The sequence below is a fragment of the Chiloscyllium punctatum genome, chromosome 29, assembly GCF_047496795.1.
Source record: "Chiloscyllium punctatum isolate Juve2018m chromosome 29, sChiPun1.3, whole genome shotgun sequence".
Taxonomy (NCBI): Eukaryota; Metazoa; Chordata; class Chondrichthyes; order Orectolobiformes; family Hemiscylliidae; genus Chiloscyllium; species Chiloscyllium punctatum.
In genome coordinates this window covers 35,185,544-35,329,722 of record NC_092767.1, presented here as the reverse complement: position 1 = coordinate 35,329,722, position 144,179 = coordinate 35,185,544, and positions in this window count along the sequence as shown.

Sequence of the window (144,179 nt, the reverse complement as noted above, 5' to 3'; positions counted from 1 at the left end):
TAGCACTTTTCTGACCATTTGCAGATCACCTGACAGTCCAAAGTACAAGGTCGATGGAAAACTCTACACTCCAAAATCTATCATGAAAAAGTAAGGTTGAAAACAATGTGTGATTAATGTTTTGCTTCATTCAGAGGACAAAAAATAGAAAGGAAGTTACTGGTGAGCTGGCAGTTACTGTAAGATATTGTCAGGACTTTTCAGGAAACAACACACAGCAGTGCAGGGAACATCACTCCAGGCAAGAGTGTTTGCATCACTGTCTCTCTGTTACCTGTATCATTATGAGGGCTTCAGAATTATTTTTCAAATATATTGTATTAGGATTGGACATCAAAGACACTTCATTGGAAGTTTGCTTGAATTTTGTTGTTGAAGTGTCCAAACTCTGAATATGACTATATCCAAGAACTTGAGATCCCATTTCTGTCTCTAATTGTTATCACCAGCAACAGTGTTCTTCAAATCCTTGAAATGTTTTGAAGAACAACTTCACAATCTATTGCAGTCACCCATCTGGAGTGTGGCCAGTTTCACACAAACGGCTGAATGCAGGCTGCAGTCCTGAATCCAGAATCTTCAGTCTTTCAAACAGCTGGCACACAATTGTGGGATGGAGGCAAATGCTCATTTAAATAACTACATTTATCTATTATGACTAATTGCAGGCAATATAAGTGTGAAAATCCAAACTGCAATGGAAATGAAACCTATAGTCTGTCAGGAACAACTGAAGAAATTAAAGTATCAGTTTGATCCAAAGTACAATTTAATTACTGATTAATATTGTATTTGGAATAAAGGTTATTGCTGGAGAACCAGCAATTCCTGTGAAGTTATGTAGGCATTTCCTTCTGCATACATGTAGGAATAATGTCAAATACGTTATTCCAGGCCATAGTTAGCACATTACGGAATCTGTTGGGCTCTGCCTCCCAAGTGTGTGTTTTTCCTAGAAGTTGGATTGTGGTGTTTTTTTTAAACAAGACTTTTGCAGCAATAATGTTGTGAATTGTGGTAGAGCCCTGTTGTTTGGCCTGAGAGCTGGAGCCGTGCTGCTGTGAATGATGGCACCACTAATGTTGGCATGCTGCTGATGTGGCCTGATCAAGAAGCTGTTGCTGGGTCACTATTCCAAGAAAGAAATGGCCCAATCTAAAGAGCTAATGGTGTAATTGGAACGATAACAGAGTGGCAAACCTTTCTGTGCCACCATTAATGTTTGCAATTGCTGAGCCAATATCCATTGATGAGGAAAGTTCAATCCTGTATGTAGATCCAGTATCCAAAGCTCTTCACTGGAGAAATTGGACAATTAGTTGCTGTTCTATAATTGCCCTAAGCTCTTTATCTGAGACTTTTATAGACTATGCAACACGTGTAAAGTATTGAAGAAATGGGTTTGTCACATCCTTCATTTCCATGTTCCAGCCTGACTGACAGTGGCTTGAAATCCTGACACTCCTATTCAAGTTTATAAAAATGTTATTATTCTGAACGTAAGTGTTTGCTTAAATTGACTTAATAGCACTTGATGACCATTTGCATCTCTGAAAACATCAACTGCTGAAAGTGCAAGGGAGCTGGCGATTCAGGTTCTCTAGAAACTGAGGAGGTCATTGAAAAGTAAGATGAACACAATGTGTAACTGTCTACTAAAAGCTAGCAGGTCTGGCTGCATCTGTGGAGAGAAAGCAGAGTTAATGTTTATAGTTGAATGACTCATGTTCAGAATTTCAGATCTCTCTGAAGAAGGGTCACGACTCAACGTGAACTCTGCTTTCTCTCCGCAGATACTGCAAAAGATTTGAGTTTCTCCAGCAACCTCTGCATTTCTTTCAGATTGTAAACTTCCACAGTTTGTTCTTTTACACTAAAGAAATTATTGACTGGCATATAATCTTTGCTCTATCGTTAGTGTTGTAAAATGACATTTTAGGTGGAAGCTTGCGGTTAATGTGGCAGACCTGATGCTGGGACTGAAACCTGGAGGCTTTGGCCTATGCCAAGGATGGTATGTTGCCAACAGTGACCAATGAAGAGATTCTTGCCAGGGTTACTCATCAGTTGATGATGCGGCTTAGTTTCAGGATCTGCTAGTCCAGTAAGAGGGAGGACAGATCAGCACATTAGTGAGCCCTACTAATCATACTGACCATCACTGAGACTGCAAAGGTGGGCTCAATCAGGGAAATGAGGGAGGCAGGCCTGAGAGCTCATGGAGAGTCAAGATGGCAAAGAGAACTGGTCTATGTCAGCATGGCTTAGTAATGGGAAGGTGCCAGACTCCCTCCCTGTCATTTTACCAATTCTCCCACCTCCCAGTTATTTGCCAGTGAATAATTGACCATGCATTAACACAGTCTTTAATTCAATATTTCTTGCCCATCAATGTTCAGGTCTTCAGTTGTTCATTTCTAAACAATGAGGGTAGACGTTTTGAAGACATTGACTGCTTAACTCTTTGCTTGCCAATGCTATTACATGGCCCACCTCCCCTCACCCTGTTCCTCAAAAAAGAACAGACCATGGTGTCCTGCAAACCTGAGCAAAAGTTGAAAAATATCAGCATGTACTGCAGTTATATCATTAGAAAATGACTTTTTGAACAAAAAGTAATGTTAAAGGTATTTCGTGAGAGCAAGCAGTTTCTGTAAGATTTCTGTAGGAACTTCCTCTTGAAAACCTCTCCCAGTGCTATAACAAACACCACCATTCCAGATCATAGAGTCTCCCAATATTTGCATTATTCTTGGTGATTTAGAGTGATTTTTAAAAAATGTTGTATCAACTCAATAGAGCCTTTTGATCTTCATATTTTCATAAGCTGCAAGTCATTTATTGGTGTAAGACCTTTGTTTAATTTGTGCTTCATGAGGACTTGTGGCTGGGGACATTTTAATTGTCAGGAGGATGGGAATCAAAGTTTGCCAGACCTGAGTACAACCATGAGGAAGCAAGTTTGATTTGATCGCATTTTGATGTGGTTTCATTATGCTTTGTTTGCAATCCAGCTGTGTGAAAAGGGAATGTTGGAGAACCATTGATTCCTTCAAAATGTTTCGTGCAATAGCAATACAATGGAACGCCAGTCCAGACAACAGCAGCCACATTAAGGAGGCTGCTGGACTGCCTCCCTAAGAGTTTAATATTACAGGCAGAGTTGTCTTAAACAATAGGACCAACATTGAAGCACCCAAAACGCTGAGATGGGAAATTACTTGCTGATCAATATTGAGGTTCTATTTCTGGACAATGTTGCCAAAGTGAAAAAACTGAAGAAATGGCTCCTCTCCTTCACCCCACCTCACAGCTTCTCTTTGTTTTTCTTTCCTCCTGTCCTCACCACCTCCCCCACCCCAAACTTCCTCCAAATTCATTGCCGTGGTCTCCAAAGTTTGGTGCAATTTGAAGAAGTATGGCTACAATTAAGAGTGTGACCTAGGGATCTAAGATGGCTGCGATCTGAGAAGATCACACTGCAGAGCTTTGCATCGCAGCAGGAGCAGGACGGTCCTTTAACCCACCCAACCCAGGTCATCAGGATTTCTTGGGGTGTTAGGAAGATTGGGAAGCCCCAAGAAACATTTAAAAATTGACTCACCTGTATTGTCAGCTGTCCAGAAATACCTAAAAAGGGAGGAGGAGCATCTGAGACCGGGCCTGCAGCTCAGCCTGCAGCAATCTCGGAGCTGATTACTCTCCAGGACCTGGAGAACCAGCTCTCGAAATCTCGTGAGATGTTGGGGAAACAGATTGAAGAGAAGCTGGCTCCAGTCTCTCTCATGCTGCAGAAGCATGAGCAGCAGCTGGGAGACCTGGAGAAGAGGACAGATGAGGTGGAGCACAGGGTCACAGTGGTGGAAGCTGATGCCAGTTCATTCAAGGAAGAGATCCAAGCCCTGCAGACGCAGGTTCGTAATTTGCGTGACCAAGTGAATGATCATGAAAACAGGGGCTGGAAAAAAAACTTTCGGATCATTGGTCTGCCTGAGGGTAAGGAAGATGAGGTTACATTACATTACAGTGTGGAAACAGGCCCTTCAGCTCAACAATCCACACTGACCCGCTGAAGCGCAGCCCACCCACCTAACACTACGGGCAATTTAGCATGGCCAATTCACCTTACCTGCACGTCTTTGGACTGTGCGAGGAAACCGGCGCACCCGGAGGAAACCCACGCAGACACGGGGAGAACGTGCAAACTCCACACAGTCAGTCGCCTGAGGCGTGAATTGAACCTGGGTCTCTGGCGCTGTGAGGTAGCAGTGCTAACTACTGTGCCACCGTGCCGACCACTAAGTCACTAAGGTGAGCAGCCTGCGGAATTTGTTGAAGATTGGCTTCCAAAATTCCTTGACTTGGAGACTGGCATGAGAGGATTGAAGATAGAGAGGGCTCACCGGGTCACAGCACGGAGGTCGGGTCTGGGTCAACGCCCTTGTCCTTTCCTGGTGCAGTTCCATCATTACCGGGATAAGGAGAGAGTCACGGAGGCTTCCAGACTCCAGGGGAACGATCCAAAGGCCCTAATTTATGAGGGGTCTAAGATCATGTTTTTTCAGGACTTTTCAGAAGCGGTGATCCAGAAACGAAAATCGTATGATGGTGTCAAGAGAAGATTGAAGGAGCTTGGTAGTCAGTACTCTCTGAGATATCTGGCAGTGCTTCGGATCACCTTAGATGGATCCATGCATCTCTTTGACACATCGGAGAAGGCAAGAGACTTTGTGGACAAACTAACCTAATTAAAATAATTGTAGTATGTATAAATATTGTTGCTTGGGTCTGTGTTTATCATTCTGTAAAAGAAATGGAGGAAATCCGGTTGGAGCTTTGTTTTTCCCCTTTTTTTTCCTCTATTGATAATAATTTAGTTCTAACTATGTCTGGTGGTGGTCAAGATGAACATTTTAAATTTCTAAGTTAGGACATACCAAAGGATGGGTGGGGTATTTATTCCCCCTTTTTGTTTATGAAAGAATGTTTTTTTATTCACATTGATATTCTATGGGGTGTTTATTCTTTTTAGCTTGTGCTTGCGATGTGGCTCTAGCTGGGAGAAGTGAAGGTGGTTGAGATGGTTAAATACCTATTTATGGGCAGTTTGGGAGGGGTAGTTGCCCCCTCCCAGCAGGGGGTGAGTTCCCCTACTCAGCGCTATTGTATGTTGGTTTGTTTTCTGGTTTTTGTTGTTTTTTATTTTTATGAATTTCGTATGTTTGTTAAATGTAGCGGTTTTAGTTTATATAGTTTTTATATTTTGTGGACCATGCGACACTAAGGCTCAGCAATTTGTGGTTCAGGTTCCTCCTCTCTGGAATTTAAATGTAATTGCAGAAGTTTATGGCTAATAATTTGATGAGATGGTGTACCTGGAATATCAAGGGAAGTCACTCACCAATTAAGAGGAAGAATGTACTCTTGAGTCTTAGAAAGGAGAAGGTGGATATTGCTTTGTTACAGGAGACACATTTGGATGACAAGGAGCATCTGAAATTACAGCAGAATGGCTTTGACCAAGTTTATTTTTCATCATTTAATACCAGAAGTAGGGGAGTGGCTATATTGGTAAGGAAAAATCTCTTCTCATTTAAATTGTTGGAATATGTTAACGACACATACGGGAGGTTTGTAATTCTTAAAGCCTTGATAAATGGGGAAGAATATGGCATTTTAAATGTTTATTGTCCCCTAGCTCATCCTCTTAAATTCTTGTTAGATGCTTTTTCTAAACTGATAAGTCTCAAGTCTCGGCACATCATTATAGGGGGAGATTTTAACTGCCTCATGGACCCCACAGTAGACAGGTTGCCGCTGGGTTAACCCCCGTACACAAAATATGATACAACAGCCAATTGCTGCCAGTACCCCTGCTACCACTATCAGGGAGGTGAGGATGGAGACTACCACGTCTTTTCACTTCCCAAACCATGATTCCAACCATCTCGTGAGTGATGTGTCCACTCCTGAATTCTCAGCCAATTCTTCTGCCAAAGTGGTCAATCCTCGCAAGGCACGAGAGATTGACCCATCAGGTGCTGTATCTTTTGGAATAAAGGTACAACAGCTCCCTCCAAACATCACACATACACCCCCTTTTATCAGCTAGGATCATATCTAAGGCCAGTCTGTTTTCCCAGGCCATTCTGCTGGTTGCATCAAGTTGCCCGGAAATACCCTTGACAGCATCTGTAGTATAATTGATGAATCTTTGCTGGTTGCAAAAAAAATATAGTTTATCCAATCCACATTCTTATTGACTGTTACCCACCAAAATAGGGCCGATTGAAAACCTGCTGCAATCTGGTTGCGGCCTTGAACTCATCGGGGAGCCCTCTAGGAACTCCTCTTGAGTCGAGATAAATCCTATCATCAAAGGAAGGATCTAAAAACGCCCTTTTACTGCTCTCATTCTTTGTTACTACCACCTTCTCCTTCTCAAATGCCATGGTGAATGGGATTGCCAATTGTACAATTGCACATATCCCTCTCCAGTCAGGAGGTAGGGTAGGTCACAATATTCTGCCTCCACAGCCCCACCAGAGATCCGCTCGGGGAACCCGGAGTGCTGAGTAGTTCCCTCCTTTGTCTGTTTCGGTGTCATTCTGAGTTTCTATTCATAACCTCAGCTCCCTCAAGTTTCTAGATGGATTTGTACCCTATCGGCTTATACACGATGTGTGATTCCCGACTGGTCAAAAAACGGGGGCGGGGGCAGGGGGGAGCTTTCAAATCTGTCTTCTCCAAGGGAGGGACCATGAGAGATAGGGATCCACAATTCCTATCATTCCATGCAGTCTTATCCTGATACAGGGCTATCATACATTCCATGCCCTTCTCGTTTCGGTTCCACCCGAACGGAAAGGGGACTATGTAGGTAACTGGCCTACCGAAGGCACATGCATAGCAATTGCTTTTATTCAGAGTTTTAACAGTGTACTTTTCCCATTCAACCCAGGCATTTGCATCCCTGTATCCAGTTTCTATTTCAGTCATCTGCTTCAAGTCCTTGACCTCTATAATTTTTACCACCTTTGGGTTGTTGGGAGGGGCAAAAGGATGTATCTTACTATCAAGTTGGTTGGCTCGTTTTGCATTTCCTACAACTATTTGGAAACAGCAGCCCAAAAAACACTTCCCAATGGCAGCTATTAATATCTTTAAATCATTACTAAGGAGTCGAGACCTGTTTTTACGGGGAAAGGAATCTTCAAAGGAGGTATTTTTAATGGTGAAATATATCGGATGGCACTTTCTGTCAGGACAGTCAAGGGCTGGGTGAAAGGGGGCTCTATGGATAGTGATGCCAGGTGGCGGTTTTTGTGAACCATACCCTGTGTCCAGTCGGGTCTTAAGAAGGATTTCGGAGGAAATATACTCCCTCTGATACTTTACGTCTGCCCATTTTACGAGGCTGCAAGCATCAACATCTATTACTTGAGGATATTCAGATTCAGGGACCATTAATAATAAATATGGAGATGACAGCATCGTTTGACAAAATCCCAATACGAGAAAAGCTAATATGGTAACGCTAAGCATCCCCAGCATCCTACAATAGTATTGAAGGACCGAGAGATTTAACATGCAATACAATATGTAGACATCAAAAAGAAACTCTCCCGCGTCCACATAAAAATCAGTTACTTCAAGTCTTTTGAGTCTGAGTTTCAGTGGTTCTCCCGTTGATTCAGCTGTCCAGGCTTCTTTCTTAACCGGGGATTCCACCAGTCCTTTAATCCTGGTGTAGTGAGTCCAGCCTTTCTCCGCCATGCGTATCGCTGTTTCAGGAGTCAAAAGAGCCTGGTACGGTCCCTCCCAATCCAGTTGCAATTTAGTTTCTGTCCATGACTTAATTAGGACCCAATCTCCCAGTTGGACGGGATGAACGGTGAATTCAGGGGGCGGAGTCTGTGCCAGTAATCCGTGTCTGCTAAGAAAGGACAAAGAGGAGGACAAGCCCAGTATATACTTCTTTAAGAACAGGTCGCTACTCTCCAGGGCTGGCAGTTCCCCTTTCGTTCCCAGATAGGGCAGGCCAAAAAATATCTCATAATGGGACAGCCCCATATCTTTCCTCGGGGCGGTTCGCACCCGCAAAAGGGCTATCGGTAAACACTTAGTCCAAGGGAGTCTGGTTTCTACTACTAATTTAGATAACTGCTTCTTGAGTGTCTGGTTCATCCTCTCAACCTTTCCTGATGAAGGTGGGTGACAAGGGGTGTGGAACTCCCAGGAGACTCCTAACCCTTTCATCACTCCCTGGAGTACCCTGGAAGTAAAATGAATTCCCTGATCTGAATCTATACATTCCACTATCCCGTATCTAGGAATTATGTGTTCAAGTATTATCTTGGACACCCCACTTGCAGTGGCAGTGACTAAAGGATACGCCTCCACCCATCCAGATCGGTGATCAACCATTACCATCATATACCTCAGTCTTCCCACTCGGGGTAATTCGGTATAATCTACCTGAATGCTCTGAAATGGTCGTAGCCCAGGTTCTCTCCCTCCTAGGACTTGTTTCCTCAATACCTTCTTGTTGACCTTCTTGCATGTTATACATCCCTCACATATCTGTTTGGCTAGTGTATAGATCCCTTTGGATCCATATTCCCTAAAGACCAAATCACATATTGCTTGCACTCCCAGTGACTCCCCTGGTGTAAGACAGCCATAATTTCTCACATCATCATCTTATTTAGCATCCCCCGGCCATCAGGTAGCATCCAGTGCCCTTCTACTGTCTGCGTAGCTCCCAGTTCTTCTAACTCTCTCTCTTTCTTTAATGCTAAATATCGGTCTCCACCCAGGTTCCTGCACCATAGGGACCAAAATATATATATTGTAGCGGGCTGAGGGTTCAGAGCTGCCTCCTTAGCGACTTCATTCACCAATCTATTTCCCTTTGCTTCAGGATCATGTCCCTGCTGATTTCCACTTATGTGGACTATTGCTATTTCCTTTGGCAACAAAAGGGATTCCAATACTTGCTTTACCAATTCCTCATGAGCTCGTTCTTTACCCCTGTTGTTTATCAGTCCCCTCTCCTGTCATACCTTCCCAAATGTGTGTGCCACCCCAAAGGCAGACTTAGAATCTGTGGATACAGTTCCTTCTTTGCCTTCCAAGGTCTTAAGGTCCCTTCCTAGTGAATAAAGTTCACAAGTCTGAGCCAACCAATTATTGGGTAGTCTACTCACCTCAATAACACTCCCCTCTATTCCATCCACTATTGCATATCCATTGTGTCTTTTACCTTCAATCAGTCTGGAGGACCCGTCAATGAACAGCCTGGCCCCTGCATGTAGAGGGATATCGCTAAGGTCCATTCTTACTTTAGTCTGATATTCTATAATGTCAAGGCAGTCATGTTCTGGGTCTGAGGGAGCTTCACCCTCCCCTTTCCAGAGAAAGGTAGCTGGATTCAGACAAATGTCTGTGATCAATGTAAGGTCATCCCTCTCTATTAGAATTGCTTCATATTTTAGAATTCTCGAGTCTGTAAGCCACCGCCCTGCTTTCTGATTTAATATGGTCCGTACCTGATGTGGGGTGCTGACTATTAAGGCTTCCCCTAAAAGTAAGTTTCCGACTCTGCTCTACCAATAAGGCTGTTGCTGCCACTGCCTGCACACACTCTGGCCAGTAATGTAGATTTCCATTCTTTAATTAACAATGAATTAATGCTGTTATGTTTTAAATCAATATGACAGGTCACTGAGAATATGTGAAGGAATCCTGTCAATTAATATTGAGTCAGGCGCATCATTATCTGTAATTCAGGATGGAAACGTAACAAGTGACTAAAACATTTTTAAAACCGTAATTGTGCAGTTCTGTTTGTTTACCAGTCACTTGTGACTTCTCATTCTGTTTCTGTAATTGTTTTGCTCGAGCACATTCCTTTTTAAAACCCTCAACAGATTCCATAGCACCATTTGCAGTTAATTCAATCCCCAATTTGGGGGCAGTATCTTGTCACGAGCGCAAAACTGATTCTTCGTGCCTCTCATCTCAAAACTGTCCCCATAGTCCAATTAACTCTTTCGTTCCCGCTCCCATGTTATGTTGCCAGATCAATTGCTGAGCCTATTTAACCAATTGAACAGCTTTAGGGCCACCTAATGACCATTCTTCATCATCCAGTGTTTTGTTTACGCCTTGATTTTTTAAAAAAGAAATATTGCAATATTTCTCGCTCCCTATAGCTTCAAATACCAATTTATCAATTTATGCTTGTCTAACTTTAAAGCCTGTTTCTAACTATACGTTTTGGAATCCTAATTGTTAAATATATATTTATATATTATAAATTCATTAATTCAGTATTTAATATTTAAAATATAAAATGCGTACCTTTCCTAACTTTGAAATCGATTATTATTACCCAGTTTTAGTCCCTTAATTTAAATCCAAACTTAGTTTTCTTAAGTAGCCCTGACCAGTCATTGCTCAATTACAATGCTATAGGTCGTGGAATAACCAGAGCTGTCTTAAAAGGATTTGTCTATTCAAGTTAAAAAAAAACTTCTAAAGCATGAATAATGGCTGAATCCAAGGTCACAGATATTAACCATAGGATTGATTTATTACAATCTAATGTTGAACTGAAACTTCAACTGTCATTGAGAGAGGGAATTTTCTGAATAAAGCTACGGCTTAAAATTAAGTGAAAACAAATGAGTCTGAAACACAAAAAAAGGTTATCATTTTGTTTTCCTCTGTATTAAGCTGATTTGAAATCGTTTTTATGTAAGGATAAAAGAGATTAGTTGGAAACTGATAGTAAGGTAGTCATGACCTGTAAAAAAAAGGAGTTAACATTTTATTTCATAATCACTGTAAAATCCTTAACCTTAAAAGAAATCATGTTAAATTTCCATAACACAAATCTGATTCAAAACAGTCCCGGATCTCAAGCTCCAGGGAACAAAGTACAAACATTCAATCACCAACAAACAAATGTGCATTTAGACCGAATCACAAAGGGTTAAACTTTCAATTAGCTGTACAGCTCTTTTCTCTCTCTCTCTCTCATATATACAAACACACTGTATCTCACAGACACTTTCTGAGCTTCCCGCAAGAGCAACTCTAGAGGCTTCTCTTCCTCTCTCTTTACAAACACTCTCTGTGCCTCTCTTAATAATTTATCAAGTGATTTCTCACTCCACCCATTTACTTTCTGAATTTTCTTTTCTGGATGTCTGGCCATGATTTAGTTACGAAGTGTATTCTCAGTAGCCCTTCAGCTACTAGCCCTTCCAACACAAAGCTTAATCTGATCTCTCCTGACCGAAAGGCTGTTTTCTGTTGACATATAAATTCAAATATTTACAAACACAGTCTTCGTCCAACCCATACTTTGGCCAGAAGACGGCGGGATGAAGAATGGATTCCTTAGTCCATACAAAGCAACAATATTTAATCATCTTTTTCCTATCTTTAGTATTATTTTTCCAATTTTACAACATCCTGCCCAACAAACTTTCTGGAGGTATGTTGTCAGGGACCCCGCCTCCATTTCCATTTTTTTCCCATAGGCACTTTACCCCCGGCACAGCCCATATTGAGCTCCTTCATTAGACACTTATTAACTACTAAAACTCAATCCCAGCCACCAAGGCAGGACTTAAAAATCTCTTTTCCTTCTTTGGTCCATGCACGGAGTTGCCTGGCTCCCTGTGCCTACTTACAACATTTCGCCTGGTTCAGATAGACTCTCATCGGATCTCAATCAGTCAACCAGAAGGGGAAAACCACCGCTGAGGAACTCAGGACCGTTCCAAAAGGAATGGGACACGTCTTTCCAGCCATTGATGGTGCCTACCCCACTGGTGATGATGGATATCCCGGATGAGCCCTCAAATTGTGAGAAACAAAACTCACATATTAATAAATTTCAATCCGAGTCAAATTCTGAAGCAGCGAATTTTTTTGGTACGCACTTGCAACAACGGGTGTCTAACAAGTAAGCACCCCGATCTGAGAGTTACATTCTGATTTATGCTGTTCAGCTGCGTCGCTCGGTCTCCCCTTTCACCCCATTGGTTACTTTTGTTGCAGCGTGTAGCCTATCACAAGCTGTAGCTTAACTCGACCTTTGTCTATCTTCTCCCATTACTCTAAGCCTGTAGCCCCTAAACGTAGTTATCTCATTCCTTTTATGTGACAATCCTGGCATAGTTTGCTGTCTTCGTGCGATCATCCTGCCAAACTAAATTCTATCCGTTGGCCACATCCCTCCTGAGACTGGCACACTATTCTTCTGTTACTGGTACATCCTGCTACATGGTCGCTCTGCCCTATTAGTCATAGCTAATTCTTCCTGTTTTCGCTTCTTCTGTTTTTCTATGCCTGGTACATCCTGCTACGCAGTCACTCTGCCCTATTAGTCATAGATAATTCTACCTGTTTTCGCTTCTTCTGTTTTCCGATGCCTGGTACATCCTGCTACACGGTCGCTCTGCCCTATTAGTCATAGATAATTCTACCTGTTTCCACTTCTCACTGTTTAGTATTTGCATGTGCACCCTAATTGTATAATGTAAACTTTTGCAGAAGCAACACCTGTTCCCTTATTCTGTACAGTTTTAACTCTATAGCTTACGCTTCCCATTGAATTTGATTTTTTTTTAAAACAAAGTACTTGCAACTATCACCTGAAACAGACCTGAAGCTACTCAATTTTACTTCCACTATTAAAAAAAATTTCCAAAGAAGCAATTCAGCAAAACAAATATCCCAAGATGTGTGTATGCCTGTGTTTAAGCATAACCTCATGAGTCCATGTGTTCAGGCTGTGCAAGCTGATACCAGGATCTGGTCTCAGCCTCCAGCAGGACACCAACAGGCGGAAGGTGTAAGCCTGCTCCTTCCGATGGTATGATTAATAGGGCAGAGCGACCGTGTAGCAGGATGTACCAGGCATAGGAAAACAGAAGAAGCGAAAACAGGTCGAATTATCTGTGACTAATAGGGCAGAGCGTCCGTGTAGCAGGATGTACCAGTAACAGGAGAATAGTGTGCCAGTCTCAGGAGGGGAGTCAATTGCCAGGATAGTCACATATAAGGAATGAGATAAATAAGATTAAGAGGTGACAGGCTTAGAGTAATGGGAGAAGTAAACCGAGATGGAGAGAAGCTAGATAAAGGTGGAGTGAAGCTGGAGCTTGTGATAGGCTACGCGCTACAGCAAAGGTAACCAATGGGGTGAAAGTGGAGGACTGAGAGACGCAGCTGAACAGCATAAATGAGAATGTAACCCTCAGATTGGGGCGCTTACTCGTAAGGCACCTGTTCTTACAAGTACGTATCAATAAAGTTTGCTGCTTCAGAATTTGACTTGGACTGAAATTTATTAATATGTGAGTTTTGTTTCTCACAGTGTGTTTTTTCCCCTTGCCCAGAGCTTTGTACATTGAGTCCCTTCGGACCCTGACCATTTTTGATCTCTATACAAAATGGAAGATGGCCTAGGTGACGGCGATGGCACAAACCTGGGTCCCTGGTGCTGTGAGGCAGCAGTGCTAACCACTGAGCCACCCCAAAATATCAGGAGAATCGGTGTTTAGGGCATTAACCCTTCATCTGGAATGTGATGAATGATTCCTGATGAAGGGCTTACGCCAGAAATGTCGATTCTCCTGCTCCTCTGATGCTGCCTGACCGGCTGTGCTTTTCCAGCACCACATTGTTTAACTCTGATTCTCCATCATTGACACTGAGCACCATCTCCTCCACATTCATTTCTCGGCGACAAATCCCGAGACCGCACCTCATTTCCGATTGGCTGCAACCACGAGATTAATAGACGCTTTGACTAATTGGAGCTGGATAGAGACTAAGGCCCTCCTTAGGCTCACGCGGGGTCTCGAGACGCGACCGTTTAACCGACTCTGCGTGAGCTCACGGTTAGGAATTTGGAGAGTTTATTTTCAAATGTTTCCAAGGAGGGTAAGAAAACATCTATGATACTAATCAGTAAATTGTTAATGTGCGGATACACTGATGAGGAAAGTTTTTCTATCCAATTCCCTGTCCAAATGATGTTGGCACTCGGGGTTAACAGGACACCAGATCAGGATGAGATCCATCCAAGGATCCTGATTGAAGTGAGAGGGGCACTGGACACAACATTACAGTCTCCTCTGGACTGAGAGGAGGTGTCAGGAGACTGGAGGGTTATCAACATTACGGCTTTATTTTGTTAAGGGTTTTAAATGTAATCCAGGCATTTGCAGCTTTGTCGGTTGAACACTGGAAGTGAGGAAGCGTCTGGCAATGAATATTTGGTTTAAAGCTAGCATTCACGTGGAAAAAGGTGGGTGGGGTAGGAAAGGTGAAGGGGTAGTTGTGCATAACCAATTTGCTGAAGTTTGTTTTTGATAAATTAACGGAAAGGGTTGGTAAGGGCAATACTGTTAATATGATTCTGGAAATCCATGTGATATGTATGGATTTCATAAAGGTACTGCACAGCAGATTTGTGTGAAATGTTATAGGTGATGGTAAAAGAAGCAGTTTAACAGGGATACAACATTAACTGAGTGATAGGAATGAAAGACATAGAGTCATCGAGATGTACACCACGGAAACAGACCCTATGCATGAAAAAGTTGCCTCTTAGGTCTCTTTTATATCTTTCTCCTCACCCTAAATGTACATCCTCTAGTTCTGGACTACCCCTTCCACAGTGAAAAGACTTTCTCTATTTATCCTATCCATGCCCTTCATGATTTTATGAACCTCAATAAGGTCACCCCTCAGCTGCTGACGAAAATAGCCCCAGCCTACTCAACCTCTTCCTGTAGCTCAAGTCCTCCAACCCTGGCAACATCCTTGTGAATCTTTTCTGAACCCTTTCAAGTTCCTTTCCGATAGGAAGGAGTCCAGAATTGCACACACTATTCCAACAGTGGACTAACCAATGTCCTGTACAGCTGCAACATGACCTCCCAACTCCTGTACTCAATACTCAATAGACATTCTTTCTAACTAGAAGAAAGTTTTCTGAGTTGAGTTCCCAGGGATCAATATTGGGACTACCATGTTCCAGGGAGGACAAGGATGACAAGGTAAGGGTCCCTTGCATGGTGAGTGAGGTTATGCATTTGGTCAAAAGGGGGAAAAAAAACATACGTAAGGTTTAGGAAGTTAAACCGGCCAGCACCTGTGAGGAGTATAAAGAAAGCAGGAAAGTACTCAAGCAGGGAATGAGGAGAGTGTGAAAGAGCCATGAAATGACCTTGACAAGTTGAGTTAAAGGGAATCCCAAGGCATTTTATTTATACATTAAAAACCAAAAACTGTCTCGGGTGAAGGTAGGACCATTCAAAGATAAAGGAGGGAACTTGTGCTTGGAGGCAGAGGATATGAGCACTTTGGATTGGTCTTTACCGAGGAGAATGATATGAAGGAGAGTGAGATTAGTGTGGAAAATGCTAATATACTCGGGCATTTTGAGATCAAGAAAGAAGAGGTGCTGTGTCTCTTAAGAGCCTTAAGATGGATAAGTCCCCAGGCCCAACGATATCTACCCCAGGTTATTGAGAGAGGCAAGAAAGTAGATTGCTGGGGCCTTGATAAAGATCTTTGCATCCTTGCTGGCCACTGGAGAGATCCCGGATAACTGGCAAGTAGCTAATGTTGTGTCCATGTTCAAGAATGAAAATTCAGGAAACTACAGACTGGTGAGTCTCTCATCATATCTTCTGGTTGTGAAGGTATTTAAGAGTGTTCTTAGGGATAGGATGTTCGTGCAGTGGAAACGTGTAGCCTAACTGGGCACAGTCCGGATGGCTTTGTTTAAGAGATGACAAAGGTGATCGATGAGATAGACAGCATCCACTGTTCTACTGTAGATTTTAATAAGGCTTTCAACAAGGTCCCTCATGGTAGGCTTATCCTGAAGATTATGATACATAGGATCCACAGTGACTTGGCTGGCCCATAGAAGGCAGAGGGTAATGTTGGAAGGGTGTTTTTCTGGCTGGAGATCCACGGTTATTGGAGTTCCGCAGGGATCCAGGCTGCGACCTGTGCTATTTTGTGATGTGGATAAATGACTTGAATGAAAAAGTAGGTGGGTGGATTAGTATGTTTGCAGATGACACAAAGATTGGTAGAGTTGTAGGTAGTTAGGCGTTTGTCAAAATATACAGTGGGATATAGTTCAGTTGCATATATGGAGAGAGAAATAGCAGATGGAGTTTAGTCCGGGTAATTGTGAGCTGCTGTGCTTGGGAAATCAAATGTTAAGGAAAAATATAAGTTAATGGCAGGACTCTGAACACATCGATGTATCGAGGGATCTTGCAGTTCAACTCCATAGCTCCTTGAAGGTGGATACAAAAGTAGACAGGGTGTTAAGAAGGTGTATGGTATCCTTACCTTTAATGGTCAGGGAATTGAGTACAAGAGTCAGGATTGCATGCCAAACCTTTATAAGATTTTAGTTAGGACACACTTAGAATATTGGGTTCAATTCTGGTCACCACATGATAGGAAGAATGTGGAGGTTTTGGAGAGGTGCAGAAGAGGTTTACCAGGATGTTGCCTAGATTAGAAGGTGTGCATGATAAGAGGCTTGAAAAACTTGGGTTGTTTTCTCTGGAGCAGCAGAGTACAATCGGAGACTTATTAGACATCCAGAACTGAGATGTATGGGTTGGCAGTAAGAAACTTTTTCCCAGGGTCAAATGTCTAATACTAGGGGGCATGCATTTATTGTGAGAGGGGTTAAGTTCTAAGGAGATGTGAGGTGCAAGTCTTCTTTAAAAAAAGTGGTAGGAGTCTGGAATGTGCTGCTGGTGGTAGTGGTGAAGGCAGATAGGATAGGAGCTTTAAGATAAGCACATGAGTAAGCAAGGAATGGATGGATATGGAATAAGGGAAGGCAAAAGGGATCACTTTAATTTGTCATGTTTGGTACAATGTTGTGGGCCAATGGGCCTGTTCCTGTGTTGTACTGTTCCAGTTTCTATGATCAGACCGTGTGAGACTTGGGAAGCCAATTTCCATGAGAAGTCTCATGCAGTTTAATGTATGCGACTTAATTGCAGCTGCTAATGTAGCACTGTTGCAGCACAGAGGTACTGCCTCTCTCACTTAACACAGAAAAGAACAACATTGTTAATAGTAGGGCCCTGTGGATTGTTTTCAATTGGAGAGACATTGGGCTGCAGGTATATATTTCCTTGGAAGTAGTAGACTGGCTAGTGAAGAAAACGTTTTGGATGCTTACCTTTATTGTTCAGCACATTGAGTACAGAAGTTGGGACATCTTGGTACACTTGTACAAGACAATGGTAAGGTCACATGTGGAGTACTGCATACAAATTGCGTCGTTCTACTATAGGAAAGATGCTATTAAATTGGAAGGTTGCAAATACATTTACTAGAATGGCACCGAAAATAAGCTATAAGGAGAAGCTGGATCTTTATACTTGGAACATTAGAGGCTGAGGGGTGATCTTGATTGATGTTTATAAAATATGAAGGGGCATCGATAAAGCAATAGCCAAAGCCTTTTCCCCAGGGTAGGGGAGACCAAAACAAGATATGTAGGTTTAAGGTGAGAAGGGAAAGATTTTAAAAGGGACCTGAGGGGGATATTTTTCTTACTGTCAGAGGAAGTGGTGTAAGTGGGTACAATTATAACATTTAAAAGTGATTTGGAAAGGGACATAGATTAGTGGCCAAGTGCTGGCAAATGGGACTACTTTACTTTAGAATCATAAAGTATTGGGTAATCAATAGTTAAAAGCTTCTGTTTTCTAAGTGCCCATTTTGCAATAGTAACTTGCCTCATAAAATGGCGAGTTGCAGTGACCATGAGAATGAATTAAGGAATGTACGATTCTTGGCATATCCTTCTAGCTGTGTTTCCCCAGACAGATTTTTTTTGTCACCTCTAATGAATAGAACACTGAGAGTAGCTTAGCTTGAACTGCATTGACACAAGAGAATGGCACCATATGACACATTTAAATCAATAACTTTTGTTTTAATCTATGTGAACAACACTAAATGTATTAATTATTTAGTTTGAATTTTGAGAACTTAATTAAAGCTAGAAACATTTGTGTGGGAAACTGAAATGTATGAAATTGTTACACCCATTAGGGCTATAAGATACACTGCCTTTTTGCAAGAACTCAGATCTATCATTAGTATGTTCAAGGATATCTTGATTAATACTCTGGATTATAGACTATTGATCTCTCGCTGGCCTAATCAAAAATAAAGTTTGTTGAATTTGTAACTTTTATGGTCCAAGAATATTTGAGTCAACACTTTTGGTGCCATGACTCTCTTCCCAACACAGGAAACATTTTTCAAAGGTTGCCCATGGTAGGATGATGGAGAAAGTGAAGTTGCATGGGGTCCATGGTGTTCTACCCAGATGGATAAAGAACTGTCTCCTGTTGCCCAGCCAGAGTAGTAGTGGAAGAAAGTTTCTCAAAATGGAGAACTGTGACCAGTGGTGTTCCACAGGGATCAGTGCTGGGACCACGGTTGTCTGTGATATACGTAAATAATTTTGAGGAAGGTATAGGTGGTCTGATTAGCAAGCTTGCAGATGACATGAAGATTAGTGGAGAGCAGATAATGAAGGGGACTGTCAGAGAATATAGCAGAATACAGATAGATTGGAGAGTTGGGCAGAAAAATGACAGGTGGAATTCAATCTGGGCAAATGCGAGTGATGCGTCTTGGAAGATCCAATTCAAGAGTGAACTATAGAATATATGGAAAAGTCCTGGGGAACATTGATGTACAGAGAGAGATCTGGGTGTTCAGGTCCATTCTTCCCTGAAGGTGGCAACACAGGTCAATAGAGTGGTCAAGAAGGCATACAGCTTGCTTTCCTTCATTGGATGGTCATGTTACAGTTGTGTAAGACTTTGGTGCAGCCGCATTTGGAATACTGCATACAGTTTGATCGCCGCGTTACCAAAGGATGTGGATGCTTTAGTGAGGATGCAGAGGAGGTTCATCAGGATGTTGCCTGGTATGGAGGGCAGTAGCTATGAAGAGAGTTTGAGTAGATTAGGATTATTTTCATGAGATGGAGGTTGAGGGTGGACCTGATTGAAGTCGACAAATTGAGGTATAGACAGGCTGGATCGCAAGAAGCTTATTCCCAGAGTCATGATCTGTAGCTGCTGGTGTTGGACTGGAGTGTGCAAAGGTAAAAATCACACAACACCAGGTTATAGTCCAACAGGTTTATTTGCAAGCAAAGCTTTTGGAGTGCTGCTCCTTCATCAAGTGGTTGTGGAGTATAAGATTGTAGGTCACAGAATTTATAGCAAAGGTTTACAGTGTGATGTAACTGAAATTATATTATGAAAAAGACCTGGATTGTTCAAGTTTCTCATCTTTTAGAATGGGCATGTTGGTTTCAGTTCTTTCATATGTAAATCCCAGAACTTCCTTAAAGTTACATTCTCAAGTGACCTTTAATAATAGGTGCCATGTTTGCCCAGGTAATACATTGAAGGCGTGAGGTGCCCTGTGTGATGCCGTTTGTGCTCCAATGTTCAGACTGATTCTAATCTAAAAAGAGACTTACAGAATCTTAAGTGGATTCATGCAGTTTTTGAGCAAAATAAAATGTAATTCTGCAAATATAAATTCACCCCACAAACTTTGTGTGTGTGTGTGTGTGTGTGTGTGTGTGTGTGTGTGTGTGTGTGTGTGTGTGTGAGACTATGTATGTGTGTGAGTGTAAAGAGGTATAAGTCTGTGAGATGTTGCCTGAGTATGGAGTGTACGCGTGAGCGTATGAGAGGGGGTCTGGAGGCATGTGAGTATGTGACTATCTGTTTGTCTGTGCATTTGTGTGTGTGAAGTGCATGGGGTCACCTGCATTGTGACATGAACCCAGATGACACGAAGATTAGTGGAGGTTGAGGCCATCCCATGGGTACTGAAATTGGCTACTTTGCGTTGTTGCCTGTTCTGAAGTCCACCTTGTATGATGGTCACCCGAAGGTCCGAGGTCGAATGTCCCGGACCACTGAAGTGTTCTCCGACTGGGAGGGAACACTCCTGTCTGTTGATTGTTGCGTGGTGTCCATTCATCCATTGCCATGACCTCTAATCAGTCTCACCAATGTGCCATGCCTCAGGGCATCCTTGCCTGCAGCATATGAGATTGACAATGTTGGCTGAGTCACATGAGTACCTGCAACGTACATGGTGGGAGGTGTCCCCACGCGTAATGGAGGCATTGTGTTAACACTCTGACATGTCTTGTAGCATCTACCATGATATGGTTGTATGGTGTCCTGAAAGTCGGGCAGTTTGCTGCGAACAATGATCTGTTTGAGGTTTGGTGGTTGTTTAAAGGCGAGAGGTGGAGGCGTGGGGAAGGTCTTGGCAGGTTGCGAAGAGCATGGCATAGTTTTTCAGCTCCTGGGAAATGTTGCACAACCCTGTTGGTTGCAACTAGAAAAGTTAGAAACATTACATTGTGTGGGATCTGAAACATATGAAATTGTTAACATGCTCAAGAGCTATAAAATATGCTGCCTCTTTGCTAGAAATCAGAGATACATCATGAGTACATTCAAGGATACCTTGATTGACACTCTGATTTACAGACTATTGATCTCTTGCCAGCTTAATCAAAAATAAAGTTGTTGAATTTGTAACGTCCGTGTGCTCCGAGAATGTTTGAGTCAACAAGGATACCTGGTCAGTATAGATAAAGTGGGTCTGTTTCTGTGCTATATGATGGTGAGATCAGACAGTGTGTGACCTAAGTGGGAGAACACAACCCATTGGGTTTCAATGTCTTTGTCATTGAGTCATCGATGTACAGCATGGAAACAGAATCTTTGGTTCAACTTGTCCGTGCCAACCAGATATCCGAAACCCAATTTAGTCCCATTTGCCAGCACTTGGCCCATATCATTCTAAACCCTTCCTATTCTGCTACCCACTCAGATACCTTTTAAATGTTGTGATTGTACCAGTTCCATCACTTCCTCTGGCAGCTCATTCCACCCTCTGTGTGAAAAAGTTGACCCTAAGGTTCTTTCTTAAATTTTTTTATCTCTTATCCTAAACCTTTGGCTTCTAGTTCTGGACTCCCTCACCCAGGGAAAAGGCCTTGTCTGTTTACCTCAGTCATGTCCTTTATGACTTCATAAACTCTATAAAAATCCTCAGCCTCCGACACTCCTGGGAAAACAGTCCCAGCCTATGCAACCATTCACTACAGCTCAAATACTCCAACCCTGACATCTGATGTCTGATTGTAACATGTGGGAAATGTTAGGTTTTAAAGCTAGCAATAGTTGCATTGACCTGGAGGAAGGTTTAATAAGTTACTTAATGTTTTCAAAAGCCCTCCAATTTTTTTTTATTACAGAATATCATCATTTGCAAAGGTGTAACAAAGACTATAGGTTTGAACAGGGTAGACAATTTGATATCTTAGGCTATAATGATAATGGCAGAGGTATTTTCACAGAATCCTTTGAGCTATCACTTTTGTCCTGGGAAAGAAATACTCTTTACTCCAGGTGTAAGACCTCCTGGGATTGTGTGCAGTTTTGGTCCAAATTTGAGGAAGGACATTCTGGGTAATGAGGGAGTGCAGCGTAGGTTCACAAGGTCAATTCCTGGAATGGCGGGACTATCATATGTTGAAAGATTGGAGCGACTGGACTTGTATACACTTGAGTTTAGAAGGATGAGAGAGGATCTGATTGAGATGTATAAGATTATTAAAGGATTGGGCACTATGGAGGCAGGAAGCATGTTTACACTGATGGGTGAGTCCAGAACCAGAGAACACAGTTTAAAAATAAAGGGTAGGCCATTTAGAACGGAGTTGAGGAAAAACTTCTTCACCCAGAGAGTGGTGGATATATCGAATGCTGTGTCCCAGAAGGCAATGGAGGCCAAGACTTTCTTCAAGAAAGAGACGGATAGAGCTCAAAGAGAGTGGAATGAAGGGTTATGGGGATCAGGCTGTGGATGATCAGCCATGGCCATAATGAATGGAGGTGCTGACTCGAAGGGCCGAATGGCCTACTCCTGCACCTATTGTCTATTGTTTATAAAAAGGCTTCAGAACTCATTGGAAGAGGCAACAGGCTCAGCGCTGAGCAGAATGCGAGAGGAAAAGTGACCATTGAGAAAAGGCTTGTTCACCATGTGGCCCAATGGACAGATTGAGGCTTCACAAGTTGTCTTATTTAATTGTTAAGAACCTGTTTGAAAATGATATTGCAAACTGCTGGAGTGATCACATTCTGAAGTGAGACAGCAATGTTGGCTTTCTGGCCCATAAGTAGAGAAACTGTCCTCTGCCGCTAAACCCCAGGACTAAATTGTCCAGCCCATTTCCAAGATGTCCTAAACAGCCTATGACAGTTATTCCAAACACAGGTGAAACATTCTGTCAGGAGATGCTACTTCACTCAGAGCAATTTCTCATCTGTGAGACGAGCAACTGCAGCAAATATGGGAGAGAAAAGAACTCTGATTGTAGAAGCATCAAGCCGATATGAACTTGCCTTGCTTTATTCAGCCTGAGGCCTGGATACTAGGAGCGGCAGTCATTGAGACTGCAGGGTGTGAGAGGTGAGTGTGGTGGAAGATTTTAAGGGCCAAGATGCCATCTGGGTGGATGAAGGGAAGAAGCTGGGATTTGGCGAGCAGGGACAAGGGAGGCTGTGAGGCAGTGAGTGGTCTAGTGTGATTCTCCACGTACAGGTGCTAGCCCTCTGGAGGACAAAGGTAGAGTGGACTTCCTGAGTCACTGGAGAAGGAGGGCACCTTGATTAGGGGAGAAATCGGAGGCATATGGCAGTATAGGAATAGGAGTGAGAGTGATGGGTGGAAGGAAGGTTTAGGAGTGACAGGCTAAGTGATTGAGAACTCGAGTCATTTTAAGTTAGCTTTTTATATTTATGACAAATCTACTATTCAGTAAGGATGCATAGAGAGAAAAACATGTTTGATAGTTCAGAGTGGTTTACTGATCTCTGAGACCGAACAGCCATATGGTGTAGAATGTATTGATCTGTGTAGTTTGGGGCAACAATCTTCTGTTCAGGTGTTGGGTAGCTCTTAGTCTTGGTGTTTCTCCATCTTCTTAACTTCTTGGCCTGTAAAGAAAGCAGCTGCTTGATGAGGACTCCTGATCGCTAAACACTAATTTGACTGAGCCACAATGAAGGCAGAGCAATCTTGTTCCAAATCTTCCATGTGTGTGACTTGGATGGGATCTTGCAGGTGCTTCCATGTATCTTAAGCTCTTGTCCTTCGCAATGATAGAGAATGCTGGTTTGGAAGGTGCTATCTAAGGAGCCTTGATGAGTTATTGGAGTGATTCTTGTCGATGGCACACACTGGTTGGTGGTGAAGGAAGTGAATTTTGAAGGTGGTGGATGGGATACAAAATGAGATGCTGATTTGAACTATCAGATGTCAGGCTTTTTAAGTGTTGCTCATCCAAGTAAGTTTGAGATTATTTCATCGCATTCCTGACTTGTGCCTTGTAGATGGTGGATACTTTCCATATCTACTCTGTCTATCCCTTTCAGAATGTTGTAACTTTCTGAGAATGTTGCTCATTTTTCTAATCTCCAGGGAAAGCAGGCCCAGTCTCCTCAATAACTCATTTATAGCACAGTCCCGCCAAGCCAGCAATCAGTTTAGTGAAACTTGCTACACTCCATTTTTGAAAAAAAAATGCCCTTCCTTAGGCCAGAGAACCAGAAATGCACACAATACTCCAGTTGACGTCTCACCTATATTAAAAAAAATGACTGATGTGATGGACAGCTCACATAGGATTTGTCTTCCGAATTGCTTTTTGCACCTGCTTGCTAACATTCGTTGACTAGTGAACAGGAATACCTAGGTCCTTTTGGACCTCAGCACATACTGTTTATAAAATGCTTTGCACCATCAGGCCTCCAACCAAAGGGATAGCCTCATTCTTACCCACATTGTATTCCATCGACCATGCTCTTGTCTAGTCACTCAGCTTATCTATGTCCATCTGAACCCTGTTTGTACCGTCTTCAATACTTGCAATCCCACTAAATTTTATGTCATCTGCAAACTTGGAAATATTACAATCGGTCCCCACATCCAAATCATTGTAAACAGTAGGGGTCCAAGTACTGACTCTCTGCTCACACTTAAGATAAAGCGTGGCACTGGAAAAGGCACAGCAGGTCAGGCAGCATCCAAGGAGCAAGACAGTCAACGTTTTGGGCAGGGCTCTCTTCAGGACTCCCACTTGACAATCTGAGAATGACTCATGCCTAATCTAAATAAACGATGGTCGGCTCTGCTTGAGGTACTGAATGCCTGCTCCTTCTCCTTGTTCATATCTACTATCAGTTGCCAGACCATGTGTAGATTTACAATGAAATGTCTGGAATATGGGGTGAGTGGTTAGTATTAATAATCTGAGGAAAAGTATCACCAACGTTGAAGTCTTCACATTGAGTACAGATTAAAATCAGTTCATTATTGAAACAGGGTCTCTTTCTATGCTGTATGACTCTTCAATCCATCAGTCCATTCTGAACATAATCCCAAACTAAACGAGTCCAACCTGCCTGATCGTGGCTCTTTTCTCTCGAAATCTTTCCTATTCATGACTTGGAGGTGCCATTTTGGACTGGGGTGGACAAAGTTAAAATTCACACTGGTTATAGTCCAACAGGTTTGTTTGGAAGCACTAGCTCCGAAAGCTGTGTTGTGTGGTTTTTAACTTTTTCCTATTCATGTATCTATTCAAACATCTTTTAAATGTTGCAATTGTGCATCTGCCTCTCATGTTTTTTTTAAAATCTCTCTCGTCTCACCTTAAAAATGTGCCTCCAAGTTTTGAAATCCCCCATCCTAGGGAAAAGACAACTACCATTACCTCTATCTAAATCTCTCACTATTTTATAAAGTTCTATCAGATCACCTTTCAACCTTCTCCACTCCAGTGAAAAATAGTGTCATCCTAACCAACCTTTCTTCATAACTCAAACCTTCTATACCCACCAATAACTTGGCGAGTCTCTTCTGAGCCCTCTCCAGCTTGATAATATCCTTCCAATAACTGAGTGACCGGAACTCAACACAACACTCCAGAAGAGGATTCACCAATGTCCTGGTCAGCCTCAACAGACTTCCCAATTCCTGTACTCAATGGACTGAGCAATGAAGGCAAGCGTGCCAAGTGTCTTTTTATCCACCTTGTCCATATGTGATACAAATTTCAAAGAATTCTATACCTGCATCCTTTGCGCTGCTCTATTCTATATACTTTCAAGTATTTCCTGATAACAAATTCAAATGCTGCACACAAGTTGATTGCTCCAGATTTTACAGCTTCAGTTTGTTCAAATGAAAATGTCGTAATGACAGTACAGCTAATCTTTCTTTCTGTTCCAGTTGAAGGTGGTCAGAAAGACCCGGAGATATTCCAGGTACAAAGTGAAAAACCATGGGTGAACACTATCCCAATAAAGGAGAAGTTGCAAAGTTTCTTGACTGTTGGTTGATTGCATTGAGTTAACACTCATCTCTAATGTTTGAAATTGAAAAGCTGTAGAAGATGAACTGCTGGCAAGAGATCAAAAGCATGATGAGTGGAGAGAGAAACTTCTCCAGAGAGAATTAGTAAAAAATACAAACTAATCAGTTGTTCCAGAGCAGTTTCTTTTCCCGAACAAATTCCACATCTGGAAGCACGGTAGCAATGATTGGAGACCCAGGGACTGGGAAAATAAGATTAAGCAAAACTTCCTACCTATGTTCTAGCTCATACTCCCAAACTCCTCTCCTAGGCCCTCTTCTTGTGAATAGAGATTCCTCCCCCACCCCCGCTCCCAGATTCGGAGCTATCTGGAGCTAGGAATCCCTGTAGTTTAACCAGCATTACCCATGGAGATCACCAGAATTGCTTCTGTGGTAGGATTATAGATACCCTACAGTGCAGAAAGAAGTCATTCAACCCATTGTGTCTGCAGTGATCCTTCAAAAAGCATCCCACCTAGACCTTCTCCCCAACCCAAATGGATGTGTTATTTTATCATGGCTAACCCACCTGGTCGGAATAGCACTGGACGCTATTGGACAATTTAAAATGGCCACATTTTCCCATAATGCAAAGAAACCTCTGGAGGAATGGGGAGAATGTTCAAACTCCACACTGACATTCATCCAAGGTTGGAATGGAATCCAGGTCCCTGATGCAGTGAGGCAGCAGTGCTAACTACCTTGTCACTGTGCCACCATAAATCCTTATGGATTCAGGCCAATGCTACCGATTTGGGAAAACAATGCCTAATGCTATTATCATTAGACTGTTAATTCAGAGACCTTGGTACTTCTCCAGGGAGCTGTGTTCGTCATTCACAATGGCAGATGGTGGAATTTCATTTCAGTTACAATCTGGACTTAAAAATCTAATGATGATGGTGAAATAGCTGTCAATTGCCTGGGGGGAAAAAAGCTTCTTGTTCACTAATGTCCTTTAGGGAAGATAATCTGTTATCTGTAACTGGTCTGGCCACATGTGATTTCAGACATACGACAATCTGGTTGACTCTTACCTGCCCTCTGTGCAATTATGGACGGTTGTTAAGTGTTGGCCTAACCAGCAACACCCATATCCCTTCAATGAATAAAAGAAAGTGGAACTCTCCATCCCCAGTACAGAAGACTGCTTTCTTTTTAGACCATTCCTTGGGATTGGATATCGCCACACTGGATCCATTGCCACAAATATGCAATGATCACTCCAGAATTGATCCGCTTTCAAAGATAAGGGAACCTCCACTTGATTCAGGGTCGTACACTAGAGTGGAGAACACCAACACTTAATCCTTACCCAGCACAGACAGCCAAAGCAAATGGATCTGTCTCCTGGTTTTGAGACCAGCAAGAGTTGGGAAATTCATGAGACTCAGCAAAATAAGATATGACATGGACTATCCGCTAGGATAGCTGATGCCCCGAATTCAGCAAGACCTCAGCACAAAGCGGCCACTCTTTTACTTTGGATGTTCCACCTGCTGTCTGCCATATGGACATTCCTCCAGACACTTGCCACCTGTTGGATTCAAAGTTATCCTTCTGAAGATTTGGTAATAGTTATTTTTTTTTAATGTACAAGTGCAATGTGAGGTTTAGTGGCTAGCCACCATTCATTGCCTATCCATATTCACCTTTGTGATGTTGTTGGAGATCTGCCTTTTTGAAGACCTGTATTCTCTGGGTTGCAGGAAACACACATGCTTTTGAAGGAGAATTGCAGAACTTTTACAAAGCAACAGTGATTGAATGACAATGTATTTCCAGGTCAATGTGAAATCCGGCGAGAGAGGGAACTTGTATGTGATGACACTTCTATGTATCTTTTGCTCACATTCTTCCAGGTGCTGAAGATCATGGGTATGCTGTTGAAAGCGACTTGGAGTGTAACATTTTTGCATCTTGGAGGTGGTATTAAATTTTGGTCAATGGTGAAGGGAGTGAGTATGAAATGTGATGATCGGCATGGCAATCAAACAGCTGTTTGTCCTTCACAATGTGGAGCTTCATGAGTGTTGCAATTGAGATACACTCAACTAGATACGTGGAGAACATTCTATCCCATTCCTGAGCTATGCATTCTGGACGGTTGACATGAATTGGAGAGGCAGGTAGGGAGCTTGTCACAGTAATAAGAGTGTCTGACATACTTCTGTAGCCACAGCGCTTGTATGGCTAAACTAGGTCATTTTCTTGTCAACTGTTGGTCCAGGTTGTTAATAATATTGATTTTGTGATGGTCATGTCATAATGAGCCAATGGGAGATTGGTGGACCCTCTCTTTTTGAGATGGTCATTAACTGGTGCTTGTGGAATCTGAATGTTATTTGTCAATGATCAGCCCAAGCTAGATGTTATCTCACTGTATATAGACACATATGTTTTCATTATCTCAGGAGTAATTGGTGCTGAACATTGTGCAATCATGAGCAAACATCTCTATTAATGAAATGATGATGAAGGGAAGGCCAGTAATGAGGAAGCTGCAGATTTTGGGGCCTAGAATATGACCCTGAAAAAGTCTTGCAGAGATGTATGATGGCTGAGCTGATTGACCTCCAACAGTCAAAACCACCTTCATCTGTAATCAGGATGACACCAAAGAGAGTTGTAATCTCACTGAGTCAACTTTTTTTTCAGAGATCCTTATTGTGGAGTATGTGTTTATAATTTATATTTTTAAGAGCCAAACATTTCTTCTCAAGAATTAAATGTAACTGAATAAATAAGTGCAACTGATTGATTATTTGTTCCCCAATCCTTCTGTAAATGTAAGTCAAACAATCCTGAGTTTGTCACAATGAAGAGTTAATTTGTCGTGCATTGGAAGGTCAGAGGCTGTGAGACAAAAAACAAGAAATGTGTGATAGACTTTTGGCTCCCGCCAGAGTCGGAATATTTGTTATTATCACGCAAAAAGAAGAGAAATGCTCACAATTCCAGAAATTGGAAATGTGAGCTGAGTTAGTGACATAGAGTACATAGATGGTAGCCAGAATCAAATCATTATACGAAAGACAAAATAACTACGCTTTTCTATATTTAACTTACCACATCCAAAAAGAGGTATGTATCTCTGACTCTTGAATTTGACTTGGAGAGAGCTGAGTAAAGCCCAAATGTGGGGCATAAAACTTTAAAGGAGTTTTCAATGCAAATATGGAAACGATATTCCCACTATTGGGAGAGACTACAACTGGAGAGCATTAATATAGAATACTGACTCAGGGCTTGAAAAACTGGGAATGGGAGAGGCTAGCTTGGTATATTAAAGCACCATGTTAACTGTTCTGTATTCTGTCCTGTTAATTCTATGTAATGCTCTCCAACTCAATTATTAACCATACTCATATGGTAGGTACTGAAGGTAGTAATTCATTGAAACAAACATTTTTATTTCTTTTTTAAAAATGATAGATATTGTCTTACAATTGATTGATTGCATGTTCTTCACCCAAATCTCTTCCTCACAAGGAGGACTCACGTCACAAAGTGAATGGCAGCAATCCTGGAATGTTAACTGTGGAAAAATTATATATTACAGATATAAAAATTATTAATCCTAATCTAATCAGATACAGATGTGAAATTGTGTCAACATTTCCCGTTCTATATTCATCCTGATTCAGATACAGATAATAAATTAGTGTAGGGCAAGTTGTGGGACATGTCTAATCTTGCTGGAAGATTAACCAATCCCAACTATTTCAGCAAACATAATATGTCTATGGGGCATTTGATCAAGTTAACATTGTTACTTTGCCATTTTCCTTTTATGAATATCATCACATCAGTTCATCTCCAATGGGACATTATGTAAACCTAGCACGAAACACATTCAACCAACTGCAAAGATTTTCACAGTTGCATTCCATTGTGTAATTACACACTAAACTGACAGCTCCATGAGTGGACAGAACAGGAATCTAATATAAATGAAACACTGCATGGTTCAAATCCTCACGGTTCTAGATACCACTGTGGTCAGATTCATTTAGATTTCCAAAGGCAGTTAAATTCTATAGTCAGAGATATTCCTCCTTGCACAGGGCCATTGGATTAAGTTGCTCTTCTTCAATTTGTAACCTCCATTCAGCATAATTTTACTTTGAGAGAAGCCCGCAGGAACACTTGGACACTGGGGTTAGTTGTTCATCTTTGGCTAGGAACCCACACTTGGTAACATTCGAATTGAAAGATGCTGACTGAATCACATTGCCAGTGGAACAGAGTATTCTCTTCAGGCTATTGACCCACATGCAATAGAGTTCTACAAAGAAAGGTATCACAGAAAAACAAAACTTGCACGTGGAGTTCTGGATAGTATCCTGTTAGTGCTCCACACTTACTACAATGCTGCACTTTCAGAAACCACAGAAAAGCAAGAGTACTGGGTCAGAAGTTTGTATTCAAGCAATTACCCATACTCCATATAAAACTACAATGACACATCCTCCCAACAACATTAGTCCACAGCAATCATGGGTCAAGCTTAAGGTTTGTGATCCCCGTTCAGTATAATTCTGTGATCAGTAATACCTTCCCTCAGAGTAATTCCTGGAGATTCAGATCAACAGTACACAACTTTCCAGTAAAGCACTGGAAAATGCAGAGTACCTGTGAGCTACTGAAAAAAGTTCTTTTACCTCACTTGATGAATTATACCACAGAGTTTGTTTGTAAATGTTAACTGCATACATTGATATCACACATAAAGAAATCATACTGCTCTCAACCAATGTCCAGTAAGTCAATGGTTAAATGTAACTGTCATGCACAGAAATGGGTCAGTGTTCAGGCAGCACCTGATATCAAGTGGTTCATCTGGGGAAGGAAAGCCTAAACTTGAAAGAATAAAACATTCCAAGAGAGCCCATGATAGAATGCAAGTGCCCCAGAAGAATCAGTCTTTTGTATTGTACTAACGTCTGGTATTAAGGCAGGAACAAACGTTCTCAGAATCCTATACAGCTTTATCAGGTACCACATGGAATTCATTGGATATCTTGCCACCCAGCATTACATCAACTGCACTTTCCCTCAAGTGAACTATTTTGGAGTTGAAGAAATGGTATGTTATTGCATCAAAGAGTTTGATCCACTGGGTTACTCCCCTGATGTGCCAGATATGTCCCAGTTATCAGGGATGATGCAGCAGCCCTGACATATACAATGTACTGTGGGAAGGTTCAGCACCATGTTATCGTTACTGCAACCATTTATAAACTTCAGTGTGCTGGCTGGCCACAGTAAGTCCCTTCAATATTACCTTATTCCTACTTTTAAAATACTTTCTCTCCCCCAATCGCCACAAAACAGTCTGGGGTTACTCAGCATCTTAATGCGACCTCCAGTAAACCACCTCACCTGGAAACCGCAATCACTATTTGTACAGACATCTTGTGTTATAATCACTGCATTGCTGTCCCACACAAAGGCCATTATCCTGTATCAGGGTTGACAGATTTTTCATATTCTTTTTGCAGTTCTCTGCTGATGGTGACCCTGACATAGTATCCAATTTACTCAGTCCCTCAATCTGAACATCAGGTCAAATGGAGGGGACAATGACAGGACTGACTTTCACTGAGGGCCGAATGTTCTGGGTCATGATTGGAGCCTCAGAGCAGTACAACAGTATCAAATAACCTAAATCATTCAAACCAACTTGTCTTTTGTCAGCAAAAAATCCTGTTTTACTAACCAAGCTCTACCTTTTTGAGCCTTCTGGACCAGGTACAATAACATAGATTTCACAAAGTTGACGGAGTATTGCAGTGCACGGTGTAACACTACGGTTTCACAGTGAATTGGTCTGAAAATATATCCAGGAGATTCATCTCCAAAAAGTCAGTGCCAACATAACAACAGGAATGATAATGATAATAATAAAAATAAATAGTTATCTAAACTGATGGCCAAAGACAAAACAACAATCTCAAGCGAGTGCACAGGGGAGTACCTTCACATAGACCATTATCGTTTGGTGACCCTGGAAAGAGAATAGCAACCAAGGAGTGGGAGAATCCTGCTCCTTGGATGCTGCCTGACCTGCTGCGCTTTTCCAGCAACACATTTTCAGCTCTGATCTCCAGCATTTGCAGTCCTCACTTTCTCCTAAGAGAATACCAACAACAGGCAGGGTGGGAAATGTCCTGTTCGACATAGTTGTTTGATCCTCTGTGGGAGAGTAGCTGCCACAACATTCCAAATCTATGTTTACCTGATTGGATTCTGCACCATAGTACTGTGCATCTCTTTACAAATGGCACAATTCACTCGTCTTTTTAACAACCAAATAATTCAACAACATGCATCAAAATTAGAACCCTGAGCTCAACACCCCTCCCAATGATCTGTCTTCACAAATATCGTGTCCACATCTCGCTGGGACACTGATGTGAAACATCTTGGCTCTTTGACTAATTCGACCAAGTCTCATTTCCTACTGTATCTGTGTATCCCTCAGAACAAGAATGTAATGTGCATTCCCATGGCAACATCACAATGATATACTTGTTTGTTGATTCACATGAAGTGGGCATCACTCACTGATGAAAACAACATTTTGTACTGATGCTCACTTATCACTCCATAACAAACTGCTGAACCCACCCATTGCCCACATTGTATCTGGACTCCGATTTGATGCACGCTGCCTGAACAAGATCCACCAACAAGACTGGGTTTGTCTTCAACAGAATGCAGGAGGTTGAGGGGCGATGTTATAGAAGTTTATAAGATTGTGAATGGCATGGATAGGGTGGAAAGTATGAGGCCTTTTCTCAGGGTGGAAGAGTCAGTTACTCAGGGACACAGGTTCAAGGTGGAGGGGTCAGGGGGGTGTTTAAAAGACATATGTAAGGCATGTTTATCATGGAAGGGGTGGTGAGTTCATGGAACACACTGCCAGAACAGACAATGGAAGCAGACACAATTGGAGTTTTCAAGAAGCATCCAGCAGCAGGCATGAATAGGAAGGAAACAGGGGAATACGGATCCTGAAAGTGAAGACAGTTTTAATATGGAAGGCAAAATGTGTCAGTGCAGGCTTGGAGGGTTGAAGGGCCTGTTCCTGTGCTGTAATGTTCTTTGTAAAATGTTCCCAGCCTCTCCAGTCTATTTTTATATCTCAAACCCTGCACTCCTGGCATCATCCTGGTCAATCTTTTCTGAACCGTCTCCATTTTAATAATATCCTTCCTACAGCAGCGTGAGCAGAACAGGACACAGTCTTCCAGAACTGGTCTTACCAACTTCCTGTCCAACCTCAGCACACCATCCCAACTCCAGTCTTCAGAGAACTGAACAATGAAGGTCATCACACTCCAGCAGGTATTGTTTCACCCTGACTCCCCTTGTAACTGTCCACATCTCGCTGGGACACTGATGTGAAACATCTTGGCTCTTTGACTAATTCAACCAAGTCTCATTTCCTACTGTTCTTGTGTATCCCTCAGAACAGGAATGTAATGTGCATTCCCATGGAACATCACAATGACATACTTGTTTGTGGATGCACATGAAGTGGGCATCACTGGCTGGGACAGCATTGTCACCCATCCCCCTAATCTCTCCGGCATAAATGATAACGAACTCTCCTCTTTAACTCCACTGTCCTTGTGTTTTAACAACCCTGACCACAAATGCAAAGTCACATGGGAGAGAGTTCCAGGATTCTGTGCCAGAAAAACTGAAGGAAGGATGATTATTTTCAAAGTTGGGATTAAGGGTGAAGTGGAGAGTAACTGTAGAAGGAGTAGTGTTGCATCATATTGCTGGCCTTGTCTTCAAGGTGATATTGATGTTGGGTTTACAAGGTGCTGTTGAGGGACCCTTCCTGAATTACTCTAGTAAATCCACAACAGGTATAACATTGTTTCGTGGAAAAAATGGACAGGATTCATCAGAGAAGGGAAAGGCAAATTGCTCAAAGTCTTATGAGATGATAACATGGAGGGCCCAAGCAACTGAAGGCTGGTGGAGTGATGGAATCAGGGGATGGTCAAGAGGCTAGAATCGCAGGAGGGCTGACATCATGGAGTGATAATGAGCATTGATGTTACAGCTAAGAGAGGGTTATTGGGACTGGAGGAGGTTTCAGAGATAGGGTGGAGTGTAGGGGGCGGAGGGGGTTCTGGAGATAGAGAAGGTGTCAGGGCTGGATGAAGTTACAGAGATAGGGAGGAGTGAACTGGGTGGAGGAGGTTATAGAGATGTACAACACAGAAACAGTCCCATCAATCCAACTTTTCCATGCCGACCAGTTCTCCTAACCTAATCTTGACTCAATTGCCTGCACTTGGCCCATATCCCTCTGCACCTTTCCTCATCATATACCAATCCTGATGCCCTTTAACTGCTGTAATTGTAACAGCCTCCACCACTTCCTCTGGCAGCTCATTCCATACACACACCACTCCTCAGCCCATTGGCCCATCTCATCAAGGTCCTGTTGTACTCTGAGGTAACCTTCTTTGCCATCCACTACACCTCTAGTTTTGGTGTCATCTGCAAACTTACTAACTGTATCCCCTATGTTCACATCCAAATCATTATATAAATTATGAAAAGCAGTGGATCCAGCACCGATCCTTGTGGCACACCACTGTCGCAGGCCTCGAGTCTGAAAAGCAACTCTCCGCCACCGCCCTCTGTCTTTTACCTCAAAGTCAGTTCAGTATCCAAATGGCTAGTTCTGCTTGTACTCCATGAGATCTAACCTTGCTAACCAGTCTACCATGGGGATCCTTGTCGAACGCCTTACTGAAGTTCACATAGATTGCGTCTCCTGCTCTGCCCTCATCAATTTTCTTTGTTACTTCTCTGAACAAACTCAGACAAGTTAGTGAGACATGAATTCCCACACACAAAGACATGTTGACTATTCCTAATCAGTCCTTGCCTTTCCAAATACATGTAAATCCTGTCCGTCAGGATTCCCTCTAACAACTTGCCCGCCACCAATGTCAGGCTTACCAGTCTATAGCTTCTCTCAGCTTTAAAGTATCACCTTTTCATTCTGAGGCTATGTCCTCTGGTTCTAGTCTCTCCTACTCGTGGAAACTCCTTTCCATATCCAGTCTACCACGGGGTCTCAGTCTTCTGTAAGTTCCAATCAGATCTCCCTCACTTTTCTGAACTCCATTGAGTCCAGACCCAGAGTCCTCAGCCACTCCTCATGTGACAAGCCTTTCATTCCTGGGATCATTCTTATAAAATGCCTCAGGAATGCTCTTAACTTACTATTGTGAGAGATGACATTAAACTGACTTACATATTTTGACTGCAGGCTATAAAATTACGGAACTTTAGCAGCAAGCTATGTTAGTGTCCCTTTCTCACTGACTGCTGCTATCTCCTCAACAGTTTGAAGGGTCTATGATGTGTAGATACTAAACAGTCCAAACTGAGTATAGACATCTCTCTGTAATGAGAACAACCCATGGTCTACTCAGACTATGTGGACTTTACCTTTACCTTCACCAAGCATACATTAATATGATTAAGAAAACATTTACTCAACAACAGGAATGGGTTGGATGATTACAAAAATAACTTGGTCCACATATATTTTGCCCGAACCATGGTTGCTACCATATAACCAAAAACAATTATACATGAGGAAGTCTAAACCCAATTTATTCATCCTAGACGTGTGTTGCAAGTCGGTTCTTTCTGTTTTCTTGTCTTTGACAGTGCATTACCCTATAATGTAGGTATGCCTGCGCTCATGTATGTTCACCCTGTTCAATGTCCTTGTCTTTATCTTCATCTTCACTCTCAGAAGATTACTGCTGATCCCCTATTTCCTCCACCTACAGTCCACACCCTGTTTGTCAACTGCACTTGAGAAAGGCATAGTGCCCCATTTCTGATCGATACTGCAATGCCCCACTGGAGCTTCCAACTCATCTTGAAGTGGTTGAGTTATGATTGTTCAACTATGGCCCTGGTGGAAGCATGGGCAGTGTTGTATCTTCATTTTGCCATTGCCTCAGGGACGCACTAGCACCTTGATAACATTCATAGACCCTTATTTCAAGGAGATTGGAGTGTAAGAGGAGGGAAGACTTACTGGTGAGACCACATAGAGCCATACAACATGGAAACAGACCGTCCGGTCCAACAAAGCCTTGCCGAACATTATCCCAAACTAAACACGTTCCACCTGCCCGCTCCTGGCCCATAGCCCTCCAACCCTTTCCCACTCATGTACTTACCCAAATGTCTTTTAAACCTTATAATTGTACCCACATCCTCCCTTTTCTCAGGAAGTTCTTTCCACGTGCGAACCACCCTATGCATAAAGAAAGTTCCTCATCTTCTTAAAATGTCTTTCCTCTCACATTAAAAATGTGCCCCCTCGTCTTGAAATGCCCACCCTTGGGAAAAGACAACTAGCATTAACTCTATCCATACCCATCATTCTTTTATAAACTTCTATCAGTCTCGAGTAATGTGGGCAGTTTTGGTCCCTTTGTTTGGGGAAATTTCATTGGAGGCAGTTGAGAGAAGGTCTACTAGGCTAATCCCCAGAGAGCAGGGATTGTCTAAATAGCAAATGCTAAACAGGTTGGGACTCTACTCACTGGAACTTAGAAGAATGATCTAACTGAAAAATATGGGATTCTTGAGGGGTTTTACAGGGAAAATGCTGGGAGGAGGTTTCTCATCATGGGGGAGTCTAGGACCAGAAAGCATGGTCTCAGAATCAAGGGGTGTCAGTTTAAGACTGAAACGAGGAAGAATTTCTTCTCTTTGTGTCTTTGGAAGTCCTTGTCACAGTGCCCCCTGTGGGGGCAGAGTCCTTGTGTATATTTAAGGCTGAGATGGATAGATTCTTGATCAGTCAGGGAATCAAGGCTTCCAGGGAAAGCACAGGAAGGTGAAAGTGAGGAATGTTGGATCAGTCACGATCCTATTGAATGGTGGAGCAGGATCAAGAGCTTAAGGGCCTACTCCTGTTCCTGTTTCTTATGGCATTATTGTCATGAGGTCATCCTGAGCACTAACCCACTGTTCTGGAAATCATGGTGTCGAATCCTACCACAGCTGATGGTGAAATATGAATTCAATAAAATCTGGATATAAAAACTAGCCTATAATGACCATATAATCAGTGTTGATTCTCAGATTACAGGTTTATTAGTGAAACTCCAGATCCATGGCAATTACGTTGGCTCTTAACTGACATCTGAAAGTCAAGTAAGACACTCAGTTCAAAGGTAATAATGGATGGAAAACAAATGGCAGCCTTACCAAAAAAGCCACATCCCAGGAAAGAATAACAAGAAAAGAAACATGTTATGAACCAAATTGAGAGAATTTTTCATTTAATTCCCTGCAACTCTTCTTCTGTGGCCCAAGGTCTTTGGAAGGAGGTAGGATCTCGGGACTTGTCTTCTACATCAACATCATGGCAGCTCCAAGACAGTCTGAAACAATCCTCCAAACTCTGGCATCGATGGTTCCATATAAGTTAAACATTGTTGAAGTGACAAAACCTTTCCACTCTCCAGCTCTGCAGGTTGGTGATAGAGCAGTCTGAAAGCAACATGGGTACAGGCTATGGCACCTTACAGCTGCGGGAAGGTAGTGATGGCAGAGAATCCCACAGCCTGGGTTGCTTGGCTCTCCTTGTTATGGGTGAATGATAAACAAGTCTAATCTGGAGAAAGAGGCATCAGTGACAGCTTGGATGTATTTGCAGGTCGCCTCAACTGGGAGATGCTGCAAAAGACCCGATGTAAAATATATGTGTGTGAAAAATGTATGGGATTTCGAACTAATGACAAATATGTTTTGTCCTAATTATTTGAAAGCACTTAATAATTATCTAGGTATGCCTTTCTGGAACCTTGACTTAAAGGTGGAATGTGCCTCCTGGAATATTAATGGTTATTTGTTATATTGTGCTCGTTTGTAAGAAAAATCATTGACAGATTTTGTTCTGAGCAAGGATCACTGGACCCAAAACATTAACTCCTGATTTCTCTCCACAGATGCTGCCAGACCTGCTGAGTTTTTTTTGTTTTTGGAATGACTGCAGTTTTTGAATAGGAAATGGGACATTATTTTGTGTTTTGAAATATTTTATAATATATTGCAAATAGAAAGGAAAACAAAGAACTGCAGATGGAACTGGAGATCTGAAAGAAACAAATTCAAATCATGCCTGAGAAATTCAGAGGCTCTGGTAACATCTGAGGCAAGAGAAACACAGTTAACACTGAGTCTAGTGTGACTGTTCCTCAGAACTCTGTTTCTCTTTCCACGAATGCTGTCAGACCTGCTGAGTTTCTCCAGCATTTTCGATGTTTGTTTTGATTTCCAACATCCACAGTTTTTGCCTTTCGTCAGATCTGAAGATAAAGCCGTTCACATCTGTGTCTTAGGGCACACTGTTCGCAAGTAAACCATGGCTGATACATTAAACAATAAAGACATTTGAGAATGCAGGTGGGAGACAATTTAAAACAAGGAAAAAGAGTAAGTGCTGAGGGAATGCTGCAAGTTTGCAGCGTCTGTGGAAAGAGAGACAGACAGACAGAGTTAACGTTTTGAGTTCAATGTTCAGTTTTCATGACAATTTAAGGTCTCCTCTGAATGACAGAACCTCCCCCTAGTTCTGTTCTGGAAGCTCAGGACTGATGTTCATGTTCAAGATTTGTACAAGGGCCAGATCCTACTCAAATGGCTACAGTTTAAGCAGTTAAAGCCTGTGTAAATTTGGGGAATGAAGATGAGGGTTTTGCAATTAAAGCCCAGCTACCAAGCCAAATCAAGCTACAATTGAAAATAATGCATTTCCATTGGATCAGAACAAGGCAAACAAACAAAATAAATTGATTGCAAGAATGTTTCATTATTGAGGTTAGTCTGCCCTTCCCTCTGAACATAATAAACTGCAATGAACAATGCACCTGCTTCTAGAATTGGTTGTATTTCAACAACAAATACTTTGTACAGTGAGCAATAAAATCTTGCAGAGGACACAGGACAGTGAATATTTTCTCTGTGCTGACATTTGAAACACAGATGGAAGTGATATGGGATATTTTGGAACCATCATGGTCCCTGGATCACTAAAGATTAGATATGTAAGTAAGATACATATGGAAATCCTGATGATATGACTTGCACATTTCAAATTCCCATGACCCTCTGTCAACCCTTCTCCCTGACTATCAAGAACACCCAAGGCTTAACTCCCAGCTCCCTGTGTACCAGCTCCCCAGCCTGTGATATCTTACCTTGGTTTATTTAGACATTTCAAAGCAATCCTCTGCCTTCTGCACTGAGTTTCAGGCACAGACATTGCAAAGTCCTCGTTAGTTTCCTGGTAGCTGTTTGTTAAATCTAGGCTTCAACCACCTCTTGGGTAACTAAACTCCTGATAGCATCATCACACACACTGAGTCCCTTTTCCCATCTATCATTCTGTTCCATTGCCCATTTGATTACTATCCAAACCCACACATTACCTTCTGAATACTCAGTGACCAAGTGAGTAAGCTAACCTCCAGATCCAGCCCCACAAACCTCCAGAACCTACGAACCCTGTCAGTTGAAACTACAATCATACATCATGGATCATCCGATTCCAGCCCCACCCCCTACCCTCCCCTTATCTGACCTGTCCAACACCTTGACTGTTAGAACCATCCTCCAACCCAGAACTGACCAGAAAACACCACCACCCACACGTTCTAATTACTCCCCCCAACTGGACTCTGCAATTCAACCTCAACTATCCAGCTTTTGCCCCCATTCAGACACAATTACCCCCATTGAAATGCATTGACACAATAGAGTCAGGCCTGAATATACAGCCCCTTTTCCCAATGATCCGGATACACTCAAGGCAGAATGACCAGCTCATCCTTGTACCAGCTCAGCAATCTGCATTATCCAATCTTCATTTATTTATCAAAGCCATCCTCTGAAATGTGAAGGAAGGATGTGACTCAGGAAACACATAGATTTGGCAAAAATCTTCTGTGAAGATTGCAGCTCTGTACCAGCTGAGCGACAGAATTCCATGATTATGTGCGATGAATCTGTCACAGTCATTTTCCATCAAGTGACTCGAGCGAGTTTCAGAGATCGGAACTCTGGGTCGGGGACAGAATTGTCACATTCGATGGATTTCCAACCAGAATTCTTGAGATCAAAGTTTGGTTTCAGGTCACTGGATTCAAGATGTTAACTGTGATTTCTCTGCACAGATGCTGCCAGACCTGCTGAGCTTTTCCAACAATTTCTGTTTTTGTTTCTGATTTACAGTATCTGCAGTTCCTTCCATTTTATTTAATTTCAAGGACCTGAATGCTCAGCATTTGTCCAATATAAAATGTTCAAATAGCCAATCACTACGAGACAGAGACGAACAGTTAATAAGTCTGTTGTCCACCTGTAAACTTGTGAAATACTGACTCTCTTTGTCCCTGTGCTGTGTAACTGACTTACTCAAGGGCTAATGCAACAGGCCTGACAGACAGTAAGTCAGGTGGCATGTGAGACAGTATTGAATGCCCATTGAATGCTCATTGGCATTTGGTGCTAAAAGTTTGGATTAAGACGCAGTCTGGATAAATTAGATATTGTAAACAGGAGATGATCAAATGGACAGTCACTATTTTCAATAATATAAAAGAAAGAACAGTGAATGTTGGAAATCTGAAACACAAATAGAAATTGCTGGATATTTCTCTTTGCATCCTCTCTACCGATGCTGCCAGACCCGTGGAGTTAATATTTTGACCCTTTTGCAGAATTGGTCTTGAAATGTTAACTCTACTTTCTCTCCACTGGCTTCAATAAGCAGCTCTGCCACCCCCATTTTGGAGCAGATATTTTAATCTTCATTTGCTGAGTAACATCAACTCAGACAGCTCAGTTTCCAGACATGAAAGTTTGTGTTTTGGAAATGTGCATGCAATTTAAATCCCTCTAATTTGCCCTGTTGAAAAGGCTTTGGCTTCTTTTGATGGACAACATAAAGTCAGACCGTTTTCCCAAGATACAAATATAAATCGTTTCTGTTTATATGTGCCTGTCCAATATGTTTATATTTAAACAAATCAAAATAATAGCTCTGTATGTGAACGTGGGCAGCATTTGTGTCAATTTAAACAAATCCATAACACACATTGATGTAAATAAATACAGCATGAGGACAGTTCGGGGATAGCAGCCACTCAAGGGGCTGATCGATAGGCCCCCTGATGTTAAAAATATTAACTGCAGATGCTGGAAACCAAATTCTTGATTAGTGGTGCTGGAAGAGCACAGCAGTTCAAGCAGCATCCAACGAACAGCGAAATCGCCGTTTCGGGCAAGAGCCCTTCATCAGAAATAAAGGCAGTGAGCCTGAAGTGTGGAGAGATAAGCTGGAGGAGGGTGGGGGGTGGGGAGAGAGTAGCATAGAGTACAATAGGTGAGTGGGGGAGGGGATGAAGGTGATAGGTCAGGGAGGAGAGGGTGGAGTGGATAGGTGGAAACGGAGCTAGGCAGTTCGGACAAGTCTAGACAAGTCAAGGGACAGGGCTGAACTGGAAGTTGGAAACTAGGACGAGGTGGGGGAAGGGGAAATGAGGAAGCTGTTGAAGTCCACATTGATGCCCTGGGATTGAAGTGTTCCGAGGCGGAAGATGAGGCGCTCTTCCTCCAGGCGTCTGGTGGTGAGGGAGCAGCGGTGAAGGAGGTCCAGGACCTCCATGTCCTCAGCAGAGTAGGAGGGGGAGTTGAAATGTTGGGCCACGGGGCGGTTTGGTTGATTGGTGAGGGTGTCTCGGAGATGTTCCCTAAAGCGCTCTGCTAGGAGGCGCCCAGTCTCCCCAATGTAGAGGAGACCACATCGGGAGCAACGGATACAATAAATGATATTAGTGGATGTGCAGGTAAAACTTTGATGGATGGAGAAGTCTCCTTTAGGGCCTTGGATAGAGGTGAGGGAGGAGGTGTAGGCACAGGTTTTACAGTTCCTGCGGTGGCAAGGGAAAGTGCCAGAATGGGAGGGTGGGTCATAGGGGGGTGTGGACCTGACCAGGTAGTGACGGAGGGAACGGTCTTTGCGGAAGGCGGAAAGGGGTGGGGAAGGAAATATATTCCTGGTGGTGGGGTCTTTTTGGAGGTGGCAGAAATGTCGGCGGATGATTTGATTTATGCGAAGGTTGGTAGGGTGGAAGGTGAGCACCAGGGGCGTTCTTTCCTTGTTAAGGTTGGAGGGGTGGGGTCTGAGGGCGGAGGTGCGGGATGTGGACGAGATGCATTGGAGGGCATCTTTAACCAGGTGGGAAGGGAAATTGCGGTCTCTAAAGAAGGAGGCCATCTGGTGTGTTCTGTGGTGGAACTGGTCCACCTGGGAGCAGATACGGCAGAGGCAGAGGAATTGGGAATATGGGATGGCATTTTTGCAAGAGATAGGGTGGGAAGAGGTGTAATCCAGGTAGTTGTGGGAGTCGGTCGGTTTGTAAAAAATGTCAGTGTCAAGTCGGTCGTCATTAATAGAGATGGAGAGGTCCAGGAAGGGGAGGGAGGTGTTTTTGGAGGATCTTGAAGGAGAACTGTTGCTGGTGTTTTTGAATCTGTAGTCTGTACTGTTTGTCCTGTTCGGGTCTGAACTCTGCTGGTTTAAAGGTGGTCTGGAGTCCGTGTGGAATGAGTTGGTGTTCAGCCACATGGAGAAGATCTTCTTGAAAGTTTGAAAAGAATCAAGCATTTTAATTTCAGATTTTTGTCTTACACCTAACCTAAAGCAGGATGTAAAAATAAAGGGTCAGACACTTAAATTGATTTTTCATAACGTTGAGCAATGATTGTTTCTGTTCAAAAAGAAGGACACAATAAGAAGATGAACAACCCACAGTTTAAAGACTCTGTCAAGGAGAGTATTCAATCCCAAACTAGAAAATTCAAACTGGCAAGAACTAGTGTAGGCCCGACTTGGAATGCTTATTTTCGGAATAAGAGGCAGATTCTATCAAATGAAAAACAAGAAAAATGTGATGAAAATAAATTGGCATGAAATCTCACAACAAGTAGCAAGTATTTCTCCGTGTATCCAAGAAGATAGTTCAAGATGGGTGTGTGATCCTTGGAAGAAAGAAAGTCAGGCAAGTCCACGTCTCCATTTGCCCGAGCGGTGAGGAGAGAAGGAGTGGGGAAGCGAGGGCTGCTGGGAAGGGTGAGTTTTCCCACATTAAAAGGGACTTATCTCGGGAGTTGGGCCTTCATTTGCTGAGAGGTGCGAGGGAGGAGCGAAGGACTTCTGGGAAGTCATATATTTGTGTGGTTGCGTTACCCAAAATACTACTCGGGTAGTGTCTCCCACCCATCCTCCTCCTCTAACCAAAAAAAAGATTCTGTGCACCAGATTGGTAATGTCACAAGTTTATTTTTTTATTCTTATTTTTCAACAGTCTCTTTGGGAGTTTAGATTCATGGGAATGGAGATTAGGGCAGTTGAATGTTCCTCCTGCAGAATGTGGGAGCTAAGGGTCACCACTAGTGTCCCTGCTGACTACAGCTGTGGGAAGTGCACCCAACTCCAGCTCCTCGAAAACCACGTTAGGGAACTGGAGCTGGAGCGGGATGAACTTCAGATCATTAGGGAGGCAGAGGGGGTTATTGAGATGAGTTACAGGGAGGTAGTTGCACCTTAGGTACAAGAAAAAGGCAGATGGGTTACAGTCAGGGGATGGAAAGGGAACCAGCAGGCAGTTCAGGGATCCCCTGTGGCTCTTCCCCTCAACAATAAGTATACCGTTTTGGATACTGTTGGGGAGGACGACTTACCAGGGGAAAGTAAAGGGGCATAGGGCTCTGGCACAGAGTCTGTCCCTGCTGCTTAGAAGGGAAGGGGGAAGAGAAGCAGAGCAGTAGGTCATTGGGGACTCTATAGTTAGGGGGACAGACAGGAGGTTCTGTGGGGGTGAGAGAGACTCACGGTTGGTGTGTTGCCTCCCAGATGCCAGGGTTCATGATGTCTCTGATTGTGTTTTTGGGATCCTTAAGGGGAAGGGGGAGCAGCCCCAAGTCGTGGTCCACATAGGCAGCAACAACATACGTAGGAAGAGAGATGGGGATTGAAGGCAGAAATTCAAGGAGCTAGGATGGAGGCTTAGAGCTTGGACGAACAGAATTGTTGTCTCTGGTTTGTTTCCCGTGCCACGTGCTAGTGAGGCAAGGAATAGGGAGAGAAAGGAGTTGAACACGTGGCTACAGGGATGGTGCAGGAGGGATGGTTTTGGATCCTTGGATAATTGGGGCTCTTTCTGGGGTAGGTGGGACCTCTACAAGCAGGCTGGTCTTAGCCTGAACCAAAGGGGTACCAATATCCTGGGGGCGTGGAAATTCGCGAAGGCTATTGGGGTGGGTTTAAACTAATCCAGCAGGGGGATGGGAACCATAATTGTAGTTCAAGGATAGAAAAGGTTAAGAGTAGGGAGGTCCAAAATCAAGTTTCAGGGACACAAGATGGCACCGGCAAGCAAGAAGTTGGTTTGAAGTGTGTCTACTTCAATGCCAGGAGCACCCGGAATAAGGTGGGTGAACTTGCAGCATGGATTGGTACCTGGGACTTTGATGTTGTGGCCATTTTGGAGACATGGATAGAGCAGGGACAGGAATGGTTTGTGCACGTTCCGGGATTTAGATGTTTCAATAAGAACAGGAAAGGTGGTAAAAGAGGGGGAGGTGTGGCATTGTAGGTCAAGGACAGTAGTACAGTTGTAGAAAGGATGTTTGGGGACTCGTCAATTGAGGTACTTTGGGCTGAGGTTAGAAACAGGAAAGGAGAGGTCACCCTGTTGGGAGTTTTCTATAGGCCTCCGAATAGTTCCAGAGATGTAGAGGAAAGGATAGCAAAGATGATTCTCGATAGGAGTGAGAGAGACAGGGTAGTTGTCATGGGAGACTTCAACTTTCCAAATATTGACTGGGAACACTATAGTACGCGACTATAGATGGGTCAGGTTTTGTCCAGTGTGTGCAGGAGGGCTTCCTGACACAGAATGTAGACTGTCCAACAAGGGGCGAAGCCATATTAGATTTGATACTGGGTAATGAGCCTGGCCGGGTGTTAAACTTGGAAGTAGGTGAGCACTTTGGTGATAGCGACCATAATTCTGTTATGTTTACTTTAGTGATAGAAAGGGATAGGTGCATACCACTGGGCAAGAGTTACAGCTGTGGGAAAGACCATTACGACGCTATTAGGCAAGATTTAGGAAGCATAGGATGGGGAATGAAACTGCAGGGATGGGTACATTAGAAATGTGGAGCTTATTCAAGGAAAAGCTCCTGTGTGCCCTAGATAAGTATGTACCTGTCAGTACATACCTGGTAGGAAACTGTAGAGCGCAGGAACCGTGGGTTTACAAAGGAAATGGAATCTCTGGTCCAGAGGAAGAAGAAGGCTTAAGTTAGGATGAGATGTGAAGGCTCAGTTAGGGTGCTTGAGGGTTACAAGGTAGTCAGGAAAGACCTAAAGAGAGAGCTCAGAAGAGCCAGGAGGAGACATGAGAAGTTGTTGGCGGATAGGATCAGGGTAAACTCTAAGGCATTCTATAGGTATTTAAGGAATAAAAGAATGATGAGAGTAAGATTAGGGCCAATCAAGGATAGGAGTGGGAAGTTGTGTGTGGAGTCAGAGGAAGATAGGGGAAGCACGAAATGAATATTATTCGACAGCATTCACTCGAGAAAACAACAATGTTGACGAGGAGATTACTGAGACACAGGCTACTAGACTCGGTGGGATTGAGGTTCACAAGGAGGAGGTATTAGAAATCCTGCAGAATGTGAAAATAGATAAGTCCCCTGGGCCGGATGGGATTTATCCTAGGATACTCTGGGAAGCCAGGGAGGAGATTGCCGAGCCTTTGGCATTGATCTTTAAATCGTCATTGTGTACAGGAAGAGTGCCAGAGGACTGGAGGATAGCAAATCTGGTTCCTCTGTTCAAGAAGGGGAGTAGAGACAATCTTGGTAATTGTAGACCAGTGAGCCTTACTTCAGTTGTTGGTAAAATGTTGGAAAAGGTTATAAGAGATAGGATTTGTAATCATCTAGAAAAGAATAATGTGATTAGGGATAGTCAGCACGGTTTTGTGATGGATAGGTCATGCCTCACAAACCTTATTGAGTTCTTTGAGAAGGTGACCAAACAGGTAAATAAGAGTAAACCAGTTGATGTGGTGTATATGGATTCAGCAAGGCGTTCGATAAGGTTCCCCACAATAGGCTATTGTACAAAATGCGGAGTAATGGGATTGTGGGAGATATAGCAGTTTGGATCAGTAATTGGCTAGCTGAAAGAAGACAGAGGGTGGTGGTTGATGGGAAATGTTCATCGTGGAGTCCATTTACTCGTGGTGTACAGCAAGGGTCAGTGTTGGGTCCACTGCTGTTCATCATTTTTATAAACGACCTGGATGAGTGTGTAGAAGGGTGGGTTAGCAAATTTGCAGATGACACTAAGGTCAGTGGAGTTGTGAATAGTGACGAAGGATGTTTAGGTTGCAGAGGGACATAGATAAGCTGCAGAGCTATGCTAAGAGTGGCAAATGGAGTTTAATGCGGACAAGTGTGAGGTGATTCACTTTGGTCGGAGTAACCGGAATGCAAAGTACTGGGTTAAGTGAAAGATTCTTGGTAGTGTAGATGAGCAGAGAGATCTCGGTGCCCATGTACACAGATCCTTGAAAGTTGCCTCCCAAGTTGACAGGGTTGTTAAGAAGGCATACAGTGTTTTAGCTTTTATTAATAGAGGGATCTAGTTCCGGAACCATGAGGTTATGCTACAGCTGTAAAAAACTCTAGTGTGGCCACAATATAAGAAGGATGTGGAAGATTTGGAAAGGTTCTGTGCGCCTGGTATGGAGGGAAGGTCTTACGAGGAAAGGCTGAGGGACTTGAGGTTGTTTTTGTTAGAGAGAAGAAAGTTGAGAGATGACTTAATAGACACATACAAGATAATCAGAGGGTTAGATAGGGTGGGCAGGGAGAGTTTTTTCCAAGTATGGTGATGGCGAGCACGAGGCGGCATCGCTTTAAATTGAGGGGTGATAGATATAGGACAAATGTCAGAGGGAGTTTCTTTACTTAGAGAGTAGTAAGTGTATGCAATGCTTTGCCTGCACAGTAGTAGATTCGCCAACTTTAAGTACATTTAAGTTGTCATTGGACAAGCATATGGATGTACATGGACTAGTGTAGGTTAGATGGGCTTCAGATTGGTATAACAGGTTGGTGCAACATCGAGCGCTGAAGGGCCTGTACTGCGCTGTAATGTTCTGTGTTCCATACCTCGAGAGATTCAATTAAACTGTATAAATTGTGGAGTAATTTTTGGATCGGGGTGCCTACATGTTAGACACCCGTCTTGCAAGAATGTTTCAATAAAATTTCCTGCTTCAGGATTTGACTCGGACTGAAATTTATTGGTACATGAGCTCTGTTTCTCACAATTTGGGTGCTCGTCTGGGAAGTCCATCATCACCAGCAGGGTAGGCACCATCGATGGCTGGGAAGACATGTCCTGTTCCTTTTAGAACAGTCCTGTGTTCCTCGGCGGTGGGTTCCCCCTTCTGGTTGACTGATCGAGATCTGATGAGAATCTATCTGAAGGGCATGGATAGGATAACTAGACAAAGTCTTTTCCCTGGGGTTGGAGAGTCCAGAACTAGAGAGCATAGGCTTAGGGTGAGAGGGGAAAGATATAAAAGAGACCTAAGGGACAACTTTTTCACATAGAGTATGGTATGTGTATGGAATGAGTTGCTAGAGGTTGTGGTCGAGGCTGGTACAATTGTAACACTTAAGAGGCATTTGGATGGGTATAAGAATAGGAAGGGTTTGGAGGGATATGGGCCGGGTGTTGGCAGATGGGACTAGATTGGGTTGGGATATCTGGTTGGCATGGACGGGTTGGACCGAAGGGTCTGTTTCCATGCTGTACATCTCTATGAATCTATGAGTGCTTATGAAGTGGTCCCAAAAGCGTACAGACAGCAGTTCAGAAACATAAAGAAGGAACCACATCAAACTTAAGTTGAGTTTGAAAGAATGAAACATAATCAATTTGATAGATGGATGTGAGCCTTAAAGATTGATAAGACCTATGAGGCTCTGAGAGATTACTCTGCTGGAGGAGTTTAAAAACTCACTTCCAGAGATGGTAAGAATTCGTGTGGAAGAACAGAAAGTTCAGGAAGTGAGATGTGCAGCAGGATTAGCAGATGAATACATATTGGTGTATATGAGAAGTTTCCAGGCAGAATTTCGCCCTGTGTGGGATAGAAGTTGGGAGAAGGGGAGATCCTGCACGAGGAAACAAAAAGTAGAGAACATGTAAATATTTCCCACAGGTTCGAAAACAAGCCCAAGATGGTGGAAAGGAGGTGAAAGGCCTCCGGTGTTCCCACTGTGGGAAAGTGACACATGTAAAGACACAGTGCTGGTTGTTGAAGAAAGGCATTCTGGGAAAAGATGTGGTAAAAGGAGCTGAGCCAGTGGCCTTAGTGAAGGTAGTAAAGGAGACCCCAAGAAGAGCTGAGGAGCTGAAGGAGAGTGCACAGCCGAGGCAGGGGCTGGGTATGGGGTTAGTATCTGATCTCTACAAAGAATTCATCTTTGTGGGTAAAGTTTACTCTGAGAGAACAGGGGGAGAAGAACAAGAAATTATAATTTTGAGAAATACACAATCTAACCAGTCTCCAATGGTAAGAGATGAGCGAATTTGTACACTTCCTGATCTGTTACCCGAGAGTTTGGTAATCTGTGGGATAGACAGACAGAAATGTAACAGTCCCTGATGTAAGATCAGGTTGCAGTGCCAACTCAAGGCTGGGAGAGTAACAGTCCTGCTCCTCGGATGCTGCCTGATCTGCTGTGCTTTTCCAGCACCACTGTCTAATATCGACTCTGGTTTCCAGTATCTGCAGTTCTTGGTTTTACCTGGGAGAGTAACAGTCAGAGTTTGACAGAGTGTTAGTTCCAGGAATTCAGTTTGTTCTTCTGAATGATTTGGCAGGATCCAAGGTGGGAGTGACATCCCTTCTTGTGGTGAAGCCCAAGGAAGATCAAGAAACAGAGGAGTTAAAAGAAAAATATCCTGATATTTTCCCAGATTGTGTAGTAACAAGATCACAGCAAAAAGCAAAAACTGAAGAGAAAGATGAAGGAGTTGAGGTTCAGTTGGTGGATACCCTGTTTGATGTAATGGTGCAGAAAAACCTGAACAGGCAGAGGGTCAGACAGAAGCGTTTAGTCCTGAAAGGCTAAGGGACTTGCAACAGCAAGACAAGGCAATAAAAGATATATGTGTGGATGTTTACTCCGAAAAGGAGGCAGAGTGTATTCCTAAGGGTTATTATCTGAAAGATAGAATTCTCAGATAGAAATGGAGACCACGGCAGGTTAGTGCAGAGGAGAAATGGGCCAAAGTGCACCAGGTTGTGTTGCCGATAGCATACAGACAGGAAGTGTTATGGTGAGCACATGAACTTCCTGTAGGAGGTCACCGAGGAGTATGAAAGATTCAGGCTAAGGTACAAAAACATTTTTATTAACCTAGAATGCACAATGATGTGGTTAACTTTTGCTGTACATGTCATACATGCCAAATGGTAGGTAAGCCCCAGGTCGTAACAAACCCAGCCCCTCTATTGCCAATTCCCTTTCGCGTGGGTTGTAATTGATTGTGTAGGTCCCCTCCTGAAAACTAAAAGTGGGAACCAGTACATGTTAACCATAATGGATGTATCTACCAGATTTCCGGAGGCAATTCCATTACAGAGTATCAAGGCAAAAAAGATGGGAGAAGAGTTAGTAGCTTTGTTCACACGGTATGGGCTACCCAGAGAGATTCAGTTGGATCAAGGGTCACATTTTACTGCTTAGCTGTTTATGGAGGTTACACATAGCTTCGGCATACAGCATTTTAATCCCAGTGTATATCATCCTGAATCCCAGGGAGCTTCAGAAAGGTGGTATCAGACCTTGAAGACCATGTTGACAACATACTGTCAGGATTACCGGAAAGACTGGGGTAAAGGTATCCCATTCATATTGTTAGCCCCAATTAAATCTACTTATATTACTCCCTTCGAGTTAATATTCAATGTGAAGTGAGAGGCTGTTTGAAATTAATCAAGGAGAAATTGACAGGACCAAAGTCAGTGATCTCACACTTAGATTACGTATCAGAGGTGGTGGAGACACTAAATCGAGTCGATGATTTAGCTGAACAGCATGTAAAGAGAGCACAGCGTAGAATGAAGCAGGTGACAGATTAAAAACTCTGAGACGCAGACGCTTTCCCGAGGGGAGGATGTGTTAGTATTGTCACAAGCAATAGGCGACCCCTTCAAAACCAGGTTGAGGGGACCTATCAGATTGAGAAAAAGTTAAGTCAGGTGATCTATCTAGTAAAGATGGCACATAGGAGAAAAACTGTACTGGGGATGTCATGTGAACATGTTGGAACCTCATTATGCTAGAGAGAAAGACCAGGAGAAATGGGTGTTAGTTACTGCCCCACAGAGCGAGGAATCAAATTCAGATATTGTGAATTTTGATGTGCCTCAAAATATGTTAAAAAATGAAGAAATCCTCGAGGAGTTGGACAGGTTAGTGAGCTGTCGGTCTAGGGGCTCAGTTGAAAGGTTTGCTATTGCAGTTTGAAGACATATGTAGGAATCAGATGGAGAGGACTAATACTGTTGTACATGAACTGGACATAGGGAATACTGTTCTGATAAAACAACTTAATCTTTTCAAAGCCAGACAGGTCCAGATGGAGGTGGAGGTCATGCTTGACAAGGACAGCATTGAACCGAACCAGAGTGAGTGGAGTTTGCCGATCATCTCAGTTCCCAGTCCAAACAGGAGTCAATGATTTTTTTTGTGGATTATCGGAAGGTGAACACCGTTACAAAATCGGATTCATATCAGACAAGCCAGTTGCATCACAAAGTTAGACTTACTGCGTGGTTACCTTTGTCAGAGACGGTGATAGAAATTTCTGTGTTTGTAACCCCAAATGGGCTACATCAATTCAACGCGATGCCTTTTGGAATGAATAATGCACCCACCACATTCCAAAGACTCCTGAACAAAGTTGTGGCTGGGTTAACAGACTGTGCAGTCTATGTGGATGATGTAGTGAATCTTTAGTAAGTCCTGGAAAAGGCACATGGTACAGTTGGCAGAACTCTGAATGACTACGAGAAGCAAAACTGGTAACAAACTTCAACAACACTGAATTTGCGCAAGCAGAGGTGACATTCTTGGGATGTAACATCAGTCATGGAAGGTTGACCCCCATGGAATGCAAAGATGAAGGCCATCAAGGAATTTCCATATCCAACCTCAAACAAAGAGGTGCAACAATTCTTGGGACTAAGCAGATTCTATCAGAAGTTTGTTACAAACTTCAGCAGTGTAGTGGCACTGTTTACCAATTTGCTGAAGAGTAACACAGCGTTTTGGTGGGCAGAACAATGCCAGGAGGTTTTCGGCCATTTCAAAGCAATATTAACCATCACACCAGTTTTAGTGACACCAAACCTTTCAAAACCTTTCAAAGTTGCCATCAATGCTCGTGACACAGGAGTTGGAGCTGTACTGCTACAGGAAGATAAGGATGGGATTGAACTGCCAGGTGGTTACTTTTCAAAGAAACTCAACACCCACCAGACAAAATACTTTATGTTCAAAAAGGAACTATTGAGTTTGGTACTGGCCTTATGACATTTTAATGTGGATATCACAAACAATGTGTCAGAGACGGTCATGCACACGGATCACAATCCTCTTTCATTCTTGGAAAGCTTTAAAGACAAGGAAATGAGACTATTTCATGGGAGTCTTATGTAACAGATTTTAATTTAAAAATCGTACATGTTCCGGCTGACAAGAATGTAATCACAGATGCAGTATCGCGGATTTAACTGATAATGTATTGGTGTCTATTCAATGTTTTATATATATATGGGAAGAAGTTAATATGAACTTCGGTTAACGTCATATGTATGTCATGGTAATGTGGTTCGGAAATAGAGAAAAAAATGAAGCTAACTTTTCATTATGATGGTTCATTTTTTTCTTAAGGGGGAGGTGTTATGAAGATGTAGGTGTGTCCTGTACCTTTAAGAGAGAGAGGAAGCTCGCAAGGCCTGACTGAAAGCACAGAGTGTCCTGAACAATTTAAAAATGTAACACTTGGTTGAAACAAATACCTGCAGTTGCATTGCCATGGAACAATAACAATTTCAAATTCGACCAATCAGTTTTAATTCTGTCCCAGATACCAAAATCCAATCGAGTTTGAATTTTGTGTTTTGATAACATCACACCAATAAAATGATCCGATATTTTGGTGGATAAAACCAGACATTTTGAACAGTTCAGGGGAGCACTGTCACGAACCCCAACTAGAATAGACTGCTCATCGAATTGCTCTCTGAAAGGTACCTGTCCGTAAGAAACACTGTGCAGAAGAAGACCGAAGAAAAACCGACCTAAACAGAGGAAAGTCGACAAAAGGAGAATCGACAAAGCTGACTGGTTTTGAAATGTAACTTTTTTTTTAAAACTTCATTGAGTTTTTTTTAATCAGCCCAGTATTGTGGAGTGGGCAGTAAAAGACAGGTTTAAGAAAAAGGAGTTGTAAATAGTTGTCTAACATTCTCTGTTGAACATAAAGAATAAAATAGTGAATTTTTATTTGAAGTAGCGAAAACTGGGATGGTCCTTTGCCTCTTGCAATTTAACGGGTTACAGCAAGAGGTGAACATGTCTGTCTGCTGGGTTTAAATTAACAGAGGGGTTTATTCCGTGTTATAACACCCTGCTGACTCCATCTGTGGGAAGTGCACCTAACAGCAGCTCCTTGAAAAACCCTTTAGGGATCTAGAGCTGGAGCTGGAGAAACTTTGAATCATTCTGGAGGCAGGAGAGTTAATGAGAGGAGTTACAGGGAGGTAGTTGCACCTCAGGTACAAGAAAAGGGCTGATGGGTTACAGTCAGGGGATGAAAAGGGAACTAGCAGGCAGTTCAGGGATCCCCTGCGGCCGTTCCCCTCAATAACAAGCAGACCATTTTGGATACTGTTGGGGGGGAGCAACTAACCAGGGGTAAGTCATGGGGTAGAGGTCTCTGACACAGAGTCTGTCCCTGTTGCTCAGAAGGGAGGGGGAAGATGAGCAGAGCATTAGTCATTGGGGACTCCATAGTTCGGGGGAAAGACAGAACGTTCTGTGGGAACGAGAGAGACTCACGGTTGGCGTGTTACCTCCCAGATGCAAGGGTTCATGATGTCTTGGATCGTGTTTTTGGAATCATCGAATCATAGAATTCCTACAGTGTGGAAACAGGCTCTTCTGTCCAACACGTCCACACTGATCCTCCAAAGAGTAACCCACCCAGACCCATTCCCCTACCCTATTATCCTATATTTACCCCTAACTCGTGCACCTAACCTACACATCTCTGAAAACTATGGCCAAATTAGCATGGCCAAGTCACCTAACCTGCACATGTTTGGATTGTGGGAGGAAACTGGAGCACCTGGAGGAAACACATGCAGACACAGAAAGAATGTACAAACTCCACACAGACCATCGCCCAAGGCTGGAATTGAACCCGGGCCCTGAGTGCTGTGAGGTGACAGTGCTAACCACGAAGTCACTTTGCCACCCATAAGGATCCCCTTGAGGGTGACGGGGAGCAGTCCAAAGGTGTGGTCTACAGAGGCACTAATGACATGGGTAGGGAAAGGAGTGGGCATTTAAGGCAGAAATTCAGGAAGATAGGGTGGAAGCTTGGAGCTAGAACTAACAGAGTTGTTATCTCTGGTTTGTTGCCCGTGCCAAGTGCTGGCAAGGCGAGGTATAGGGAGAGAGAGGAGTTGAACATGTGATTAATGACACAGGAGGCAGGGTTTCGGATACCGAAATAATTGGAACTTATTCTGGGATAGGTGGTGTACACCTGAACCAGGTGTACATCCTACAGACAGGATGGTGTACACCTGAACGAGAGGGGTTCCAATATCCTTGGGGGAGGGGAAATTTGATATTGCTCTTCAGGACGGTTGAAACGAATTCAGCCGGGGGATGGGAACCGAAATTGTAGTTACAATGTCCAGGAGGGTGAGAGTAGTGAGGTCAGAAATATGGTTTCATGGTCGCAAGAGTCCACCAGCCAGCAGGAAAATGGTTTCAATGTTAGGGGCATCCGGAATAAGGTGGTGAACTTGCAGGATGGGTTGGTACCTGGGATTTCGATATCGTGGCCATTTTGGAGACATGGATAAAACAGGAATAGGAACGGTTGTTGCAGGTTCTGGGGTTCAGATGTTTCAGTAACAACAGAGAAGATTGTAAAAGAGGGGGAGGCGTGGCGATGTCAGTCAAGGACAGTATTATGGTGGCAGAAAGGACATTTGTGGACTCATCTACTGGGGTAGAATGGGCTGAGGTTAGAAACAGGAAAGGAGAGGTCACCATGTTGGGTCTTGTCTATGGGCCTCCTAATAGTTCCAGAATTGTCAAGGAAAGGAAAGATGTCGAGGAAAGATGATTCTGGAGAGGAGTCAGAGTAACAGGGTAGTTATTATGGGGGACTTCAACTTCCCAAATATTAACTGGATATACTATAGTTTGAGTACTTCAGATGGATCAGTTTTTGTCGAATGTGTGCAGGAGGGTTTCCTGACACAGTATGTAGATAGGCAAACAAGGGGCGATGCCACAGTGGACTTGGCACTGGGTAATGAACCCGGCCAGGCCTTAGATTTGGAGGTAGGTGAGCACTTTGATAGTGACCACAATTCATTTATGTTTACTTTAGCAATGGAAAGGGATAGGTATATATTACAGGGCAAGAGTTATTGCTGGTAGAAAGACAATTATGATGTGATTAGGCAAGGTTTAGGATGCACAGAATGGGGAAGGAAACTGCAGGGAATGGGCACAATTGAAATGTGGAGCATATTCAAAGAACAGCTACTGCATGTCCTTGATAACTACGTACCTATCAGGCAGGAAGGAAGTGGTTGACTCAGGAAGCTGTAGTTTACAAAGGAAGTTGAATCTCTTGTCAAGCGGAAGAAGGAGGCTCATGTTAGGATGAGACGGGAAGGCTCAGTTAGGATGCTTGAGAGTTACAAGTTAGCCAGGAAAGAACTAAAGAGAGAACTAAGAAGAGCCAGGAGGGGACAGGAGAAGTCATTGGCAGATAGGATCAAGGAAAGCCCTCAAGCTTTCTACAGATATGTCTGGAATAAAAGAATGACTACAATAAGATTAGGACCAATCAAAGACAGTAGTGGGAAGTTGTGCATGGGGTCTGAGGATATAGAAGAAGCACTAAATGAATATTTTTCACCGGTTTTCGCTCTGGAGAAAGACAACGCTGAGATACAGAGTACTAGACTAGACAGGACTGCGGTTCACAAAGAGAAGAGGTTAGCAAGTCTGGAAAGGGTGAAAATAGTTAAATTCCCTGGGCTGGATGGGATTTATCTTAGGATTCTCTGGGAAGCCAGCAAGAAGATTGTAGAACCTTTGGCTATGATCTTTATATCATCAATGTCGACAGGAATAGTGCCAGAAGACTGGAGGACAGCAAATGTTGTCCCCTTGTTCAAGAAGGGAAGTAGGGTCAACCCTGGTAATTATAGATCAGTGAACCTTATTTCACTGTGGGTAAAGTGTTCAAAAAGTTTACAAGAGATAGGACTTATAATCATTTGGAAAGGAAACAATTAATTAGGGATCATCTCCACGGTTTTGTGAGAGGCAAGTCATTGCTACTTCTCCTTCATTGAGTCATAGAGTCATAGAGATGTACAGCATGGAAACAGACCCTTCGCTTCAACTCGCCCATGCTGACTAGATATCCCAATTTAGTCTAGTCCCACATGCCAGCACCTGGCTCATATGCCTCCAAACCCTTCCTATTCATATACCCATCCAGATGCCTTTTCAATGTTGCAATTGTACCAGCCCCTACCACTTCCTCTGGCAGCTCATTCCATACACGTACCACCCTCCGAGTGAAAAAGTTGTCTCTTAGGTCTCTTTTATATCTTTCCCCTCTCAGCCTAAACCTATGCCCTCGAGTTCTGGACTCCCCCACTCCAGAGAAAAGACCTTGACTACTTAACCGATCCATGCCCCTCATGATTTTATAAACCTCTATCAGGCCATCCCTCAGCATTCGACACTCCAGGGAAAACAGCCCTCGCCTATTCAACCTCTCCCTATACATCAAATCCTCCAACCCTGGCAATATCCTTGTAAATTTTTTCTGAACCCTTTCCAGTACAACATCTTTCCAAAAGGAAGGAGACCAGAATTGCACCCAATATTCTTAAAGTGGCCTAACCAATGTCCTGTACAACTGCAACATGGCCTCCCAACCCCTGTACTCAATACTCTTGACCAATAAAGGGAAGCATAACAAATGCCGCCTTCACTATCCTATCTACCTGTGACTCCACATTCAAGGAGCTATGAACCTGCACTCCAAGGTCTTTTTGTTCAGCAACACTCACTCGGACCTTACTATTAAGTGTATAAGTCCTGCTAAGATTTCTGGCTGTAACACTTGCTGCATTTTTGAGGTGTTTTAGGTGTTTGAGGTGATTTCCTCAAATTCCAGGAGGAGCAATGACTGTTTTATTTGCTGTTGTATTGTTATGGAACTTTGGAGAGTTATTGATTAGATTCCCTCCAGTGTGGAAATAGGCCCTTCAGCCCAACCAGTCCACACCGACCCTCCAAAGAGTAACCCACTCAGTCCCATTTCCCTCTGGCTAATGCACCTAACATTATGGGCATTTTAGCATGGCCCATTCACCTGACTTGCACATCTTTGGACTGTGGGAGGAAACCGGAGCACCCGGAGGAAACCCACGCAGACACGGGGAGAATGTGCATACTCCACACAGACAGTAGCCCGAGGCTGGAATCAAACTTAGGACCCTGGTGCTGTGAGGCAGCAGTGCTAACCACTGAGGCACCATGCCTCACAAACTGAGAAAGTGACCAAACTGATGGAGGAAGGTAAAGCTTTTGATGTGGTGGATATGGATTTCAGTCAGACATTTGATAAGGTTCCCCAGGGTAGGCTATTTCAGAAAAATATGGAAGCATGGGATTGAGGGTGATTTAGTGGGATGGATCAGAAATTGGTGAGCTGAAAGAAGACAGAGGGTGGTGGTTGATGGTAAATGTTCATCCTGGAATTCAGTTATTAATGGTGTACTGCAAGGACCTGTGTTGGGTCCATTGCTGTTTGTCATTTTATATATGACCTGGAAGAGGGCACAGAAGGATGCATTAGTAAATTTGCGGATACCACTAACGTCGATGCAGTTGTGGACAGTGCTGAACAATGTTGCAGGTTACAGAGGGAGATAGATAAACTGCAGAGCTGGGCTGAGAGGTGTCAAATGGAGTTTAATGTGGGAATGTGTGAGGTGATTTACTTTGGAAGGAGTAACAGGAATAAAGAGTACTGGCCTAATGATTAGATTATTGGGAGTGTAGATGAGCAGAGATCTCAGTGTACACACAAAGACCCCTGAAAGTTGCCACCCACGTTGATAAGGTTTAAAGAAGGCATATGGTGTGTGAGGTTTTATTGGTAGAGGGACTGGGTTTTGAAGCCACAAGGTCATGTTGCAGCTGTACAAAACTCTGGTGCGACTGCATTTGGAGTACTGTGTACAGTTTTGGTCACTGCATTATAGGAAGGATGCGAAACCTTTGGAAAGGTTTCAGACAAGATTTACTAGGATTGCCTGATATAGAGGGAAGGTCTTATGAGGAAAGGCTGGGGGACTTGAGGCTGTTTTCATTAGAGACAAGAAGGTTGAGAGGCGACCTAATTGAGACATATAAGATAATCAGAGAGTTAGATAAGGTAGACAGTGAGAGCCTTTTACTTCAGATGGCATTGGCTCATACGAGGGGACATAACTTTAAATTGAGGGGTGATAGATATAGGACAGATGTCCGAGGTAGTTTCTTTACTCAGAGACTAGTAGGGGCATGGAAAGGCCTACCTGCAACAATAGTATACTCACCACCATCGAGGGCTGAAGGACCTGTCTTGCGCTGTAATGTTCTGTGTTCTATGTTCACCGTGAGGAATTGAATGGAAACTAAGTTTGCTATTGTTGAATATAAATGTGCAATCAAAAGACACAGAGTCCTGACACTATGTTATTTCCTCTTTTAAACTTCTCATGTATTTTGTTAGTTTGCCCAGATGTGTGGCTCAGAGAATTCAGTGAGGACAGGGGCCTGTCGTTGCATTTCCCTCTCTGGCCTGCAGTGAACGATTACATTCCAGCCTCAGGTGACTGTCCGTGTGGGGTTTGCACATTCTCCCTGTGTCTGCGTGGGTTTCATCAGGATGCTTCAATTTCCTCCCACAATCCAAAGATGTGCGGGTCAGGAGAATTGGTAATGCTAAATTGCCAACAGTGTAATGTGCATTAGTCAGCGGTAAATATCGGGGAATGGGTCTGGGTGGGTTACTCTTCAGGGGGTCAGTGTGGATTTGTTGGGCCAAATGGCCTGCTTCCATACTCTGAGCAATCTCATCTCATCTCATCTAACACTCACCTTCCTCCATATTATTTATTTTTCTCCCCACTTCACTCACTGTGAACAGATTACTTGACATGAATGTCGCTTTTGTGCATATCTAATTCATCTTTTGGTTTTGCTTTTGTTGTCCCACTTCCTACTAATTGTTGCTCAGTACTAACAGCACTTTATACGAGGGGACATAACTTTAAATTGAGGGGTGATAGATATAGGACAGATGTCTCTTTCCCCCTCCAGTCTCTGTCATCTTGCCCCTCAGATGGAGTCAGTCCTTGCCCATGAGGAAAGGAGTGTTATCATGTTGCTGCTCCTCCTTCTCCTTTCGGTCCATTCCTCACGTGGACTCCTCGTTCCGTTATCTGCTGCACCTAATGTTGGCTCTGAGTCACTTGGATTGATTCACTAATTGAATTATTATTCTAACTGGATATGTCACGGCATACTTTAACTGGTCTCTGAAATGTTTCTGTGTCACCACATAAATAAGGGCATTTGTGCAGCAACTTAAGTTCCTCAGCATATATCCAATCTGAACAAAGAGACGAAAAGAAACAGAATCCAAGGAATAGCCAGCATTAAAGAAATATAAAATATGCAACAACCAGAGAAGTATGAAGCTGGCAGATATGGCAAAGAGTAAAATCACAGAATTCTTCCTGCTCTTTACCTCTGGATCATTCTCTGTTTTTCTCTGACCTCTCAGTTCCTTCCGCACCTTAATAGCCTCAAAGATATGTCTGATAGTCAGAATGTTGATAAAGACAATAAAAGTGAATGGGAACAGTGGTGTTAAAAAAGTCTCAAAATATTTGAAACTGATCCACCGAGGGTCATAATAATAAGTCGACCTGATAGAACAGTACCATGGAACATTGTTGATCATCTTTCGAGGGGAAAATACAAAGTAGTTGGGAATATTCTTTAAACAAAAGAAGATGCAGATTGTTGTTAGAACCCTGGTTGCAGTTTTCCCTGTGCAATACTTAGTTTTCATCTCATGTAAACAAATGGCAACAAATCGATCAAAGGAAAAAGCAATGGTGAACCACGCAGAACAATCAATGGTCAAGCGGTTGAGGACATAGAGAACACTACAAACAGGAGTGATTTGCAGGAAACATAGTGGATAATAATAACGGTTAAATCGGTGAAGGACGATACAAACAACAATGAACAGTAGATCCGAAATTGTCATGGCCACCAGATAGCGAGTGGTGCATGTAGAAAGGCCACATTTGCCCCAAGCTAAGTTTACAATCACCACTAGACTTACTGTAAGAGAAAAAAAAAAGTTATTACTCAATGATTCTTTGTGCCTGAGCCTAGACTGTAGGTAATTTCACAAAGATAATTGTTGTTCCATGTTATATGAAGTTTAAAGAATCTGAACCACATCAGCAAACACTGTCTAAATTAATCATTTGCTCTTTTAAAGGACATCGGGAAGAATATGGGCAGCAGATTACTCACAGAAACACAGTCATGTACCTAAGGTGGTTTTAGTTCAGCAGCTGCTTTACTGGTTAGTCTAACTGGCTGACATTTCCCATAAGTCCCCAGCATCCACACAAAGACACCTGGGATCAGGAAAACAAAGAATAGCAAAAACCTAACATGGACATTGATCACAAAATGTCTGTATTCGGTTTTGGAGTCTCCACAGTTCAGTTTGCCTCCAGAATTCTATATCTACACTGTATGAACTACAGGACAAAGCATTGAATCAGACCACAGTGTCCAGGAAGGATGGGCTCTATATGATGGATGAACAAATGAGAAGGCATTGAATCTCTCCCTTGTGCACAGGATTGAACATCCTGACCATCTGAACCATGAAGGTGTTCAGCAGCAAATCCAGTCACATTGTACCAGGTTGGATACACACCACAATCAGGAAGACTTCAACATTTGACCCAACTCCTCCAGCTGTCCACGTTTGTACAACATAGCCCTCAGTGAATAAAACCTGAATTCATGCAACTTTGGTCACTGTAACTGTCCTGAAGAACAGCCCTGCTTGAAACCTCTACTTTCTTCCTCCTGAGATGCTGCCTGACCTGCTGTGCCTTTTCCAGCACCATGTTCTATCTGCAGCCCCCATAGTCTCCTCATTCCTAATGACCTGCTGAACCCACCCATTGCCCTGATGTATCTGCACTCCCATTTGGAGCGAGCTGCCTGAGTAAGATGCACCAACACAATCCCTTTCCATCAATGAATGGGAAACACCAGGTTTCACTGAGAGGTGGGTTGTCACAAAACCCATCTGACCGATAGCAGGCTGTGAACTACCACAGAGAGAGGGTGGTCTTCCGAAACCCTTTCTCGGTAAGTGGTGCTGGAAGACCACAGCTGTTCAGGCAGCATCCAAGTAGCTTCGAAATCAACGTTTCGGGCAAAAGGCCTTCATCAGGAATAAAGGCAGTGAGTCTGAAGAGTGGAGAGATAAGCTAGAGGAGGGTGGGGGTGGGGAGAAAGTATCATAGAGTACAATGGGTGAGTGGGGGAGGAGATGAAGGTGATAGGTCAGGGAGGAGAGGGTGAAGTGGATAGGTGGAAAAGGAGATAGGCAGGTAGGACAGGTCTGGACAAGTCATGGGGACAGTGCTGAGCTGGAAGTTTAGAACTAGGGTGAGGTGGGGGAAGGGGAAAATGAGGAGACTGTTGAAGTCCACATTGGTGCCCTGAGGTTGAAGTGTTCTGAGGCGGAAGATGAGGCATTCTTCCTCCAGGCGTCTGGCGGTGAGGGAGCGGTGGTGAAGGAGGCCCAGGACCTCCATGTCCTCGGCAGAGTGGGAGGGGGAGTTGAAATGTTGGGCCATGGGGTGGTGTGGTTGATTGGTACGGGTGTCTCGGAGATGTTCCCTAAAGTGCTCTTGGAGGAGGCACCCAGTCTCCTCAATGTAGAGGAGACCACATCGGGAGCAACGGATACAATAAATGATATTGGTGGATGTGCAAGTAAAACTTTGATGGATTTGGAAGTCTCCTTTAGGGCCTTGGATGGAGGTGAGGGAGAAGGTATGGGTGCAGGTGTTACAGTTCCTGCGGTGGCAGGGGAAAGTGCCAGGATTTGAGGGTAGATTGTAGGGGGACGTGGACCTGACCAGGTAATCACTGAGGGAACGGTCTTTGCGGAAGGCAGAAAGGGGTGGGGAGGGAAATATATCCCTGGTGGTGGGGTCTGTTTGGAGATGGCGGAAATGTCGGCGGATGATTTGGTTGATGCGAAGGTTGGTAGGGTGGAAGGTGAGCACCAGGGGCATTCTGTCCTTGTTACGGTTGGAGGGGTGGGGTTTGAGGGCGGAGACGCAGGATGGAGACGAGATGCATTGGAGGGCATCTTTAACCACGTGGGAAGGGAAATTGCGGTCTCTAAAGAAGGAGGCCATCTGGTGTGTTCTGTGGTGGAACTGGTCCTCCTGGGAGCAGTACGGCGGAGGCAGAGGAATTGGGAATACGGGATGGCATTTTTGCAAGAAGTAGGGTGGGAAGAGGTGTAATCCAGGTAGCTGTGGGAGTCGGTGGGTTTGTAAAAAATGTCAGTGTCAAGTCGGTCATCATTAATGGAGATGGAGAGGTCCAGGAAGGGGAGGGAGGTGTCAGAGATGGTCCAGGTAAATTTAAGGTCAGGGTGAAATGTGTTGGTGAAGTTGATGAATTGCTCGACCTCCTCGCGGGAGCACGAGGTGGCGCCAATGCAGTCATCAATGTAGCGGAGGAAGAGGTGGGGAGTGTTGCCAGTGTAACTACGGAAGATCGACTGTTCTACGTAAACAACAAAGAGACAGGCATATCTGGGGCCCATACGTGTGCCTATGGCTACCCCTTTGGTCTGGAAGAAGTGGGAGGATTCAAAGCAGAAATTGTTCACGGTGAGGACCAGTTCGGCCAAACGAATGAGAGTATTTGTGGAAGGGTACTGTTGGGGACGTCTGGAGAGGAAGAAACAGAGGGTTTGGAGGCCCTGATCCTTGCGGATGGAGGTGTAGAGGGATTGGATATCCATGGTGAAGATGAAGCATTGGGGGCCGGGGAAATGGAAGTCTTGGAGTTGGTGGAGGGTGTGGGTGGTGTCTCGAACGTATGTGGGGAGTTCCTGGACTAGGGGGGATAGGACAGTGTCAAGGTAGGTAGAGATGAGTTCAGTGGGGCAGGAGCATGCTGAGACAATGGGTTGGCCAGGGTGGTCAGGCTTGTGGATCTTGGGAAGGAGGTCGAACCTGGCAGTGCGGGGTTCCCGGACTATGAGGTTGGAAGCTGTGGGTGGTTGATCTCCTGAGGTGATGAGGTTCTGTATGGTCTGGGAGATGATGGTTTGGTGATGGGGGAGGTGGGGTCATGTTTGAGGGGGCAGTAAGAAGAGGTATCCTCGAGTTGACGTTTGGCTTCAGTGGTGTAGAGGTCAGTGCGCCAGACTACCACTGCGCCCTCTTTATCCGCTGGCTTGATGGTGAGGTCGGGATTGGAGGGCTGCGCGTTGTGAGGGTGAGAGGTTGGAGTGGGGGAGGGAGGTAGACAGGTTGAGGCGGTTAATGTCCCGATGACAGTTGGAAATGAAGAGGTCGAGGGCAGGTAATAGGCCAGCGTGGGGTGTCCAGGTGGATGCAGTGTGTTGGAGGTGGGCGAAGGCTACTTGGATGCTGCCTGAACTGCTGTGCTCTTCCAGCACCACTAATCCAGAGTCTGGTTTCCAGCATCTGCAGTCATTGTTTTTACATCGAAACACTTTCTAGACCAGCCAGAGGCCGGTGCTCAGCCAAACTCCATCAAGGTGGTCTCCCATTCTGCACAGTATCGGGAAACACACAATGCTGAGGACCCTCCTAACTGACAAACTATTCACTTCAAACTCAGTCAGTGAGGACACTATTATCTGACAGTGGGATTTGCCTTCCTAAATGGAAATATATTGTTATCAGTTGTTGATAGAGCATAGAAAATTACAGCGCAGTACAGGCCCTTCGGCCCTCGATGTTGCGCCGCCCTGTCATACGAATCTGAAGCCCATCCCACCGACACTATTCCATGTACGTCCATATGCCTGCCAATGACGACTTAAATGCACTTAAACTTGGCGAATCTACTGCCATTGCAGGCAAAGCATTCCATACCCTTACTAATCTCTGAGTAAAGAAACTAATTCTGACATCTGTCTTCTACCTATCTCCCCTCACTTTAAACTTGTGTCCCCATGTGTTTGCCGTTCCCATACTTCGAAAAAGGCTCTCTCTGGCCACCCTATTTAACTCTCTGATTACCTTGTATGTCTCTATTAAGTCACCTCTCAACCACCTTCTCTCTAACGAGAACAGCCTCAAGGCCCTCAGCCTTTCTTTGTCAGATATTCCTTCCATACCAGGCAACATCCTAGTAAATCTCATCTGCACCCTTTCCAAAGCTTCCACATCCTTCTTATAATGCGGTGACCAGAACTGTACACAATACTCCAAGTGTGGCCGTACCAGAGCTTTGTACAGCTGCAGCATAACCTCCTGGTTCCGGAACTCAATCCCTCTATTAATAAAGGACAAAACACCGTACGCCTTCTTAACAACCCTGTCAATCTGGGTGGCAACTTTCAGGGATCTGTGTACATGGACACCAAGATCTCTCTGCTCATCTGCACTCCCAAGAATCTTACCATTAGCCCAGTACTTTGCATTCCGATTACTCCATCCGCACTTGTCCACATTAAACTCCATTTGCCACCTCTCAGCCCAGCTCTGCATCCTAACAATGTCTCTCTGCAACCTCCTCCATCCTTCTTCACTATCCACAACTCCACCGACCTTAGAGTCATCTGAAAATTTACTAACCCACCCTTCTAATCCCTCATCCAGGTCATTTATGAAAATGACAAACAGCAGTGGACCTTACACTGACCCTTGCAGTACGCTGCTCGTAACTGGACACCAAGATGAACATGTTCCATCAACTACAAAACTCTGTTTTCTTTCAGCAAGCCAATTACTGATTCAAACTGCTATAGAACATAGAACATTGAACATAGAACATAGTAAAATACAGCGCAGTACAGGCCCTTCGGCCCTTGATGTTGCGCCGACCGAAGCCTACCTAACCTACACTAGCCCAATAACCTCTATATGCTTATCCAATGCCCGCTTGAATGACCATAAAGAGGGAGAGTCCACCACTGATACTGGCAGGGCATTCCATGAACTCACAACCCGCTGAGTAAAAAATCTACCCCTAACATCTGTCCTATACCAACATCCCCTTAATTTAAAGCTGTGTCCCCTAGTAACAGCTGACTCCATACGCGGAAGAAGGTTCTCACTGTCAACCCTATCGAAACCCCGAATCATCTTGTTCACCTCTATCAAATCTCCCCTAAACCTTCTTTTCTCCAATGAGAACAGCCCCAAGTGCCTCAGCCTTTCCTCATACGATCTTCCTACCAAGCCAGGCAACATCCTGGTAAATCTCCTCTGCACCTGTTCCAGTGCCTCCACATCCTTCCTATAGTATGGCGACCAGAACTGTATACAATACTCCAGATAAGGCCGCACCAGAGTCTTATACAACTGCAACATGACCTCAGGACTCGGGATCTCAAATCCTCTACCAATAAAGCCCAGTACGCCATATGCCTTCTTCACAGCACTATTGACCTGGGTGGCAACTTTCAAAGATCTGTGTACATGGACACCAAGATCCCTCTGATCATCGACACTACCAAGCTATATCTCCCACAATCCGATTCCTCCGCATTCTGAATAATAGCCTACCAAGGGGAACCTTCTCGAACGCCTTGCTGAAATCTATATACACCACATCAACTGGTTTACTCTCATCTATCTGTTTGGTCACTTTGTCAAAAAAGTCAATAAGATTCGTTAGGCACGACTTACCCTTCACAAAACCGTGCTGACTGTCTTGATCAGATTATTCTTTTCTAGATGGTTGTAAATCCTATCTCTTATAACCTTTTCCAACACTTTACCAACAACTGAAGTGAGACTCACTGGTCAGTAATTACCAGAGTTATCTCTACTACCATTTTTGAACAAGGGAACCACATTTGTTATCCTCCAGTCCTCAGGCACTATTCCTGTAGACAATGATGATTTGAAGATCAATGTCAAAGGCTCGGCAATCTCTTCCCTTGCTTCCCAGAGGATTCTAGGATAGATCCCATTTGGCCCAGGGGACTTATCTATTTTCACACTCTGCAGTATTTCTAATACCTCTTCCTTGTGAACCACAATCTCCTCTAATCTAGATGCAAGTATCTCTGTATCTTCCTTACCAACATTTTCATTTTCTATAGTGAACACTGTCAAACAATATTTATTTAGTGCTTCCCCATCTCCTCTGACTCCACACACAACTTCCCACTGTTATGCTTGATTGGCCCTAATTTAACTCTCGTCATTCTTTTATTCCTGACATACCTATGGAAAGCCTTAAGGATAACCCTGATCCTATCACCAATAACTTCTCATGTCTCCTCCTGGCTCTTCTGAGCTCTCTTTTTAGGTCTTTCCTGACTTCCTTGTAACCCTCAAGTGCCCTAACTGGGTTTTCACATTTTATCCTAACATAAGCCTTCCTCTTCTTCTTGATCAGGGATTCCACTTCCTTAGTAAACCACAGCTCAAGTGCGATATATCTTCCTCCCTGCCTGACAGGTATATACTTATCTTTTCCTCGAATAAGCTCCACATTTCTGATGCGCTCATCCACTGCAGTTTCCTTCCCCATTCTACGCTTCCTAAATCTTTCCTAATTGTATCGTAATTTCCCTTCCTCCAGCTGTAACTCTTCCTCGGTGGCGTACACCTATCCCTTTCCATCACTAAAGTAAATCTGACAGAATTGTGATCGCTGTCTCCAAAGTGCTCACCTACTTTCAAATCTAACACCTGGCCAGGCTCGTTACCCAGTAGGTTAGGCCTGTCTACATACTGTGTCAGGAAGCCCTCCTGCACACACTGGACAAAAACTGACCCATCTATAGTACTCGTACTGTAGTGATCCCAGTTAATATTTGGATAGTTGAAGTCCCCCATGACAACTACCCTGCCTCTCTCACTCCTATCGAGAATCATCTTTGCTATCATTTCCTCTACATCTCTGGGACTATTCGGAGGCCTATAGAAAACTCCCAGCTTGGTGACTTCTCATTTCCTGTTTCTAACCTCAGCCCATACTACATCAGTTAACGAGTCCCCAAACATCCTTTCTTACAACTGTAATATTGTCCCTGATTAACAATGCCACACCTCCCCCTCTTTTAACATCTTCTCTGTTCTTACTGAAACATCTGAATCCTGGAACCTGCAACAGCCATTCCTGTCCCTGCTATATCCATGTCTCCGTAATGGCCACAACATCGAAGTCCCAGGTACCAACCCACGCTGCCAGTTCACCCACTTTATTTCGAATGCTCCTCGCATTGAAGTACACACACTTCAATCCAGGTTCCCTACTCTCATCCTCTTCTGTACCTGTCTTACAATTTTGGTTCCCATCCCCTGCTGTATTAATTTAAATCCACCTTAATCACTTTAGCGAATTTCCCACCCAGGACATTGGTACCCCTCTGGTTAGGATGATAACCATCCTGCTTGTAGAGGTCCCACCAACCCCAGAAAGAGCTCCAATTATTAAAAACCCGAAACCCTCCCTCCTGCACCATTCCTGCAGCCACGTGCTCAACTCCTTTCTCTCCCTATTCCTCACCTCACTAGCACGTGGCACGGGCAGCAAACCAGAGAAAACAACGCTGTTTGTCCTAGCTCTAAGCTTCCATCCTAGCTCCCTGATGTTCCATCTCTCTTCCGATCTATGTCAATGGTGCCAATGTGGACCACGATTGGGCTGCTCTCCCTCCCCCCGCTCCCCGGAAGGATCCCAAAAACACGATCAGAGACATCACGGACCCTGGCAACCGGGAGGCAACACACCAACCGTGAGTCTCTCTTGTCCCCACAGAACCTTCTATCTGTCCCCCTAACTGTCGAGTCCCCAATGACTACTGCTCTGCTCCTCTTCCCCCTTCCCTTCTGAGTAGCAGGTGCCCGACAGCTTTCCGCTGGTAAGTCATCCCCCCCAACAGTATCCAAAATGGTATACTTATTGTTGAGGGGAATGACCACAGGAATAAGGATGATTCAGTGCAGAGTTTTGTATGAGCTCAGTTGTTCCAAGACTTACCAGGAACACCAACCACAGCGAGGATGGTGTCAAACACCTGATCCACCCTTTCTCTGAGAAGATGCATTTCGTTGTTTCTTTCCCTTCCTGCTGCTGGCAACCTGTCGGAATTGGAGAATTCTCTCGGAGATGGAGCTAACACAGTTCCAGAGACTTTGTTTTATATTGTGTGGTATCTCCATTGGGAAACCATGATTACATCTTCAAATTTTTATTATCATTTTGAACAAACAATTAATGACAACACATTTATTTTAATGATATGATATCATTGAGATTTAAGTCTGTATTTGAATACCCCAAAGACTAGATTAATCTGATCCTGTTAGGTCTCAAATGTTGATTCCAATTTGTCTTCAACAACAATTCTTGCAATATTTCACTCACTATCAGTCCCATCAATATCTGAATATCTTTTGATATTCTTTTCAGTGATGACTTTGATTCTGCTGAGGTTATTCAGTCATTCAATACCTCATGTTGTCGAGCTCCTTGAGAGCTGTTCCACTGCACACTGTTATCCCACAGCTTTCCTTGTTAATTCAGTTATCTGACTGATTTGGGAAATTCTCTCTGTGAATGAGCACTCTAATACAGAACCTGAAGCTGATACAGACCACACCAACAGCTGGAACTTCCACTCGGTCACATTTTCTCAAAACAAAGACAAAACAAAAATCAGAACCTTACATTCAAATTAATAGCGTGATGGCATCATCCAGGGTAAATGTCCCCTTTGGTCCATCAGGTTTGTACCTCCAAAATTACACTAAAAGCAACACAAGTCTCAGTCCCCAGCACTTAGTCCATGGTCTTGAATGTTATGACCTTTCAGTGCTTATCCAAGTACTTTGTGACGGTTTTGAGGATTTCTACCTCAACTCCCCTCTTGGACGATGCAGCACAGGCCCCTACAATCCTCTGGGTGGCATGTCCCATCTAAACCTTTTGCCATTCAGCTTATAATTACACCACTTTGTTAATTGCCCTCTGATTAAGGGGAAAAACTGCTTTCCATTCACCCAGTCCACATCCCCCTTGGTCTTATATACCCCGATCTCTGCTCTAAAGAAAGCAGCCTGAGCTTATCCAGCCTCCCCCTTCACAGCGACACTGCTGCAGCCCAAACCATGGTCTGGTGAATGTCCTTTACCCTCCCTCCAGTGCAATCACATCCATCCCATGGTGCAGTGACCAGAACTGTACACAATACTCCAACTGTGGCCTATCCAAATGGCTGTAGAGCTCAAACAGGACCCTCCCTGCTCTGATCATCTCTGCCTCAATGGGTAAAGGCATGTTTCCTAACTGCCTTCTTAACTGCTCACTTAACTCACTGGCCTCTGCACTGGGACTCGAGTCCCAGTGCAGAGGTCAGTGAGGGGAATCGAGTCCCAGTGCAGAGGTCAGTTAGGGGAATCGAGTCCCAATGCAGAGGTCAGTGAGGGGAATCGAGTCCCACACACACACAGACACACAAACAGACACACACACACACTGACACAGACAGGTAGACACAGACACGCACACACAGACACAGACAGAGAAACACACACACACTCACAGACAGAGAAACACACACACACACTCACAGACACACTGACAAACACAGATACACAGACACACACTGACAAACACAGACACAGACAGACACACACACATAGACTCACCACAAAGACACTCACACACAGACGGAGATACACACACACGGACACACACACAGACGCACACACAGAAATTCCCCGATTCTCTGACTTCTCGTTTCCCTTCCTTAACATTTCTGTTTATATTTCATGGGATAGATTGGACGCCAATGTCTATCATAAACATACATCCTCACATCCTGCATCCTGCAAAGACTGTATTCCATTCTCCAACTTGGCAGCGGTCTTCAAAGCAGGCCAATTCCTCCAGAGTAGTCCCACCTCCTTGCAAGCATGACACCGCACAGCCTTCAACTGACCAGAATGCCTGGTCAGCAAAGACCTCCTTCAGACCAAGCAGTACTGACACCATACCCAACATATCTTCCTGAGCTGGCAAAGGTGTGATGGAAGTAAATCAAATGGAAAAAAGGGCAGGATGTTCATCAAAATGACCCTCTGGGATATTACCTCCAGAGGGTCAACAGGCATCTTAGCGACAGTAAGGCCCTTCTCCAGGGTGAGTTGCACCACCTGCTCAGTCTTCAGGAAGAACACTGCCTTCCCATACATCTTTGATGTAGTGACAATGGTGGGGAACCAGACTAGCCCCACCAAGGCCGCTGACAGGTCTTAATGGTCATGTTGGGGTGAATGTAACATTCCGTCCTGAGCTGGTTTGTTAAATAAGGAAAGGGTGACGAGGCCCTGGGAGGGGCTGGTGGGGGAGGTGGAAGATGCATCCACCCCCACGTAAGAATGACTGGGCCCCACCCTGGGTATTGTTTTACAGAGTCCAGTGATTGCCATCACCACTCCCAAACCAAGACCAACACCTCCCCTCACATAAATAGTCAGTGAAGGAAACTGAGAGAGTCCTGTTAGGCTTGACCTGCCAGTCCAGTCACGCAGGCAACCATGCCCTGACCTGCTACCCAAACCACAGGTGCAAAGCAATTGTTCCCCAGTGCCCTGAGCAATAGTCACTGGCAGCAAATAGGTTACAGTCACAAAGCAGCAGCAATAAGGCGATTGTCCAGGCTCCAGATAGTTTCATGTCCCAGACTCCAACACACAGCCACTCATTGTAAGTGTTCAGCACCCCCCCCAAGAAATTAGTGTCCAGGCCAGAATCCCCAAATGGAAGAAGACATCCAGGCTCCAGAAACACATCTCCCAGTCACCAGAGAATAGAATTGCAGACCATCAGGCTCCTCAGGGCAGCAGCAGCAGTGACAGCAAGTCCCAAGTCTGGTCCCCTCCAAGCTGCAGTACCTAAGGCACAGGCTGTAAGCCCCAATCCTCAGCATTTTCTCCCCTGCGCACGAGGTGCAATTACAGCAGTCTTCAACTCATTGAGGAAAAATACAGGCCACCAGGCAGTAAAAGGATCAGAGAATCCCAGGTTCAAGTGCTTCCAGGCAGGCAGGCTGCAGCGCTAGAGACTCCATGTTCTAGGCCTCAACCTACTCCAGATGCTCTCAGTTGCAACAACTCAGCATCCATTTTCCTTTTCAGCAGCAGCAGAGTGCAGACTCCCGACATACTGCCCTCTATGGGAGAACAATCCTCTGCCGTCACTCTGTCTCCTGACATGAAGCTAGTTTTGTATCCAAGTGGCAAGATCACTCTGAACCGCTTGCGATCTAACTCCATTAATTAGTCTACTTTGTGGAACCTGATCAAAGACTTTATTAAAGTCCAAGTATACAACATCTACTGCTCTGCCCTCATCCACCTTTTCGATAACTTCTTCAAAAAGCTCAATTACATTTGCAAGACACGATTTTCCTCATACAAATGGATGCTAACTACCCTAAATCAAATTCTGCCTCCATAAATATCCAAAACTCTTAGCTTTTAAGCTCACCTTCAACAATTTTCCACAATAGATGTCAGTCTCACAGGTCACTAGTTCTCCTTACAACCCTTCTGAAATAAAGGCACGATATTAAACACTGTCCAGTTATCAGACACCTCACTCGTAGTTATAGATGATGAAAACATTTTGCAAGGGGCCCTGTAATTTGTTCCCTTACTTTGTATATCTGAGTGGGATGCATTAGACCAGGTCCCAGAGATTTATCCATCTTTATATTCCCTAAAACCTCCAGAACTTCTGTGATGTGAATTGTTTTTAAAACATCAATATTTATTATTACATTAAAGGAAGAGACTAATTAAAATATCAGATATCATTTTATGACAGTGAATTCAGAGAAATTTAGAACCCAGCAAAGGAGAACCAAGAAACTGCTCAGAAAATCAAAAGGAGAACGTGAATGCAAACAAGAAACAAACAAATGGACAAAAAGTTCCAATCGATATTTGAAAGGAAAATGAAAGCAAAGTCCAATGTGGAGCAGTGAATGTGTGGACAGGATAAATTATTGTAGAGAACAGGGAAATTACTGGAAAAATAAACAGTTACTTTGTGTCTGTCTTCATGGAGTAAGATCCAGAAAATCCCCCAGAAACACCAAGTGACCGTGGGCCTTGTGCAAATAAAGAAAATAAAATCCTTCCTATCAGGGAGGAGGTTGGATTTGGAAACAAAGCTGGATTGTGCATTGCTAAATCTGACGGACAAAATGTACTTCATTCCAGAGTTCCGGAGGAAGCAGCAATAGAAACATTGATTGCATTTGACAGCATTGGGTTTTACTCTGGTCATTCGCAAAGGCAGCAGTCCATTCTGGGGAAGTGGAAGGTGATTAACGTGGGAGACAGTAAGGACTGCAGATGGTGGAAGGCAGAGTCAACAAATGTGAAGCTGGAACAGCAGAGCAGGTCAGACAACCTCCAAGGAACAGGAAAATCAATGCTTCCGGCTAAAACCCTTGGATAACCGGAATGTTATGAACTTAATCCGACTATTTGCAAAGGGAAGAAGAGGGAGATTGGCGACCTACAGATCTGCTAACTTGTTATCCACAGTCAGGAATCTGTTAGATTCTATGATAAAGAATATGATCTTAGATATTTAGAATGTAACAGGAAAATTGGAGATAATGATTATACATTTATGAAAGGGAAATCATTACTGAGAAATGTTTTTTTTAATTATTTGAAGATGTTTCTTGTAAACCTGGACAATGGAGAACCAGAGATATGGTATCGATGTGTATTCCGGATGCTTTTTGAAGACCTCACACAGTGAGTTCGCAAATAAAGTTAAAGGTGGGAGTATTGGCAAGAACATGTGCAAATGGAAAAGTAAAAGTTAGGTTTGCCTTCATTGAAAGGGATTTGGAATATCGCAGTAAAGACATCCTGCACCAGTTGCACAGAGTGTTGGCCAGACTTTATCTGGAGTGTTGTGTTCTGGTCTCCTGATCTGAGGAAGAATATGCTGAGTACAGACGAACTACAATGGAGATTCTCCAGATTAATTCCTCTGTTGAGGAAACGTGGCCTGTGCTATTGAGAGGTTCAAAAGAATGAGGCATGATCTCGGTGAAACTCAGAAACTTCACACAGAGGAGCCCGACTAACACAAAGACATGGAGAAGTGCTGGCAGGCAAGATTAGGAAGAATCCCAAAATATTCCAAATGCACATCAAGCAGAACAGAGAACCAGGAGCGATTAGGGCCCATTAAAAACCAGCAAGGCAATCTTTGTTTGAAGCTGATGAACATTGGCAGATACTTACATGAGCGCTTCATATCTGTTTTACTTGGGAGAAGGAGGATGCAAGTACAGAATTCGAGAAGGTGGACTATGAAGCTCTTCAGTAGATTGGTATAAAATGCGAGCAGGGATTGATGGTTATAGCTGGGATACAATTGGTCACATCCCCTGATCCGAATGACTTGTGTCTCAGGATACTGTGAGAGAGATGAGAGACGAAAAGGCCTAACCAAAAGTTTTAAGTCAACTTTTGTCACAGATGTGGTGCCAGAAGGATAGAGAACAGCTGATGTGGTTCCACATCACAGGAAGGATGCTGGAGATAGACCAGGCAACTTTCAACCAGTGAATATCAGATCAGTGTCAGAGAAACTCTTGGAAAAAGCAGGGAAGGAGAAAATCGATCTCTGTTTGGAGAGGCAATGTTTGATCAGGGAGAGACCACATGAACTTTATCAGAGGGTAGTCTTGCCTAACGGATTTGAGTGACTCATTTTCGAGAAAGCCGTTCATCTTGATTCTTAGCAAGATCTTGAGAAAGCCCCACATGGGAAATTGATAAACAAAATAAAGTTACATCCAAAATTGTCATCGTGGCAGGAGACAGAGGGTGGTGGTAGAAGGCTGTGTGACTGGCGACCAGTGTTCGGTGGGTGTACCACAGCGATCAGTGCTGTGTCCCATATTATTTGTGGTATTCATGATGTAGAATGTGCGGGGGGTGGGGGCGGGGGGGGGGGGTGGGAAGCGTGGGGGTAGTTTGTGGGGACTGTGATGAATAAGTTTGCATTTGACACCAACATTGGCTGATGGTTGACAGTGAGGAGGAAGGTCTTATGTTACAGGAAGATATAGATGGAATGGTCAGATGGCAGATCATTGACAGATGGACTATAATCCTGATAAATATGAGGGGATGTACTTTGGAAGAAGGAAGCAGACAGGGGCATACACAATGAATGGCAGCACTTGAGGAAGCTCAAAGGTTGCTTCTCCAGAGATCCCTGATTTGAAAGGTTATTAGGTTACTCAAGAAGGCATATGGGACCATAGACAGAACCATTCTTCATTGAGCCATAGATTTTCAGAGCTTTTTGGGACTTTGGTTAGACCACAAATGGAATACTGTGAGCATTTCAGGATTGCACAGGAAGAGGAGATTTACTGGGGTGTTCTCTGGGATGGAACGTATCAGCTATCAAGAGCAACTGGGTAAACTTGGGTTGTTTACTCTGAAACAGAGGAGGCTGATGGGGATGTGATTCAGAAGGATAAGATTACGAGAGGCATGGACAGGGTGGATAGACAGCACCTGTTCCTTTTAGTCCAAGGGTCAAGAACAAAGGAACACACTTTTAAAGTAAAGAATTTGAAGGTTAAAGAGGTTTTGAGGATTGTTTTTCACTGAGAGGATGTTTGGGGTCTGCAATGCACTTCCTGAGAAGGTAGTTGTCACGGGTAAACTCACAATCGTTACACAGGATTTGGAGGAGGACTGGACGTGCCATAACATTCACAGCTAAGGGCCTCGTGAAGGAAAGTGGGACTAATGCAGACTGTGCTGGATTCCAGATGGTACGGAGACTGTGTTTCTGTGGCTGTGGAAGATCAATTAATGAGAACCTTAAGACAAGAATTGATGTGTTTCTGAAGAGGAGATGAACAAGGGTTATAAGAATGAACTGGAACATCTTCTAAAAATATGTCAATGGGAAAGGTTAACGAAAACAAATGCAGCTTCTTTCCAGTCTGAAACCCGAGAATGCAGAACAGGGATATGACAGAATGATGAAGCAACTACTTCAGGTCTGACTTACGGGAGAAAACAAAACAAAACAAAAACTTCCTAACAAGAGAAGGAAACCTCAGTCTGGTGAGAAAAACAATGAACAGAATGGAATGAGGAAATAAACGGTTTGGGAGAAATGGTTGGGAGTGAAGTTATGGACAGAGACAAAGTGAACACAGATTGATGAAATGGGAATTATATTGGAGAAAATGACTGGGACCGAAATTACAGAGAAGGAATGGATGTGATGCATTTGGATTTTCAGAATGGTTTTTGATAAAGTTCCAATCCTAGTTTGTAAAATCATTCTTTGGGATTGGGGCTAATGTATGGACATGACTTTCGAATTAGAGAACTGTCAGGAAACAGTGAATAAGAATAAAATAATCTTTTTGGAGGATAAGGCTCATAGGCTGTCACAGGGATGGGTGCTTGGCCCCCAGCTGTTCACAATACTGATCAAACATGTGGTTGAGGGACTCCCATGTAATATTTCCAAGCCTGATGATGGCTCTAAACAATGTAGGATTGTGTGTGGGTGAGGAGGAGGTAAAATAACCCCAAGGTGATTGAGACAAGTGGAGTGAATGGGTAAATACGCCGGAGAACAAGAGCAATGTGGATAGATGTGACATTGTATACTTTGGAAGGAAACATAGAAAGGCAGCCTACTGTTTGATAAGGGATTGATTGAACGACCGAGATCTATAAAAGGACTTACGTTCCCTTTTTTGTTTGCTTCTGTGCAGGCCTCAGAGGTCCATGCTGGGCAGCGAGTTCTGAAGCTAGAAGTCAAAACTGGGAATGGCATTGTCACACTGCCCAGTGTACATAGACCCCCGCCAAGTGGGGAGCTGTAACATTGAAAAGGAACTGGGTCACCTTATACACTAGTCACTGAAAATAACACGATGGGAGCAGAAAACAGTGCGGGAGATAAATGGTGTGTTGACCTTCATTACGAAGGAATTTGAGTACCGGAGTAATGGGTGTCTTATTGTCGCTGTGCAGGGCCTTGGTGAGACGTCATCTCAAACATTGTGCGGTATTGTGTGCCATCTGGGTCTCCATACTGAATGAAGGACAATCCTGACATTGAGGGAGTGCAGTGAATGATGGCCAGACTGATCTCTGGGATGACAGGCTTGTTGGGGGAACAGTTTGGGTGGACTAGGCCTGTATTCCATGAGGTTTAGGAAAATGACTGGAGGATACAGTGACATATACAAATCTCTGAGAGGATGAGACAGAGTGGAAACAGTGATGATAACTCCCCTGACTGGCACCTCTAAAACAACAGGCCACGGTATTAGGTACAGGCAGGTTACTCTGCACTGAGATGAGAATAAATGTCTGCACTCAGAGACTGGTGAACCTGGGGAATTCTCTACCACCTAAGGCCATGGAAGTAAGGATCTCTAGAGACTAAAGGGATGGGAAGAAAGCAGGAGTAAGGTGGGGAAATGAAGGATCAGCTTTTTTGTATTTAATGGAGAGAAAAATCAATAGACTGAAGGGACCACCACTGCAGTTCCTATTTTATATTTTTTACAGTCAATGATCACATTAAGAGATATGTACCTTGGGAAAAGTGCATAGAAGCGATGTTCGGCAATATGGGTGACTCTTAACTGACTTCAAGATGTCATGAAAAGGGAGAGATGAATCACCCATTCAATAGTTTTGGCTGAGGATGGTGCATATACTGCATCCTAGTCTTTTACACTGATGGACAGGGCTGTTCCGTTATTCAGGATGGGGATGTTTGTGGAGCCCTCTCCTCCAGTGAGTTGTTTAACTGTCGATGACTATTAATTGAGATCACAAATAGTCTATCACTATTTATGATGGGATGACACATGATCATTGGTCAATTGGTATTAGGATCATTTCACATTCTGTATCAGATGTTTGTCCTGCTGCTTGGAATGCAAGCAGCCAAGTGCAGTAGCTTTAATGGGGTTGCCATCAGTTTTCAGTAGACATGGTTTTGACCCTGGCATATTCACCCACACTCTTCACTGAACCATCGATTGATGGAGGGATTATTGGGGATTATTGGTAGATGGAGGGATTATTGGGGAGAAAAGTTACAGACTGTGGTTAAACCTGAATCTGTTGCTGTTGTGGTTTACAGCACCACATGAATGGCCAGTCTGAGCTGCAATATCTGCAATGCATTCTGCTTCCTCTCCCCCAGTTCACACCAAGACCCATTCACCCATCGTCCCTGTACTCAGTGACCTACTCTGGTTTCTGATGGAGGAACACTTCAATTTTAATATCTTCATTCTCCTGAGGGTCCCTTCGTAGTGTCATACCTCCAATTTATCATATCACACAAAATCCTTTAACACGTTCATCTGAATCTCTTCCCTTCCAATAATGCCACCTTCTGTGTTTAAAGTGAATGTCTTCCCTTCTGTTTCACTCCCTGACCATGATTAAGAGCTCTGTAGGGTCAGTGACGACAGCCATGTGTAGTTTCAGAACCAATGAAGTAGTGCACATTGTGCTAGTGTTCACTTCCCGGTGTATAGTGCTCCATGTTGGACAGGGCGTTGGAGCAACTTTTTGTACACATCTCTGAAACGTGTTCAAAAACAGAAATTGGTGGAGAACCTAAGCAGGTCTGGCAGCTCTTGTGGACTGAATACAGAGTTAAAATTCTAGGTCCAGTAACCCTTCTTCACAGCCCCCATTTTCTCCAGCAATTTAAGTTTTTATTTAGAGTTCTAGTATCTACAGTTACTTGTTTTATTGAAAATTGGTTGTGTGCCTAAACATTTCCGGAAATAGTCAGGTCTGGCAGCATCTGCAGGGACGGAGAAAAAGATTGAATGTTTCAAGTCCAGCGTGACATTTCTTCAGAACTGGAAAGGGATTGGGAAATTTGTTTTTTAATCCCTTGACAGGAAGAGGGTGATGGAAAACAGATGGTGTGGAGCTTAGTTATGGTGAAAGAGAAACAGCTGGAAGGTGGGTCTAAGTTAAGGTGGACACTGTTAACAATCACACAACACCAGGTTCGAGTCCAACAGGTTTATTTTGACCATAACCTGGTGTGGTGTGATTTTTAACTTTGTGTCCCCCAGTCCAACTTAGGCACCTCCTCATCATAAGTTAAGGTGGGACTGGGGGGGAATCGGTTCTCACCATTGAGTGCAAGATAAACAAGACACAGACAAGAAAAGGTCATAGGGAAACCAGGAGAGAGAATGCATTAAAAATGTAGAAAGCAGTCAAAATGTGGTCAGGCTGTGAAGTTATGGAATTGAATATTAACTCCTACAGGCTGTAACGTACCCAAGTGTAAAGTGAGTTGTTACTCAAGCTTGGGTTTTACTTCTGTGGAACATTGCAGCATACCCAGGACTGAAATGTTAGCATGAGAGCAAGGGAGGTTATTGAAATGGGAAGCAATGAGAAAGTCTGACAGACAGAGTGGAAGGGTTACGCAAAGTCATCTCTGTTTGGTCTCCCCAATTTAAAGGAGACTGCATTGTGAGCAGCAGTGACAGTCGACCGGATTGAAATGGTACAAATGAAATGTTGCTTCATCTGGAAGGTGTATTCGGGGCCTTGGATAGGGAGGAGGGAAGAGGTGAATCAGTAAGTGTTACAGCTTCTGTAATTGCATAGGAAGGTTCTATGGGGGAATGGGGAAGTGTTCGGGGTGACGGAGGGTGCCTCTGAGGGAACGCTCTGAGGGAATGCCTTATGAAAATGCCTTATGGAACGGACCTTATGAAAAAGAACAAAGGACAAAGAACAAAGAAAAATTACAGCCTAGGAACAGGCCCTTCGCCCCTCCAAGCCTGAGCCAATCCAAACCTACTGTCTAAACCTGTCGCCCAATTCCTAAGCATCTGTATCCCTCTGCTTCCCACCTACTCATGTATCTGTCCAGACGCATCTTAAATGAATCTACTGTGCCTGTCTCTACCACCCCTGCTGGGAACGTGTTCCAGGCACCCACCACCCTCTGTGTGAGGTACTTGCCACGTGTATCCCCCTTAAACATTTCACCTTTCACCTTCAAAGCATGACCTCTTGTTATTGAATCCTTCACCCTGGGAAAAAGCTTATCCACCCTGTCTATACCCTTCACGATTTTATAAATCTCAATCAGTTCCTCCCTCAATCTCCTTTTTCCTAATGAAAACAAACCGAACCTACTCAACCTCTCTTCATAGCTAGCACCTTCCATACGAGGCAACATCCTCGTAAACCTTCTCTGCAACCTCTCTAAAGCGTCCACATCCTTTTGGTAATGTGGTGACCAGAACTGTACACAGTATTCTAAATGTGGCCGAACCAATGTCTTGTACAATTTTAACATGAATTGCCACCCCAATTCCTCCACTTCCGCCGTATCTGCTCCCAGAAGGACCAGTTCCACCACAGACTCCCACAGCTACCTGGATTACACCTCTTCCCACCCTACCTCTTGCAAAAATGCCATCTTGTATTCCTAATTCCTCCACCTCTGCCGTATCTGCTGCCAGGAGGAGCAGTTCCACCACAGAACACACCAGATGGCCTCCTTCTTTAGAGACAGCAATTTTCCTTCCCAAGTGGTTAAAGATATCCTCCAACGCATATCGTCCACATCCCGCACCTCCGCCCTCAGACCCCACCCCTCCAACCGTAACAAGGACAGAACGCCCCTGGTGCTCACCTTCCACCCTACCAACCTTCGCATAAACCAAATCATCCGCCGACATTTCTGCCACCTCCAAAAAGACCCCACCACCAGGGATATATTTCCCTCCCCACCCCTTTCCATCTTCCGCAAAGACCGTTCCCTCCGTGACTACCTGGTCAGGTCCACAACCCCCTATAACCCACCCTCCCATCCTGGCACCTTCCCCTGCCACCGCAGGAACAGCAAAACCTGTGCCCACACCTCCTCCCTCACCTCCATCCAAGGCCCTAAAGGAGACTTCCACATCCATCAAAGTTTTACCTGCGGTTCCACCAATATCATTTATTGTATCCGTTGCTCCCAATGTGGTCTCCTCTACATTGGGGAGACTGGATGCCTCCTAGCAGAGCGTTTTAGGGAACATCTCCGGGACACCCACACCAATCAACCACACCGCCCTGTGACCCAACATTTCAATAACCCTTCCATTCTGCCGAGGACATTGAGGTTCACCGCCACTCCCTCACCACCAGACGCCTGGAGAAAGAACACCTCATCTTCCACCTCAGAACACTTCAACCCCAGGGTATCAATGTGGACTTCAACAGTTTCCTCATTTCCTCTTCCCCCACCTCACCCTAGTTCCAAACGTCCAGCTCAGCACTGTCCCGTTGTCGTGTCCTATCTGCCTATCTTCTTCTTCACCTATCCACTCCACCCTACCCCCCGCCCCTGACCTATCACCTTCATCCCCTCCCCCACTGACCTATTGTACTCTATGCTACTTTCTCCCCACCCCCACCCTCCTCTAGCTTATCTCTCCACGCTTCAGGCTCTCTGCCTTTATTCCTGATGAAGGGCTTACAAAGAACATAGAACATAGAACATAGAAAAATACAGCGCACATACAGGCCCTTCGGCCCTCGATGTTGCGCCGACCGAAGCCGACCTAACCCACACTAGCCCAATAACCTCCATATGCTTATCCAATGCCCGCTTAAATGACCATAAAGAGGGAGAGTCCACCACTGCTACTGGCAGGGCATTCCATGAACTCACAACCCGCTGAGTAAGAAATCTACCCCTAACATCTGTCCTATACCTACCACCCCTTAATTTAAAGCTGTGTCCCCTAGTAACAGCTGACTTCATTAGCGTAAAAAAGGTTCTCACTGTCAACCCTGTCTAAACCGCGAATCATCTTCTTCACCTCTATCAAATCTTCCCTAAACCTTCTTTTCTCCAATGAGAACAGCCCCAAGTGCCTCAGCCTTTCCTCATACGATCTTCCTACCATACCAGGCAACATCCTGGTAAACCTCCTCTGCACTCGTTCCAATGCCTCCACATCCTTCCTATAGTATGGCGACCAAAACTGCACACAATACTCCAGATGAGGCCGCACCAGAGTCTTATACAACTGCAGCATGACCTCAGGACTCCGGAACTCAATTCCTCTACCAATAAAGCCCAGTACACCATATGCCTTCTTCACAGCACTATTGACCTGGGTGGCAACTTTCAAAGATCTGTGTACATGGACACCAAGATCCCTCTGCTCATCCACACTACCAAGTAGTCTACCGTTAGCCCAGTAATCCATCTTCTTGTTACTCCTACCAAAGTGAATGACTTCACACTTAGCTACATTGAATTCCATTTGCCACCTTTCTGCCCAGCTCTGCAACTTATCTATATCCCGCTGTAACCTGCCACATCCTTCTTCGCTATCCACAACTCCACCGACTTTCGTGTCATCCACAAACTTGCTCACCCAGCCTTCAAGCCCCTCCTTCAGGTCATTTTTAGAAATGACAAACAGCAATGGTCCCAAAACAGATCCTGTGGAACACCGCTAATAACTGCACTCCAAGATGAACCTTTTCCATCAACTACTACCCTCTGTCTCCTTCCAGCCAGCCAATTCCTAATCCAAACCTCTAATGCACCCTGAATGCCATACCTTCGTAGTTTTTGCATTAAACATCGATTTTACTGCTCCTCGGATGCTGCCTGAACTGCTGTGCTCTTCCAGCACCACTAATCCAGAATCTGGTTTCCAGCATCTGCAGTCATTGTTTTTACCTACCTGATACTCAATACCCCGTCCAATGAAGGCAACCATACTATATGCCTTCTTGACCACTCTATCCACTTGTGCAGCAACCTTCAGGGTACAATGGACCTGCACTCCCAGATCTCTCTGCCCATTAACTTATCCCAAGGCTCTTCTGTTCATTGTATAATTCGTTCAAGAATTAGTCTTGCCTAAATGCATCACCTCACATTTGTCTGGATTGAACTCCATCTGCCACTTTCCACCCAACTCTCCAATCTATCCATATTCTCCTGTATTCTCTGACAGTTCCTTATGCTTTCTGATACTCCACCAATCTTCGTGTCATCTGCAAACTTGCTGATCATACCAACAGTGCCCTCTTCCAGATCATTTATGTACATTACAAACAACAGTGGCCCCAACACTGACCCCTGTGGACCACCACTGGTCACTTTTCGCCATTTCAAGAAACTCCCTTCACCTACTGCTCTCTGTCTCCTGTTGCTCAACCAGTTCTTTATCCACCGAGCTAGAACACCCTGCACACCATGTGACTTCACTTTCTCCTTAGTCTACAATGGGGAACCTTATCAAACACCTTACTAAAATCCATGTATATGACATCAACAGCCCTTCCTTCATCAATCAACTTGGTCACATCCTCGAAGAACTTTATTAAGTTGGGAAGGCACGATCTCCCCTGCACAAAACCATCATTGATAAGATCATTCTTTTCTAAATATAAATAGATCCTAACCCTCAGATCTTTTCCAGCAACTTTTCTATCAGGCGTCAGGCTCACTGGTCTGTAGTTACCTGGAATATCCTTACTACCCTTCTTGTACAGGGGGACAACATGAGCAACCTTCCAGCTCTCCGGCACCTCACTTTTGAGGTGTTTAAGAATGCTGACAGGGGATGAGAGGGGACGATGTGTTTGATGGTGCTGTTCTGCAGGAGGTGGTGGAAGTGGCGGGGGTGATTGTGTGAATGTGGAAGTGAGTGCAGTGGATAGTGAGGACAAGGGAACCTCCATCATTGTTCTGGAAAGGAGGTGAAGGGGTGAGGGTAGAAGCACAGGAGCTGGGTCCCTCACAGGTGAAAGCCCTGTTCACCAGAGTTGGGGGGGGGGGGGGGAGGATTTCTCATTTGAGGGAAAGCGAAGCCATGTCGGAGGTTTCCCACTGGAATGTGGCATCATCAAACAGAAATAACAGAGAGACGGGGAATCTGGGAGAATGGAGTCACTCTCGGCTGATCATGTGTTCGGGATTAGTGGTGCTGGAAGAGCACAGCAGTTCAGGCAGCATCCAAGGAGCTTCGAAATCAACGTTTCGGGCAAAAGGCCTTCATCAGGAATAAAGGCAGTGAGTCTGAAGAGTGGAGAGATAAGCTAGAGGAGGGTGGGGGTGCGGAGAAAGTAACATAGAGTACAATGGGTGAGTGGGGGAGGGGATGAAGGTGATAGGTCAGGGAGGAGAGGGTGGTGTGGATAGGTGGAAAAGGAGATAGGCAGGTAGGACAAGTCCGGACAAGTCATGGGGACAGTGCTGAGCTGGAAGTTTGGAATTAGGGTGGGGTGGGGGAAGGGGAAATGAGGAAACTGTTGAAGTCGACGTTGATGCCCTGGGGTTGAACTGTTCTGAGGCGGAAGATGAGGTGTTCATCCTCCAAGCGTCTGGTGGTGAGGGAGCAGTGGTGAAGGAGGCCCAGGACCTCCATGTCCTCGGCAGAGTGGGAGGGGGAGTTGAAATGTTGGGTCACGGGGGGGTGTGGTTGTTTGGTGTGGGTGTCCTGGAGAAGTCCCCTAAAACGCTCTGCGAGGAGGCGCCCAGTCTCCCCAACGTAGAGGAGACCACATCAGGTGCAACGGATACAATAAATGATATTGGTGGATGTGCAATTAAACCTTTGATGGATGTGGAAGGTTCCTTTAGGTCCTTGGATGGAGGTGAGGGAGGAGGTGTGGGCACAGGCTTTACAGTTCCTGCGGTGGCAGGGGAAGGTGCCAGGATGGGAGGGTGGGTTCTAGGGGTTTGTGGACCTGACCAGGTAGTCACGGAGGGAACGGTCTTTACGGAAGGCGGAAAGGGGTGGGGAGGGAAATATATCCCTGGTGGTGGTGTCTGTTTGGAGGTGGCAGAAATGTCGGCGGATGATTTTCTTTTTGCAAAGGTTGGTAGGGTGGAAGGTGAGCACCAGGGGCGTTCTGTCCTTGTTACGGTTGGAGGGGTGGGGTCTGAGGGCGGAGGTGCAGGATGTGGACGAGATGCGTTGGAGGGCATCTATAACCACGTGGGTAGGGAAATTGCTGTCTCTAAAGAAGGAGGCCATCTGGTGTGTTCTGTGGTGGAACTGGTCCACCTGTGAGCAGATACGGCAGAGGCAGAGGAATTGGGAATATGGGATGGCATTTTTGCAAGAAGTAGGGTGGGAAGAGGTGTAATCCAGGTAGCTGTGGGAGTCGGTGGGTTTGTAAAAAGTGTCAGTGTCAAGTTGGTCGTCATTAATGGAGATGGAGAGGTCCAGGAAGGGGAGGGAGGTGTTTTTGGAGGATCTTGAAGGAGAACTGTTGCTGGTGTTTTTGAATCTGTCGTCTGTCCTGTTTGTCCTGTTCGGGTCTGAACTCTGCTAATTTAAAGGTGGTCTGGAGTCCGTGTGGAATGAGTTGGTGTTCAGCCACATGGAGAAGATCTTCTTGAAAGATTGAAAAGAATTAAGCATTTTAATTGCAGATTTTTGTCTTACACCTAACCTGAAGCGGGATGCAAAAATATAGGGTCAGACACTTAAATAGATTTTTCATAACGTTCAGCAATGATTGTTTCTGTTCAAAAAGGAGGACTCAGTAAGAAGATGAACAACCCACAGTTTAAAGACTCTGTCAAAGAGAGTATTCAATCCCAAACTAGAAAATTCAAACTGGCAAGAACTAGTGTAGGCCCGATTTGGAATGCTTATTTTCGGAATAAGAGGCAGATTATATCAAATGAAAAACAAGAAAAATGTGATGAAAATAAATTGGCATGAAATCTCACAACAAGTAGCAAGCATTTCTCCGTGTATCCAAGAAGATAGTTCAAGATGGGTGTGTGATCCTTGGAAGAAAGAAAGTCAGGCAAGTCCACATCTCCATTTTGCCAGAGTGGTGAGGAGAGAAGGAGTGGGGAAGCGAGGGCTGCTGGAAAGGGTGAGTTTTCCCTCATTAAAAGGGACTAATCTCGGGAGTTGGGCCTCCATTTGCTGAGAGGTGTGAGGGAGGAGCGAAGGACTTCTGGGAAGTCATATATTTGTGTGGTTGCGTTACCCAAAACACTACTCGGGTAATGTCTCCCACCCATCCTCCTCCTCTAACCAAAAAAAAAGATTCTGTGCACCAGATTGGTAAGGTCACAAGTTTATTTTTTTATTCTTATTTTTCAACAGTCTCTTTGGGAATTTAGAATCATGGGAATGGAGATTAGGGCAGTTGAATGTTCCTCCTGCAGAATGTGGGAGCTAAGGGTCACCACTAGTGTCCCTGCTGACTACAGCTGTGGGAAGTGCACCCAATTCCAGCTCCTTGAAAACCACGTTAGGGAACTGGAGCTGGAGCGGGATGAACTTCAGATCATTCGGGAGGCAGAGGGGGTTATTGAGATGAGTTATAGGGAGGTAGTTGCACCTCAGGTACAAGAAAAAGGCAGATGGGTTACAGTCAGGGGATGGAAAGGGAACCAGTAGGCAGTGCAGGGATCCCCTGTGGCTATTCCCCTCAACAATAAGAATACCGTTTTGGATACTGTTGGAGGGGACGACTTACCAGGGGAAAGCAGTGGGGCACAGGGCTCTGGCACAGAGTCTGTCCCTGCTGCTCAGAAGGGAAGGGGGAAGAGAAGCAGAGCAGTAGGTCATTGGGGACTCTATAGTTAGGGGGACAGACAGGAGGTTCTGTTGGGGTGAGAGAGACTCACGGTTGGTGTGTTGCCTCCCAGATGCCAGGGTTCGTGATGTCTCTGATTGTGTTTTTGGGATCCTTAAGGGGGAGGGGGAGAAGCCCCAAGTCGTGGTCCACATAGGCACCAACAACATAGGTAGGAAGAGAGATGGGGATTGAAGGCAGAAATTCAGGAAGCTAGGATGGAGGCTTAGAGCTTGGACGAACAGAGTTGTTGTCTCTGGTTTGTTTCCCATGCCACGTGCTAGTGAGGCAAGGAATAGGGAGAGAAAGGAGTTGAACACGTGGCTACAGGGATGGTGCAGGAGGGAGGGTTTTGGATCCTTGGATAATTGGGGCTCTTTCTGGGGTAGGTGTGACCTCTACAAGCAGGCTGGTCTTCACCTCAACCAAATGGGTACCAATATCCTGGGGGCGTTGAAATTCGCTAAGGCTATTGGGGTGGGTTTAAACTAATCCAGCAGGGGAATGGGAACCATAATTGCAGTTCAAGTATAGAAAAGGTTGAGAGTAGGGAGGTCCAAAATCAAGTTTCAGGGACACAAGATGGCACCGGCAAGCAAGAAGTTGGTTTGAAGTGTGTCTACTTCAATGCCAGGAGCATCCAAAATAAGATGGGTGACTTTGCAGCATGGGTTGGTACCTGTGACTTTAATGTTGTGGCCATTTTGGAGATATGGATAGAGCAGTGACAGGAATGGTTTTTGCAGGTTCCAGGATTTAGATGTTTCAATAAGAACAGGGAAGGTGGTAAAAGAGGGGGAGATGTGGCATTGTTGGTCAAGGACAGTAGTACAGTTGTAGAAAGGATGTTTGGGGACTCGTCAATTGAGGTACTTTGGGCTGAGGTTAGAAACAGGAAAGGAGAGGTCACACTGTTGGGAGTTTTCTATAGGCCTCCGAATAGTTCCAGAGATGTAGAGGAAAGGATAGCAAAGATGATTCTCGATAGGAGTGAGAGAGACAGGGTAGTTGTCATGGGAGACTTCAACTTTCCAAATATTGACTAGGAACACTATAGTACGCGACTATAGCTGGGTCAGTTTTTGTCCAGAGTGTGCAGGAGGGCTTCCTGACACAGTATGTAGACTGGCCAACAACGGGCAAAGCCACATTAGATTTGGTATTGGGTAATGAGTCCGGTCAGGTGTTAGACTTGGTAGTAAGTGAGCACTTTGATGATACCGACCATAATTCTGTTATGTTTACTTTAGTGATAGAAAAGGATAGGTGTATACCACTGGGCAAGAGTTACAGCTGGGGGAAAGACAATTACGATGCGATTAGGCAAGATTTAGGAAGCATAGGATGGGGAAGGAAACTGCAGGGATGGGCACATTAGAAATGTGGAGCTTATTCAAGGAAAAGCTCCTGTGTGCCCTAGATAAGTATGTACCTGTCAGGCAGGGAGGAAGCTGTAGAGCGCAGGAACCGTGGTTTACAAAGGAAGTGGAATCTCTGGTCCAGAGGAAGAAGGCTTAAGTTAGGATGAGATGTGAAGGCTCAGTTCGGGTGCTTGAGGGTTACAAGGTAGTCAGGAAAGACCTAAAGAGAGAGCTCAGAAGAGCCAGGAGGAGACATGAGAAGTTGTTGGCGGATAGGATCAGGGTAAACTCGAAGGCTTTCTATAGGTATTTAAGGAATAAAAGAATGATGAGAGTAAGATTAGGGCCAATCAAGGATAGGAGTGGGAAGTTGTGTGTGGAGTCAGAGGAAGATAGGGGAAGCACTAAATGAATATTATTCGACAGCATTCACTCTAGAAAACAACAATGTTGACGAGGAGATTACTGAGATACAGGCTACTAGACTCGGTGGGATTGAGGTTCACAAGGAGGAGGTATTAGAAATCCTGCAGAGTGTGAAAATAGATAAGTCCCCTGGGCCGGATGGGATTTATCCTAGGATACTCTGGGAAGCAAGGGAGGAGATTGCTGAGCCTTTGGCATTGATCTTTAAATCATCATTGTCTACAGGAATAGTGCCAGAGGACTGGAGGATAGCAAATGTGGTTCCACTGTTCAAGAAGGGGAGTAGAGACAATCTTGGTAATTGTAGACCAGTGAGCCTTACTTCAGTTGTTGGTAAAGTGTTGGAAAAGGTAATAAGAGATAGGATTTATAATCATCTAGAAAAGAATAATGTGATTAGGGATAGTCAGCATGGTTTTGTGATGGGTAGGTCATGCCTCACAAACCTTATTGAGTTCTTTGAGAAGGTGACCAAACAGGTAAATGAGAGTAAACCAGTTGATGTGGTGTATATGGATTTCAGCAAGGCGTTCGATAAGGTTCCCCACAGTAGGCTATTGTATAAAATGCAGAGGAATGGGATTGTGGGAAATATAGCAGTTTGGATCAGTAATTGGCTAGCTGAAAGAAGACAGAGGGTGGTGGTTGATGGAACATGTTCATCCTGGAGTCCATTTACTAGTGGTGTACCGCAAGGGTCAGTGTTGGGTCCACTGCTGTTCATCATTTTTATAAACAACCTGGATGAGTGTGTAGAAGGGTGGGTTAGCAAATTTGCAGATGACACTAAGGTCAGTGGAGTTGTGGATAGTGACGAAGGATGTTGTAGGTTACAGAGGGACATAGATAAGCTGCAGAGCTGTGCCGAGAGGTGGCAAATGGAGTTTAATGCGGACAAATGTGAGGTGATTCACTTTGGTCGGTGTAACCAGAATGCAAAGTACTGGGTTAAGTGAAAGATTCTTGGTAGTGTAGATGAGAAGAGAGATCTCAGTGTCCAGGTGCACAGATCCTTGAAAGTTGCCACCTACGCTGACAGGGTTGTTAAGAAGGCATACAGTGTTTTAGCTTTTATTAATAGAGGGATCTAGTTCCGGAACCATGAGGTTATGCTACAGCTGTACAAAACTCTAGTGCGGCCGCAATATAAGAAGGATGTGGAAGATTTGGAAAGGTTCTGCTTGCCTGGTATGGAGGGAAGGTCTTACGAGGAAAGGCTGAGGGACTTGAGGCTGTTTTTGTTGGAGAGAAGAAGGTTGAGAGGTGACTTAATAGAGACATACAAGATGATCAGAGGGTTAGATAGGGTGGACAGGGAGAGTTTTTTCCAAGTATGGTGATGGCGAGCACAAGGCGGCATCGCTTTAAATTGAGGGGTGATAGATATAGGACAGATGTCAGAGGGAGTTTCTTTACTTAGAGAGTAATAAGTGTATGGAATGCTTTGCCTGCAACAGTAGTAGATTCGCCAACTTTAAGTACATTTAAGTTGTCATTGGACAAGCATATGGACGGACATGGAATAGTGTAGGTTAGATGGGCTTCAGATTGGTATAACAGGTTGGCGCAACATCGAGGGCTGAAGGGCCTGTACTGCACTGTAATGTTCTGTGTTGTATAAATTGTGGAGTAATTTTTGGATTGGGTGCCGATTTGTTCGACACCCGTCTTGCAAGAACGTTTCAATAAAATTCGCTGCTTCAGGATTTGACTCGGACTGAAATTTATTGGTACATGAGCTCTGTTTCTCACAATTTGGGTGCTCATCTGGGATGGCCATCATCACCAGCAGGGTAGGCACCATCGATGGCTGGGAAGACATGTCCCGTTCCTTTGAGAACAGTCCTGTGTTCCTCGGCGGTGGGTTCCCCCTTCTGGTTGACTGATCGAGATCTGATGAGAATCTATCTGAAGGGCATGGATAGGATAAATAGTCAAAGTCTTTTCCCTGGGGTTGGAGAGTCCAGAACTAGAGAGCATAGGCTTAGGGTGATAGGGGAAAGATATAAAAGAGACCTAAGGGACAACTTTTTCACACAGAGTATGGTACATGTATGGAATGAGCTGCTAGAGGTTGTGGTCGAGGCTGGTACAATTGCAACATATAAGAGGCATTTGGATGGGTATATGAATAGGAAGGGTTTGGAGGGATATGGGCCGGGCGTTGGCAGGTGGGACTAGATTGGGTTGGGATATCTGGTTGGCATGGACAGGTTGGACCGAAGGGTCTGTTTCCATGCTGTACATCTCTATGAATCTATGAGTGCTTATGAATTGGTCCCAAAAGCGTACAGACAGCAGTTCAGAAACATAAAGAAGGAACCACATCAAACTTAAGTTGAGTTTGAAAGAATGAAATATAATCATTTTGATAGATGGATGTGAGCCTTAAAAATAGATAAGACCTATGAGGCTCTGAGAGATTACTCTGCTGGAGGAGTTTAAAAACTCACTTCCAGAGATGGTAAGAATTCGTGTGGAAGAACAGAAAGTTCAGGAAGTGAGATGTGCAGCAGGATTAGCAGATGAATACATATTGGTGTATAAGAGAAGCTTCCAGGCAGAATTTCACCCTGTGTGGGATAGAAGTTGGGAGAAGGGGAGATTCTGCATGAGGAAACAAAAAGTAGAGAACATGTAAATATTTCCCACAGGTTCGAAAACAAGCCCAAGATGGTGGAAAGGAGGTGAAAGACCTCAGGTGTTCCCACTGTGGGAAAGTGACACATGTAAAGACACAGTGCTGGTTGTTGAAGAAAGGCATTCTGGGAAAAGATGTGGTAAAAGGAGCTGAGCCAGTGGCCTTAGTGAAGGTAGTAAAGGAGACCCCAAGAAGAGCCGAGGAGCTGAAGGAGAGTGCACAGCCGAGGCAGGGGCTGGGTATGGGGTTAGTATCTGATCTCTACAAAGAATTCATCTTTGTGGGTAAAGGTTACTCTGAGAGAACAGTGGGAGAAGAACAAGAAATTATAATTTTGAGAAATACACAATCTAACCAGTCTCAAATGTTAAGAGATGAGCGAATTTGTACACTTCCTGATCTGTTACCTGAGAGTTTGGTAATCTGTGGGATAGACAGACAAAAATGTAACATTGCTTTATGTAAGATCAGGTTGCAGTGCCAACTCAAGGCTGGGAGAGTAACAGTCCTGCTCCTCGGACGCTGCCTGACCTGCTGTGCTTTTCCAGCACCACTGTCTAATCTCGACTCTGGTTTCGAGTATCTGCAGTTCTTGGTTTTACCTGGGAGAATAACAGTCAGAGTTTGACAGAGTGTTGGTTCCAGGAATTCAGTTTGTTCTTCTGAATGATTTGGCAGGATCCAAGGTGGGAGTGACATCCCTTCTTGTGGTGAAGCCCAAGGAAGATCAAGAAACTGAGGAGTTAAAAGAAAAATATCCTGATATTTTCCCAGATTGTGTAGTAACAAGATCCCACTAACATAAGTCACAGCAAAAAGCAAAAACTGAAGAGAAAGATGAAGGAGTTGAGGTTCAGTTGGTGGATACCCTGTTTGATGTAATGGTGCAGAAAAACCTGAACAGGCAGAGGGTCAGACAGAGGTGTTTAGTCCTGAAAGGGTAAGGGACTTGCAACAGCAAGACAAGGCAATAAAAGATATATGTGTGGATGTTTACTCCGAAAAGGAGGCAGAGTGTATTCCTAAGGGTTATTATCTGAAAGATAGAATTCTCAGATAGAAATGGAGACCACGGCAGGTTAGTGCAGAGGAGAAATGGGCCAAAGTGCACCAGGTTGTGTTGCCGGTCGCATACAGACAGGAAGTGTTACGGTGAGCACATGAACTTCCTGTAGGAGGTCACCGAGGAGTATGAAAGATTCAGGCTAAGGTACAAAAACATTTTTATTAACCTAGAATGCACAATGATGTGGTTAACTTTTGCTGTATGTGTCATACATGCCAAATGGTAGGTAAGCCCCAGGCCGTAACAAAACCAGCCCCTCTGTTGCCAATTCCCTTTTGTGTGGGTTGTAATTGATTGTGTAGGTCCCCTCCCGAAAACTAAAAGTGGGAACCAGTACATGTTAACCATAATGGATGTGTCTACCAGATTTCCGGAGGCAATTCCATTACAGAGTATCAAGGCAAAAAAGGTGGGAGAAGAGTTAGTAGCTTTGTTCACACGGTATGGGCTACCCAGAGAGATTCAGTTGGATCAAGGGTCACATTTTACTGCTTAGCTGTTTAAGGAGGTTACAGATAGCTTCGGCATACAGCATTTTAATCCCAGTGTATATCATCCTGAATCCCTGGGAGCTTCAGAAAGGTGGTATCAGACCTTGAAGACCATGTTGACAACATACTGTCAGGATTACCCGAATGACTGGGGTAAAGGTATCCCATTCATATTGTTTGCCCCAAATAAATCTACTCATATTACTCCCTTCGAGTTTATCTTCAATGTGAAGTGAGAGACTGTTTGAAATTAATCAAGGAGAAATTGACAGGACCAAAGTCGGAGATCTCACACTTAGATTACGTATCAGAGGTGATGGAGACACTAAATCGAGTCGATGCTTTCGCTAAACAGCACGTAAAGAGGGCACAGTGTAGAATGAAGCAGGTGACAGATTAAAAACTCTGAGAATCAGACGTTTTCCTGAGGGGAGGATGTGTTAGTATTGTCAAAGCAATAGGCGATCCCTTCAAAACCAGGTTTAGGGGACCTATCAGATTGAGAAAAAGTTAAGTCAGGTGATCTATCTCGTTAAGATGGCAGATAGGAGAAAAACTGTACTGGGGATGTCATGTGAACATGTTGGAACCTCATTATGGTAGAGAGAAAGACCAGTAGAAATGGGTGTTAGTTACTGCCCCACAGAGCGAGGAATCAAATCCAGATATTGTGAATTTTGATGTGCCTCAAAATATGTTAAAAAATGAAGAAATCCTCGAGGAGTTGGACAGGTTAGTGAGCTGTCGGTCGAGGGGCTCAGTTGAAAGGTTTGCTACTGCAGTTTGAAGACATATGTGAGAATCAGATGGAGAGGACTAATACTGTTGTCCATGAACTGGACATAGGGAATACTGTTCTGATAAAACAACTTAATCGATGTTTTGGGCGATAAAACCAGACATTTTGAACAGTTAGGGGGAGCACTGTCACGAACCCCAACAAGAATAGACTGCTCATCGAATCGTTCTTTGACAGGTACCTGTCCATAAAAAAAGCTGAGCAGGAGAAGACCGAGGAACAGCCAACCTCGAAAAATCTACAGAGGAAAATCTACAAAGGAGAATCGACAAAGCTGACTGGATTTGAAATGTAACTTTGTTTTTAAAACTTCATCGAGGTTTTTTTTAATCAGCCCAGTATTGTGGAGTGGGCGGTAAAAGACAGGTTTAAGAAAAAGGAGTTGTAAATAGTTGTCTAACATTCTCTGTTGAACTTAAAGAATAAAATTGTTCATTTTTATTTGAAGTAGTGAAAACTGGGATGGTCCTTTGCCTCTTGCAATTTAACAGGTTACAGCAAGAGGTGAACATCTCTGTGTGTTAGGTTTAAATTAACAGAGGGGTTTATCCCATGTCATAACACCCTGCTGACTCCATCTGTGGGAAGTGCACCCAACTGCAGCTCCTTGAGGTTAGAAACAGGAAAGGAGAGGTCACCCTGTTGGGTGTTGTCCATGGGCCTCCGAATGGTTCCAGAGATGTCAAGGAAAGGAAAGGAAAGATGTCGAGGAAAGAAAGCATACGGTGTGTAAGGTTTTATTGGTAGAGGGATTGGGTTTTGGAGCCACGAGGTCATGTTGCAGCTGTCCAAAACTCTGGTGCAACTGTACTTGGAATGCTGTACAGTTCTGGTCGTCGTATTTTAGGAAGGATGTGAAACCTTTGGAAAGGATTCAGAGAAGATTTCCTAGGATTGCCTGCTATGGAGGGAAGGTCTTATGAGGAAAGGCTGGGGGACTTGAGGCTGTTTTCATTAGAGACAAGAAGGTTGAGAGGCGACCAAATTGAGACGTATAACATAATCAGAGGGTTAGATAAGGTTGACAGTGAGAGCCTTTTTCCTCAGGTGGCATTGGCTCATATGAGGGGACATAGCTCTAAATTGAGGAGTGATAGATAGAGGGCAAATATCCAAGCTAGTTTCTTCACTCAGAGAGTAGGAGGGCCATGGAAAACCCTGTCTGCAACAGTAGTGTACTCACCACCATCGAGGGCTGAAGGACCTGTCCTGTGCTGTATTGTTCTGTGTTCTATGTTTAGTGTGAGGAATTGAATGGAAACAAAGTATGTTATTGTTTAAAATAAAGGTGCAATCAAAAGACACAGAGTCCTGACACAATGTTATTTCCTCTTTTAAACTTCTCATGTATTTTGTTAGTTCGCTCAGATGTGTGGCTCAGAGAATTCAGTGAGGACAGGGGCCTGTCGTTGCATTTCCCTCTCTGGCCTGCAGTGAACGATTACATTCCAGCCTCAGGTAACTGTCTGTCTGGGGTTTGCACATTCTCCCTGTGTCTGCGTGGGCTCCATCAGGGTGCTTCAGGTTCCTCCCACAATCCAAAGATGTGCGGGTCAGGTGAATTGGTAATGCGAAATTGCCAATAGTGTAAGGTGCATTAGTCAGTGGTAAATATAGGGGAATGGGTCTGGGTGGGTTACTCTTCAGGGGGTCAGTGTGGATTTGTTGGGCCAAATGGCCGTCTTCCATACTCTGAGCAATCTAATCTCATCTCATCTAACACTCACCTTCCTCCATATCATTTATTTTTCTCCCCACTTCACTCACTGTGAACAGATTACTTGACATGAAGGTCGCTTTTGTGCATTGCTAATTCATCTTTTGGTTTTGCTTTTGTTGTCCCACTTCCTACTAATTGTTGCTGATTACTAACAGCCCTTTCCACTGGCTTTCCCCCTCCAGTCTCTTTCATTTTGCCCCTCAGATGGAGTCAGTCCTTGCCCATGAGGAAAGGAGTGTTATCATGTTGCTGCTCCTCCTTCTCCTTTCGGTCCATTCCTCACGTGGACTCCTCGTTCCGTTATCTGCTGCATCCAACGTTGGCTCTGAGTTACTTGGATTGATTCACCAATTGAATTATTGTTCTAACTGGATATGTCACGGCATACTTTAACTGGTCTCTGAAATGTTTCTGTGTCACCACATAAATAAGGGCATTTGTGCAGCAACTTAAGTTCCTCAGCATATATCCAATCTGAGCAAAGAGACCAAGAGAAACAGAATCCAAGGAATAGCCAGCATTAAAGAAATATAAAATATGCAACAACCAGAGAAGTATGAAGCTGGCAGATATGGCAAAGAGTAAAATCACAGAATTCTTCCTGCTCTCTACCTCTGGATCATTCTCTGTTTTTCTCTGACCTCTCAGTTCCTTCCGCACCCTAATGGCCTCGAAGATATGTCTGACAGTCAGAATGTTGATAAAGAGAATAAAAGTGAATGGGAACATTGGTGTTAAAAAAGTCTCAAAATATTTAAAACCTATCCACCGAGGGTCATAATAATAACTAGACCTGATATAACAGTACCATGGAACATTGTTGATCATCTTTCCAGGGTAATACACAAAGTAGTTGGGAATATTCTTTAAACAAAAGAAGATGCAGATTTTTGCTAGAACCCTGGTTGCAGTTTTCCCTGTGCAATACTTAGTTTTCATCTCATGTAAACAAATGGCAACCAATCGATCAAAGGAAAAAGCAATGGTGAACCACGCAAAACAATCAATGGTCAAGCGGTTGAGGACATAGAGAACACTACAGATAGGAGTGATTTGCAGGAAACATAGTGGATAATAATAATGTTGAAATCGGTGAAGGACGTTCCAAATACAATGAACAGTAGATCCGAAATTGTCATGGCCACCAGATAGCGAGTGCTGCATGTAAAAAGGCCACAGTTTCTCTGAGCTAGGATTACAATTACCACAAGACTAACTGTAAGAGAATGGAAAAAGAGACTTGAGGTTATTGATCAAACATTCTCTGTGCCTGAGCCCAGACTGTAAGTAATGATACAAAGATAATTGTTGTTCCATGTTATATAAAGTTTAAAGAATCTGAACCACAGCAGCAAACTCTCTCTAAAAGGAACATTTGCATTTTAAACATGAGCAGCAGATTACTCACAGAAACACAGTCATATATTCAAGGGTTTTTTTTGGGTCAGCAGCAGGCGATTTCACCTGCTTTCCAGATTACTCTGACCGACTGACATTTCCTATAAGCCCACAGCGTTCACACAAAGACACCTGGGATCAGGAAAACAAAGAATAGGAGACACCGAACATGGACATTGATCGCAAAATTATTGTATTTGGTTTTGGAGTCTCCACTGTTCAGTTTGCCTCCAGAATTCTATATCCCCACTGTATGATCTACAGGACAGGGCATTGAACCACCCCACAGTGTCCCAGAATGGATGGCCTTCACAATGATAGGATGAACAAATGAGAGGGCTTTGAGTCCCTCCCTCAAGCACAGAATTGAACGTCCTGATGATCTGAACCATGAAGGTGTTCAGCAGTGAATCCAATCACATTGTGGTGAGTGTTCAACCTGGTGCAATCAGAAAAACTTCAATATTTGTCCTAACTCCCCCTTCCCCCCACCTGTCCACGATGGTACAGCACAGCCTTCAGCAAATAAAACCTGAATCCATGCAACATTGGTCACTGTAACTGTCCTGAAGAAGGGTCCTGCTTGAAACCTCTACTCTCTTCCTCCTGAGATGCTGCCTGACCTGCTGTGCCTTTTCCAGCACCATGTTCTATCTGCAGTCCCCATCGTCTCCTCATTCCTAATGACCTGCACAACCCACCCATTCCCCTGTTGTATCTGGGCTCCCATTTGGAGCGAGCTGCCTGAACAAGATCCACCAACACAATCCCTTTCCATCAAGGAATGGGAAACACCAGGTGTCACTGAGAGGTGGGTTGTTACAAACCCATCTGACCGATAGCAGGCTGTGAACTACCACAGAGAGAGGGTGGTCTTCCAAAACGCTTTCTAGACCAGCCAGGACCGGTGCTCAGCCAAACTCCATCAATGTGGCCTCAGTGTAAACCCATTCTGCACAGTATAGGGAAACACACAATGCTGCACATTACTGAGGAGCCCCCGAACTGACAAACTATTCACTTTAAACTCAGTCAGTGAGGACACTATTGTCTGACAGTGGGATTTGCCTTACTAAGTGGAAATATATTATTATCAGTTGTTGTCGAAATAAGGATGATTCAGTGCAGAGTTTTGTATGAGTTAAGTTGATACAAGACTTACCAGGAACACCAACCACAGCGAGGATGGTGTCAAACACCTGATCCACTCTTTCTCTGAGAAGATCCATTTCGTTGTTTCTTTCCCTTCCTGCTGCTGGCAATCTGTCGGAATTCGAGAATTCTCTCAGAGTTGGAGCTGACACAGTTCCAGAGACTTTGTTTTATATTGTGTGGTATCTTCACTGGGAAACCGTGATTATATCTTTTTATATCATTTTGAACAATTAACGACAACAGGTTTATTTTAATGAACTTCCACTTGGTCACATTTTCTCAAAACAATGACAAAACAAAAATCAGAACCTTACTTTCAAATTAATAGCATGATGGCATCATACAGGGTAAATGTCCCCTTTGGTGCATCGAGTTTGTACCTCCAAAATTACACTAAAAGCAACACAAGTTTCAGTCCCCAGCACTTAGTCCATGGTCTTGAATGTTATGACCTTTCAGTGCTTGTCCAAGTACTTTGTGAAGGTTTTGAGGATTTCTCCCACAATTCCCCTCCTGGACAATGCAGCACAGGCCCCTACCATCCTCTGGGTGGCATGTCCCTTCTAAACCCTTCGCTTTTCAGCTTAAAATTACACCACTTTGTTAATTGCCCTCTGATTAAGGGGGAAAACTGCTTTAACATTCACCCAGTCCATATCCCCCTTGGTCTTATATACCCCGATCTCTGCTCTAAAGAAAGCAGCCTGAGCTTATCCAGCCTCCCCCTTCACAGCGAAACTGCTGCAGCCCAACCCATGTTCTGGTGAATGTCCTTTACCCTCCCTCCAGTGCAATCACATCCATCCCATGGTGCAGTGACCAGAACTGTACACAATACTCCAACTGTGGCCTATCCAAATGGCTGTAGAGCTCCAACAGGACCCTCCCTGCTCTGATAATCTCTGCCTCAATGTGTAAAGGCATGTTTCCTATCTGCCTTCTTAACTGCCCACTTAACTCACTGGCCTCTGCACTGGGTCTTGATTCCCCTCACTGGCCTCCGCACTGGGTCTTGATTCCCCTCACTGGCCTCTGCACTGGGACTCGATTCCCCTCACTGGCATCTGCACTGGGACTCAATTCCCCACACTGACCTCTGCACTGGGACTCAATTCCCCTCACTGGCCTCTGCACTTGGTCTTGATTCCCCTCACTGGCCTCCGCACTGGGACTCAATTCCCCTCACTGGCCTCTGCACTGGGACTCGATTCCCCTCACTGGCCTCTGCACTGGGACTCGTTTCCCCTCACTGGCCTCCGCACTGGGACTCGATTCCCCACACTGGCCTCCGCACTGGGACTCAATTACCCTCACTGACCTCCGCACTGGGACTCGATTCCCCTCAATGGTCTTCACACTGGGACTCGATTCCCCACACTGGCCTCCGCACTGGACTCGATTCCCCTCAATGGCCTTCACACTGGGACTCGATTCCCCACACTGGCCTCCGCACTTGGACTCGATTCCCCTCACTGGCCTCTGCACTGGGACTCGATTCCCCTCACTGGCCTCTGCACTGGGACTCGATTCCCCTCACTGGCCTCTGCACCAGGACTCGATTCCCCTCACTGACCTCTGCACCAGGACTCGATTCCCCTCACTGGCCTCCGCACTGGACTCGATTCCCCTCAATGGCCTTCACACTGGGACTCGATTCCCCACACTGGCTTCCGCACTTGGACTTGATTCCCCTCACTGGCCTCTGCACTGGGACTCGATTCCCCTCACTGGCCTCTGCACTGGGACTCGATTCCCCTCACTGGCCTCTGCACCAGGACTCGATTCCCCTCACTGGCCTCTGCACCAGGACTCGATTCCCCTCACTGGCTTCTGCACTGGACTTGATTCCCCTCACTGACCTCCGCACTTGGACTCGATTCCCCACACTGACCTCCGCACTTGGACTCGATTCCCCACACTGACCTCCGCACTTGGACTCGATATCCCACACTGACCTCTGCACTGGGACTCGATTCCCCACACTGATCTCCGCACTGGGACTCGATTCCCCTCACTGGCCTCTACACTGGGACTCAATTCCCCTCACTGGCCTCTGCACTGGGACTCGATTCCCCTCACTGGCTTCCGCACTGGGACCCAATTCCCCTCACTGGCCTCCGCACTGGGACTCGATTCCCCTCACTGCCCTCTGCACTGGGGCTCGATTCCCCTCACTGACCTCCGCACTGGGACTCGATTCCCCTCACTGCCCTCTGCACTGGGGCTCGATGCCTGTCCTGCTGCCTTCAGGGATCTGTTAACAATCACCTCAAGATCTTTCTGCTCCTATTAGCTTCCTCGTATCCTCCCCTTCATTGAGTCCTGTCTTGTCGTGTAACTTCTGCTAGAGCCATCACCTCTCGTTTATCAGAGTTACATTTCATCCGTCATTGATCTGCCCATCGGACCAATCTCTCCATTTCTACCAATAACCTGAGACTTTCTTACTCACTGTCAATGACTTGATCAGTATTTGTGAATCTATCAAATCATCATTCCCAAGTGTCTCCTGCCCTACCCCTCCCCCACAACAAACACACACAAACACACACACACACACACACACACACACTTACACAGACAGACACACACACAGACACATACACACAGACATAAACAGACAGACACACACTCACAGACATTCACACACATAGACACACAGACACACACAAACACACACACACACACTTACACAGACAGACATACACAGAGACACATACACACATAGACAGACAGACACACATTCACAGACATTCACACACATAGACGCATAGACACACACACACGCAGACACACATAGACACACCCACACAGACACACATATTATCACAACCACAGCGACTCACGCACACAGACACACATACGTAGACACACACACACACACTCACACAGACAGACACACAGACATTCACACATACAGACACACACATAGACACACTCACACACACAGACATACCCACACAGACACACATGCACACACACGTATTCACACACACACACCCTTACACACACGTAGTCTCACACAGACAGACACACACGCACACAGACACACACACACACACACACACACACACAAACACTCAAATATCCGGAGTCTCTGACTTCTCGTTTCCCTTCCTTGACATCTCTGTTTCTATTTCATGGGATAGACTGGCCACCAATGTCCACCATAAACACCAAGTCTATACATCCACATCCTGTATCCTGCAAAGACTCTATTCCATTCTCCAACTTCCTCTATCTCCATCACATCTGTTCTAATGATGCCAACTTTGCCACGTTCCTCCTTAACAAAGAATTCCCCAGCTCCATTGTTGACAGGGCCCTCAGCGGGTCCAACCTATCTCCTGTACTTCAGTCCTCACCTCTTCTCTTCCCTCTCCAAAAGAGATAGGGTTCCCATTGTCCTTACCTACCATCCCACCAGCAACTATATCCAGAGGATCATTAGCCACCATCTCCAGCGAGATGCCACCACCAGACATGCTCCAGGTAAGTTGAAAAAAAATCAGAAAAAAGGGAAAAAGGAGAAAAAAAAGAAGAAAGAAATGGAAAAAAGATCAGGTGGAGCAGAGGAGTTCTGGCTGGAGCATCTGACTCTGCTGCCATTTTGGATCTGCACAAAAAGCTGACATGTTTCCAACTACCATCAGGTCTGAGGAAAGGCCACTCACCCCCAAACATTAACTCTGATTTCTCTCCACAGATGCTGCAGACCTGCTGAGCTTTTCCAGCACTTTCTGTTTTAATTGCTAATTTACAGCATCTGCAGTTCGTTCAGTTTTTATTTCATGATCAAACCTTGCCTCACCTCCTTTGTTTCAGAATTTTCTCTCATAGTTGCCCTGACACTGATGAACACTCACTACTCTGTTAATCCTGGTCAATCCCTACCACTGTTCTTGAAAGGTGGAAACACATCAAATGCCCTCAAATCTCCTGGCACCTTCCCTGTGACCGGAGAGGAACTAAAGATTTGGGTTAGAGTCCCTGTAAATTTGTCTCCTTGGATATAACTCCTCTAGACCTTGCGGTCTGTCTACTTTTAAGCTCCCCAAACTGAGGGTATCTGCTCTCATCATATATAAATCCCCTGAAGAGAAGCTGAGAGCGATGTTTATTTTGGGGTTTTCCTTCCCAATGCTATTCTCATCCTAGATGGGGGCAAAATGTGTTCAAGAGTAATAGAGTCATTGAGATGTGCAGCATGGAAACAAACCCTTTGGTCCAACCCGTCCATGCCAACCAGATATCTCAACCCAATCTAGCCTCACCTGCCCAACATCCGGCCCATATCCCTCCAAACCCTTCATAATCATATACTCATCCAGATGCCTTTTAAATGTTACAATCATACTAGCCTCCACCACTTCGTCTGGCAGCTCATTCCATACAGGTACCACCCTCTGTGTGAAAACGTTGCTCCTTAGGTATCTTTTATATCTTTCCCCTCTCATCCTAATCCTATGCCCTCTTAGTTCTGGACTCCCCGACCCCAGGGAAGAGACTTTGTCTATTTATCCTATCCATACCCCTCGTGATTTTATAAATCTCTATAAGGTCACCCCTCAGCCTCCGACGCTCCAGGGAAAACAGCGCCAGCCTGTTCAACCTCTCCCTTTAGCTCAAATCCTCCAACCCTGGCAACATTCTTATTATTTTTTTCTGAACACTTTCAAGTTTCACAACATCCTTCTGATAGGAAGGAGACTAGAATTGCATGCAATATTCCAAAAGTGGCCTAACCAATGTCCTGTACAGCGCAATATGACCTCCCCAATCCTGTTCTCAATACTCTGACCAATAGAGGAAAGCATACCAAAGACCTTCTTCACTATCCTATCTACCTACAATTCTGCCTTCAAGGAGCTATGAACCTGCACTCCAAGGTCTCTTTGTTCAGCAACACTTACTGGACCTTACAATTGAGTGTCTAAGTCCTGCTAAGATTTGCTTTCCCAAAATGCAGCATCGTGCATTTATCTCAATGAAAGGCCATCTGCTACTTCTCAGCCCATTGGCCCATCTGATCAAGATCCCGTTTTACTCTGAGGTAACCCTCTTCATGGTCCACTACACCTCCGATTTTGGTGTCACGTGCAAATGTACTAACTATACCTCACATCCAAATCAGTTATATAAATGATGAAAAGTAGTGGACCTAGCTGTGGCACTCCACTGGTCACAGGCCTCTGCAAAACAACCCTCCACCATCACCCTCTGCCTTGGTTTTGAATTCCAATTCTTCAAATAAACACATTCCAAAATCGTTTCAGGCAAAGTGAAAGATAGTGTTGTTAATAAAATAACATAATGCAGAAGAATGTCAGGTATTTTACACACATTGTGGTCTCCATCCTACAGAAAGGATATTGTGAAACTTGAAAGGGTACAGAAAAGATTTACAGGAATGTTGCCAAAGTTGGAGGTTTTGAGCTGTAGGGAGAGGCTGAATAGGCTGGGCTGTTTTCCTTGGAGTGTTGGAGGCTGAGGGGTGACGTTACAGAAATTTATAAAGACATGAAGGGCATGGATCGGGTAAATAGACAAGATCATTTCCCTGGGTTGGGGGAATATTGAGCTAGGGGGCATAGATTTAGGATGAGAGGGGAAAGATTTAAAAGGGACTTAAGGGGCAACATTTTCAAGCAAAGGTTGGTGTGGGTATGGAATGAGCTGCCAGAGGAAGTGGTGAAGGCTGATACCATTACAACATTTAAAAGCCATCTGGATGGGTGTATGAATGTTCAGATTACAGAGGAGGAAGTGCTGGATGTCTTGAAACGGTTAAAGGTGGATAAATCCCCAAGACCTGATCAGGTGTACCCGAGAACTCTGTGGGAAGCTAGTGAAGTGATTGCTGGGCCTCTTGCTGAGATATTTGTATCATCGATAGTCACAGGTGAGGTGCCGGAAGACTTGAGGTTGGCAAATGTGGTGCCACTGTTTAAGAAGGGTGGTAAAGACAAGCCAGGGAACTATAGACCGGTGAGCCTGACCTCAGTGGTGGGCAAGTTGTTGGAGGGAATCCTGAGGGACAGGATGTACATGTATTTGGAAAGGCAAGGCCTGATTAGGGATAGTCAACATGGCTTTGTGCATGGGAAATCATGTCTCACAAACTTGATTGAGACTTTTGAAGAAGTAACAAAGAAGATTGATGAGAGCAGAGCAGTAGACCAACAAGAGGTGAGGCTATATTGGATTTGGTTCTAGGTAATGAACCAGGCCAGGTGTTAGACTTGGAGGTAGGTGAGCACTTCGGGGGCAGTGACCACAACTCGGTGACTTTTACTCTAGTGATGGAGAGGGATAAGTGTGCACTGCAGGGCAACAGTTATAGCTGGGGGCAGGGAAATTATGATGCGGTGAGGCATGACTAAGGATGCGTGGATTGCAAAAATAGGCTTCAAGGGAAGAACACAAATGATATGTGGAAATTGTTCAAGGAACAGCTAATGGGTGTCCTTGATAAGTATGTACCAGTCAGGCAGGGAGTAAAGGGTCTTGTGAGGGAGCCGTGGTTTAATAAGGAATTGGAATCCCTTGTGAAAGGGAAGAGGGCGGCCTATGTAAAGATAAGGCGTGAAGGTTCAGTTGGGGTGATTGAGAGTTATAAGGTAGCCACGAAGGATCTAAAGAGAGAGCTAAGAGCAGTGAGAAGGGGACATGAAAAGTCCTTAGTTGGTAGGATTAGGGAAAACCCAAAGGCTTTCTATAGGTATGTCAGGAATAAAAGGATGACTAGGGTAGGTATCGGTCCAGTCAAGGATAGTAGTGGGAAGTTGTGCTTGGAGGCAGAGGAGATTGGTGAGACACTAAATCAATACCTTTCGTCAGTATTCACTCAGGAACAGGACACTGTTGCTGATGTGAATATTGAGTCACAAGTGATTAGAATGGATGGCCTTGAGGTACGTAGGGAAGAGGTCTGGGGAATACTGGAAAGGATGAAAATAGATAAGTCCCCTGGGCCTGATGGCATTTATCCTAGGATTCTCTGGGAAGCTAGGGAGGAGATAGCGGAGCCATTGGCCTTGATTTTTATGTCGTCGTTGTCTACGGGAATAGTGCAAGAACACTGGAGGATAGCGAATGTGGTCCCCTTGTTCAAGAAGGGGAGCAGGGATAGCCTGAGTAAGTATAGGCCAGTCAGTCTCACTTCTGTTGTGGGCAAAGTCTTAGAGAGAGTTGTAAGGGATAGGATTTATGAACATCTGGATAGGAATAATGTGATCAAGGATAGTCAGCATTGTTTTGTGAAGGGCAGGTCGTGCCTCACAAACCTTATTGAATTCTTTGAGAAGGTGGCCAAGGAAGTGGACGAGGGTAAAGCAGTAGATGTGGTGTACATGGATTTTAGCAAGGCGTTCGATAAGGTACCCCATGGCAGGCTAATGCAAGAACTACGGAGGTATGGCATTGAGGGTGCATTAGAGGTTTGGATTAGGAATTGGCTGGCTGGAAGGAGGCAGAGGGTAGTAGTTGATGGTATAGGTTCATCTTGGTGCGCAGTTACTAGCGGTGTTCCACAAGGATCTGTTTTGGGATCATTGCTGTTTGTTATTTTTATAAATGAGCTGGAGGAGGGGCTTGAAGGCTGGGTGAGCAAGTTTGCGGATGACACAAAAGTCGGTGGAGTTGTGGACAGCGAAGAAGGATGTGGCAGGTTACAGCGCGATATAGATAAGTTGCAGAGCTGGGCAGTAAGGTGGCACATGGAATTCAATATAGCTAAGTGTGAAGTCATTCACTTTGGTAGGAGTAACAAGAAGATGGATTACTGGGCTAATGGTAGACTACTTGGTAGTGTGGATGAGCAGAGGGATCTTAGTGTCCATGTACACAGATCTTTGAAAGTTGCCACCCAGGTCAATAGTGCTGTGAAGAAGGCATATGGTGTACTGGGCTTTATTGGTAGAGGAATTGAGTTCCGGAGTCCTGAGGTCATGTTGCAGTTGTATAAGACTCTGGTGCGGCCTCATCTGGAGTATTGTATACAGTTTTGGTCGCCATACTATAGGAAGGATGTGGAGGCATTGGAACGAGTGCAGAGGAGGTTTACCAGGATATTGTCTGGCATGGTAGGAAGATCGTATGAGGAAAGGCTGAGGCACTTGGGACTTTTCTCATTGGAGAAAAGAAGGTTTAGGGGAGATTTGATAGAGGTGTACAAGATGATTAGGGGTTTAGACAGGGTTGACAGTGAGAACCTTTTTCCGCGTATGGAGTCAGCTGTTACTAGGGGACACAGCTTTAAATTAAGGGGTGGTAGGTATAGGACAGATGTTAGGGGTAGATTTCTCATTCAGTGGGTTGTGAGTTCATGGAATGCCCTGCCAGTAGCAGTGGTGGACTCTCCCTCTTTATGGTCATTTAAGCGGGCATTGGACAAGCATATGGAGGCTATTGGGCTAGTGTAGGTTAGGTAGGCTTCGGTCAGCGCAACATCGAGGGCCGAAGGGCCTGTACTGTGCTGTATCTTTCTATGTTCTATGTTCTATGTTCTAGACGTGATCTACATAGACTTCAGTAAGGCGTTCGCCAAGGTTCCCCATGGGAGACTGATTAGCAAGGTTAGATCTCATGGAATACAGGGAGAACTAGCCATTTGGATACAGAACTGGCTCAAAGGTGGAAGACGGCGGTTGGTAATGGAGGATTGTTTTTCAGACTGGAGACTTGTGACCAGTGGAGTGCCATAACGATCGGTGCTGGGCCCTCTACTATTTGTCATTTACATAAATGATTTGGATGCGAGCATAAGTAGTTAGTAAGTTAGTAAGTTAGCAGATGACACCAAAATTGGAGGTATAGTGGATAGCTAAGAGGGTTACCTCAGATTACAACAGGATCTGGACCAGATGGGACAATGGCTAAGAAATGGCAGATGGAGTTTAATTCGGATAACTGCGAGGTGCTGCATTTTGAGAATGCAAATCTTAGCAGGACTTATACACTTAATGGTAAGGTCCTAGGGAGTGTTGCTGAACAGAGACCTTGGAGTGCAGGTTCATAGCTCCTTGAAAGTGGTGCCGCAGGTAGATAGGAAAGTGAAGAAGACATTTGGTATGCTTTCCTTTATTGGTCAGAGTATTGAGTACAGGAGTTGGGAGGTCATGTTGCGGCTGTACAGGACATTGGTTAGGCCACTGTTGGAATATTGTGTGCAATTCTGGTCTCCTTCCTATCGCAAATATGTTGTGAAACCTGAAAGGGTTCAGAAAGGATTTACAAGGATGTTGCCAGGGTTGGAGGATTTGAGCTACAGGGAGAGACTGAACAGGCTGGGGCAGTTTTCCCTGGAGCGTCGGAGGCTGAGGGGTGGACCTTATAGAGGTTTACAAAATTATGAGGGACATGGATAGGCTAAATAGACAAAGTCTTTTCCCTGGGGTCGGAGAGTCCAGAACTAGAGAGCATAGGTTTAGGGTGAGAGGGGAAAGATATAAAAGAGACCTAAGAGGTAACTTTTTCACACAGAGAGTGCTACTGGTATGGAATGAGCTGCCAGAGGATGTGGTGGAGGCTGGTACAATTGCAACATTTAAGAGGCATTTGGATGGGTATATGAATAGGAAGAGTTTGGAGGGATATGGGCCGGGTGCTGGCAGGTGGAACTAGATTGGGTTGGGATATCTGGTCGGCATGGACAGGTGTACATCTCTGTGACTCTATGAATAGGAAGGGCTAAGAGGGATATGGGACTAGTGCTGGCCAATGCGACTAGATTAGTTTGTGATATTTGGTCAGCCTGGATGAGTTGGACACACACATACACACACACACACTCACACGTAAATAATGTTCCTGCCTTTCTACATAACACCTTCCTTTGCATGGGAAAACCATTCACTCTGCTCATCGACAGTTCCTTCAAACTTCGAACTGAGTGAATGTGTGCAACACGGTATCTCAGTGGTTAGCACTGCTGCCTCACAACACCAGAGACCTGGGTTCAATTCCCGCCTCAGGCGACTCTCTGGGTGGAGTCTGTACATTCTCCCTGTGTCTGTGTGGGTCTCCTCCGGGTGCTCCGGTTTCCTCCCACAGTCCAAAAATGTGCAGGTTAGGTAAATTGGCTATGTTAAATTGCCCGTAGTGTTCGGTGCAGGGGAATGGGTGTGGGTGGATGCGCTTCGGCAGGTTGGGCCTGTTTCCACGCTGTAAGTAATCAATCAGATTGGGTGATCTCATACTTATTCCGATTAATGTAGTTGGCAGCCCTCACTAAGTCTGTCTGTATTTCTGTTTTCTAGGAACCAAGTAATGATAAATTAATATGACACTCAATGATGAATAATAAAACTTAAACCTTTATTTTGTAATTTGGATAGAAATGTCAAGTTGGATTCTAAATGAGCAAGGAAGCCAGCCATCGCATTAACTCATATTCAGATACTTCCCAACTATTATCATGGACCCGGGTTAAATCCTATCAATGACAGATAGAACATAGAACATAGAAGAATACAGCGCAGTACAGGCCCTTCGGCCCTCGATGTTGCGCCGATCAAAGCCCACCTAACCTACACTAACCCACTATCCTCCATATACCTATCCAATGCCCGCTTAAATACCCATAAAGAGGGAGAGTCCACTACTGCTACTGGCAGGGCATTCCATGAACTTACGACTCGCTGAGTGAAGAACCTACCCCTAACATCAGTCCTATATCTACCCACCCCCTTAATTTAAATCTATGCCCCCTTGTAATAGCTGACTCCATACGTGGAAAAAGGTTCTCATGGTCAACCCTATCTAAACCCCTAATCATCTTGTACACCTCTATCAAGTCACCCCTAAACCTTCTTTCCTCCAATGAAAACAACCCCAAGTGCCTCAGCCTTTCCTCATAGGATCTTCCTACCATACCAGGCAACATCCTGGTAAACTTCCTCTGCACCCGTTCCAGTGCCTCCACATCCTTCCTATAGTATGGCGACCAAAACTGCACACAATATTCCAGATGCGGCCGCACCAGAGTCTTATACAACTGCAGCATGACCTCAGGACTCCGGAACTCAATTCCTCTACCAATAAAAGCCAGTACGCCATATGCCTTCTTCACTGCACTATTTACCTGGGTGGCAACTTTCAGAGATCTGTGTACATGGACACCAAGATCCCTCTGCTCTTCCACACTACCAAGTATCCGACCATTAGCCCAGTACCCCATCTTTTTGTTACTCTTACCAAAGTGAATCACCTCACACTTAGCTATATTGAACTCCATTTGCCACCTTTCTGCCCAGCTCTGCAGCTTCTCTATATCCCGCTGTAACCTGCCACATCCTTCCTCACTGTCTACAACTCCTCCGACTTTCGTATCATCCGCAAACTTGCGCACCCAACCTTCTAACCCTTCCTCCAGATCATGTATAAAAATGACAAACAGCAATGGTCCCAAAACAGATCCTTGCGGAACACCGCTAGTGACGGCACTCCAAGATGAACCTTTGCCATCAACTACTACCCTCTGTCTTCTTCCAGCCAGCCAATTCCTAATCCAAACCTCCAACTCACCCTCAATGCCATATCTCTGTATTTTCTGCAGTAGCCTACCATGGGGGACCTTATCAAACGCCTTACTAAAATCCATATATACCACATCTACCGCTTTCCCCTCATCTACCTCCTTAGTCACCTTCTCAAAGAATTCAATAAGGTTTGTGAGGCACGACCTGCCCTTCACAAAACCATGCTGACTATCCTTGATCACATTATTCTTATCCAGATGTGCATAAATCCTATCCCTTACAATTCTCTCTAAGACTTTGCCCACAACAGAAGTGAGACTCACTGGCCTATAGTTACTAGGATTATCCCTACTCCCCTTCTTGAACAAGGGAACCACGTTTGCTAGTCTCCAGTCCTCCGGCACTACTCCTGTAGACAAAGAGGACACAAAAATCAAGGCCAATGGCTCTGCAATCTCCTCACTTGCTTCCCAGAGAATCCTAGGATAAATGCCATCAGGCCCAGGGGACTTATCTATTTTCACCCTTGCCAGAATTTCCAACACCTCTTCTCTGCATATCTGAAAGCCATCCATTCTACTTATTCGTGCCTCAGTATTCATATCGACAACAATGTCCTGTTCCTGAGTGAATACTGATGAAAAGTATTCATTCCGTGCCTCCCCAATCTCTTCAGCCTCCACACGCAACTTCCCATTACTATCCTGGATTGGACCTATTCCTTCCCTAGTCATTCTTTTATTCCTAACATACCTATAGAAAGCCTTAGGGTTTTCCCTAATCCTACCAACTAAGGACCTTTCATGTCCACTCCTTGCTGCTCTTCAGGTCCTTCCAGGCTACCTTATAACTCTCTATCGCCCCTACTGAACCTTCACACCTCATCTTTACAAAGGCCGCCCTCTTCCATTTAACAAGGGATTCCAATTCCTTATTAAACCACGGCTCCCTCACACGACCCTTTCCTCCCTGCCTGATAGGTACGTACTTATCAAGGACACTCAATAGTTGCTCCTTGAACAAGTTCCACATATCAATTACGCTCTTGCCTTGGAATCTACTTTTCCAATCCACACATCCTAAGTCATGCCTCACCGCATCATAGTTTCCCTGCCCCCAGCTATAACTCTTGCCCTGTAGTACACACTTATCCCTCTCCATCACGAGAGTAAAAATCACCGAATTGTGGTCACTGTCCCCAAAGTGCTCACCTAACTCTAGTTCTCATACCTGGCCTGGTTCGTTACCCAGAACCAAATCCAGTATGGCCTCACCTCTTGTTGGCCTTTCTACATATTGTGTCAGGAAACTCTCCTGCACACATTGGACAAACACTGACCCATCTAACGAACTTGAGCTACAGCTTTCCCAATCAATATCAGGAAAGTTAAAGTCCCCCATAACAACCACTCTATTACTGTCACTCTTCTCCTGAATCATCTTCGCAATCCTTTCTTCAACGATTCGAGGACTATTAGGAGGCCTGTAAAAGACTCCTAACAGGGTGGCCTCACCTCTCCTATTCCTAACCTCAACCCAAACTACCTCAGATGGCAAATCTTCGTCCATCTTCCTTTCCACCGCTGTAATACTATCTTTGACAAGCAAAGCCACACACCCCCCTCTTTTACCCCCACCTCTGACCCTACTAAAACATTTAAACCCTGGAACCTGCAACAGCCAATCCTGTCCCTGATCTAGCCATGTCTCCGTAATAGCCACAACATCGAAGTCCCAGGTACCAACCCACGCTGCAAGTTCACCTACCTTATTTCGTATACTTCTGGCATTAAAGTATACACACTTCAAGCCACTCTTCTGTTTACAGGCACCCTGTAAACAGATGGCAGGACTTCAATTGAAACACATGGAATTATGACTCTAATCTGACTATGAAACCCTTGTCAATTGTTGTTAAAACCCATCTGGTTCTCTAATGCCCTTCAGGGATTAGGGCTGTCCTTTTCTTATCTGCGCTACATGTGACTCCATACCCACTGCAATTGGTGAGGTTGGTGGAGGTCAGCCATCTAAGCTCCAGGCCCTCACAGCAGGAGGTCCTCAAGATTGTGTCCTAGCCCGAACTATCTTTAGTGACTGTATAACTGACCTTCCCTCAGGCAGAATGTCATGAGTCCGAGGGTTCGCTAATACTCACACAATGTTCAGCAGCATTCTTCCCTCCTCAGATACTGAAGCACTCCATGTGGCTCTGCAACAAGATCCTGGCAACTTCCAGGCCTGGGCTGACAAATAACAATGAATATTCGGCCACACAACTGCAAAACAATTACTACCTTCAATCATCTAAATAATGCCATTCAATGCCTTTGCTGTTACTGAATCCCCTAAGATCAACAACCTGGGAGTTACATTGAGATGAAAATGAAATGGATTTACAATGTGGCTATAAGAGCAGGTCAGGGGGCAAGGTCAGTGCAGTGAGGGATGTACCTCATGGCTCCAAAAGCCTCTCCACCATCTCCAAGGCACACGTCAGGGGTGTGATGGAATACTCCCCACTTGCCTGGATGGAAATAGTTTCAAGATTCCTCATGAAATGGGATCCCAGCATGACCAAGCAGCCATATAAAAGCACAATGTTGCAGACACTCAAAATCCGAAATGAAATCAGGACGTGCTGGAGAAATTCAGCAAACCTGGCAACACCTGTGGAGAGAAATATAGAGTTAACCTTTGGAGTCCACATCTAACTCTTCTTCAGAACAGTGCTGATCAGGAGTCATGTCAGACTAGAAACATTCATTCTCTTTCTCTCTTCAAAGTTACAAATGTTCTCCAACATTTACTCTTTTACGATGAAGTAATCAGTTTGATTGACACCACATCTACAACATTCAGTCCATTCACCACCAGCGTTCAGTAGCAGCACTGAGTATCATTGACAATACACACTGCAGAGACTCACCAATGCTCCATAGACATCATCTTCAACATCTATGACCACTACCTTCCTAAAGACAAAGGCAGTAGATGCATGAGAACACCATGACCTGCATATTCCCTTCCAAACCACTCACCATCCTGACTTGGATTATATTCCTTCAGTAAAGTTGCTTTAGTCCCAGTGGACCATAGGGCTGCTCTCTCAGAGACACAGTTGGTCGTGAGTTTAACCAGTGGAGGGGCGGGATTGAGAAGGTGATCTCAGCCAGCGTAGGGATTGAACCTGTGCTGTTAACATAGAACCGAGAACAGTGCAGCACAGGACAGGCTCTTCAGCCCCTGATGTAGTGCTGACCTTTTTTCCACCCTAAATTCAAACTAAGTGACATACTTTATTCTTCTATCTTCTATGTGCCTCTCCAAGAGTCGCTTAAATGTCCCTAATGAATCTGACTCTATTACCACCGCTGGCAGTGCATTCCACACACCCACCACACTCTGTGTAAAGAATCGACCTCGAACACCTCCCTAATCCTTTCTCTAATTACCTTAAACCGATTCACCGTTGTGACAGCTTGGGGAAAAAGTCTCTGCCTATCCAGTCTTTCATTGCTTCTCATCATCTTGCACAACTTTATCATCCTTCTTTGCTCAAATAAGAAAAGCCCGAGCTCCCTCAACATTTCTTCATAAGAAATGCCCTCCAGTTCAGGCATGCATCCTGATAAATCTTCACTGCACCCTTTCCGGAAGCTTCCATATCCTTCTTATCATGAGGCGACCAGAACTGAACACAATATTCCAAGTATGGTCTAACCAGGGCTCTGTGGAGCTGCAGCATAACCTCACGGCTCTTAAACTCAATCCCCCTGCTAATGAAAGCAAACACACCATACAGCTTCTTAACAATCCAACAACGTGGGTGACAACTTTGAGGGATCTATGGACATGGACATCAAGATCCTTCTGTTCCTGCCAAGAATCCTGCCTTTAACCCTGTATTCTACATTCAAATTTGATTTCCAAAATGAATCATTTCACACTTTTCCAGGTTGAACTTCATCTGCCACTTATCAGCCCAGCTCTGCATCCTGGGAATGCCCCATTGCAACCTACCACAGCCCTCCATACTGTTCACCACTGCACCAACCTTCATGTCATCAGCAAATTTGCTAATCCACCCTTTCACCCTTCCACTTCCTCATCCAGATCATTTATTAAAATCACAAAGTGCAAAGGTGTCAGAACGGATCCCTGTGGAGCACCATTGCTCACCAAGCTCCAGGCTGAATACTCCCCATTTATCACCAGCCTCTATCTTCCATGGGCCAGCCAATTCTGTATCCAGATTGCCAAGGGGATTTCAGCAGCTTTGAGACACATCTTTGAAACTTGTTCTGTGCCTGTCCGTGGAACGCCTGTGTTAGTAACTCTCTGCTGATCATGTGTTCAGTAACATGAGGATTCCCCTCGACTGTTATTGATTTAGACCAGGCTTCTAACTTTGAGTTGAGAGGTATTTGATTTAATTCTCCTTTCCTCAAGGTTGTGTTCTCAAATCATAAAATCCCTTCAGTGTGGAAGCAGGCCATTCAGTCTGTTAGCGCGGATGAAATGATCTCAGTCCGAGCCCAGAGAGCGGTTCGACAATCGGTAATTTTATTAAAGTGTTTAACGCCGGCGGAGACCAACCGAGGTCCGAATCTCGATCGCTCTCCCGTTCCCCGTGCGATGTTACAAGTTATATACTACATGAGTCAGGATGTAGGAGATTGGGTATGAATGAGTGTGAATGGTTGTAATCATGGCTGGAGTATGTGTGAATGTCAAGCTTCCTGCCGTCCTCGGAGAGTCGGCAGCATACACAAAAGGTGTGCTGTTTATCTTTACGTAAATGGGTCCGGGTGCTATCTGCTTGTCTCTCCGTGAGGGCTGGAGGCTAGCACCCCACTTTGTTATTTCCAAAGTGTCTGTTAGATTCATCCTGTTCGTTTGGTGTTTGCCTTTTGTGTAGGACTGTTTTGCATGATCAGGTTATGGGTGTGTGTCAGTTGGAACCTTGACGAGATTATAAGGTGGGTTTCGATCTGTGAGTCATGACCATTGTCTGGAGTCCTGACTAGTGTCTGGTCCGGTGTGTATTCGGATCTGTCTTTGGGCCCCCCTTCTCCCGATCATGTGGTCAGGCTGGCAGCTGCTGTCTTAAAATGAATACTGTTGCTTTAAAATGGATACTGCTGGCTCTCCCGATGTGGGCCTTGCTCCACGGTAAACACGGGGCAGTTTATCACCCCCCTTCAAGTCCATCAAGTCCACACTGACCCTCTGAAGAATATGCCACCACCCCCAAACCTGTAACCCTGCATGCCCCATGGCAAACCCACTGAGCCTGCACATCCCTGGACACAATAAGCAATATAGTATGGCCAATCCACTTAACTTTCACACCTTTGGACTGTGGTAGGAAATCCACACAGACACGGAGAATGTGCAAACTCCATCCAGACAGTCCCCAAGGGTGGACTCGAACCTGGGTTCCTGGTGCTGTGAAGCAGCATTTTTATTTCAAAATATACTTTATTCACAGAAATATATCTTTGGTACTTGTACAATTTGCCATGTCGTTCATAGATATATACATTGCATGTCTTAACATTACAAAGAACAGATTGAATTAATCGAATTTATAGTTATCCTATTTACAGTTACCTTTATTAACTATCCAGTCTCTTGGTATTTGGCTGTGGCTTCAGCGGAACCCACCTACTGAGTGGGTGCCCTGTTATATGAAAGCAAAGGAAACTTCTTTAACCCCCAGTTTATGGGGTTACCATTGTCCATTTGACTGTCCTGTCTCTGGGGTAGCTGTCTACATCGCCATGGTGAGCATAAACTGGGCTGAGGTAGCTATCCAGCTCCTCACTGGGGTCATTTACCCGCTCTGGTGTCATTGAGCCAAGGCAAGGGTCCTCACTGTCCAGTTCTGTGTCTGACAATGGGACTGTCAGAGGATCACAGCTCTCGGTTGCCTGTAGTTGTGGGGCAGTGGGTACCCCCTGGTTCTCACTGGGTGGAGGGTGGACTTCAGGGGGTCCATTGTTTCCTGGTTTGGAGGAAATGCCTTCCTCTTTACCTACGACGCTCTGTCTCTCCTTCTGGTGGTGATGGCCTTCTTTGCGTCCATCTTCCCCCTCCGAAGAGCTGGCCGTCCCTCCCTCGTGCAGCTGTCTTTTCCCCTTTTGCTGGGAGACTTTGGGGGCCTGGCAAGATTTCCTCTTCCTGTTTTTAACAGGTATCCACTCCTCTGCCTGCTTGATTACCTCCTCCTCCATTTCTTCCATCTGCCCGGCTAGAGCTAGGATCAGCTGCTGTGTCTCTCCGCTGGCTGCCGCCTCCTCCACTCCAGCCTGTTCTTCTTTCTGGGTGTCACCAGACTCCGTTTCCCTGCTGTCCGGGTGGACCTTACTGGGCTTTGGGGGTCCACGGCTCACATTGCCACCTCCAGCCATCTGTGCGTAAGTGGGGCCCCCCCGTCTTGGGCAGGCCTTGTACATGTGGCCCGCCTCTCCGCACAGGTTGCAGCTCTGTTCCTCCCGACAGTCCTTTGTCAAGTGACCCTCCTGTTTGCAGTTCCTGCAGATGGTCACTTTGCAATCCGCCGCCACGTGTCCCGACTTCCCGCAGGTTCGTCACACTTTCAGCTGCCCTGCATATGGCAGGTAGCCTCTGCTCCCTCCAATTGCGAAGCTCGAGGGTGGGTGGAGGATGTTCCCACTATCATCGGCCCTCAGAGTTACCCTGACCTGTCGCTTACTGGTCCAGATCCCAAAGGGGTTGATCACATCAGTGGCTTCTCCCTCAACTTGGACGTACCTTCCCAGGAAGGTCAGGACTTCAGCCGCTGGAACATAGGGTTTTTACATATGCATTGTAACAACCCGATTCCTCTGTGCAGGAAGCACACACAATGGGGTCGTCGACAAGATGGAAAACAGCAGCTCCCCTTCCTTCTCCTTGAAGACCTTCAGGAGCTGTTCACACTGCTTCACACTTCTGAAGGTCACATCAAAGTAGCCTGCCCCAGGGAAATCCTGCAGGCAGTTCACGTCCACTTTTGCAAACCCACAGCATCCCAACAGTACTTTCTTAATAAACAGGGTACGGTCGACCGGTGTACAATCCTCTACCTTCTTCACAGTCACCCGGACTGTGTTTCGAACCCCCTGCCCAGGGCCATAGCTCTGAGGTTGGCTGGTCCCTGAATTGGCGTTAGGCTGAAGCCAGCATGAAGATCCACCAAGAGCAGGTCAGCACAACCAAACGATCCTCCAACGTCCAAGCACGATCCAGCGATGATCTCCACTAGCTCTGATGACTCACAACTCGACCCCTGTCCTGATAAGAACAGACACTTGATCGAGCTTCGTCCTGGGAGTGCCACCGCACTGATCATGTCATCTCCCCTGCCAGGTACTGTGAAGCAGCAGTGCTACCACTGAGCCACCATGTCACTCCAAAGCTGCAGTGGACATTCAGGAAGACCAGAGGATTTAGTGACCCACTCCTGATAAGTCATGGTGACTGTAGTTACAACATCTAGATCTGTAACCTGACCAACAAAGCAGAAGCTGGAGAGAGAGGAAACTCTGTAAAATAGAATGAAGAGTCACAATCAGATCAGCCAAGATTTTATTGATTGGCCCACTCCTGCAACTCATTCATATATTTCTGCTTGGAAGAAGCCAATTATCTTTCTCTGCCAGGATAACATGCAGGTCAGGAGTGAGTCACCTCCTTCCGTTCCTGAGGAACAGGATCCTGTGGGCTCTTGAGCCTCCAGATTTCCCTGTGTACCAGTCTTGGTAAGGTATAGAATATACACAGATCCCTCCAAGGTGCAAACAGCAAAAGGAAAAGGTGACTCACGATGGTTAACAAACCAGTTAAAGGAGGATATCCCTGAGAATGCTCAGATAGTGGGGCACCTCGGTACAAGGGAGGGTCCGTGGAATGGGCCCAATCTTGAATTCTGGATGGACAAGAAGGTAGAAGTTCTTCAGGAAGCCCACCACATGCCTGAGTCACCTCGAGTGTGTATGAGTTGTCACGGCCGAGTGCCTTGTCTGGAGGTTATGGATAGCTCCGATCGTGAACTGGAGATGGACTGATACCTTTGCAGTCATTTGTGCCGGCGTTAACAGGCCTGCTCCTCTGCCATCCAACCCTGCATCCCAAGTTCTTTCCTCCCTCAGCCAGCACAATCCATGTTTAAGGAGGAACCTGTTCCCGAGCAGCGGTTCCCTGATGAGAGCCGATACTTCCATAGAGGGAGAGCTCTCGTGTGAGCCGACTGTATCCCAGACTGTGATCAGGTCCAGGTAGAAGACAGGCAATTCCTGGAACAAGACCCGAGTCTGGGACCACTGCTCGGAAAGGAACTACATGTCCTAACAGAGGTCGCACACCAGACAGAAGTAATACATGATCAGGGCCCACCACCTTGGAGGAGGCTCGACGTGAAGGTATCGCTGCAGGGTCTGAAGGTGGAAAGTTATGGGTACAAAGTCACACCAGCACCTGACCACTCTCCTCAAGCAGGAGACTCAGAACCACAGCAGTGACCCGGTGTTACCCTCTAGGCCCAGAAAAACCCCGATGAGTTTTATCTGGATGGAGGTGACAAAGCTAGGGGGAGGGGCCAAGGTGACCAGCCGGTACCCAACATGGCAGCCACCAGCTGGTTTCTGGCTGTCACTCATGCCCTGTAGGACAACATTCAGGGAGCAGTCCTGTTTTCTGTGCTGGGCGAGTGGTTACCTGGGTCTCCAACATGGGCCAATTTGCCAGCCAGGATTCCTCAGCTGGCCAAAGATGGACTCCCAGATCGAGGAGGTGAGTGGTATTCCCCGTGAAGTACCGGAGCTCATCTGACAGGGTGTCCATCTGTCACGGTCCGACCAAACGGTCCAAGCACCTTGCTCCAGGTGATCCTTGCAGAGGAAATTGCTGAGTGGACCTCCTTGCATTTTCCCTTCCTCCGCAGCTGTGTGAACATGAGGAGCGAGTCATCAGTGTACACCGAGAAATCTCAGCTCGAGACCCAGCCCATGCAGAGCCATACCTGAAAGCAGCTTAATGCAAAATATACAGGAGTGGGACCATGCAGAGAGAGGAAAACCGGCTCATACAGGGGACAGGCCTGACCCACTGCTCTCCCAAAGCACAAGGCTGCCTTCGGGGACCTGTTAACCTTTACTGGACACCCTGCGGCAGTGTACAGAGTCAGGTCTGAGTGACCTGCACATTCCGAATACAAAAGCTCACAGTGTCCTGAGCACATACTCTCGATTCACTCTGTTGAGCATCGTTCCCTGATCAAAGGAGAGAAAGGTACACAACTGGCCAATCCTTTGGGAATAATCAATCACATTCCGTCCCAAGTGGATGTTGTTGTGGATGATCCAGATCTTTAACAAACAGAGATCCCCTTCTTAGATAACACACTGGTGATGACCCTGCCCCAAGAAAGGACCATACCTCCAGGACTCACACATAGTCACCCCCACCCGACCCCCCAGGACATCTCAGAATGCCCTGAGGAACTCCACAGGCAGCCCCTGGGTCCTGCTGCTGGGAAAATGGTGGAGGGCACCAGTTAGTTCCTCCAAGCTCTGAGGGGCATCGAGCTTCTTGGCACCGTTACAGCTGACCTGCGGCAGGTTGTCCCACAGAACCTTGTCAGCTTCCTCGCTGGACAGATCTGGAGAGAACAGAGCAGGAATAGACCCTGACTTGGGCCCTTAATCTGAAACAAGGGATCATCATCAGTTCGCAGCACAAGGAGCTGCTGGTGGAGCCCGTGCCTTTTTTCCAGCGAGTAGAAGAAATGGGAGCCACGGTCAAGATCCCAATGGAACTGGACTCACAAACTCATGTCCACACTTCAGGACCCAAAGGGATCCAGATCCTGGGGTACAGCCTTCTGCTCTTCATGTACCATCCCATAGGGCCAGGTCCATGTCAGGCTGACCACAACATAACTCTGGATCAAGCACCTCCTTCTCCAATTCTATGATCCTGGATTTCCACCTTTTCATCGACGCCCATGTGTACACCTGACAAAAGACATTGATGTGAGTCTTGCTGACATCCTCAAGGAGAAAGTGAGGACTGCAGATGCTGGAGGTCAGAACTGAAAATGTGTTGCTGGAAAAGCGCAGCAGGTCAGGCAGCATCCAAGGAGCAGGAGAATCGACGTTTCGGGCATGAGCCCTTCTTCAGGAAGGGCTTCAGGATGATTCCTGAAGAAGGGCTCATGCCCGAAACAACGATTCTCCTGCTCCTTGGATGCTGCATGACCTGCTGCGCTTTTCCAGCAACACATTTTCCGCTCTTGCTGACATCCCCCAAGGCGGGGAAGCTCCCCCTGTTTCCCTCTCCAACAAGTCCTGAAGTAACGAAACAAGTCCCAGAACAGCTTGTCTTCCAACAGCAGGGTGTTGAAGTGTCAATACCTCAACCTTGCTCTGGCACGGAACAGACCAAGCTCCACTCACACCAGGTTGTCATCGGAGATCAACACCTGACACATTGAGGCCTTCAGAACACAGAAGGTGTACATCCTGAAAATGTAGAGACGGTCAGTCCTAGACACTCCAACCCCAGGCCTCACAAAGTTGATGGCAATGGAATCAGGGTGGACATTTCACCAGGCATCTACCAAGCCACTCAACTTGCCCACCGATGCTGAGCTCTTTTGGTATCTCCACGGCCCCTCCTCCTGAGAGTGCAATTTAAATGTCCCCTGAGAAGGATGGGCTCCCCCTCACTGATGGAGGGAAGAAGACTAGATGCTTCCTTGTCCTAGATGCTCATGCACCATCTAAGCTGCATATACCTTCATGAAGTGAATCATTGAGCCTCTGAAATGAACCATGAGTTGGAGCAGATGGCTGGGTCACCTTGACTCTCAAGATCTCCAGCTGGGAAAAGAGGCCAACAAGATAGCCACCCCTCCAGAATTGGAGGCCAGTGACTCAGGAAGACCCTTCCCTACCACTCCAGGAGCCATGGACCTTTGTCTCCTGATACAGTCAGGATTTCTTGCAGGAGGCTAACTGTGTAGATTCATTCCCTGAGGAGCGAAGGATACGATATCTGCGCTCCGCCTGCTTGCTGCCTTTGACGTTGAGGCTAGCTATGAATGTGTCATCAGCAACAACAAAAGAATGAGAACTAACTTACTGAGTGGGGGAGGGACTCTCTTCCCCCTCCACACACAGAGGGCACAGCAAATGGAGGCACCATCTGCTCACTCACAGCTTCTTGATTGGTCGCTTGGGTATTGGCAGCGGTCTTCAAGGCAGGCCAATTCCTCCAGAGTAGTCCCACCTCCTTGCAAGCATGACACCGCACAGCCTTCACTGACTAGATTGCCTTGTAAGCAAAGACCTCCTTCAGACCAAGCAGTACTGACACCATACCCAACATATCTTCCTGAGCTGGTGAATGTGTGATGGAAGGAAATCAATTGGAACAAAGGGCAGGATGTTCATCAAAATAACCCTCTGGGAAATTACCTCCAGAGGGTCAACAGGCAATACCATCTTAGCGACAGTAAGGCCCTTCTCCAGGGTGAGTTGCACCACCTGCTCAGTCTTCAGGAAGAACACTGCCTTCCCATCCATCTTTGATGTAGTGACAATGGTGGGGAACCAGACTAGCCCCACCAAGGCCGCTGACAGGTCTTAATGGTCATGTTGGGGTGAGTGTAACATTTCGTCCTGAGCTGGTTTGTTAAATAAGGAAAGGGTGACGAGGCCCTGGGAGGGGCTGGTGGGGGAGGTGGAAGATGCATCCACCCCCACGTAAGAATGACTAGGCCCCACCCTGGGTATTGTTTTACAGAGTCCTGTGATTGCCATCGCCGCTCCCAAACCAAGATCAACACCTCCCCTCACATAAATAGACAGTGAAAGAAACTGAGAGAGACCTGTTAGGCTTGACCTGCCAGTCCAGTCACCCAGGCAACCATGCCCTGACCTGCTACCCAAACCACAGGTGTAAAGCAATTGTTCCCCAGTGCCCTGAGCAAGAGTCACTGGCAGCAAATAGGTTACAGTCACAAAGCAGCAGCAATAAGGCGATTGTCCAGGCTCCAAATAGTTCCATGTCCCAGACTCCAACATACAGCCACTCATTGTAAGTGTTCAGCAGCCCCCCCCCCCAAGAATCCCCAAACTGAAGAAGACATCCAGGCTCCAGAAACACATCTTCCAGGCACCGGAGAATAGAATTGCAGACCATCAGGCTCCTCAGGGCAGCAGCAGCAGTGACAGCAAGTACCAAGTTTGGTTCCCTCCAGGCTACACACCTAAGGTCGAGGCTGTAGGCACCAATCCTCAGCATTTTCTCCCCAGCATAGGAGGTGCTTTTACAGCAGTATTCAACTCACCGAGGAAAAATACAGGCCACCAGGCTTCCAAAGGCAGTAAAAGCATCAGAGAATCCCAGGTTCAAGTGCTTCTCGGCAGGCAGGCTGCAGCACCAGGGACTCCATGGTCTCGGCCTCAACTTACTCCAGATACTGTCAGTTGCAACAACTCAGCATCTATTTTCCAAGGACAGCAGCAACAGAATGCAGACTCCTGACATACTGCCATCTATGGGAGAACAATCCTCTGCTGTCACTCTGTCTCCTGACGTTAATCCAGTTTTGTATCCAAGTGGCAAGATCACTCTGAATCCCATGTGATCGAACTTCACTAATTAGTCTACTTTGTGGAACCTGGTCAAGGACTTTAATAAAGTCCAAGTAAACAACATCTACTGCTCTGCCCTCATCCACCTTTTAGGTAACTTCTTCAAAAAGCTCAATTACATTTGCAAGACACGGTTTTCCTCATACAGGGGCCATATTGGACCTGGTACTGGGGAATGAGCCAGGACAGGTGGTAGAAGTTGCGGTGGGAGATTTCTTTGGGAACAGTAACCGCAATTCTGTAAGAATAGAATACTTATGGATAGAAAAGAGAGTGGTCCTAAGGGATGAGTACTAAACTGGGCCAATGCCAATTCTATCAAAATTAGGCAGGAGCTCGGAAATGTGGATTGGACACAGCTATTTGAAGAGAAGTCCACATTTGAGATGTGGGAGGCTTTCAAAGAGAGGTTAAAGATAGTGCAGGATAGGCATGTCCTGTTGAAGGCAAAGGATAGGAAGGGCAAGGTTTGTGAAACGTGGATGACAGGAGAAATTGTACAACTAGCTAAGAGGAAAAGGTACATAAGGTCTAGGCAGCTAAGAATAGAACGGGCCCTGGAGGAATTTCGGAAGAGTAGGACAAGTCTTAAATGAGGAATCAAGCAGGTTAAAAGGGGTCATAAAATAGCTTTAGCAAGCAGAATTAAGGAGAATCTCAAAGCATTTTCTTTTTACATAAGAAGCAAGCGGGTAACTAGAGAAAGGATTGGTCCACTAAAGGATAATGAAGGAAGGCTGTGTGTCAAACCTGAGACAATGGGTGAGATTCTGAATGATTATTTTGCATCAGTGTTCACTGAGGAGAGGAACATGATGAATATTGAGATTAGCGATAGAAGTTTGATTAGTCTGGATCACATTATCATAAGTAGGGATGATGTGTTGGGTAGGCTAGAGGTAATTAAGGTGGACAAATCCCCTGGACCAGATGGGATCTATTCCAGGTTGCTGAGGGAGGCGAGAGAGGAAATAGCTGGGGCCCTGATGGATATCTTTGTGGCATCCTTAAACACAGATGAGGTGCCAGAGGACTGGAAGGTTGCTCATGTTGACCCCCTGTACAAGAAGGTTAGTAGGGATATTCCGTGTAACTACAGACCAGTGAGCCTGATGTCAGTGGTGAGAAAGTTGCTGGAGAAGAAACTGAGGGATAGGATCTATTTATACTTAGAAAAGAATGGGCTTATCAGTTATCGGCAACATGGTTTTGTGAGGGGGAGATCGGGCCTTACCAATTTAATAGAGTTCTTTGAGGATGTGACCAAGCTGAGAGATGAAGGAAGGGCTGTTGATGTCATATACATGGACTTTAGTGAGGCATTTGATCAGGTTCCCCATGGTAGATGAATGGAGAAAGTGAAGTCACATGGTGTGCAGGATGTTCTAGCTCGGTGGATAAAGAACTGGTTGAGCAACAGGAGACAGAGAGTAGTAGTTGAAGGGAGTTTCTCGAAATAGAGAAAGGTGTTCCACAGGGGTCAGTGCTGGGGCCACTGTTGCTTGTAATGTACATAAATGATCTGGAAGAGGGCACTGTTGGTATGATCAGCAAGTTTGCAGATGACATGAAGATTGGTGGAGTAGCAGAAAGCATAAGGGACAGTCAGAGAATACAGGAGAATATAGATAGACTGGAAAAGTGGCAGATGGTTTTCAATCCCCTGGAGCATGGGAGGTTAAGGGGTGACCTGATAGAGGTTTATAAAATCATGAGGGACATGGAAAGAGTAAACAGACAAGGTCTTTTCTCTCGGTTGGGTGAGTCCAGAACTAGAGGGCATAGGTTGAGGGTGAGAGGGGAAAGATATACAGAGGAACCTCCATTATCCATAGGACACAGGCGGGGAGTATTTTGTTCAGTTAATTGAATGCCCGATAACATAGTTAGCCACACATCGGGATCTAATTTCAGGAACATCTGAAGTTCGATTCATCGAATGTCGGATAATCAAGGCTCCTCTGTAAAAGGGACCTAAGGGTCAACTTTTTCTCGGAGCGATTGGTGCGTATATGGAATGAGTTGCCAGAGGAAGTGGTGGAGGCTGCTTCAATTACAACATTTAAAAGGCACCCTGTAGATGAACAGCATTATTTTAGAGGGATGTGAGTCAAGTGTTGTCAAATGGGAGTAGATTAATTTAGGATATCTGGTTGGCATGGACAAATTGGACCAAAGGGTCTGTTTCCATGCTGTATGACTCCATTTGAACGTGCAAAACAAGATCAGAATGAGAAAAGAATTGCTTCCTTTTTTTAACTTAAGATTTTAAGCGGAAATGTTCCACTAAAACCCCAAGTCTGTGTTTGTTCCCACACCCAGTTTCCTCCTTGGGTCTTGTGTTCATTCTGTCCATTTCTAACTATTATCCCTTACACGCCCGTGCTTGGCAAGTTTTAAACCTCCATAATTGCTCATGTTTTACATTAACCTGTAAAATCTGAAGCCAGCTCTGATAGTTTTCGGCATAACCACTCAGACACTGATTTATTCTCTTCCTCTTTATTCTCCTGGAGTGAGCCGTACTGTGAGGCCACATTTATTTTAGATTAGATTAGATTACTTACAGTGTGGAAACAGCCCTTCGGCCCAACAAGTCCACACCGCCCCACCGAAGCGCAACCCACCCATATCCCTACATCTATTCCTTACCTAACACGACGGGCAATTTTAGCATGGCCAATTCACCTGACCTGCACGTCTTTGGACTGTGGGAGGAAACCGGAGCACCCAGAGGAAACCCACGCAGACACGGGGAGAACGTGCAAACTCCACACAGTCGGTCGCCTGAGGCGGGAATTGAACCCGGGTCTCTGGCGCTGTGAGGCAGCAGTGCTAACCACTGTGCCACCGTGCCGCCCATTGTCCAGCCCCAGTTTCCCTGAGATGATGTTCATCGGCCTTCCCATTGATATTCACCTGTCGCAGTGATGAAGGTGTCAGGAATTCCAGGATATTAATCCGACAGAATGAAGGAACTGAATAGCATGTCCGTGGTGGGATGGCATGTCCTTTGTTTTTCCTGTTGGGATAGGATGTGGAGTTGGTTGGTTAGTACTGTTGGAGTGTGTTTTTAATGAGTTGCTGGAATGCATTCTGAGGATCAGTCTTACAGCTAGAGTTCAGGTACAGTGGATGATAACGTGTCCGAGATGCCGATCAGGCAGGCTGCTCTTCTGGAGCTTCTTGAGTGTCCTTCTAGTTGGGAACATGGAAAGAGTAGGAGGGAGTTTAATGTTACAAGCATGTTCCTCTTCCACTGTGATCCTGGCTGATCTGCAGCTCAGTCCCTTTTAACTGCCTTCGTTCTCCATCTCTCAGTACTTTTGCTTAACAGAAATCTTAGTTTTCACTTGAGAGTTAACAACTGATCAAATATCATTTTCCATTTGTGGAAGGAAACTTCAAACTTCCATCACTTGCATCTACCTTTTAATGTGTAAATGGTGGACAGAATTTGACAGTCACTCAGTATCTAGTCTCTGCCACACTCTCAATAATCAGACAGTTGAATATTTTCTTGTTGGAAATGGTTACTTCTTCATTAGTAAGTACTACCTGCCACACAATGTTGTCCAGGTCCTGCTGTAAGCGCCTTGTGAGCTGCCTTATTCTGGAAGGAATTGTGAATGTAGCTGAATGATGTAAAATTGCTAATATTGCTGTGACTTTGTATGATAAATGGAGGACTGTTGAAGGAACAGCTGAAAATGGGTGAGATGAGGATACTAATTGGAAGAATTCCCGATCACAGAATCTCTACAATGTGGAAAAAGACCATTTGGCCCAGTGAGTCTGCACTGACTCAAACCCAGCTCGCTGTCCTATCCTGTAATCACACATTTACTGTAGTTAATCCATTTAACCTGCACATCTTTGGACTGTGGGAAGAAACTGGAGCACACGACAAACACCCATGCAGACATTGGGAGAATGTGCAAACTCCACATGGGCTCCAAGGCTTCAACTGAATCGGGTCCCCAGCACTGTGAGGCAGCTGTGGTAACCTCTGAGCTGTCATGCCACGATTCAGTTATGTTTGCTTTAGCTATGGAAAGGGATAGGTACACACCAGAAGGCAAGAGCTACAGCTGGAGGAAAGGCAATTACAACGCGATTAGACAAGATGGAGGATGCATAGGTTGGGGAAGGAAACTGCAGGGCATGGGCACAATGGAAATGTAGAGTTTATTCAAGGAACGACTATTGTGTGTCCATGATAAGTATGTACCTGTCAGGCAGGGAGGAAGAGGTTGAGCGAGGGAACTGTGGTTTACTAAGGAAGTTGAATCTCTTGTCAAGAGGAAGAAGGCAGCTTATATTAGGATGAGATGTGAAGGCTCAGTTAGGGTGCTTGAGAGTTACAAGTTTTCCAGGAAAGATTTAAAGAGAGAGCTAAGACAAGCGAGGAGGGGACATGAGAAGTTGTTGGTGGATAGGATCAGGGAAAACACTAAAGCTTTCTACAGGTATAGAAGGGATAAAGGAATGACTCAAGCAAGATTCAGACCAATCAAGGACAGTAATGTGAAGTTGTGCATGGAGTCAGAAGAGACAGGGGAAGCGCTAAATGAATATTTTTCATCAGTAATCACACTGGAAAAAGACAATGTTGTTGAGGACAATACTGAGATACAGGCTATTTGACTAGATGGGATTGATTTTCACAAGGAGGAGGTGTCAGAAATTCTGCAAAGTGTGAAAATAGATAAATACCCTAGAAGAGATGGGATTTATCCTCGGATTCTCTGGGAAACCAGGGAGTAGATTGTAGAGCCTTTGGCTTTGATCTTTATGTTGTCATTGTCTACAGCAATAGTACCACAAGACTGGAGGGTAGCAAATGTTGTTCCCTTGTTCAAGATGTGGCGTAGAGACAACCCTGGTAATTATAGGCCCGTGAGCCTTACTTCGGTTGTGGATAAAGTATTGGAAAAGGTTACAAGAGATAGGATTTATAATCATCTTGATAGGAATAAGTGGATTAGGGACAGTCAACACAGTTTTCTTTAGATTAGATTAGGTTCCCTACAGTGTGGAAACAGGCTCTTTGGCCCAACAAGTCCACACCGACCCTCCAAAAATCAACCCATCCAGACCCCATTCCCTCCTGACTAACTCATCTAACACTATGGGCAATTTAACAAGACCAATTCACCTAACCTGCACATCTTTTAACTGTGGGAGGAAACCCACATAGACACGGGGAGAATATGCAAACAGACAGGTGCCCGAGGCAGGAATTGAACCCAGGGCTCTGGTGCTGTGAGCCAACAGTGCTAACCATTGAGCCACCGTGCCGCCCGAAGGGATGAAGGGCTTTGTGAAGTGTAGGTCATACCTCACAATCTTTATTGAGTTCTTTGAGAAGGTGACCAAACAGCTGGATGAGGGTAAAGCTATTGATGTGATGTATATGGATTTCAGTAAGGGGTTTGATAAGGTCCCCCATGGTAGGCTACCTTACAAAGTATAGAGGCATGGGATTGACAGTGATTTAGCAGTTTGGATCATGAGTTGGCCAGCTGAAAGAAGATAGAGAGTGGTGGTTGATGGGAAATGTTTGTCATGGAGTTCCGTTACTAGTGGTGTACTGCAAGGATTTGTTTTCAATCCACTGCTGTTTGTCATTTTTATAAACGACCTGGATGAGGGCAGAGAGGGATGGGTTAGTAAATTTGCGGACGACACTGAGTTCAGTACAATTGTAGATAGTGCCGAAGGATGTTGTAGGTTATGGAGGGACACAGATAAGTTGCAGAGCTGGGCTGAGAGGTGGCAAGTGGGGTTTAATGCAGAAAACTGATTCACTTTGGAAGGAGTAACAGGAGTGGAGATTACTGGGCAAATGGTAAGATTCTTGGTAGTGTAGATGAGGAGAGAGATCTCAGTGTCCATGTACATAGATCCCTGAAAGTTGCCACTCAGGTTGACAGGGCTGTTAAGAAGGCGTACGGTGTGTTAGCTTTTATTAGTAGAGGGATCAAGTTTTGGAACCATGAAGTCATGCTGTAGCTGTACAAAACTCTGGGGAAAGCCGCACTTGGAGTATTGTGTGCAGTTCGGGTCACCGCATTCTCTGAAGGATGTGGAAACTTTGGAAAGGGTTCAGAGGAGATTTACTCGGACGCTGCGTGGTTTAGAGGGAATGTGTAATGAGGAAAGATTGAGGGACTTGAGGCTGTTTTCATTAGCGAGAAGAAGGTTAAGAGGTGACTAAATTGAGACATCTGAGATCATCAGAGGGATAGATCAGACGGTAAAAGCCTTTTTCCTCGGATGGTGATGGCTAGCACAAGGAGACATAGCTTTAAATTGAGGGGCGATAGACATAGGACCGATGTCAGAGGTAGTTTCTTCACTCTGAGAGTAGTAGGGGGTGTGGAAAACACCGCCTGCAACAGTTATAGACTCGCCAACTTTAAAGACATTTAAATGGTCATTAGATAGGCATATGGACGAGAATGGAATGGTGTAGGTTTGATGGGCTTCAGATCGGTTTCAGGGCCAAAGGGCCTGGACTGCACTGCAATATTCTATGTTCTGTATTCATGTCTGATTTCCTGAGACAAACGCAAAATGCTGGCAATCTGAAATTAAAAACACAAAATGCTGGGAAACTGTGTCAGGTCAGACAGTATCTGTGGAGAGAAACCATTTGGTACAGGTCTGGACCTTTCCACATGAGATGCAACCTTCTTGAAATATCCAAGATTCCCAGAGGACCTGACAGGGTTGATGCAGAAAGATTATTTTCTCTTGCAGGAGAGTCTGGAACAAAGGGCATAATCCCCAAATAATCCCTCACCACCCAAGACACATGAGGTGGAATTTCTTTTCTGAGAATAATGAATGATGGAATTATTTGCCACAGATGACTGTATAGGCTGGTTTATTAAGGTTAATCAATGCTGAGATAGATTGTTAAGAAAACATATGGTGTGTTAGCTTTTATTGGAAGAGCGATAGAGTTTCAGAACCACAAGGTCATGCTGCAGCTGTACAAAACTCTGGGTAAAGCTGCATTTGGAGTATTATTACAGTTCTGGTTACAGCATTATAGGAAGGATATGGAAACTTTGGAAAGGGTCCAGTGATGTACTAGGATGTTTCCAGGTACAGAGAGAAGGTTTTATGAGGAAAGGCTGAGGGACTTGAGGCTGTTTTCATTGGAGAGAAGAAGGTTGAGAGGTGACTTACTTGAGATATATAAAATAATCAGAGGGTGAGAACAGGTGGACAGTGAGAGCCTTTTTCCTTGGATGGTAATGGCTAGCATGAGGAGACACAACTTTAAATTGAGGGCTGATCGATTTAGGACAAATGTCAGAGGTAGTTTCTTTACTCAGAGATTCATAGAGGCATGGAACGCATTGCCTGCAACAAGAGTAGACTTGCCAACTTTAAGAACATTTAAATGATCATTGGATAAACATATGGATGAAAATGGAATAGTGTAGGATAGATAGGCTTCAGATTGGTTCCACAGGTCGATGCAACGTTGAGGGCCGAAGGGCCTGTACTACACTGTAATGTTCTATAACATAGTACTTTCCACTTCCAAGTCTCAGATGAGGAATGGTCACCTCCTTGAGGATGACAAGAACCCCATAAAGACCATAATTCTGGCAGGAATGACAACATCAAGGAGGGACAGGACAGTTAAGCATCAGCCACATTGCTGGGGGTCTGGAGTTCCATGTCGTCCAGACCAGGTAAAGATGGCAGTTTCTTTCACTAAACAACATTCATGAACCAGACGGGTTTTTCCAACAATTGATAATGGTCACTGTTATGACTCTTAATTACAGATCTTTTGTTAAATTCAGATTTCATCTCCTTCTGTACTGGGATTTGATGTTGGATCCCCAGAAAATTACTTGGGCCTCTGGGTTAATGGTCTAGAGATAATACTGCCCATTACTTTCACGATATCAAAACAGTGAGTGTTTTGGTGGCAGACATTTAACTTTTTTTTTAAAGCTTTTGGACATCATTAGGTCAAGATGAGCTCATTGATCAAACAGATTTTGTATAAGTTTGATAATATTCAATGCATATTTGGCCTTATTACTTAATCCTCAGCTGCTAAATCACAATCATGGTATAATGCACCATGAGTCTGCAGGCCAACCTGTTTAAAGTTGATTGGAGGAAAAATATTGCAGTCTTTACTAAAGCCATCATGGAAAAATATCCAAAACTTAGAATACAATAAAGAGCAGTCAGCACTGGTGTCAAACCCTATTGAATTGTTTGCTGACATAACAGGATGGGTAAAGGTACTGCAGAGACTGTATTATATCTGGACCTTTAAAAGGTACCTCCAAGTCAACGCATGACTAAAGTTGCAACATGGATTCAGGAAAGAAGGAACAGAATAGATAGCAATATGGTGGACACGCATTTACAAACCAAAAGAACTGCAGGTGCTGTAAATCAGAAACAAAAACAAAAATTGCTGGAAAAGCTCAGCTACAAATAAAAACTAAATCTTAAAGCTAGTTGCTCAGACTGAAAGAATGTGTTGGTCCATAGGGTACTAGTCCTGAAAATAATTATCTAAAATAATTGTGTCTGGAGATCAGAGGTATAGCAGTTATGCGGATGACAGGAAATTGGGGCTTATGGCTAATACTGAGGAAGATTATAATAAAGTAGCAGAGTACAGGAAGGTTAGCAGAATGGGCAGGACAGTGGCAAATAACTTTAAGAGCCGGTGTACTTACATTGGAAGGAAGAGCAGGAAGCTGCTTAGGTATATGTTTAAAATTGAGGGCATTGATGATGTGGACTCAAAAAGTCATTTTCACAGATGAAGAATAAAAGTGAGATGACATCAATCTAAGATGGACATAATTAAGACCAATGAAGTATGAGAGAAATGTCTTCTCCAAACAATGTGGCATTCAATGCTACAGAGAAACATAGAAGACAGGAGCAGGAAGAGGCCATTTGGCCCCTCAAGCCTGCTCTGCCATGCATCACAATCACAGCAGATTGTCCAATTCAATTGGCTAATTTTGTTTTTCCCCATAACCTTTGATCCTATTCACCCTAAGTGCTGTATGTAACTGCCTCTTGAATACATTCAATGTTTTGTCATCAACTACTTCCTGTGGTAATGAATTCAACAGGCTCACCATTCTTTGGGTGAAGAAATGTCTCCTCATCTCATTCCTAAATGGTCTATCCTGAATGCTCAGTCTGTAACCCCTGCTTCTGGACATTCCCACCATTGGGAATATCCTCTCTGCATCCATCCCGTCTCGTCTGGTTAGAATTTTATAAGTCTCCATGAGATCTCTCCTCATTCCTCAGAACTCCAGCAAAAACAACCCTAACCCTCATCAATCTCTTCTCATAGGTCAGTCCCGTCCTCCCCGGAATCAGTGTGGTAAATCTTCGCTGCACTCCCTTGAGAGCAAGAACGTTCTTCCTCAGAAAAACAGACCAAAAGTGCCCAGAATATTCTCGGTGTTGCCTCTGCAAGGCCCTGTATATTTGCAACAACACGTCCCTGCTCCTGTACTTGAAACCTATTACAATGAAGGCCAATATACCATTTGCCTTCTTTCCCACCTGCTGCACCTACATGCTCACCTTCAGTGACTGGTGCACAAGGACCCCCAGGTCCCACTGCACACTCCCCTCTCCCAATTTACAGACATTCAGGTAGGAATCTGTCTCCTTGTGTTTCCTTCCAAAGTGAATAACCTCACATTCACCCAAATTATACTGCATCCCATAGGCTTGAATGCTGTGATGTTTCAAGTGCTCATCCAAATATATTTTAAAGGTTGTAAGGTTTTCAAACTTGTCGAATATACTGGCAGGGAGATGTCTTAGAACTGTGCAGGAGGATTTAAACTGGTGCAGGGTGGGAAAGGGTCCAGGGTGGCAGGAGGTGGGAGTGCGGTGCCAGTGAAGAGAGACCGAAGGAGACAGTGAGGAAAGAGAGAAAAGTTGCCCATCCAGGGCAAGTGAGGAGTATTCCATCACACACTCCTGACTTGTGCCTTCTCGATGGGACAGGCTTTGGGGATTCAGGAGGTGAGTTACTCGCTGCAGGATTCCCAGCCTCAATAAAAGTTGGGAAAAGGAGGAAATCAAATTATCAGGGGAGGCAGGAACCATGCAGAGAATAAAATAAGACTGGTAAATTAAACTGCATTTATTTAATGCACAGGGCCTAGCAAGTAAGGCAGATGACCTCAGCATGGGACTGGGATAGCATGGCAATTATAGAGATGTGGCTTGGAATGGACAGGACTGACAGCTTAATATTCCAGGGCATAGATGCTACCGGAAGGATAAAAAGGTGGTCAAGAGAGGAAGGAGAAGGGCATTTCTGATTAGTGATAACATTACCTCTGAACTTAGGGCGGATCTTCCTGCAAATGCATAGATGAAAGTTATTCGGGTAGAACTGAGAAATAAGAAAGGGATGATCACTTTATTGGGATTGTAATACAATTGCCCTTCAATAGTCAGTGAAAAATTGAGAACCAAATTTGTAAGGAGATCTCAGTTATCTGTAAGAATAATAGGGTGGTTATGGTAGGTGATTTTAACTTTCCAAACATAGACTGGGATTGACATAGTGTTAAGGGCTTGGATGGAGAGGGATTTGTTAAGGGTGTACAAGAACATTTTCTGATTCAGTTTGTGGATCTACCTACGAGGGAAGCTGCAAAACTTGACCTACCATTAATGATATAGATGAAGATATTAAAAGTAATATTAGCAAATTTGCTGATGACACAAAGCTGGGTGACAGGGTGAAATGTGAGGAGGATGTTAGGAGAATACAGGGTGACCTGGACAGGTTAGGTGAGTGGACGGATGCATGGCAGATGCAGTTTAATGTGGATAAATGTGTGGTTATCTGCTTTGGTGGCAAGAACAAGAAGGCAGATTACTACCTAAATGGAGTCAAGTTAGGTAAAGGGGCAGTACAACGAGATCTAGGTGTTCATTCAATGAAAGCAAGCATGCAGGTACAGCAGGCAGTGAAGAAAGCTAATAGCATGCTGGCCTTCAAAACAAGAGGAATTGAGTATCGGAGCAAAGAGGTCCTTCTGCAGCTGTACAGGGCCCTGGTGAGACCGCACCTGGAAGATTGTGCGCAGTTTTGGTGTCCAAATTTGAGGAAAGACATTCTGGCGATTGAGGGAGTTCAGCGTAGGTTCCTATCAGTTACGATGAAGGATTACTGGATCTGAAACATTAACTCTGCTTTAACTCCACAGAATCTGCCAAACCTGCTGAGTTTCTCAAGTGATTTCTCTTTTCATTCACATTCACATCCAGACGACAGTCCCAAGGTGGGACCACACTTCCTATAGGCTATAAGCTCGAGATGGACAGACTTTCTAACCAATCAGAGCAGGATGGAGAACCAAGGCCTGCCCTGAGGACTCTCATGGTGTCAAAATTAAAGTGGTGTTGGAAAAGCACAGCAGGTCAGGCAGCATCCAAGGAGCAGGAAAATCGACCTTTCGAGCAGGAGCCCTTCGTCAGGAATGAGGCTGGGAGCCACCAGTTCCACCAGAGAACACACCAGATGACCTCCTTTTTTAAAGACTGTAATGTCCCCTCCCACGTGGTTGAAAATGCCCTCCAATGCATCTCAGCCATGTCCTAAACCCCTGCCCTCAACATTAGACATCCATGTCTGATGAAGGAAATCTCATGAATCTGAGAGATTATCTGACGAAGTTCAACTGGATGCAGATATTTGAAGATAAAATAATAACAAACCAGTGGGAGGATCTCAAAAGTGAGATTCTAGAGACACAGTGTAAACATGATCCAACAACAGAAATCATTATGCTTCCAGATCTAGTGCCCCATAGGTGTCCCCAAGCACACAAGGTGACAGGAAACAGTAAAAGAAAGATACTGATCCTGACAAAACAATTCAAAAACTATGGGAAGCTTCGCCGAGAATCTAAATGGGTGAACTGAAAACTAAAAAAAAACACTTGGAAAGGCCAAGGAAGGACAGGGCAATGTTAATGGGTAAGATCAAAAAGAAAAAGTGGTTTATTATGAAATTAAGAGCAAAAGGATAACTATGAAAATTATAGGGCTGTCAAGTGCAAGGTGATTAATGTTGCCACTGCACACTCACACACTAATGCACACACACAAACAATAATCCAATGCATCGCTTAGTATTTTATTACTTTAATCACAATGAATCATGTTACTATGTTTGTGATTTATTCCATGTTAATGAATATAAACCTGTTGTGGTGAAGATCTGTGGGAAAGATTTGTCTGAGGCATCATCTCATGAATTGGTTTTGAAGTCGAAATGTTTCCCTGACCAAGGAACTGCATCAAAGATAGTCAAGACATAAACACTGTATTAGAGAACTGTGTCCCATTGTTACAATGACTATGAAGATACGGCATTTGGAAATAACACCCCAGACAGCTGCACATATTTCTTCAACCGCAATCTTGCCGAGAGGAGCAGAGAGATGACATCTGGGGATGGGCTTGAAACAGGACAGTGATGTCATTGAAACCAATTAAATGAGCCAATACCAGGACATCCCGAGCATGACAGTCACAGCAGGAGAAAGGGGAATGAAGAAATAATTTGGAATTTGACTTGCTGCTGAAGCTGGGTAAACCACAACTGCTGGAGAAATTCAGCAGGTCTGGCAACACCTATGGAGAGAAAATAGTTAACATTTCAAGTCAGTGACCCTTCATCAGAAGTAGTAAGATCGGGTGCTCCAAAATTGAGCTCAAATGAACTGTTCTTAGGAAGGATGAAAAGGGGAGGCAACAAAGGAGTGGGACTGGCTATTTTGATTAGGGAAATATCACGGCAATACTGAGAGAGGATGTTCCTGATGGATCGTCCAGTGAAGCTATCTGAGTTGTGAAAAAAGGTTGTTATTACTTTGATGGGATTTTACTATAGATTCCCCAGTAGTCAGTGGGATATTGAGGAGCAAATATGTAGGGAAGTCACTGATAGGTGTAAGAATAATAAGTGGATCTTAACTTTCCAAGCACAGATTGGTAATGGCTGTGAGGAATTTGTTAAGTGTATGCAATAAATCTTTCTCAATTAGTATGTAGATGGCCCTCTGAGAGAAGGGGCAAAACCCAACCTTCTCTTGGGAAATAAGGCAGGGTAAGTCACTGAGGTATTAGTGGGGAAACACTTACCACAATTCTATCAGTTTTAAAATAGCTGTGGAAAAGTATAGGCCTGATTCAAAGGTTAAAGATTATCAAGCTGACAGTGGGATTAATTCAATCTCTGGATATTACAGCATGTTTGTTTCCCAGCCTTTGATATTGTACATAGGAGTGAGATCACTCAGCACTCAGATCTGTTATTCTTTGTATGTCTGATGGATTAGGACCATATATTTAATGTTTATCTCCATATTTTTGTTTGTAATTATATCTTTAATATTGTAATGTATAAATATTTTTCTATGTGGTATATCAATTATAAATAACCTGGACTTTATGGGAATACCTGTTTTAATTAAATAACTTGTGTGCCTTCTGAACATGGAGTAAACTTTCATGATGTAAACAGCAAATATTCAGCAGATCAGACAGCATCTGTGGAGAGAGAAACACAATGAATGTTTCTGGTCAATGATCTTTCATCAGAGAAAGTGACTGAGTATTTCCAAGAGTCTCTGTTTTTATTTAATGTTCACAGCATCTGGAGTTTTTAGTTTTTCAAATTATAAATCTGCATAAACATACTCTTCAATTGGTTGTTGTAGGTTACTATTGAGATATTAACACAGTTCTTATTGATCTTATAGTTGCTGTGATTTAGAGGCTGGGATTTGTTTACAGACGAATTTGGAGAGAAATGACTCCTTTCTCTCTAGCTTTGTATGAGTGTTAGAATAAAAATATATCACTGGAAAGCGGGATCGTAGTGAGACTGAACACTGTCTCTGTTTGAGCCTTTGGGAGTGATGACCCTCTGTATCTCTATCAGTGATCATGTGAGTGAGTGTGAGAGGAACTTCCCGAATTGTTACTTGTGTCTCAGCTGGAAGGTGGGAAGAAGAGCAGAAGGGAAAGGCTGTGATGGGCTGGAGAGCAGGAGAGGCTGAAATGACAGAGTAACAATATTAACCAAAGAAGGGGTGGAAGGTGCAGTGGGAAAAGAGAAAAAACAGAAGATGGGGATGTAAATTACTGGATCCTTACCAACTGTCATCTGAAAGGAATCAAAACAAAAGAAAACTGTGACAGCGATAACAAAGGGAGATACTCTGTCACGTCCCCTTCACTGTTTACAGGATGCATGACTACTGTCAGATTCTGAATAAATTCTGTCTGTTTCTCATTGTTAACTCAAATATGGCCATTTACTCTCAGTTTGCAGGAAACGGACCTGGAGTCAAGTGACCAATTCATTGATTTTACAGAAAATCTGTTCCAACCCAGTTTCAGTGGGAGTACACAGGGAAATGTCCTCTGGCTGTTGGTGCAATGGGCCCATCTTCTCAGGGCACTGTTACATTCCGAGAATTCTGTATTAACCAAAAACCCACTCTGTCTGTCACTGATGAGCAATCTTTGTTGACACGACAAATCTCCGCCATATGCACTGGACAATACAGATATAGCTGGTTGTGAACAAAGATCAAAGAAATTTAACGGCCCAGGAACAGGCCCTTCAGCCCTCCAAGCCTGAGCCGATCCAAATCAACTGTCTAAACCTGTCGCCCTACACCTAAGTATCCCTCTGCTCCCCACCTACTCATGCATCTGTCCAGATGCATCTCAGATTAATCTGCCGTACCTGCCTCTACTACCTCTGCTGGCAACGCGTTCCAGGCACCTATCACCCTCTGTGTAAAGTACATGCCGTGTGTATCCCCCCCTTAAACTTTTCACCTCTCACCTTGAAAGTATGACCTCTCATTATTGAATCCTTCACCCTGGGAAAAAGCTCATCTCTATCTACCCTGTCTATACGCTTCATGATTTTGTGGACCTCAATCATGTCCCCCCTCAATCTCCTTTTTTCTAATGAAAACAAATCTAACCTACTCAACCTCTCTTCATAGATAGCACCTTCCATACCAGACAACATACTCGTAAACCTTCTCTGCACCTTCTCCAAAGTGACCACATCCTTTTAGTAATGTGGTGACCAGAACTATATGCAGTATTCCAAATGTGGCCAAACCATAGTCCTATACAACTGTAACATGATCTGTCAGCTCTTATAGTCAATACCCCGTCCGATGAAGGCCTTCTTGACCACTCTATCCACCTCTGCAGCAACCTTCAGGGTACAATGGACCTGAAGTCCCAGATCTCTCTGCTCATCAATTTTCCCCAAGGCTCTTCCGTTTACAGTACAATTCGCTCGAGAAATAGACTTCCCAAAATGCATCACCTCACATTTACCTGGATTGAACTCCACCTGCCACATCTCTGCCCAACTCTCCAGTCTATCTATATTCTCCAGTATTCTTTGACAATCCCCTATGCTTTCTGCTACTCCACCAATCTTCGGGTCATCTGCAAACTTGCTGATCATATCAACAGTGCCCTCTTCCAGATCATTTATGTATATCACAAACAACAGAGCCCCCAGTACAAACAACAGTGTCCCTGTGGAACCTTTCTCCATTTCGAGAAACTCCCTTCAATTACTACTCTCTGTCTCCTGTTGCTCAACCAGTTCTTTATCCACCTAGCTAGAACACTCCACACACCATGTGACTTCACTTTCTCTCTTGGATTACCATGGGGAACCTAACTAAATGCCTTACTAAAGTTCATGTGTTTGACATCTACAGCCCTTCCTTCATCTATCAACTTGGTCACTTCCTCAAAGAACTCTATTAAGTTGGCAAAGCACAATCTCCCCCGCACAAAACCATGTTGCCAATCACTGATAAGCATATATAAATCCTATCCCTCAGTACCTTCTCCTACATATTTCCCACCATTGACGTCAGGCTCACTGGTCAGTAGTTACCTGGAATATTCCTTCTACCCTTATTGTACAGGGCACAACATGAGCAACCCTCCAGTCCTTCGGCACCTCACCTGTTTTAAGGGATGCTACAAAGATATCTGTCAGGGCCCCAGCTATTTCCATTCTCATCTCCCTCAGCAATCTGGGATAGATCCCATCCAGTCCTGGGGATTTGTCCACCTTAATAACCTCTAGCCCACCCAACACAACTTCCTGACTGATGTTAACATGATCCACACTCATCAAATATCTATCTCTAATCTCAACATTCATCATGTCCCTCTCCTTAGTGAATACTGATGCAAAGTAATCATTCAGAATCCAACCCATTTTCTCAGGTTCGACACACAGCCTTCCTTCATTATCCTTTAGTTATCCGCTTGCTGCTTATATAAGAATAAAAGGCTTTGGGATTGTTCTTAAATTTGCTTGCTAAAGCTATTTCATGACTCCTTTTAGCCCGCTTGATTCATCATTTAAGACAGGTTCTACTCTTCCAATATTCCTCCAGGGCCTGTTCTCTTCTTAGCTGCCTTGACCTTATGTACGCTTCTCTTTTCCTCTTGGTTAGTCGTATAATTTCTCCTGCCACCCACAGTTCACGAATTTTGCCTTTCCTATCCTTTGCTTTCAATGGGACATGCCTACCCTGCACTAACTTTAAGCTATCTTTGAAAGCCTCCTACATATCAAATGTGGACTTCCTTTCGAACAGCTGTGTCAAATCCACATTTCCCAGCTCCTGCTTAATTTTGATATAACTGGCCTTGACCCAGTTTAATACTCTTCCTTTAGGACCACTCTCATCTTTGTCTATAAGTATTCTAAAACTTACAGAATTGTGGTCACTGTTCCTAAAGAAATCCCCCACCGCAACTTCTACCACCTGGCCTGGCTCATTCTCCAACACCAAGTGCAATATGGCCCCTTTCCTCATCGGACTATTGACATACTGCTCTAAAAAATTCTCCTCGACGCTTCTTACAAGTTATGCCCCATTCAGACCTCTGACACTACGTGTATCCCAGTCAATGTTGGGAAAATTATAATCTCCCATCACCACTACCCTGTTGCCTCTACATCATTCCAAAATCTGTTTACCTATTCATTCTTCTCCCTCACGCTCACTGTTGGGAGGCCTGTAATACAGCCCCAACAATGTAACTGCACCCTTATTTGTCAGCTCCACCCATAATGCCTCGCTACTCAAGCCCTCCATAGTGTCCTTTCGCACAGCCATTCTATCATCCCTGAACAGCAATGCAACTCCTCTCCCCCTTTTACTTCCCTCCCTGTCCTGTCTGAAGTGTCTATATCCTGGAGAGATAGTGAAGGGGCTGGAGGGGGATAAGGAGATAAGGAGGGTGTAGGTGCTGGAAGGAAATTGCAGAGATAACGAGGGGTGTTGGAGCTGGAGGAGTTTACAGAGGTAGGGAGTGGTATAGGGGTTGGAGGCTGTTGGAGAGATATGGAATAATGTTGATAGTCAAGATGGCATCTCATACAGGGAGGGATGTAACTGCTGGATGGTGACACAGAAAGAGGAAGGGATGTCGGGGCTGGAACAGATTACTGGGATAGGGACAGATGCAGTGTCTGGAGAATGTTACAAAGATGTGTTTTGTTGGATGGTCGAATTGAAAGAGATAGGGAGGTTTGTAGTTTCTCAAGGACATTAGAGAGATGAGGGGTGTACAGATAGAGCAGGTTTACAGATATACAGGTTTACAGGGAGGCTTGTTGTGGCTAAAGGAGGTAACAGAGATTGGAGGGTTGTAGGTGCTCTGGGAGGTGGCAGAACTGGGGAGGTGTGCAGGGGCTGGAGCATGTTACAAAGGTAGGGAAGAGTTTAGGGGCTGGCAGAGATAGGGAGGTTTATAGAGATTAATGGAAGTGACAGAGATGGAAGGATTCTAGGTGCTATAGGAGGTTACAGAGATAGGGAGGGGTGTTGGGGCTGAGGGACGTTATAGTGAGGGTTTCAGTAACTCCCTGTTTGATCACAGTGAGGCCCCTTGAACTGTTCAGGTCAAAGTGTGACCTCACCGTGTATATCACAGACAGAGCTCAGACATCACGATTGGTTTATAAACTGGCTTCATCAGAGACACGAGGCTGCTGCAGGAAACACAGGGAAGGCTAGGTCACTGCACTGACCGTGTCTCTGGCTGATCTCTCTGAGAGTGAATGTGATCAGCAAGAAGATCAAAACAGCTTCACTTCACAGAGACCACATTATATTGTGTAAATCCCATTAGCGAAGTGATTAGACAGAAGGTGGTGAGGTTTGAAAGGTCCCTGAAAAAAATCTTTCTCTTGAGGTTTTGGTGGAGATAGGGGAAGACAGGACAAGCTGTTTGGTCGATGGGAGGAATGAATCCAGTTGTTGGCTAGAGGGGAGAGGTGAGGGGATGGGAAGGGAGTCGGGGATAGGAAAGGGGGTTACCTGAAATTGGAGAATTCAATGTTGAGTACTCCATGTTGCAGGCTGCCCAGAAGGAAGATGAGGTGTTGTTCCTCTAATTTGTAGTTTAATTTGTTGTGGCAGTAGAGGAAGCCAAGGATGGTCATGTCAGAAAGGAAGTGGGAAGAGAATTAAAATGGGCTATGACTGGGAGGTCCGGTCAGCATCTATGGGCCTGGCCGAGAAGCTTGGCAAACCGTTCACTAAGTTTATGTTTGGTCTCCCAGATGTAGAGAAGACCACACCGGGAGCACTGGATACAGTAAACTAGGTTGGAGGAGAGGCAGGTGAACCTCTGTCTCACCAATGATGCAAAACCTACCAGCACACCACCCCCTTCCAGTGCCCCAAAGAGTCCTTACAGGTGAGACAATTTCAAATAACCCCCTTTCCCATCCCCTGATTCCCTTCCTAGCTCCTCCCCCTCCCTTCCATTCCTCTCATCGACCCTTCCTCCCAGCCACCAACCAGATTCACTCCTCCCATTGACCAATCAGGTCGTACCCTCGACCTGTCTTCACCGATCCCCACCACCTTGCCCCTGCCAACCCCTTTATCTGCAGCTCCCCACAAACCCACCCCCAGTCCTGAAGAAGAGTTACCCCCAAAATATTGCCTTCTCCACCTCCTGATACTGCCTGGCTTGCTGTGTTCTTCCAGCCTCCTGCTTGTCTCCCTTGGAATTCAACATCTGCAGTTTTTTTTTGTCTCCGAGCAAGGAAATGGTCAGCCTGTGGAATGTGGGATTCTGGGAGGTTCGAAGTGTCAGAGATAAACATATCTCTTGGAAATGTGACAGTGTGCATAGAGTTCTTTTTTCGAGAATGGGAGTAACTGTAGGCCATCCACGGGGCTGAGGATGAGGGGAATAACACATTTACCGAGGTGCCTACATCACAGTTAGTGTGTATGGGTAAATAAGGAAAATGTGACAGCCAGGTATCTCAGGAGTCCCCTGAGATGGTCAAGATCAGACATCAGTTTCCTGCTTTGGAAGCTTGTGATGGAAAGAATTCATCAGAGGAACACAGACAGAGTCACGTCAGCTGGACAGGGTGGTAGGAAGAGTGGGTACATAGTACTGATAATGGGTTCGTTAGTTAGGGGAACAGAGTGGAGTTTCTACAGTTATAAACATACCTTCAGCATGCGATGATAACCTCCTTGCTACCAGGGTCAAGGAAATCACAGAACAGCTGCAGGAAAGTCTGCTGCAGGAGGATCAAACAACAGAGGTATTGCTCCATGTTGGTGACAAAGACCTCGGTGGGAATGCGGGGATGTGGTCCATGAAACAGATTTGAGGCAGCAAGGAATGAGATTGAAAAGCAGGATGTGGAAACAGTATTCTCAGAATTACTGCCAGTCCCACGTGTTGATCAGAATCCGAGCAGGATAATTGGATGGTTTTACATGTGACTGGAAAATGGGTTCAGAAGGTCAGGCAGCATGTTTCAAGGCATTAGGACCAGCTCTGGAGCAGGCTCGAACTCAACAAGATGGACAGTTTACATCTTGGTAGGACTGGAATGAACATCCATACAATTCCTCCAAATAAATTTGTGAGTGCTGTTGGGGAGGTGATAATCGAGATGAGAAATGGCTTGGGAATGTAAGTGGCATCTTGGCTTCAAGGGAAGGCTGCATTCATAGTCTCTCCCTCCCCGATCAGTTTCTTGGTCATATGCTGCGGGATCCTAAATTGCTCCCAATCATCAGACTTAATATTGTTTTTGGAATTGTTATCCGCCATTTCATTTGACTTTCTGCAACAAAGCCTGTAATTTTTTTTCAAACCATCACACCATCTGGTAACATTTAGAGCATAGCAGAACATCGAACACTTTCACATTGAGTTTATGCAACAAGACTCACACAATCCGAAAAAAAAAGAAATCAGTGGAAGAACATGGAACATTTTGGATACACGAGTGAGAATTTAAAATCGAGAATTTGGAGGACAATATGCCTGTGTTTGTTCTTGCAATCACAGGATGATCAGGGAATATTGGGATTTGCTGGGATACGCAAAGCAGGAGGGAGGAAGACATTTGGACAAAATAAAGATATGGAGTTTATAATCTGGTGTTATGGTGCTTGTTACAAAGATGCAGATATAACAACCAAATAAGTGACTGTTTCACCAAATATGAACTGAGGTAGGGATATAGGAGCTGTTTTGCAGATGGAAACAATTCTTCATGATGATGTAAATATCATTTTGAATTTATCACACCCTTCAATATGAAGCCACAAGCAAACAGGGTTCATCCAGAGTCAGTTCACAGTGAGCTCCATGGAGACAGTGAGAGCCACAAAACATTTTCATGGAAGTACAAGATGTCGCCTCATTTACCATATCCGACCCCATTCCCAAGCTTCGGATCATATCTGCCACCAAGTCCACTAATTGGGCCTTAGAGTTTCCCAACGACTTTCCCAAAGATTGTGTAAAGAAATGAATAATGAAGTGGAGTGATATCAGTCTCAGGGCAGGGCAGACAGTGTGAATGGGCAAAGTAAATTATCGATGAAAATATGTTTGTAATGAAAAGGCAGGTTTTTTTTGCTGTTTACACATCACATTATTTAGTCTTTATAACAGGAACTTTTGTTTTCCACTTTTTCCAGATGTATATATCAGAGACTTCAGTGCGGAAGAATGGGCAGGAGCCAGTCATTGGTTTTTCCACTCTGGCCTGCAGTGAACAGTGATAATTCCCTCAGGACATGTTTTTTATCTGTGTCTGGTTCACTCACTGAGAATGGATTGCTTCAGATGACTGCCCTCTTTTGGTTGCTTCGGATGAATTTTCTTTTGTGCATATTTAATTCCTTTTTCGGTTTTGCTTTTGTTGTCCCACTTCCTACTAATTGTTGCTGATTACTAACAGCCCTTTACACTGTCTTTACCCCTCCAGTCTCTGTCATTTTGCCCCTCAGATGGAGTCAGTCCTTGCCCATGAGGAAAGGAGTGTTATCATGTTGCTGCTCCTCCTTCTCCTTTCGGTCCATTCCTCACGTGGACTCCTCGTTCCACTATCTGCTGCACCTAATGTTGACTCCCTGCTCCATGCATTTATTCTTCAATTGAATTATTTTTATAAGTGGATATTTCACTGCATACTTTAACTGGTCTCTGAAACTATTCTGCATCACCACATAAATAAATGCATTTATGCAGCAACTTAAGTCTCGCAGCATATATGTGATTAGTTCAAAGAGATAAAAATCATTCAAATAATAATCAACATTGAAGAAATATAAAATATACACCAACCAGAGAAATATGAAGCTGACAGATACAGCAAAGAGTAAAGTCACAGATTTCTTTCTGCTCTCTATCTCGGGGTCATTCTCTATTTTTCTTTGACTCCTCAGTCCCTTACGTGTCTTAACTGCCTGAAAAATGTGTCTCGTACTTCCATGAAAATGTTTTGTGGCTCTCACTGTCTCCATGGAGCTCACTGTGAACTGACTCTGGGTGAACCCTGTTTGCTTGTGGCTTCATATTGAAGGGTGTAATAAATTCAAAATGATATTTACATCATCATGAAGAATTGTTTCCATCTGCAAAACAGCTCCTAAACTCCTGCCACAGTTCATATTTGGTGAAACAGTCATTTTTTCGGTAGTTATATCTAGACCTTTGTAACAAGCACCATATCGGCTGGAGACGAGATTATAAACTCCATACCTTTACTTTGTCCAAATGTCTTCCTCCCTCCTGCTTTTCCAGCAAATCCCAATATTCCCTGATCATCCTGTGATTGCAAGAACCAACACAGACACACTATCCTCCAAATTCTCAATTTTAAATTCTCACTCATGTATTCAGGTTGTTCAGAAAGAGAATAAAAGTGAATGGGAGAAGTGGTGTTAAAAATGTTTCAATATATCGATAACTCAGCCAATGAGCATCATTATAATATCTGTAGGTGGTGTAACAGTACCATGGAACATTGTTAATGATCATTTCGGCTTCAAATCGAAAATAGTTGGTAATATTCTTTCAAGAAAGGAAAATTCAGATTATTGCTAGAACCCTCATTGCAGTTTTCTCTGTGCAATACTGAGATTTCATCTGATGAATATAAATGGCAACAAATCAATCAAAAGAAAAAGCAACAGTGAACCAGACAGAACAATCAACGGTCAAGCGGCTCAGGGCATAGATGGCTCTACAAACAGGAGTGATGTCCAGAAGGCACCATGGATAATAATAGTGAGTAAACTTAAAAAGCATGATATCAAAAGTAACGTACAGTAGATCAGACAGTAGATCTGCCATGGTTACCAGATAGCAAGCGGTGCATGTCGAAAGACCACACTTGCCCTCAGACAAGATTAGAATTGCTGCTGGACTAACTGTAAGAGAGAGAAAGGAAAAAAAGAGACAAAGTTACTGATCAAATATTCTCTATGCATGATGGATTTTAGCACAAAGATAATTGTTTCTCTGTGTCTTATCATCTGAACAATTATAGTAACACCTCTCAAATCAAACAATTGCCCTTCTAGAGACACATAGGGAAATGCATCAGCAGCAAATCACCCCCAGAAACACTTTAATATACTCAATATTTTGGGGGGAAAGCAGAAGTTGTTTCTTCTCTTTCATAGGTTACTCTGACTGGCAGGAGTTTCTCATAAGACCACAATATCCACAAGAAGACATCTGGGATCAATAAAGTAGAGAATGGGAGACACCTGACATGGACATTAACTGCAAAATGTTTGCATTCAGTTTTGGAGTCTCCACAGCTCAGATTGCCTCCAGAATTTTATATCCACACTTTATGAAGGACAGGACAAGATATGGAATCACGGCACAGTAACCAGAAATGGATGCCCTCCACATTTTGGACAGGTGAATGATTGGACATTGAGTCACTCCCTCATGCACAGGACTGAACATACTGACAATCAGAACGTTGAAGGTATTCAGCAGTGAATCCAACCACCATGTCCCAGGTTAGATTGCACCAAAATTAAAAGAACTGCTTTTTTAAAAAATCTGTACAGTGTGGAAACAAGTCCTTCAGCCCAACAAGTCCACACCAACTCTCTGAAGAGTGTCCCACTCAAAGCACCTGCCTCCCAATCCCAGTAACACTGTGTTTCCCATGGCCAATCCACCGACCCTGCACATTTTTGGACTGTGCAAGGAGACCAGAGCACCCAAATGAAACTGATACAGACCCAGGGAGAATGTGTAATCAACACACAGTCACCAGGAGCTGGGATTGAACCTGTCTTCCTGGTGCTGCAAGACAGCAGTGCTAATCACCTAGCCACCATGCCGCCCAACTTCCAATATTTGTGATGGAATTCCGCCACATGTTCAAGTCTGTAAACCATAGTCTTCACACAAATAAAATCTGACTCCATGCAACATAGTTCATTGCATCTTTCCAGTTTAGAAATCAGACACTTT